This window comes from Mirounga angustirostris, unplaced genomic scaffold (genome assembly GCF_029215605.1).
Source record: "Mirounga angustirostris isolate CCGP_5_RB_7025 unplaced genomic scaffold, mMirAng1.0.hap1 SCAF_5, whole genome shotgun sequence".
Classification (NCBI taxonomy): domain Eukaryota; kingdom Metazoa; phylum Chordata; class Mammalia; order Carnivora; family Phocidae; genus Mirounga; species Mirounga angustirostris.
The window spans coordinates 95,865,999-95,987,894 of NW_026991713.1; the positions used below are offsets into that span (position 1 = coordinate 95,865,999).

The 121,896-nt window shown below is 47.8% G+C and overlaps 5 protein-coding genes and 1 long non-coding RNA gene across 14 annotated transcripts; 3 read left to right on the plus strand and 3 right to left on the minus strand.

Moving 5' to 3' along the window:
- Positions 1-9,074: 9,074 nt before the first annotated feature.
- PEX5 (peroxisomal biogenesis factor 5) lies at positions 9,075-26,236 on the minus strand. 8 transcript variants are annotated; one of them, XM_054507202.2, is made up of 16 exons: positions 26,081-26,236; positions 25,276-25,438; positions 24,916-24,951; positions 24,518-24,650; positions 24,174-24,305; positions 18,801-18,906; positions 18,200-18,290; positions 17,699-17,809; positions 17,360-17,452; positions 16,877-16,972; positions 12,759-12,902; positions 12,482-12,552; positions 11,687-11,899; positions 11,184-11,349; positions 10,689-10,846; positions 9,075-10,512 (listed from the first exon to the last, which is right to left on the minus strand). In XM_054507202.2, exons 2-16 carry the CDS (start codon positions 25,420-25,422, stop codon positions 10,311-10,313), a joined length of 1,899 nt encoding a protein of 632 aa, XP_054363177.1. In that variant the 5' UTR covers positions 25,423-25,438; positions 26,081-26,236; the 3' UTR covers positions 9,075-10,310. The 8 variants fall into 8 exon arrangements, with proteins under 8 accessions (XP_054363177.1, XP_045729877.1, XP_054363176.1 ...); XM_045873921.3 differs by having other exon boundaries at positions 16,877-16,996; XM_054507201.2 differs by having other exon boundaries at positions 16,877-16,996; positions 25,276-25,511; positions 26,081-26,224.
- A 17,874-nt stretch (positions 26,237-44,110) lies between these two features.
- CLSTN3 (calsyntenin 3) lies at positions 44,111-71,163 on the minus strand. Its single transcript, XM_045873926.3, has 18 exons — positions 70,732-71,163; positions 68,229-68,351; positions 67,584-67,779; positions 65,715-65,923; positions 65,294-65,443; positions 64,879-65,064; positions 64,166-64,447; positions 63,253-63,365; positions 60,562-60,724; positions 59,527-59,583; positions 58,664-58,821; positions 58,382-58,530; positions 53,936-54,162; positions 53,461-53,631; positions 52,493-52,638; positions 52,152-52,287; positions 45,586-45,788; positions 44,111-45,340 (listed from the first exon to the last, which is right to left on the minus strand). The coding sequence occupies exons 1-18, from the start codon at positions 70,793-70,795 to the stop codon at positions 45,200-45,202; spliced, it is 2,874 nt and encodes a 957-aa protein (XP_045729882.1). The 5' UTR covers positions 70,796-71,163; the 3' UTR covers positions 44,111-45,199.
- Positions 71,164-72,657: 1,494 nt separating this feature from the next.
- On the plus strand, positions 72,658-76,927 carry RBP5 (retinol binding protein 5). The gene is made up of 4 exons (XM_045871086.3): positions 72,658-72,868; positions 73,156-73,334; positions 75,829-75,930; positions 76,364-76,927. The coding sequence occupies exons 1-4, from the start codon at positions 72,796-72,798 to the stop codon at positions 76,415-76,417; spliced, it is 408 nt and encodes a 135-aa protein (XP_045727042.1). The 5' UTR covers positions 72,658-72,795; the 3' UTR covers positions 76,418-76,927.
- A 16,212-nt stretch (positions 76,928-93,139) lies between these two features.
- On the minus strand, positions 93,140-97,603 carry LOC129045799 (uncharacterized). The gene is made up of 3 exons (XR_008506021.2): positions 97,507-97,603; positions 96,296-96,517; positions 93,140-93,750 (listed from the first exon to the last, which is right to left on the minus strand). It is a non-coding gene; the product is annotated as an uncharacterized LOC129045799 (long non-coding RNA).
- Positions 97,441-110,166, plus strand: C1RL (complement C1r subcomponent like). 2 transcript variants are annotated; one of them, XM_064591626.1, is made up of 6 exons: positions 97,441-97,571; positions 98,125-98,353; positions 103,810-103,999; positions 105,146-105,268; positions 105,399-105,473; positions 107,309-110,166. In XM_064591626.1, the coding sequence occupies exons 1-6, from the start codon at positions 97,489-97,491 to the stop codon at positions 108,079-108,081; spliced, it is 1,473 nt and encodes a 490-aa protein (XP_064447696.1). In that variant the 5' UTR covers positions 97,441-97,488; the 3' UTR covers positions 108,082-110,166. The 2 variants fall into 2 exon arrangements, with proteins under 2 accessions (XP_064447696.1, XP_064447698.1); XM_064591628.1 differs by lacking the exon at positions 97,441-97,571 and adding an exon at positions 97,721-97,959.
- Positions 110,167-111,821: 1,655 nt separating this feature from the next.
- C1R (complement C1r) lies at positions 111,822-120,944 on the plus strand. Its single transcript, XM_064591629.1, has 11 exons — positions 111,822-111,995; positions 112,723-112,951; positions 114,240-114,432; positions 114,933-115,079; positions 115,181-115,377; positions 115,635-115,782; positions 115,892-116,013; positions 117,054-117,132; positions 117,510-117,665; positions 119,524-119,598; positions 120,059-120,944. Coding segments are annotated over exons 1-11 (2,118 nt in total). The 5' UTR covers positions 111,822-111,993; the 3' UTR covers positions 120,829-120,944.
- Positions 120,945-121,896: the final 952 nt, after the last annotated feature.

Consider the following 121,896-nt stretch of genomic DNA (forward strand, 5'->3'; position numbering starts at 1 on the left):
GTTCAATGTATGGTTCTGGAGTGCTGGAATAATTAATTATCCAAATGGGAAAAAATTAATTGGGTCTTTACCTCACACAATATGTGAAAAAATCAATTTGAGATGGGTTAAAATTTCAAATGTAAAAATCAAAGCATTAACATTTACAGAATAATATATAGGATATTTCTAGTCCTTGAGGTAGGCAAGGACTTTTTTTATTTACACACAGAAAGCACTACTCATTTTTCTAAAAGAGTAAGAAATTCAAATACATTAAAGTTAAGAACTTCTGTTAATCAAAAAATACCAGAAAGTTAGTGAAAAGACAAGGCACAGACTGGGAGAAGTTTTTTGTAATACATATGAATTAGTCTCCAGAATATATAAAGATCTTCTTTAAAATCAGAAATAAAAAGATAACCCAATGGGAAAATGCAATGAACATAAATTGGGCAATTCACAGAAGGGGAAATATGAATGGCCAATAAACATGGAAGGATGCTCAATCTCTTTATTAGAGAAATGTAAACTAAAATCACAATGCAATACCATTTTGAAATCACTGTAATGTAAAAACTAGTGTCTAACAATACCATGTTAGAGAACAAGTTGGAATCCAACAGTAAGTGTGGGAATGATATAGATCAATAGGAATTCTTACACACACTGACAGGTGTATATGATGGAATGGAAATTGGCACACTCACTTTTGAAACAATTCAGCATTACCTTATGAATTAAACACTCACAATTCTACTCCTTGGCATATACCCAAAAATTGTTTGCACATGTGCATGAGGAGACAGCTACAAGAATACTTAAGCAATGATTTGTTCATTATAGCCAAAAGTAGAAACAATCGAAGTATTAATCAACAAAAGAATGAACAAATAATTTGTGGTATACTTGTAAACTGCAGCTGTATACTGAAATATGAATGGTAATTATGCCCACCTTCCTCTCATGCTTCAGTGCTTCCCTACAGCCTCGGCTGTTCTAGAATCCTATCGTTTTACTGACACAAGGGAACTGAGGCTTATACGGGACTCAGTATAGCTTTTCAATCAAGTCTTGAGCCCAGGGACATTTTCTATTACTCATTTATTTTATTGAATTTATTCTTCTTTTGGAAGTCATCTAAATTCTGTACATTAGATTTCCTAGATCTGTCCTCCTAATCCCGTCTTTCCCTCATTTTTATTTTTATGGGTTTTTTTATTTATTATTTTTATTTCTATATAGGTATCTATAGTTTTTGTATTTTTCAGAACATTAATTTAGTCCGCAGCTGTAATCATCCTCTGTTTCTGTTTCCCTATTGCATTTTTACTTAGAAAATCATGTCTATTGGTTCTAGGAAGTCCTTTTGTGCTCTTTTGGCATTTTCTTGAGAATTCCCGTGTGTGTGTGTGTGTGTGTGTGTGTGTGTTGTTTCCTGAGGTTCTCTTCTGATTCTCTTATCATCTGGCCATGGGCTATGGTTGAGTTCCACCCAATACTTTCATCAGCCCTACCCTGTGTAAATGAAAGCAGGACCATCAGAGGTGCAGTACCCCAGGCACCAGAAAGCAGTGCATCCAGATCCGGTGGCCTCTGCCATGCCACTCGTGGTCAAGGCTATCACTGCTCAGTCATAGTCACTGCGGTTCCCTGCCACCGTCACTGTCTCTATGGTGCTGCTCTCTTCTGACACAAAGCATCAGGGGCCCCTCACTAATGACTCATAAGCTCTGTTGCCAAGCTGCAGCTTGCAAAGAGCTTTTTCCCACACCACACAGCTGCCGACACCGAGCCCTGCCACTGAAGAGCCTCTGTGCAGGACACACCCCATCGCCTGCAGAGGTCCCTCTCTAGGAGCTGTGTTCTCCCTTCCGTAACGAAAGCAGCTGAGGGGAGCCTGGGTGGCTCAGCTGTTAAGCCTCTGCCTTTGGCTCACGTCATGATCCCAGGGTCCTGGGATCAAGCCCCACATCGGGCTCCCTGCTCCACGGGGAGCTTGCTTCTCCCTCTCCCACTCCTCCTGCTTGTGTTCCCTCTCTTGCTGTGTCTCTCTGTCAAATAAATAAAATCTTTAAAAAAAAAAAAAGCAGCTGAACGAGGTCTCCAGCTCACTCACTCCATGGCTTTGTTCTGAAAGAGAGTGTACCCTTCAGAGTCGCTCCTTAAGGGGCGCCTGGGTGGCTTAGTTGGTTGAGCATCCGACTCTTGATTTCATGATCTCAGGGTTGTGAGATCAAGCTCCGTATCAGGCTCTGCGTTGGGCTCTGTGCTCGGCGTGGAGCCTACTTGGGATTCTCTCTCTCTCTCCCTCTCCCTCTGCCCCTCCCACCCCCACTCGCAATAAATAAATAGATAGATAGATGATAGATAGATAGTACATTTGTTTCCATGATGAGGGGTTGCAAACGAATGAAATGAGAAACACACACAAACACGAAGCTATTGCAGTAATCCAAGAGATACGATATGCCCCTAAACAAAAATAATAGCAAAAATAAAGAGACCAGAGGAAACTTGTGAGCTATATTGAGGAGGGAGACCCTATGGGACTGAGTAGGTGACTGAAGAAGTATTACAGGACAATAAGGAGTCATCCAGATCCATCATTTTTTTCTCCCATGATGTTGCCAAGAGTATACAATACGAGGAGCAATTTTTAGATGGAAATTCCTGTTCTGAACGTGTTGAGCTTAAGGTAGCTGGGGGACATCCAAATGGAGGGGATAGAACATAAGTGTGCAATGTATGTAAGGCCCAGGATGAGATCTAGGTTAAATTATCATCAACATTTAAATGGTAGTCACAACCAAAGGGGTAGATGAAGCCAACAAAGAATCCTGTAAAGCAAGGAAAGCAGGTAAAGAACATTTAGGGAGCAGACAGACACAGAGATACAAAAAGGAGACCGAAAAGAAGTAGACTCTTAGAAGAGAAAAAAAGCTAAGAGAAACAGGAGAAGATTTAAAAGAGTCATCATCAATGCAGGCCAGTGAGTACAGCCATATAGATTGTGCACTGCACAACACTGGCTAGCGTCATTCACATGGACCACATTAATGGCGCCCCCAAGAGATGCAGTGTCCTGTCTGCACAACCAGGTGTGGCAGAGCTGCCTTAGGATCAAATGCCACAGTTAGGTCAAGTAAGATCAGAAATGTCCATTGGCTTTGACAATGAATGGAAGTCATTGGTGACCTGAGCAAAGCAGTTTCAGTGGTGTGGTGACAGCAGCTAAGAGTACAGAGAGAGACCAACTCCCTGAAGAAGTTTGGCTGTGAGGAAGGAGGAAGACACTAGTGGGGGTGGGTTTGTGGCTAAGAAAGGGTTATTTTGTTTGGTTAATCCATCAGTGGATCAGTTAGATTTTTATTTGGTTTAGGATGGGAAATAGTTGAGCATGATTACTTAATGAAGAGAAAGGGCCAGTAGGAAGGGAGAAATTAAAGATAACAGCTAGATAAGCAATTCTGCCAAGACCGAAAGGTGAAAACCAGAATAAGGATATTCCTTGAAGAGGAAGATGGTAGTTGTTCCCCTGAAATGCAGCAGGGAAGAAGGAAGGACCCAACGGACCCAAATGGAGATAAACTTGTAGGGGGCAGGTGAGAACATTTATACAGTGTTTTCCTGATGACCTTGCAGGATCTCTGCTGAGAGAAAAGAGAGGGAGTTGCCAAGTAGAAAGCTGCCAAGTAAGGTCTCTGAGTACAAAGAGGGAATTTAATAGCTCCTACGCAGAAAGAACAACCTAAAACTCAGTTCAAGGTATTAAAGAAAGTGTCTAGGAGCACCCGGCTGGCTCCATCAGTAGATTGTGCAACTCTTGATCTTGGGATTGTGAGTTCAAGCCCCACATTGGGTGTAGAGATTACTTAGAAATAAAAAAGTCTTGGGCGCCTGGGTGGCTTGGTTGGTTAAGCGACTGCCTTCAGCTCAGGTCATGATCCCAGGGTCCTGGGATCAAGTCCCGCATCGGGCTCCCTGCTCTGCGGGGAGCCTGCTTCTCCCTCTCCCACTCCCCCTGCTTGTGTTCCCTCTCTCGCTGTGTCTCTCTCTGTCAAATAAATAAATAAAATCTTTTAAAAAAAAAAAGAAAGAAAGAAAAAAGTCTAAAAAGAAAAGTGTCTAAAGGACACTCATTAGGAAGAGAGACCGTAGTCAAGAAAGCGGAGAGTACACCTCACCCAAGGAGATATACAGATGGCAAATAAGCATACGAAAAGGTGTTACACATCATCTGTCATTGGGGAAATGCCAATTAAAACAATGAGATACCACCACACACCTATTACAATGGCCAAAATTTGAGACACTAACAACACCAAATGCCAGTGAGGATGTGGAGAAATAGGAACTCTCACTCACTGCTGGTGGGAATGCAAAACGGTCCGGCCACTATGGAAGTCAGTTTGGAAGTTCCTTACATAAAGGAACACACTCAGGGTGCCCGGGTGGCTCAGTCGGTTCAACGTCTGCCTTCAGCTCAGATCATGTTCCCAGGGTCCTGGGACTGAGCCCTGCATCAGGCTTCCTGCTCAGTGGGGAGCTTGCTTCTACCTCTCCCTTTGCCCCTCCCCCTGCTTGTGCTCACTTGCTCTCTCTTTCTGTCAAATAAATAAATAAAATCTTTAAAGAAAAAAAAAACATACTCTTACCATATGATTCAGCAATCATGCTACTTGGTATTTACCCAAAGGACATGAAAACTTTTGTCCAAACAAAACCCTGCACATGAATGTTTATAGCAGCTTTATTCGTAATTGCCAAAACTTGGGAGCAACCAAGATGCCCTTCAGTAGTGAATGGATAAACAAACTGAGATACATCCAGACAGTGGAATATTATTCAGCGCTTAAAAAAAAAAATGACCTTGGGGCACCTGGGTGGCTCAGTCGTTGAGCGTCTGCCTTCAGCTCAGGTCATGATCCCAGGGTCCTGGGATCGAGCCCCACATTGGGCTCCCTCCTCGGGGGGAGGCCTGCTTCTCCCTCTCCCGCTCCCCCTGCTTGTGTTCCCTCTCTCGCTGTCTTTCTGTCAAATAAAAGAAATTTAAAAAATAAAAAAATAAAAATAAAAATAAATTTTAAAAATGACCTTATCAAGCCATGAAAAGAGATGGAGGAACCTTAAATGCATATTGCTAAGTGAAAGAAGCCAATCTGAAAAGGCTGCATATGGTATGATTCCAACTCTATGACATTCTGGAAAAGGCAAAATTATGGAGACAATGAAAAGGTCAGACTTGGGGGTGGAGGAGACATAAATGAGCAGAGCACAGAGGATTTTTAGGGCAGTGAAAATACTCTGTGTGATACAACAATGATGGATATAGTCATTATGCATTTATCTAAACCCATAGCCTGCATAACACCAAGAGTGAACCCCTAAGGTAAACTATGGACTTTGGATGATTATGGTGTGTCAACATAGGTTCATCCTTGGTAAAAAAAAGAAAAGAAAGTCCCACTCTGGTGGGTGATGCTGTGAACCGGGAGGCCATGCCTGTGGGGGAGCAGAAGGCATGTGGGAAATCTCTGCACCTTTCTATCAATTTCGTTGTAAATCTAAAACTGCTCTAAAATTTTTTAAATTTAATTTAAATTAACAATTAAAAGTAATTTTTTTAATTAAAAAAAAAAGACAAAATACAGAGGAGCCTCAAGGAGGACCCGTGCAAGCTCCAGTTAGAGAAGAGGGTGCCTGGTGTGCTTCCCTGCTTGTCTGCTTTGTTGATAGGATTGTGGAGTCAGCGACAAGGTTCTGAGGCCATTCACTCAATTTCCCTCACTCACCAAGAAGGCTTTTTTTTTTTTTATCATCTGAAAACATTTTTTTTATTATGTTATGTTAATCACCATACATTACATCATTAGTTTTTGATGTAGTGTTCTATGATTCATTGTTTGCGTATAACACCCAGTGCTCCTGCAGAGCGTGCCCTCCTTAACACCCATCACCAGGCTAACCCATCCTCCCACCCACCCCCAAGAAGGCTTTTAATCATTCAGCTCCCATCCGTTTACCTATGGGGGGAGAATGCCCTGGTCTTACTGAAATGAACACACAGATCATCTGCCAGTTACACTTCCTCCTGGAAAAAGAAACACTTGGGTTAAAAGTTAAATTGTTTCTTTAAAGTTGCAGACCTCCAAGTCATTTTTTTTGTTTTTGTGTTTTAGCAAGGTCGCCCTTAACAGATTTGTATCCTACAGAGCAAACAGCCTGGTAATCAATCAGCGCCTCTCCACACCCTTTATTTACATTCTCCCTTTAGGCCAACCTGCCCAGTCCCAGGGCTTTAAATGCCATCTCTATAAACGAGACTCAAATTTAGGCATCTATCCCCGACTTCTCCCCCTGAGACTTATATATCCACCTTATCTACTTGATACCTATTTTTTGAGATCTCAACCTCCAATCTAATGTGTTCAGTATAGAGCTTCGTACTTGCTTTCCCAAACCTGCTCTGCCCACTGTTTCCCCTTCTCAGTTAAGGGCATCACTGTTCTTGCAATTGCTCACGCCAAAAACCTAGGAGTCATCCTTCATCTCTTTCCCTCACCCTCTACATCCATCCAATCCAGCGGCAAGTCTTACAGTTGTACCTACAAAATATATACTCAGTTTGTGCAACTTCCTCCATCTACATGCTATCCATCCATCCCTCCCCTGCACTCCATCTCCACCCTAGACTAAGCCAACATCTCTCAGTGGGCTTCCTGCCCAACTGGTCTGCCTGCTTCAGCTCCAACCCACCCCAGCCTCCTACCCCATCATCCATTCTTTACCCTGCAGCTGGAATGGTCTTTTAACACGTAATCACATCACATCACTTTTCTGTTTAAACTCTGCAGTGATTTCCTGGGGAACTTAGAATAAAATTCAGACTCTTCACCATAATCGAAAAGAGCATTCCTGCCAGGCTCCTGACCACCCCTCTACCCACTGCCCTACTACTGCTCCTCTCCTCTACACTGCAGCCTTCTTCCTGTTAGGGTGCACAGACAGCTCTTTTACCCTCAGATCACAGGCTTCCTATTTGCCCCTGGGACCCGGGCCAGGATTCCACCTGAACCTCCGTGGCGCTGGCTCCTCCCAGACACTGAGCTCACCTCATGAGAAAGGCCTTTCCTGACTGCACAGTGTTGCCTCGCAAGCCCTCCCCTTTACTCTCTAGTGCAATGTGCCATTTTGATTTCTTCATAATACGTAAACTAACTGGCATTTCCTTTTTTTTTTTTTAAGATTTTATTTATTTACTTGACAGAGAGAGAGAGACAGTGAGAGAGGGAACACAAGCAGGGGGGAGTGGGAGAGGGTGAAGCAGGCCTCCCGAGGAGCAGGGAGCCTGATGCGGGGCTCGATCCCAGGACCCTGGGATCATGACCTGAGCCAAAGGCAGACGCTTAACGACTGAGGCACCCAGGCGCCCCGGCATTTTCTTTTTAACTTGTATATTCTGTCTCTCAGTCAACTCATATGTAAACCATGAGAACAGGGACCTTGTCTGCCTTGAGAATGGTATCCCTGGTGCCCAACAGCACCTGGCACATGATAGGGGCTCAATAACCATCAGCTGGATTTGATTTGGGTTCAAGAGCTGCCTAGCCCTGGCCATGCAAGAAAAGCATCCTCTTGGACAACTTCACGCCACCAAAGGCAGGCAAAGCAGGTAAACCTGGAGACTTCAGTGAAACCAGAAGTTAGCTCGACTCTCAAGCCATTGTAGAAATTGCTGCCTCAGCCTGCCTCACCCACAGCCAGGCCTGTGGCTTTGCCTGCCTGCCCTTCAGAACCTAGGACACAGCTGTCCCAAGATCACCCAGGTGGCAACAACAGATGCCCCTCTCTTCGCCCCCATGGTGGGTTTTTTTTTTTTTTTGAAGATTTTATTTATTTATTTGACAGAGACCAGTGAGAGAGGGAACACAAGCAAGGGGAGTAGGAGAGGGAGAAGCAGGCTTCCCGAGGAGCAGGGAGCCCGATGCGGGGCTCGATCCCAGGACCCTGGGATCATGACCTGAGCGGAAGGCAGACGCTTAACGACTGAGCCACCCAGGCGCCCCCGCCCCCATGGTGTTTTGTTGGGTTTTTCTATGAAACTATTACCCATGCACTAAGAAAAATTGAAAATTACAGAGAAATATAACAAAGCAGGAGAAAAAAATCACTCATGATCACACTTTTAGCATAATGGGGTATTTCCCTAGTCTCTTTTCATTGCATGTTTTTCTTGAGACAACCTGTAAATAGTTTGCCAACCTTTTCTTTCTCATTGTTAGCATTTATTGTCATTAAAAATTGTCCTATAAATGGAATAGCTAAATATTTCACTATCTGGATAATTTACTAATTCCCTTTTAGACATTTTTTTTAATTCAATTCTAACATGGCCATGGACATTTATCTCCAAATATAAGTACTTGTTTATATTTTAAAATTTTTCCCCAGGATAGGGGCACCTGGTGGCTCAGTGGGCTAAGCATCCAACTCTTGGTTTCGGCTCAGGTCATGATCTCAGGGTTATGAGATCAAGCCCCACGTCAGACTCCATGCTGAGCGTGGAGCCTGCTTACGATTCTCTCTCTCCCTCTCCCTCCGCCCCTCCCTCCTGCTTGCACTCTCTCTCTAAAAAAAAAAAAAAAAAATTCCCCGGGATCAATACCCATCTTTATATGACTCTTGATACGGTTCCTAATAAAACCAGGGAGAGCCAGATGAAAACTTTTAGAAAGCACAAGCATTGGAAAAACTACCGTAATTCAGAATGAAAACAATACCAATTATATCACACACCATTATTTCCCTTTATAGTATTATCACAAGTATGAAAAATACATGATTTTGACCAGTGGTCTCTCCTGCTAAACTTTTAAGTTCCAAGAACACAGGGACCTTGTCCATCTTATTCACAGTCCCAGGCATATATTAGGTGCTCAATGTTACTGGATGGATGGATGGGTAATCAATATACCAAATGTGAGAAATGAAGAGAGAAGAGGAAAACCGTTAAATACCAATCCTCCAAACACCAACCCACCTCCTACACCCCAACTTCACACCTGACAGAACTCACACCCATGTCAGTTCCATTGATTCTTCATACAAACTTTATTCATACAGTTTTATTTTTAAATCATTTACACATATTCATACAAAGAAAAATAAATTTCAGGATGGAACCTTGGGACCATGGTAGTTTAAAAAAAATTTCTCTGATCATTAGCTACTGAAGACAAGGCAAGAGGCTTAGCAGTCATTTCTGGGGGTTGGTGTATCTCCCCATGCACGGGACAGTTGAGAAGAATCCAAGCTGCTCCCTCAATCTTCACTTTGTGGAGGTAATATGGGGGAAGGGGATTTTTCAATGCTTTCCCCTAGAAACATTTCAAGAAGTACAACAAAAGGCTTATGGTAACACTGAACTGCCTCTTTGCTAGGAATTTGGCAAGACTGTCATTTCTGAACCAACTTTCTAGAAGAGTTAACTCAATTCCTACTCGCAGGCCTTTCTAAGAGGAGGGCTGGCTGCACTCACCACACCCCCAGCCCACCTGCTCTGTCCTCCCACCAAAGGCCCCAAAACAGAGCCCTTAATCTGACCCTATCTGGTCCCTTCTAGGTTCATTCCACAAATATGCCATCCTCCTACCCCCCACACAAGCACTCTGTACAACTGACCCCAGCAACTCCTAAGGACCCCTCAATAATGATGCCAGCAATAGCGCATGCAGCATTGTACCCAAAGACTCTGAGCTACAACCAGGATGGGTCCAGGAGCAAGAGAACGATGAGGACCCCTATCAAAACTCAGCTCTGCTGAGCCAAAGCAACATTTCAACCCAACAGGCCAACTCCTAACATCCCATCCCAGACACAGTCATCACAGAGGTGCACGTTAGAAGAACCTGCCACACACAATGCCCAAGAAAGCTGTACTATCATCAGTTCCCAGTAAGTGGGAGAGGGACAGACATTACAAATGTGGTAGACCCTATCAGAAATGGCAGCTGATGACAACAGTTACCCTATATCTTTGGGTCCTACCCAAAAAGCAGCACCAAGAAAGGGCATGATGAGCAGAGAGATCTGTAGCTGGCTGTCCAACCCTTGAATTACCAAGGGACTCAGAGACAACACAGCTCATTTTCCTACAGTGATGTAGGAAGAACACAGACCACCCACCCCTATGTTGAGGCAGCTCCTGAGAGGCCATGCTGCTTGTGATCATCAGCCCACCCCCTTAGTAGGCCCATTTGGGGAGAGGGAGTCACATCCAGAGCAGGGACCCCTCCAAGCAGACACTCACAGGGCAGCCCATCCCACTGTCACTGGGGCAGGCCAAACATAGCTAGGAGGGTGGGCAGATCCCGGGCATCGGCTGCCCCATAGGCATCACTCTGGCCTAACATGGACAATGCCAAACGCAGGGTGCTCCAGATATTCTCCGACATGGCGCCCCCTTCACCCCGAGGGCCCCGGCTTTTCCTCTGCATGTTCAGGGCCTCCAAAAAGTGCTCCACAGCCTCCCTGTTGGGAAGAAGAATGAGAGCTGGTGAGCAGAATATTACTGGAAGGAGGCAGGTCAGCTGGCATGGGGAGATAGCTGGGGCCAGTTAGTCAAAGAGAGGATCAGAGAATGAGGAGCTAGGGTCAAAGGCAGGGAGAAAGAGTTCATTCGTTAATTACTCAATAGACGCTCTCACCGGTGAGCTCCGAGATTGATGCAGCTGATGCCCAAGTTATAGCGGGACCGTATATAGCCAGGCTGTAGCTCAAGGGCCCGACGGTACGCAGCTACTGCTTCTTCACTCTGGTTTCCGTTGGCCAGGGTGGCCCCTAGCTTATTCCACAGCAAATAGTCCTGGAACAGAGATGAAGAAGGGTTAGAGACAAGAGCCAGGCTCCGATCCAATTCCACCCATTCCTCCCCGGGTCACCACTCTGTTGAGCTAATACATGTTACTATCCCTTCCTTTCTCCTCAGCTGTTCATTGCGTGACACAGTGTAACTGCTCTCGTGTCATGCAGACTCCCCGCCGTCCAGTCCAGGTGACCCTGTACTCCCAGCCTTCTTTGCCCAATTCTCCCAAGGCAATCAGTATATGGAACGGAAGCTCCCAGGACCCCGAAGGTCCCAACAAATGATCCTTCAATAAGATGCAATCACGTCCTATTTCTGTTCCTCCCCTGAGGCTCACATTGGGACGAACGCTGAGGGCAGCTGTGAAACAGTCCACCGCCTTGTCATACTCCCCGCTCAGGTTGAAAAGGACTCCCAAGCCACACTGCACATCCGGGTCAATGGATGTGGGGTCCAGGCGTACAGCAGCCAGGAAGAGCTCTTTCACTTCAAGAAATAGGGAGCTGCATAAATAGGAAAGAAAAAACATGCAAAAATAGGTGGATGGATGTGTCTGTATTCCTACCCTTCCAAAACAAATCCTTAATTAGTCACTCATATCCCCAAGATTCATCAATCTATCAGTTATCCTCCTACTCTCAAATTTCACTTTAGAAACGTGTTTTTTCTATTTCATCCCAGCACTGCACCATAGAATGCAGACCTCCTTCACATGCATCCTGGGTTTCCCATCCCACTCTGAGGTCCTTGAGTCTCAATCCATCCAAGCTTCCAAAATCAAGGCCCTCCGCCTACTGGAACTCAGGTTACCATCTATCATCCCAGGAATCCTTCACTCACTCGGACAACAGAGACCCCAGGATGCGTTTGCTGGGGCCCTGTCCTGGCCCCCCAGCCCCTTCTTCACCGCGCGCGACCAGATGGGCATAGGCCGGTGTGTAGCGCAGCCAGTCTCGCAGGGTTTCACAGGCCTGTCGCTGCAGGGACTCATTGGTGAAGCTCACAGCCAGCGCCATCAGTGCCGTCCGGTTATCAGGCTTTAGCTCCAGACACCTGTTTGGACAGAGGTGGGCAGAGCTGGTATGAATGCAGAGTCACAACGGCCTCACCTGTCAAATCCCTCAGATTAAAGATACAGAGGAATCCTCTACATGGAAGTTATTGAAAAAAATTACAGATATGAGAAGGGGAATGTTTTAGCAGCCAAGGAATCAGTGAGGGTCCCACATATAAAATTAAAAGCTGATGAGGAATGGAACCAGATATCTCCAATTCACTCCAAACCTTAAGAGCTTCACCACAAGAAAACACTCTTGCTAGTGATCAGAAAGAAGACAAGGATCTGGGTTTGGAATCCTATCATTCTAAAGGCTATTTAGAGGGGCGCCTGGGTGGCTCAGTCGTTAAGTGTCTGCCTTTGGCTCGGGTCGTGATCCCAGGGTCCTGGGATCGAGCCCCGCATCGGGCTCCCTGCTCCGCGGGAGGTCTGCTTCTCCCTCTCCCACTCCCCCTGCTTGTGTTCCCTCTCTTGCTGAGTCTCTCTCTGTCAAATGGATAAATAAAATCTTAAAAAAAAAAAAAAAAGGCTATTTAGAGAGCCCGGGAACCACCTCACCCCACCTTTCATGTACTCACTTCCGCAGTGCACTGATGGCTAATAGTTCTTGTTCATTCTCTGCTTGGGTGGTACCCAGATACTGCCAAGCCTAGAGAGAAGGTGTCAGATTCCATTACTCCTGCCTTCACCTTTCCAACCTCCCTTCCTCTGGCTTCTTCCACTCACCATCTCACTCTTACTCCCCCACCCCAGGCCATCACCCAGGCCCTAATCTATCTGCACTACTCTGTGGGGCTTCCCTCAAAACTGATGGAAGCCGTCTCTAATATGAAGTCAGAGTAATGAGTCACTCACTTCCATGTGCTTAGGATCCTGCTGCACAGCTGCCTCAAAGAGCAGCACAGCATTTGGCAGGTCCCCCTCCTGAAGTCGCCGGAGCCCCTCCTCATAAGGCTGGGGGTGGTCACGCAGGGGGTTCTCCTCCTCAAACTGGTACCCCTAGAAGGAAAGGAAGCCAAGTGAAAACCTGTCTAAGAAAGAGCCATCACAGTCAAAGCAGCAGGAATGGGAGATGACAACCAAGACAGAGGTGGAGAAGTTGAAGACCTCCAAAAAGGTATCTGAATTAAATGCTGGCAAGTTTTCCATATTAGAAAGGAGATCATCTATGACTACAGTAAATCCATTCAGTATCATGCTCATGCTGCTATCTCCTGAAAAGCTAAGCAAGTCTACAAACTCTGATCCATGCTGAGAATAAGCTAATTTTAGGAAGTCCTTAAAGGCCTGTATTTCCACATCCTTGATTCTCACCACTGGACGGAACACATTTCTTACAGGATCTGCTTAAGATAAGCAGATCTTATGAGATCTTATCTTATGAGATAAGCTCTCCTTAGCTATTCAAAGGGCACTTATTTTTCTACAACAGTGTGAAAATGAATAATGGAAATGCCATTTGGAGTCAGAGGCCCTACCACTCAGATGCCACTCTTACCTAGCTCACAGAATCACTGTGTGCATTGACTGGATAACATGTGTTGAAGCACTTTGAAAATCTTAGTTGTTCCCTAATTGCACTCTTAAAAGTTACTAATATTAATCTCTATCTGATAGTAAATGAAAGCTAGATCCCAAAATCCTGATGGCAGAATATGTTTCAGAAAAACACCATTCTCTTCTCGCTGAGGATTTCTCATTTAAGGAAAGAATTATGATGCTACGTGCAAAGCTTTGCCTACTGCTATTTCATGTTGGGCAAAGAGGTAATAAGGTAAAATGGGAGTCACTAGGACAAGCAAATAAAATGTTCTTTTTGGGGAGTAAATGGTTACCAACACAAACAATATACCAGAATGAAAACAAGATGCAAAATACCAGGCAGAGCCCTTCTAAATAGAGCTAAGGACACATAAGAATGAAACCACACATAATACAGACATGAGCGAGGCCCTTTTTCATTATTACTGTGGACCTGCTAAAAAACTGGAAACACTTAAATCTAAACAGCCAAGTTCTAAACCATGATAAGTCATCAGATATAAATTATCTGTGATGAACAGAAATTAGATAATTACAATGGAAGTCTAAAAAGCAAGACATATAATAGGAGATGGATTAAAAATAAATGTATTAAAAGTATATTCATGGTGAGAATAGGTAAGGTGCCTGGGATATCTCTGTACAATATGAAAACTTAGAAGATAGAAAATGACCCTAGACCAGGAATCAGCAAGCCTTTTCTGTAAAGGGCCAGATAATAAATAAATAAATATTTTGTCACAACTACTCACCTCCACCTTTGGAGAGAGAAAGGAACCATAGATAGGTAAGCAAATAAGTATGACTGTGTTCCAATAAAACTTTATTTATGGACACTGAAACTTGAATTTTATATAATTTGCACATGTCACAGTACTTTTCTCTTTTTTTCAACCATTTAAAAATGTTAAAACCACTATCAGTTCACAGGCCAGGCAAAAACAGGTGGCAGGCCAGATTTACCTGCGGGCCATAGTTTGCTGACCCCTACCCTAGATTATCAGTTTCCAGGAAATAAATCCCCCCGCATTCAATCTCAACTACTATCTATTATCAATCCATGTTTTAAGCCACCCTGTAGGAAAGAGAGATCACTGTCATCCGTAACACAATTTCCTAATGAAATTAATTCCTGCTTCTCAGAGCTACTGAGAGCATCAAATGAGAATATTCACCCAAGTCTTATTACCAAAAAGCATAAAATACTCTTCATAAAATGGGTATTATCCTGAAAAGACAATGTAACACATCAAGGCCATCAGGTTGCAATCACAATGTTCTCTAAGTGCCCTCTCGTCTGTGCTGTCTAGCCTCCTTGCTGTTTTATCAATTGCTGATCAGAGAGGAATTTTTCACAATCAGAGTACCTGCAGAAATAGGAACAAGAATATGCTGGAGGAAGCTTCAACAGCCCACCAAAGAATGGGGCACGAGCTTATGATCGCTGTTGCAACCTAAAAAGTCTCATCTAAGCCGGTCATTAGGTCTGATCCACTGTCTGGTCTACTCCAAAATCTCACAGGATCACACAGCAAAAACAGGATCACTACTAAGAGTCTGCCCATCACAGAAACTTCTCCTTTATGCTAAAAGGATACACTATCTGCTTGAGCTACACATGTTAAGTTGTCTTGAAAATTTAAGGACCATCCAGTAAAAAATAGCGTTTTCAGAGACCCATGAATTTATAGGACAATCAGGGTCAGATTCACATTTAAAAACAAAAAAAGCACTATTGACATATAATTCAGTAATAGCACAAAGCCAGATAAAATCTGTATTGTTCATTATTAGTGAGCAACAAAGTATAGCACATTTCTGTGGAACATTAATACAAATATTTCTAGTTCTAAATCTGCAATATCTCAAGTTATCAATGATATCAAATAGGGTTCAAGAATCTAAAAACATTAAGTTTTGAATTAAAAACTTTATTCAAGGGAGATGAACCATGAGAAACAAACTGAGGGTTCTAGAGGGGAAGGGGTTGGGGGGATGGGTTATCCTGGTGTTGGGTATTAAAGAGGGCATGTATTGCATGGAGCACTGGGTGTTATACACAAATTATGAATCATGGAACACTACATCAAAAACTAACGATGTAATGTATGGTGATTAACATAATAAAATAAAATTTAAAAAAAACTTTATTCAAAAAAATTTTATTCCACCTAGCAAGTCATTAACATAAGAGTAAAAAATGCTACTCATATAAAATCAGTGCTATGTCTATATTTATCAAAAGCACAGAAATTTTCATCTAAAATTTATAATTTGCCATTTGTAAGTTGATAGAACCTATGCAACTTACCAAATTGCTAATACAAATTAATAAATGTATTATCTCCAGGTATTTCCTTGAGTTCTTCCTCCTCAGAATTCTACAGAAGAAACTCTTATTATGGCAAAACACAGGGCAGGATCAAGTAAGCTGTTTTCTATTACATGTAATAGGATAACTCATAAAAAATCAGATTGCAATAGTAAACAAAATCCTATTTTTCCCAGTACTAAGTTTTTCATTGGCTTTCAAATGCTAGACTTTTTCAAAGTTTTCTTGAATTTTACTCTTCCTTATCTTTGCACACACAGCTCCCTGATGTCAAGATCTACTTCCAGCATCCTGCTTTACATCTCAGGTGCTGGTTTTAGCCCCAGAAACCTTTCCCAACCAGATCTGAGCTGAGAAGAGGTATCGCTACTCACCTCCCCAATTCCTGTTTTGCTTCTTTCAAAACCCAACAATTCTCTCCCTTCCACCTGATGCTTCAACTCAGAAGCTCAATTATTAACCACATCCCTAAATACCCTACAACTTCCAAGTAGATTTTTTTCTACAGTGATACCTCTGAAATAGCGTATGCTTCAAAGTCTATGCTATATACAAAATTAGATCATCTTTGACCAATGACTATTGGGAAATTTTCCTAACACTTTAATGTAATTCTTTGCAAACACCCTAAATTGGCACAAGTGGTCAGTACTTAGAGAAACAGATCCAAATTTAAAATAAATTTGTGAGTTAAAAAAGGTAAATAGATATTAAGATATGGAGACAGAGAGATAGTCTACCAATTACCACTCTCTAGGAGTTACCGATCTCCTCAAAAATGTTCTCAAATCAACCTCCAAAGCAGAGCTCCTTCATCTGTGTTCTGAATGCATCATGTGCAAATCTATGTCACAGGTATTATGTCACCATCTTATCGTTATTTGACAAGGACAGTCTATTATTATTAATCTGCATGTCCTAAGAATAAGGCATACCTTCAATTACTGAAGAACAGTGGGACAAGGGAATGATTCAGACTTTCTTTCATAGAAAGGGGCTCAAAGAAGTCATTACTTGAAAGTAAGTACCCTTCAAATTCAGGATTAGAGGAGAAACAACAAAACAAGGAAACCCTGCCATCTGAGAACTGAGTTCTTACCTTATCGTAGGAAGCAGACGTGAGGTCATCATAGTCAGAAAGCCAGGGGTGAGCCTCAGCGTCCCGTTTCGCCATCTCCTCCAACTCTGCCTGCAACTTGTCCCAGAAATCGACATCAGACTGTAAGGAAGGGAAGGCAGGTAGAAAAAGGAGATCCATCATGACCGCCCCACCCCACCCTCAGCGCCACTCAGATGGACCCCTTAAGGCAGTAAATCTTAAATTTCAAAGGGTCCAAGAGCCCCTGAAGAGCTTTTTTTAAATGCAGATTCCTAGATCCTACCCCCAGATTCTGATTCTGCAGTGGAAGGTGATGTCCTGGGATTTGCATTTTTGGTAGTTACCCACCCTACCCCCAGCAGTTCTGACACAGAGGGTCCAGGAACACTATGGCATACAATGTTCATCATCTGTGATGTTCCAACACCAACTCTCCAATGGAGTGTGTTCCCTTGAGGTGTCTCCTGTGCTACCTGCTCTCACCTCTATAGCTGACTTGGCTCGTTCAAACTCCATATCAAGGGCAGCTGTGTTTCCTGGTCTTGTGAACTGGTCAACCCAGGCCTCTGATGTACCCTGTGACAAAGAGGGATGGTCATACCACCGCCAACTTTCTACTGACTGAACACCCACTAAACACCAGCAACCTGGACACTTCTGAGAACAGTCTCAGAATCTCTTTCCCACCCACTCAGGACCTGGATGCTACCAAGACAAGCTGGCAATAAAATCCCTTCCCCATCTGGGACCACTGAACACTGAACCCAAGGCCTGGGGCACCAGCCAGCTCTGAAGTGGGACTGGGAAGTGACAATGTCCTACCTGCTGCTGTATAAACTCTGCTGCCCACTGTTCTGCCTGAGCTCGGCCCGACCCTGCACCGGACTCCAGGGACACCTGCCCCTCGCCAATCTGCCGCACGAATTTCAGGAACTGGGGCACAGAGACACACATAGGCCACTTGGGAGAGGACTTCCAGGTGTGCACTCTCAACCATGCCCAAGAGAAGCCTGCACTTACCCCTCCCCCTGACCATCTCTAGCTGCAGACAAGATTTGCTAAAGACCCTGAAAAACGTCGAGAGCAAAAAGAAAGGGATTTCTGGCCTTAAAGATTTGAGAAGACACAGAAAAGCGAAAGGGTTAGTATGCAAGGAAATGAGGGAAAGAATGTTGGAAGGAAGAAGCAGGATCCTAAGTCTCTGTTCTCCAGACAGGAAGGAACGGACTTCGGATCTTATTTCCTTCTCTTTAAACTGGGGTAAGAGTATTTGATTTCCAAGACCAGCTCTGCTGGGCAAAGCAGCAGTGGGATGTGGCTCACCTCAGAGTTAGCCAATTTGGGGTCATCCACCTTGGCCACAAAGTCACTGGCTGTGTGCTGCAGATCCTCCTCAGGATGATACTCATCGTACCTGGAACAGGTAAGGACAAACTAGCTCCACCCACTAGTCTGCCACCACCTTCCCACACTATTCCCTACTCCCAGCCCATGGCAATCACAGTTGGTGGGGGGAGGGGGGTGACACGACTCTACTCTCTCATTGAAGACCTACAATTCCAATTTACATTAAAAAAGGACACTTGGGCAGAAGTGGCAAAGCACTAGCTACATTCTTTTATCCTTCCCATTCCCAAGCACCTGTTTGTAGAGAGAAGGAATACAGTAGCAGCCTCCAAAGTAAAGAGGGAGGGGGTGCAGACGGTAAAGTTAGGAACTTCTGATTAGGACATTTAGGATTCTTAACTCAATTGTATCTGAGACAAATTTCTAGGGGTAATAATACAAGTGGGAACCTTAACATAGAAAATGAGGGGACTGCAAGTGGGTTTGAGAATGTAGTTGGAGGAGGTGAGGGAGGCTGGAAAAACTATCTAGTACTCCTTTCACAGGGATCCATCCAGGAAGAAGTAGCTGGACTCACCAGCGATCCGTGGCTGCTGTTCCCTCAGGCTCTCCCAGCCACAGCTTCTCCTCTGACTGTTCCAAATATTCCTCAGCCCAGCGGGCAGGGGACACAGACAAAGGATCTGCAAGGAGCAGAGGTGGAGAAATCACACAGGGCTCAGTGAGGGATCAGGGAAAGGAAGAGTATGACACATACTCAACTGACCCTCGTACCTAAGCCAAAGCAGAGCAGATCCTACTGAATCCCTCAGAGACTCCTGGTCAAAAGAAAACACTACTGAATTCTCAATATGCAACCCACTTCCAGGGGCCTGGGGTGGAAGTTTACGGAGCTGGAAACGAGAACAAATGAGGAGACTCAGGAAAGGAGTATAGACCAAACCCTTTTGCTTGAAGTGCCAGAGACTTCAATAAGAAATAGCAGGCACTTAGGGCCTCCAACTTCTGCAAAGGTACTGCAGACAACTGGTAAGGAGCTAAGGGAGAACAGAAGAGGTCCTGCTCCTTAACCAAACCTCTGGTCCGTTCTCCATTGACAGAGTTCACCCTCTCCCAAGAAAACAAGCCTCATATTTCATCTTAATATAACTACCTAGAGAATCTGAGAAGCAGAATGCTGGGCTAGAATTTAAAAATACATTGGTCCACTCCTCTCATTGGATGTCTGTTCCATTTTTTTAGCTGAGCTGTAACATGCAAACATGAAAGTACATACAGTGTACCAAACATAAATGTACTGCTTTATTAACTCCTACACATGAATACACTCAGATCACCACCACCCCGATCACGACACAGAAGGTTTACAGGCTCCCTCAGACCGCACCCCCACCCCAGGAAGAAACACTAGTCTGACTTGTCACTTTTGATTCATTTTGAGGGCTATGTTTTTAAGTGTAATTCTAGAAATTGTCTCAGAAGCTCTAGTGACAAAGGGTGCCACTGCAACATCATAATAAACATACCAAGGCAACAGATGGAATGAGGGCGCCAAACCCTTTCTCAACCTCCAGGGCTTTGTCCTGTACTATTTTGGGGCCGGAAACAAACCCAAACTAAAACAAAACAAAAGCATTAAGACATTGTTCAAAGGTGCCCTCAAGAATGAGTAAACACAGAGAAGGCAGGAGCCTGCGGTATGCTTTCCTTCTGCTCTGCATCCATACCTTTCCACATCAACACTGAAGTGGTCATCCTATCTTTGTCCCCAGTTTAAAGATCTGTCATTGCTTTTAACATGAGAAGGCAGATTCATCCCCTTAGTATTAAATATGTAACAGAACTGTCTATTCTATTTACCAAGACTTTGCCTGAACAATTTCAACAAAGTAAACACAACATCTGAGAAAGTAATGTCAAAATCTGAAAAAAAAAAAAAGGATCCCCAGACTCTCAAAATACACCTAATTATAATTAATAAAAATTACTTAATACTTAAGTAGACATTACAATGCCTCCTGGTCCCTTTGCCCCGTTCTGTTGAAAACTAGCCACCCCTCCTCCTTACTCTCCAGTCACTCCTTCCTTTCAACTAGAGGATTTTGCAGAAGCATACTCTGGCCACAAGTGCTCCTCAGATTATAGAGAATACTGTTTCTGTGAAATGCTCCTTTCAAGGACAAGAAACAATGGAAAAAATACAAAGCATCTGGACTTTAAAAGAGACATGAGGCAGATTAGACAAAAATCCCAGAGGTGAGAAAACTCATCCTCAAATATCTGAAATCTGGTATTTGGCCATATTAGCCACAAACCTCAATTTTCTGGCATTGGGAACCTGCTCCGACAAAGGAGTCAAAATGAAATGACCAAAAGAATTCTATTTAGCCTTCATGCTATTTTTTGAGAAATTCTTACAGAAAATCAGATCCACTTGGGTACCTGAGATTGAAACAATTAAGACCTACAGACGGGAAGGGGCTATCCCGGGTCACATAAATTAGTAGAGTTAGAACCAACAACCTAGATACCAAATACCCAATTCAGAATGTTGTCTTACTTAGTTTCTCATTGTGTGTTCCTTGGCACATCTAGCCCAAGCTCCAAAGTCAAAAACTCAGAATTTCCCACCCTTACCTAACATAAAGGTTTCTGAGTTTGCTAAATAGCCCAATGGTAAAGAATGTAGGTTCCAGATCAGCCTACCGGGCACTCAAATCCCAACAACACCACTTATTCACTGTGCAAGGTACTTCACCAATAAGTTTCCCTTTCCTTATCTATAGAATAGAGATAATAATAGCTACCTCGTAGGGATTCTTGCAAAGACCAAGTGAGATAATGCATACATAAAGCACAGAGTAACAAATGTTAGTTATTATTATCAGTACTGTCTGCTCACAGCAAACCCATACCGAAAGTAGAAAACATCGCAATGAGATGGTTACTCGTTTTCTTCCACAGCCTCTTCTGCTGCCATTGGGGGAGATCTATTGCCACTTATCATCTGCTCCTGCTGCCTACCGCCTTTCCGAGGAAAGTGCAGCTTTCTCTCTTAAGATTACCACAGGAACCTCACACACCATGTTAGCTGAGGCTGTCTAAATTCAAAACCCCTTAAAGACGTATTTCATCCCTACAGCACAAGATGTAGAATTATTTGGCCCAGGAGACTCAGGGCCAGGGGTCGGGGGTGGACTGCATCAAGAAATACAGCAGACTCAAAAATGAGCTTCAAGTGGTGATGGAAGAATTCTGTAACTCGATTGTGGTGGTAGTTACACAAATCTACACACATGATAAAGTGGTATAAAACCATAAACACACACAAAGGCATGTAAAACTGCTACAATTTAATAAACTCTGTGGACTGTACCAATGGCAATTGCCTGACTTTGATACTGTACATAAACTAACAGTTATGCAAAATATTACCACTTGGGAAAACAGTAAAAGATACACAGAACTTTCCTCTACATTTTTTGGCAACTTCCAGTGAAACTATAATTATTTCCAAATAAAACATTAAAACAAGAAAAAAAATGAACTGTCAAGGCTCCTTTTAAACTTGAGTCTAGAATCATAACAACAGGGATTTGAAGATAATAAAGATTTAAATATAACCTCCTTTTATCTTGAAGTCTACTTATCCATAAAGCAATAGGTAACCTGTATCATCAATATAATATCAGCCACAAACATTATGAGGATAATAAAAAATGAATGATCAGAAAATTAATTTCCTTTCTCCCAGATCTCAATTCAATAAATACTGAAGGTCCATACAAAGCAATAACTACTGCAACTGGCATTTTTATGAAGGCAGACCCCAAATAGCTCAATTTCCCTTTCCAGCTCTCCATCTCCCTGCCTCCATGAAGCAGGCACAGTCCCAAAAGAATGTATAAAACAGAAGAAATCTCCCAAAAAGGACTTAACAAGTAAGAGAGGTCCAACACATTTTTCTAAAGTTGTTTTTCATTTACAGGTTAAGGAAGATTTCACTGATTGCAAGCAATTCTGGTAATTATAACAAAAATCTCATCAATCTCAATGCTTATAGTAGCAATGACTTTTTTTTTTCTGAGTTCCCAAAAATGACAGATGCCCACACATTACAAAAGTCGTCTCTCTATGATAAGGAGATTGCATTTAAGTCTAAGGTTTGTATGAAAAACTGAGTTTGTCTGGTGGAGGGTGTTTGTTACAACTCAGATTTTCACTTGAGGCAGTTCCCTGAAGAAGATTCTCAATGATAGCGTAATGGCTCTAAGTATGGAGCCTAGAGTCAGAAAGACAGGAGTCCAAATGTCATCTCTGTTACTGAGTGACTTTGAACAAAGTATTTAACCCTTCCAAATCTCAGTCTCCTTATCTATAAAATGGGGAAGGAATACCTACAAGGTAAGTGTAACTGTGAAGACCAAATGAAGATTATAAACTGCAAAGTACTATTAATGAAACCAAGAATATCTATTATTCTACCTTAAACTCCAACTTACGGGTGGGAAAGGTAGTCATGATAAAAGAGATCAACAGCTTTTATTAAAGATGAGTTTTAGTTGTTAGATTTGGGGTTTTTTTCCTAGAGACGGAAAGCCCTATTTTTAGAGAATAAAAACAATGGCGGAAGAAAACAATTAGGTTCCATTAATGATCTCAGGAATGTTCAAGAACTATGACGATGGGGATGCCCTGAGAGTCTAGAATCTTTGTAACTTTGTCCATTTGTATCTCTTGTTATTCTTAATTTCTTAAATTGGAAAAAAGCTAACAAGTGCTTCTCTTTGGAAGCAATGAGGAAGAGGAAAGCTGAAGAGAATGTCCTTCCCCCATGCCCCTAATCAGACAGGCTTGGGGGAGAAGAATCAATCCCAAAGGACAGGATGAGCATGGACACTCTCAAAGACGGAGAACTAGGCTGGGACCCTGAAGAGCTTCGGGTGCAGGCCTGAGCACCGTGGTTCAGCCCACAGGGTCTGGAATCATTCAAACCCAGAGTCAAATCCCAACTCCACCACTTACAAAACTGTATCAACTTGGGCAAATCACTTAATCTTAAAGCCTGTTTTCTTATCTATATGCTGGGAATAAAAACAGTAGCTACCTCAAGAATTCTCATGGGGATTAAACAGATAATACACTGAAAGCACTTAATACAAAGCCTAGAACATAGTAAGTACACATTGGCTATTATTATGAATTTTATTATTATCATCAGGATACGGTCTTTGCCCTCTAAGACCTCATACTTCAAGCCCTTGAACACAATTCCATTTTCCAAGGCCCGAACTCTGTTCAAGAGGACTTTTATTTTTTTAAGATTGTATTTATTTATTTCTCAGAGAGAGAGAGAGAGAGCACAAGCAGGGGGAGCGGCAGGCACAGGGAAAAGCAGGCTCTCTGCTGGCAAGGAGCCTGATGTGTGACTCGATCCCAGGACCCTGGGATCACAACCTGAGCCAAAGGCAGACGCTTAACCGCCTGAGCCACCCAGGCGTCCCTGTTCAAGAGCACTTAATGCCAGAATCCCACTGGCTATGCTTAGTATTTCTTCCCGAGCAACACTGCCATGCATCCAATCTGTGGATCCTCACCACCAAACTACAGCAGTAAAGTTCCAGATAACAAAAGAGTACCTAACTCCTCGTGTTCTCTCTCCTCATCCTCTCTTACATTCTCTCTTTAAGTAGAGCTATAAAGAGATACATAGATATAATCTCCAAAATCTCCTACCCAGTTCAAACCCAGTCCCCTCTTTCACATTAAGTTTCAATAACTCCCTATTATCACCTAAGGGAAAGCAGGTTCAGTGCCCTACAGAAATGAGTCAAGAGTCCAGAAAAGTTATAGAAGCTGAAATCGCTCTATATCCTAAGATGAACTGGGGGAACAGAATAGAACTTTGCCCCATATGAACCACTTTAGGTTTACCCACGACAAGCCTCACCTGTAACTTCAGAGATGAATTCCTGGGACCAGTCTGTCTCATTATAATCCTGAGTTACATCTACAGCATCTCCAGCTGCAAGAAACTCCTGGGCCCAGTTCTCAGACAAGGCCAAATCTGCCACACCAGGAGCTTAAAAGAAAGAGAGAGAACTAAGAAAAAAAAGAAATGCATATCATTCTATCATGCCTCAGGAACCCAGAGTGCACATGAAAACACTTTGTCCCTTTTGTCTCCTTCTGCATCTCAATTCCCTAATGCCAGCAGCATCCAAATATGGAACCCCCTTGGTCCTATCTGCACAGAAGATGGTGATCTGCCCTCCCACCAGACTCTGGACCCACCTCTCTGGGGTGCCTGGCGGAAGTTTGACTGTTCAATCTCCTGCATCTCTGCCAGGAGGTCATCCATCTTGAAGGTCTGAGGGGCACGGGATACAAGTGGTGCATTCTGGTCCTGAAGAAATTCAGCCACCAACTGCCAGGAGAAAGATGATGAAATGAACTCAACAAGAGATAGGGCCCATGAACGGGAGACACTAACATCAAACACGAGGAAAGGGAAACACAGAAACTACAGATTTGGAAATACTCAAAGAATAGATTTCTAAAAACAAGCAGGAGAAGAAATAAGGCAAATCTCATTTGGTCAGGAAGCTCCAAAGAGTGAAATGCAGATAAGCCAAGTTTAAAGTAAAAACACAACAAAAGAAAAATGAGGCAGAAGAGACTGGCATGTTTACCTCATCTTCAGAGGCTGCTCCCAAAGGCTTAGAGACCTAAGAAAAGAAAGGGAAGCAAAATGGTACAGTAATGAAGTCCACAAACACAACTCAGTTAATCTGAGTTCAAATTCCAGCTCTAGCATTTAGAGTGACCTTGGGCAAGTCACAAAATTTCTCTGAGCCCGTTTCTTCACCTACAAAATGACTGCCGTCACCTGTATAAAGATGTACAATGCTTAGTACAGTGTTAAGTAAACACTCATTAAGTGATAACTACTATTATCTGCAACACAACAGAAAATGCAGTTATGCCAAAGTGTTCATCGGGCCCCTCCATCCCATGCCACCACTTGAGTTTTCTACCTCAAGAACACTCACCACCTCAGAGGCCGGGGTTCCTGGGGGCCAAGGGCCAGACCTCAACCCCTCCTGCCGAAGGGCCTTGTCCTGGGTGAAGTGCCCGGCCAGCTTCATGAGCGGGTTGGCACCCCCGCATTCGGACTCCACCAGCTCCCGCATTGCCATGGTGACCGCCAGCTCACTGACGGGCAGAGAAGGTTTGGAACTGAGGTCCCGCTGCCAGTTCCTTCCCCAACCCACAACTCAGCCGGTGTCTGGGGGGAGACGGGCAGACGTCTGTCCCAGGTTGTTAGCCACTCGCCACCCTCCACCCCTGTGCCTTTTGCTATGGCCCCCACCTCTGCCAGGAGTCCGAGAGGGGGCCGGTGCCCTCCTGCCGCCCCCCTCAAAGGCCACCGCTTTCAGCCTGGGCCTCTCCAGCGGCCTCCACGACTAAGGTCTCAGGCGGCGGCATAGGCCGGCAGCCGCCCCCCACAGAGGGGCCTGGACCCCAGGGGACTAAGGGGGACAATTCCGCAATTGGGCTGTACCGGGGCATTGGACGGGTAAGGAAGAGTGGGAACGCCGCCAAAACGTAAGCCCAGTCCCCCAGACCCCCCAGTCGTCCGGCCAGCTCCGCGGGGAGCCATTCCTTCCCCGTAAGTCACCTGAGCCCCTCCCCCGCATTCGGCGTGTCCCGGCCCACCCCTCCTGAGCTCCGGACCACCCATTTCCCCCGCCCCAGTCGCAGCTCCAGCTCCGCCCCCGGGACCCGCGAGGACCAGGCCAGGACGGGGGAAGACAGGGAACGCGTCCTCGCGCCCCCTGGGGACCCTGCGCTCACCGTCGCGCGCCGCACCGCAAGACCCGCGGGGCACCTGGTGCGGGCTGAAGGGGGAGGGGAAAGGAGGGAGCGGGAAGCCAGGGGCGGGGTTCGATCTTAAAGGGGCCGTGGCGGCCGCGCCGCAGTCGCTGCCCAGCGCAAAGCAGTTTGTAGGGGCGGGGCCTTAAGACGCCGTGAATCTTAAAGGGGAAGAGCGCCTTAAAGGGGAAGTCTCGGAGCAGCGACGCTGAGGGCGTTCAAAAGGGTCACCGGCGCTAGGACAGGTTTGATGGAAAGCTCAAAGGAGAATGGAGCTAGGAGGGGCTTCCTGAGCTTTGAGGGAAAGCCAAGGGAGCGTAATCCTGGATTCAGCCCATCCTGACTCTTCCTGGCGGCACATTGTGACCCAAGGGGATTCCCTGCCCTTTCTGGGCCTCAGTTTCCCCTTCTAAAAAGGGGCTGGCTAGTCTTCCTAAGCCCCAAAGCGGGTAAGAGAAAGGCCCTAACACGGGAGTTGCAGGGGTCAAATCCGAGGCGTTCCTCAGCCCTCTAAGTATGTCCACTTCCAAATTGCCCCTAGTGGGACATCATCACAGTCTCCTTGGAGACAGAGGCCTGCCCCCAATCCCTCTCCACTTCTGCGTAGTGGGGAAGATAGCATTGGATGATGACAAATTCCGGAGACTAAAATAGGGTCCAACGCATCCTGAGTCCTCAGGCTGGTATCACACAGAGAAGATGCACAGTGAATCACTCCTCTCCCCTCCTTCCTCCACCCGTGGTCAAGGTCACCATGGTGGCCGTATTCCCACTGCTCCAGACTGGGAAACACAGATATGATCCAAGAAATGACTTTTAATCACGGAATAAGCCTCGGGTCCCACCATCTGCCACAGTATTGGCTCTGACGTCAAACTTCAAGGTCACCAGGAAATAAACCCTTGTATCTCACCTAGCTCCAAGACCAAGGGAGTCCTGGTGCCACAAAGAAGGGCAGAACGGGGCTCAGGGCTGCTGGTAATTGAGCAAGGATGGGTTAGTACAAAAGGACCGAAGCACCATCCCAGCCCAGGGTGCAGGAGAGGAGACAGATAGACAGCAGGTGGCGCCCTGGGCCAGGCTTGTTTCCTGGTTGTCCGGCAGATTGCAAGGGTGTAGGCCCCAGGGGACCACAGAGGCTTGGCTCTGTAAACTCTTCCCTGGGAAAGTAAAGAAGCTGCTCTGACACCTCAGGGGAACAGAATGGCAGGGCAAACCTGGAGATTGTGCAGAATTTCTCCTTTTCCTTACCTTTTCACCATCTTTCAGAACCCCTGTCCCCCACCCCTTTTCCCTGGAGAACACAAATCCCAGTCCTTGCATGTTCACTGTTCTCAGGTTCCCACTGTAAAGAAAATAACTGGTATACCTAATAAACTAAACCATGCCGAGGAGGAAGGGACGCTCTGTAAAGTGTAAAGGATCCCTGGCGAGGGGAATGTTTAACTGAAAGCATATGATATGGTAGAATTTTAGAAAATCAAGGCAACCAGAAGGGACTTCCCAGTACCACTCAAACCATACCACACACATAGCCACCTGCTGTGCTAGGAGTTTAGTAACTGATTATCAATAACTCAGTGTGTGCCCGCCTCCTAGGAGATGATGGTAATGATCATAACTGATGCTTATTTGATGCTTACTAAAACCCAGGCATTGCACTAAACACTTTATGGGCTGTAGTGCTTTTAGTCTTCATAATACCCCCTATGAAATAGATATTGCCAACCCCACTTTGCAGATGAGACTTACCCAAAATCACACAGCTAGGAAATCAAAATTCAATCCAGACATAACTCCAAATACCTACCCGTTATGAAACACTGCCTCCCAGTCTCAAAGAAGCCCTATTTATAAGTCCCAGAGAGCTTTGTCTCCCAGGCCATAGAATTCTGCCCAGGACCTGGCTTACAAGTCCAAGAGGGACTCGGGGGCTAAGAAAGGACTTATAAAGCCATTTGGGTGTTTCTGACGTTCTAGATTTAAAATACTAGGTTCAACTTTAAATTTTTATTCTATTCATAAAAGTAGTAAGTTTTATAAAATGAAAATTTCATTTCATACTTTAATGTTTAATTCTTATTCTTTTTTTTAAGATTTATTTATTTATTTGAGAGAGAGAGACAGAGAGAGAGAGCATAAGCAGAGAGAAGGGCAGAGGGAGAGGGAGAGGGAGAGGCAGACTCCCCTCTGAGCAGGGAGCCTGATGTGGGACTCGATCCCAGGACCCTGAGATCATGACCTGAGCCGAAGGCAGACGCTTAACTGACTGAACCACCCAGGTGCCCCAAATTCTTATTCTTTTAACTAATGATTAACTCAAGTTTAACAGGTTAAAGTTCTCCAATTTTTAGATATAGACTATATTTACTGTATGCCAGGCATTGTTCTAAGCATTTTTCAAATATCAATTTATTTCATCCTCATAATAACTTCATAGAGATTTTATTTATTTGTCAGCGAGCGAGAGAGAGAGAGCACAAGTAGGCAGAGCGGCAGACAGAGGCAGAGGGAGAAGCAGGCTCCCCACTGAGCAAGGAGCCCGATACAGGAATGGATCCCAGGACCCCAGGATCATGACTGAGCCGAAGGCCGACTCTTAACCAACTGAGCCACCCAGGTGTCCCTCACAATAACTTCATAATAGCAACAATAATTCTGCGCATTTTGCAGAAGAGAAAACTGAGGCACAGAGAGGTTAAATAACTAGCCCAAGCTCATACTAATAAGTAGCGAAGCTGTGATTGGAACCTATGCCAGGGTCATCCAGCTTTATCTGTGAAGAGCCAAACAGTAAATATTATCTTTTCAGGTCACACAATCTCTGTCACAACCACTCAGCTCAGCTCTTGTAGCATGAAAGCAGCCAAAGATAATACACAAACGAACAAGCATGGTTCCAATAACATTTTTTATGGACACTGAAATTTGAATTTTATGTAATTTTCACACATCACAAAAGAATTATTTTGATCTTTTTTGACCATTTAAAAATGCCTTAGCTTACAGACTGTACAGAAACAGGCAGCAGGCCATAGTTTGCTGACCCTTGACCTACATAATCTGGTTCCAGAGGCCATGCTCTTAAACATTATGCTAGACTTCCCCTTTTTAAAAATAAAAATTTACATTTCCTTAAATATTTTTAACTGTGTGGCATTTAATATACATACATTTTAAGCATTTTCAATGCCTGACAGGGCCAACAACCCTATCAGGCAAAACCTTTCTAAATTTATTCAACACTGTACATCTAATAAATCAAACTTGTAAATATTTATCCGATTCCCTTAATCCTCTTAAAATTTCAAGTCTTAAAATTTTACTTCCCAAATTGAAGGCTAATACATCGGATTCTCTTAAACATCAAATATTTTAATTCATAAAGTCACTTACTTATACCTCTGGAAAGTAAATTTACTGGCTCAGGTGGGTCAAGATTACTAGGCTAAATTTGGGACCATAGTAAAAGTCCTTAAAAGAGATTTGAGACCAAGGCACAAGACTTAGGAGCTACACAGTCCCAAGATAGTGCTGTATGAATAACAAGCAAACACTCTCAGCCCAATTTTAGAGATGAGTTCTGTCTGCTGTAACATAGTCCCTAAGGCCATTTCCTTCAACTAATATGATACCTGACTCACAGGTTTCAATTTTACCTAGTTTTTATTGTCTCATTTAGATGCAACTAATTTCTTTACAACTTCACCGGAGCAAACAAATTATTGTAGAAGTGTTGGCTTCTATCGTTTTTGGTGAGGTGGGGGGGAGGAGTTGGAAATGGGGAACCACCTCATCTGGTTTGATTCTTTAGTTTTTTAATGATATAAGATGTAGTGTTATGGAACTGTCCATGCTCTGGAGATTGCAAATGAAGGTACAGTCTTTATACCTGTACATTTGGCAGAGCTTACTGGTTATGATTTACCTATCCTTCTTTCAGCCTCAGTACTATCACTGGCAGAGATAACTCGGCAGAGGAAGAAAGTTCTATGTGCAGTGAGACACAGCAAATCCCAAAGCTGGGCCTATCTAAATATACCTGGACAAAAATCTCAGTTTGCTTTAAGTGTTCAGAATAGTGAGATCCACTCACTCATATGTGGAATTAAGAAACAAAACAGAGGATCATAGGGGAAGAGAGGGAGAAATAAGACAAGATGAAATCAGAGAGGGAAATAAACCATAAGAGACTCTTAATCATAGGAAACAAACTGAGGGAGGATGGGGTAACTGGGTGATGGACATTAAGGAGGGCATGCGATGTAATGAGCACTGGATATGATAAAAGACTGATGAATCACTGAACTCTACATCTGAAACCAATAGTACATTATATGTTAGTTAATTGAATTTGATTAAAAAAAAAAAGAATAGTGAGATCTAGATATACCTAGGTGTATCCAGCACTACCAACCTAGCTTTAGGTGCAAAGTACCTAATCCCATTTCTTGGACACACAGCAGGGAATTCCCCCAGACAGTAATAAGGACTCTAGTACATATTCCCTCTACCCCAATTTTACCACCTTTAGAAATCCAGAGAAGTTTCAGAATATGTCACCTTTGCCAAAATCTAATTGGGAAACTTTTTATCCTCTCTCCCTCAAAGAATGGAAGGAAAAAGAAAAGAAGTCAAGTTTTTGACTTGGGAGTCTTTCCCCAAATGAGTTTTGCTCCTTCGGGATTTTTCACCAAATATCCATAGCTTACATAGATAAGCAATGTGTTTGTTCTCAGGAAGACTTCTGCTCTCGGAAAAATGGAATAGACATACTTTTCCCTATTCCTCCTGCTAAGTACAACTAAAAATCCTGGACATTGTATGTAAAATAAACATAAGGAGATTCCAAAAGGTGGAAAAAGCAGACTAGCTAGGGACCTCAATACCGAAGAAACAACATGGTAGTGAGTTTTATGGGTTTTCTTTTTGCCTCTTATATCCCAGACTGGGTGCTAGAAAGGTCAGCAACCTATTAACACCAACATGCACAGACAAAAAAAAAAGCTCCGATAAAAGCCCTGCTCTCTCTAGCCAGAAGACCGGGAAAGGGTTAGCCTGCAAAGACAGAATCTTCTAGACAACCACTCTGCTCCAGCAAAACACTAAATAAAAAACTGTGGCTCTACTCACACTCACACCAGCAGAGGCCAAGAGGTGAAGTCCAGACCTCCACCCTCATGAGGCTATATCAAGATACCTACAAGATACCCCAATACCTACCATGGGGTGGTATCAAAGAAGGCCAGGTAGGGAGCCCATTTCCACAGACCAGTAATGAGGCTCTCCTCCATCCCCTGCAGTGTCAGTGGACACCACGTAGGGAGTTGGAATTAATACCCCTACCAACCCATCAGTTAAGAGAGGCCTCAGCCTCTCACATGTCGGTGGAGGCCAAATGGAAAACCTGGGCTTCTACTTCCACATGGCAGTAATATGGTATACTTTCTTTCTCTGCAGGAGTGGCATCCAAAAAAAGTCAGTTAAAAGAGAAGGCATCAATAAGATCAGGTTCCATAACATAAAGCAAAAATGTCCTGATTCCAATACAAAATCACTTATTATACCAAGAATCAAGAAGATCTCAAAGTGAATGAAAAATGTCATCTAGGGTACCTGGGTGGTGCAGTCAGTTGAGCATCTGACTCTTGGTTTCAACTCAGGTCATGATATCGGGGTGGTGAGCCCGAGTTGGGCTCTGTGCTCAGCGTGGAGTCTGCTTAAGGGTCTCCCTCCCTCTCGCTCTCATGCTCTCTCTCTCTAAAATAAATAAATAAATCTTTTAAAAAAAATGTCAACCAATAGATGCCAACACCAAGATAGAAATATTGGAATTATTTTCAGGCAGCCATTATAAGTATGCTTCAACAAGCAATTGCAAACACACTTGAAACAAATGAAATATAGAGAGCCTCAGCAAAGAAATAAAAGCTATCACAAAGAACCAAATGGAAATTTTAGAACTGAAAAATACAACAACCAAAAAAAAGGCTCAGTGGATGAGCTCAACATGAGACTGGATAGGAAGGTGGGGTGGGGCAGGGGTGGGGCGGGGGATATCAGTGAACTGGAAGATAGGACAGTAGAAATTACCCAATCTGAACAACAGAAAAAAAGTACACTAAAAAAAAAGAAGAAGAAAGAAAGAAAGAACAGAGCCTCAAGGATCTGTAGAACTATAACGAAAGATCTTTGTGTCATCAATGTCCCAGAAGGAGAGGAAAGAAGGGAAGGGCTGAAAAAGAACTTAAAGAAATAATAGCCAAAATTTTCCCAAATTTGGCAGGAGATATAATCTTACAGATTCAAGAAGCTGAGCAAACCCCAAACAGAATTAACCCAAAGGAATATACACTAAGATGCATCATAATTAGACTTCTGAAAACTAATGACAAATTAAAAATCTTGAGAGCAGCCAGAGAAAAATGAAACCTCCCCATACGGGAAAAAGCAACAAATAATAGCAGACTTCTCATCAGAAACCAAGAAGGCCAGAAAGAAGCAGCACAATGTTTTTCAAGTGTTCAAAGAGAAGAGCTATCGACCCAAAATCCTGTATTACTGGGATATATTAACTCTAGTTTTCTACTGGTGCTATAACAAGTCATCACACATTTGGTGACTTAAAACAACACAGATTTGTTATTTTACAATCTTGGAGGTCAGAAGTCTGAAATTGGTCTAGTCAGGCTAAAACTGAGGGGTCAGCAGAGCTATATTCCTTCTGGAGGCTCTAGGGAAAAATCTGTTTCCTTGTCTTTCCAGATTTTAGAGGCTACTCACGTTCTTTGGCTCATGGCCTCCTTCCCCAATCTTCAGCCAGCAAGGTTGGGCCAAGTTCTTGTCACCCTGCCATTCCTCTGTTTCTCTCACTTCTGCCTCCCTTTTGTAAAGGTCCTCATAAGGACCTTTGTGATTATATTGGGCTCACTCAGATAATCTTAAATTCAGCTGGCTAGCAATCTTAATTCATCTACAACCCATTTTTCCTAAAATAATCACAGGTTCTGTGGATGATGACATGGATATCTTTTGGGGGACATTATTCTGTACCATACCCAGTGAAAATATCCTTCAGGAATGAATGGAGGAAAACGAAGAGAATTCGTCACCAGCAGACTTAACCTAAATGAATGGCTAAAGGAAGTTCTTTGAGCAGAAGAGAAACAATAAAATTTTTTTTAAAAGTGCAACATCATGCAAAAAGAAATAATACAATAAGCAAAAATATGGATAAATATAATATGCTTGAGTTTTCAAAAATATGTTTGATTGTTGAAGCAATGTTATATCACTGTTTGTATTTTGGAATAAGCATTAGGTAAAGGCATGAAACTTGGGATTTGAATCACCAGTCTCCCACTAGTTAGTTATATTCACCATCTATGAATTGCAGTAACTTTGGCCTGACACCTCATTTTCTCATTTACAGCCGGGGCAGGGATAGGATTCACTACATCTCCAAAAGGCTTCCATCTCTAAAATCTGTGACTATCATGTAGTGAGTCTTATCAAATGTCCTGTATAAAAGCCAGAGAGTTAATTCACTAAGCCAGCAAGTATGTATTGAGCTCAAATCCTTATGCTAATTCCTTGATTCCTTATTATTGACACTGGTACTAGGCATTTACCATGATACTTACATTACCTTTAAATCCCCTCCCAGGGCTTAACCTTACCTACCCATCTTCCACCACCACACGCAAACACTCCTGCCCTTAGGAGCATTCTATCCCACCCATCTTCCCAACGTGACTTCCACTGAGATCTCTTCTGCATTTATTGATTCTAAAAAGTATTACTTCAAGAAAATTAGAAGACAAGCCACAGGCTAGGAGAAAAATTTTGCAAAACACGTACCTAATTAAAAAAAAAGAAAAAAAGTGGTAGCAAAATTTTACCAAGAGCTCTTTTTTTTCTTTCTTTTTTTTTAAAGATTTTATTTACTTATTTGAGAGAGAGACAGAGAGTGAGAAAGAGTGCACAAGAGGGGGTAGGGTCAGAGGGAGAAGCAGATTTCCCACTTAGCAGGGAGTCCAATGTGGGACTCGATCCCCGGACTCCAGGATCATGACCTGAGCCAAAGGCAGTCGCTTAACCAACTGAGCCACCCAGGCACCCTTACCAAGAGCTCTTAAAACTCAATAAGAAGATAAACAGCCCCAATTTAAAAATGGGCAAAAGATCTGAACAGACATGTTACCAAAGATGTACAGATGGCAAATAAGTATATGAAAGATGTTCAACATCTTATGTCCTTAGGGAAATGCAAAATAAAATAACAATGAGATACCACTACACACCTACTGGAATAGCCAAAATCCAAAACTCTGACAACACCAAATGCTGGCAAGGATGTGGAGCAACAGGAACTCTCATTTGTTGCTGGTGGCAATGCAAAACAGTAGAGCCATTTGGAAGAGAGTTTGAAAGTTCCTTACAAAACTAAACATACTCTTACCATACAATCCAGCAGTAGTGGTGATCCTTAGTATTTAACCAAATGAATTGAAAATTTTTGTCCACACAAAACCCTGTACTTGAATGTTTATAGTGGCTTTCTGCATAATTTCCCACACTTGGAAGCAACCAAGATTCCTTCAGTCAGTGAATGGATAAACTGTGATGCATTCATAAAATGGAATATTATTCAGTCACAAGAAGACATGTGCTAAAACTTAAAAAGAGAAAGAAATGAGGGGCGCCTGGGTGGCTCAGTCAGTTAAGCATCTGACTCTTGATTTTGGCTCAGGTCATGATCTCAGGGTTGTGAGATGGAGCCCCACATTGGGCTCTGTGCTGAGCGTGGAGCCTGCTTGGGATTCTCTCTCTCCCTCTCTGTCTGCCCCTCCCCCCAGCTTGTGTGCATGCTCTCACTCTCTCTCTCTCTCTCAAAAAAAAAAAAAAAAGAGCTATCAAGCCATTAAAAAGAAATGGAAGAACCTTAAGTGAAAGAAGTCAACTGAAAAGTCTACATACTCTATGATTCCAACTATGTAATATTCTGGAGAAGACAAAACTATGGAGACAATAAAAAGATCAAAAGATCAGTGCTTTCCAGCAGGGACAGGAAGGAGGGAGAGATGAATAGATGGAGCACAGAGTGAAACTATTCTGTATGATACTATAATGGCAAGTACATGACGTGCATTTGTCAAAACCCATAAAATATACAACACAAAACGTGAACTCTAATGTAAACTATGGACTTCAGTTGATAATAATATATCAGTATTGATTCATCAACTGCACCAAACATAACCACACTAAAGCAAGATGTTAATAATAGAAGGGGGGGTATAAGAAGGTATACGTAAACTCTGTACTTCTTGCTCATTTTTCTGTAAAACCTGAAACTGTTTTTCTGTAAACTTAAAACTCCTCTAAAAAATAAAGTCTATTAATGTTTTTAAATTAGTAAATAGCAAAACAAATATATCAAAAATATGGTTCTTTGAAAAATTAAGAAAATAAATAAACTACTAGCAAACCTAGTCAAGAGGGGCAGGAGGGGAAATATAAATATGCAAAATAAGAAATGACAAGGAAGAAATAATCATAAAACAGGAAGTTTTTTAAAAAAAATATGAGACTACTTCACATACCTCTTTTGTCACAGGTTGGACTTCTTTGCAAGCTGACTTGAATGTGGAAATGTGCATGCACAAGGTTTATTGGGGAGTGCCTCTAGGATCATATGCGTGATGGAGCAAAGAAAGCAGGACTGAGCAAAGAAAGAAACTGAGTTCCAGTGCAGTCATAGCCGCGTTCAGATAACTTGTCTTTTAGCTGCCAAGTCACCAGACCCTGAGGAGTGACCTAGAGAATACTATACATCATCCAGAAATGCCTGGTTGGGACTTGGGTGTGTCCCTTGGGAAAGGGGTGAGTGTATTCCCTATATGGGAAGAAGGATGAAATGGATATTTTGCCAAAAATACCAGAAGAACGGACTGTCATAGAGAGACTGCCAGCTAATTACAAAGCCTCATTCCTCCCATGGGAGGAATGGGCACGCAGCCAAACTACATTTCCCAGCTTCCTCAGCTGTTAAGGTGGCCAAGTGACTAAACATTAGCTCACACAACCTGAGCAGAATGATAAGCACTACTTCCAGGTCTGACCTGAAATGCCCCCATGTGCCATCCTCTGACTCTTGCTCTTTCCAGCTTGGTGTAGCCGTCCATGCCCAGTGACCTTGGAAATCATGTGTTGAAAATGGAAGAGGCAACAGAAGGTATTAGCCTGAGTTTCTAATTCAAAACTGATTAGCCCAAGCAAGATATCCCAGAATCTAGGACAACACATATACAACCCAGACCCACATTTTCTCAGGTCCACAGTCCCTCATCTTAAACTCTTGGAGCCAGATGTGTCTCAGTGTTCAAAACTTTGGGGGTTTTAATAAGGCAAATACAGTATGTGACTCACATACCAGTATCAGGCTATGCCAATGACTATGAAATTAAACTCCATTGAAAGGATTTGTCAATCAACAGGTTGGTGTAGCTGCTTTAGTCTTCCAATCTTCAATCTTTCAATCTTCTGATTTTCAATTGTTCCATCATGGGCTCTACTGCACTTTGAGGAGCCACCTCTCAGCTGTGCCCTGGCCGGAAGCTCTCTGGTGATATCTCTGGTCCTCTCTGGGACACATGTCCTCCATCTTAGATTTCTTTAGATCTCATCACTCTGTCTGATTCAACAACTGATATGAGCTCCACATACCGCATCGTTGTGAAGAACTATAATGTCTAGTGTGTGCAGAAGAGACTATTTCCAGTTATCTGGGTTTTAATATTTAATTTATTAAAATTGTAAGCATAAAGTCTGGTTTTGCTTAAATCTTTAAATTCAACTTACAAATCCTGAAATTCTATTTATAAATGTGCCAAATGGTACATTTTAATCACTTTCACTTGTTCTTCGATTGGTGTTTAACTCAGTATGAACAGATTCAAATTTCCTTAACAATTAGTCCCATCCACAAACTTACTAAAATTTCCCTGTTTTAGACCACATTCATATGCTTAATGTATTTGATTTTTTATTTTTTTTCTCATTCACTTTAATGGCATGACAAGGTAGGGTTAAAATCCTTACATGCAAAATCTTTCTTATAACATAAGTGACTCCTTTGTGCAAGACTGTTGAATCTCAGATCTGTACCTCTGAAACAAATAATGCAATATATGTTAAGAAAAAAAAAAAAGAAGAAGAAGAAGGTAGCAGTAGGGGAAGAATGAAGGGGGGGAAATCGGAGGGGTAGACAAACCATGAGAGACGATGAACTCTGAAAAACAAACTGAGGGTTCTAGAGGGGAGGGGGGTGGGAGGATGGGTCAGCCTGGTGATGGGTATTGAGGAGGGCACATTCTGCATGGAACACTGTGTGTTATGCACAAACAATGAATCATGGAACACTACATCTAAAACTAATGATGTAATGTATGGGGATTAACTTAAGAATAAAAAAATTTAAAAAAAAACATAAGTGACTCTTATAAATCTCATTACTTAATTTATCTTGTTCAGATGTTAGATTTGTCTTAAATGTTCTAATACTGTCTATAAGCTTGATCACTATAACTTTCAAGTAAGTCATACCTCTAAAATCAACAGATTTTAAGTTGAAGATGCAAAGCTTAACTTAAATTCATACAGATTTTTAAACTTACCTTAAACTTAACATCAAAATATTATTATTTACTTCACTGTTTCTATACCAAATTTTATACCTTCTCAGAAGATCAATTTGACTACGTCAGGAAGGCTGAGGTTATTAGGTCAAAAAATTAGTGCCACTAAAACAGTTATCAGATTAAAGAGCAGGACAGGAGCCCCGGGGGCGAAGGGGCTACATGCTGTCAGAATAATTCTCACCCAGTGAACTCACTGCACATTCTCCTGGTGGAGTCTCCTATGTGGACCACAGGGCTGGGCTTTCAATTAGACCAGCTCACAATTCACAATTCAAATCAGGGCATCTTTCGCATGCTACCTTATCCCATCTTGGATAGATGAACCCCTACTGCACCCCACCTAGCTCTCAGCAAATTTCCCTTCACTTTTTAGGTCCTCCATTCCTTCTCTATTTTGCTTGTCTTACCCAATTCTCTAGCCTTGTCCTTGGCCTCTTTTTTAATCCTCTAATTAAGGGGCATCAAATTCACATAAATCTTTTCCCATTCATACCCGCCTGGCCTGACCTCTGAGACCCCATGCTTCTTTCCTATGTGTCTAGCCTGTCTTCCAAAGACCGTAAACTTTTCTTCCAATGAAATCTATCCCTTCCTCCGGCTTAATCAGCCTTCATTTTTCTTTCCATTTTCCACCTCTCCTGTTCCAGGAGTAAAACCGAATTCTGTTGTTGCTGTTGTTTTTCACTTGATCTTAGCCAAAAGGCCGAGAAATGATTGTTGTTGTTCTTAAGCAGTCCTTCCCGACTTCTTGAGCAAACATGATTCTTAGGGCCAGAAACCTCTAGACACAGACCTTTTTAATCACCTTCCTGAGCTTTTGGGTTTGCCATAAATTCAATTATTTATCTTTTTTTTTTAAGATTTTATTTATTTATCTGAGAGAGAGAATGAGAGAGAGCACATGAGAGAGGGGAGGGTCAGAGGGAGAAGCAGACTCCCTGCCGAGCAGGGAGCCCAATGCAGGACTCGATCCCGGGACTCCAGGATCATGACCTGAGCCGAAGGCAGTCGCTCAACCAACTGAGCCACCCAGGCGCCCCTCAATTATTTATCTTAACAAGAAAACAGTATATCCCCTATATATAATAAAGGAACCCCACTTCTTTTGATCTCTCTATTGGGAAAAAAATATGCCACCCTTGGTAGGTGAAGCTGCAGTATGGGTCTACAAGATTCAAATTCATGGCCAAGGACTGTATAGTTAACCAAAGGAGTATAAAGGATACAATTCCAGAGCCACCTTGAGATGACTGGAGGTAACTCCAGGCCTCTCCACACCCCATCCCCTTGTTGCATAACACAGTCCCCAATGACGGTAAGAGGCTGACCAGGCAAAGCCCACCTGGGCCTGCACAAAGTTCACACACAAACACACTTGGGAGCGGCACTTGGCTCCTTTGACTTTTGAGGCCCAACCTGAAAACCTGGCTGAGAAACACAACAGAACAAAAAGTTATTCCATCCACCAACACCTCACCTGGAAAGACTTCATAGCTAAAATTCTGCCCATTTTGAAGTGAGATCAAAAGACCATCTATTTGGTGAACTAATCTCTATTTTTGCTTTAACTGCAGCTCCAGTTCACCTTCGCCCATCTAGCTCAAAGTCAGCCGCAGGTGTGGGCACCCGAAAGCCTGTGAGCTCTTGACTACTAAGACCCTAGCATCTCCTGTTGCTGAAGCCCCCACCTATTAAAAAATAACCCTGTGCCCATTTAAAACAGCCTGGCAATTATAAAAATAGTCACTCTCCTATGGCCAGTAGCCACAATAAGCTTCTGTAAGCTGCCAAGGTGAGAGAAAACCCAGGTGTGCCTGCCTCCAAAGTATGTGTTCAAAACCACAAGCTTTGGATGGCTTTGGATGAAAGGAACTTCAGGGATCCTGCCATTGCCAAGATTTTGTGTTTGTAAAGACCCCATTGCCACTGGAACTAGGGATGGCTCTGCCCATCTCCTGATAATTAATGATAATGATAGCTAATGTAATATGCTGATTCTGAGTTACTACAGAAAAAGTTACCTTATTTAAACCTCATTCAACTCTTTGAGTAAGCAATTCCCCCTTGTTAGATGATGAACTAAAGCTTAGAGAAGTTAAAGACCAAGACTGGACCCTAAGTTGCTGGGATCTGAACACAGGAGCCTGACAGCAAAGCCCACCTCACCCCCTCCTCCTCACCACCACCCCTGGCAAGAGGTGCTCCTCTGGGCTTTAGGACTTTCTCAAAATGACAAGATGGCAGTTCACGAGTAGGATCCTGAGGTAGAAGTTCATTGGCCCAGTGGTCTGTGAGGGGACTGCTGAACTTTCAGGAGACAAGCTAATGTGAACCACCCAAGGCCACCGTGGGCCTGGTACCCTGGACCCTTGCCCAGTTGTTGGGTGGAAGTTGCACTACCCTCTCTTGACTGCCTTTTGTACTCTACCCTCTCTGTAGTGCTATGGAATGAAGGAAGACTACTCCCCTTCCAGTGGCCAGAGTAAAAATCAGAGGTCTTTTCAAAGGTTGCTTTGGCCAGTTAACAACCCCTCAGAGCCAGCCACACTGCAGCCCATGGAAAAAGGGCAGCATAATCCCACACACACACACTTGAGGAGAAAAGACCACATGTGATGGGGGAGGTGGGAGAGGGCTGTAGAGTTGGAGTGAGAACTTCAAATTTTGGGTGAAGTCTTTGAGACTGGATATTTGGGACAGAGGTTCCCTTATACTTGTGGGTTAGAAGCCTCACCAGGCCCCATGGGGTTCCTACTCCTTTTCTGACAGAGCCAGCTCCACCACATCCCAGAGCCTCTATCCCCCTCCTCCTACCCACTGCAGCTAAACTTAAACCCTCGTCTGTCCTTTTCCTGTAGGATGCGAGTATTTTAAGGGAGTGACAGCGTGGTGCCGCAGGAGAGGCAGTGACACCAACGCTGTGAAAATAAGCATACCACCCCCCCACCCCACCCCGTCTGGGACTCACCCGTCCCCCTCCTCCTCCTCTATCCCCTTCCCCCTGCTCTATCTCCCAGGAGGGAGCTCACTGTGAGCCCTCAGCAGGACCCTGGGAGAGGAGAGGACCCCCAGGAGGCGGAGTCCAGGAAAGCAGGACCCACAGTACCACAGAGGGACATAACAGACACAAACTCATCCTTGGTCCATGCTTGCAGACGCTGCCGTGAAACACCCCAGTGTCCGAGGGACTCACCAGATGGATCCACACACAGTCCAGAGGAGCCCTGAGGTGTCATGGGTCTAGGGGACCCAGGGGACACACTTTTGGGAGTAGAGATTAAAATCCGAAGGGAACACGAGATCTTCCATAGCTCCTAGAAGACCCGGAGCAAATTCATCATTCTTGCCCTCCCCCAACAAAGCCCCAGGGGTGGGGGTTGGTAGGTGGGGAAATGGAGGCTTCCTTATTGTCACTGATGGGTGCATCAGCCGGAAGGGTGCAGAGGGGAATCAGAGACTCCTGAAGTGGGCAGGGTGCTGTGCTTACACACCATCCGTGTGTCTGCATCCACCTGCCCAGAAGGCATAGGTGAGTTTTCAGGTCTCTGGTCTGGAAACAGGAAGAAGGACACACTCTATTCTTCAACTGGTGGTGACAACATGGCTTTTCCCAAGGACATAGTTTTTCATCATGCACCTTTCAGCAAGCTAATCAATTTACACTGCAGAGAATGGACCTAAGGGGAAAACAGCCTCCCAATGCCGAAGGAAAGATCTGAGTTAGGCCAAGGGAGATGTGTTTGCTGTTTCTAAATAACATGAGGTAAATTGGAAACCCTGTCCAAGGCCTGGCATCCTGAGGCTTTACCAGCTGCTGTGAGGGAGGTTAGAGAGCATCCTTCTAGGAGATCTTGAGCAACAAAAATAAAAACCCATTTGGACTCCTGCCTGGTGCCCTTTCTCTGCATGATTGTAGTTGGCATCCTGCCTCACTCCCAATCCCTATTTCTCGTGTGTGTGTGTGTGTGTGTGTGTGTGTGAAGTGGGGAGGTGGAGAGGAGAGAGAGAGGACAAAGAGATAGGGACAAAGGGATTGCGAGAGGGAGGGCGGGCCAGCAAGCAAGAGCAACAGTTTGGGGCAGGTGATGGCCCAAGGAGTTCATGGTCTTCTCTAGGCCTCCAGGCTCCTACTTCTACCCTCAGCCCACATGACACATCTACCTGCCCAATTGTTATAGAGGGAGATAGCGGTCACCAAGGGCTGAGATCTGGAGTGTCAGACACTGAGGGAGGGTGAAGAGGAGAGACAGGAAAGCTTACACCTAAAAGACCTAATTGGTGATCAGTGGTTCTAATTGTGGAGAGAGTCTCCAGGAAACAAATGCAGAATGACACATTTCAGAAGAGACCCCTATTTGGTCCCCAAGACATGATCCAGGAAGACCAAGAGTCAGGCAAGGTTTGGGCAGATGGTAAGAGAAAGACTCTATGCCGCCACTTGATCTGAATGCTGAATGCTGCAGGTGTATGTACGTCAAGGGCGGGGGGGGGGGGGGCAGAGACAACCTCACAGCAAGGTTGTCACCTGCTCCCTAGAGCCAGGGCTTGAGCCAGAGGTGAATAAAGATCCCAAGTCTCAGCCACACTGCAGGGGCTCCAAGGGCCAACACAAGAACAGTGGGATCCCCTGAGTGGGAAGCTGTAATCCCTGAGACCAGAGCTGGGTGAGGACTGGAAGGGATGGCAAGAGGGAGGAGAGGAGGTAACTCACTAAAAACTCTTTCATACCCCTTTGAGAGCAAAGGCTCTCAGATGTCTGAAGTCTCTACCTATGGAGCCATCACCTGAACTTCTGAGGGACTCACGATTGAACAGGTAGGGCTGCCTCCCTCTTGGTATTCCCACAGACCTGGAACCATCAGCTTGGCATCTAGGAGTACCCAGCTACAAGAGAGGCTGCTGGGGGGGGCCTCTGCTGGGTGCTCTGTGCACTGACCCCCCCCCCCAGGCCAGAGGCTACCAGAGCCCCTCTCCTCTTGCTAATAAAGTCTTCTCTCAGTCTGAGAGCCACACGTATCACCTCTCTCATCATTCATGGAGCTCCTGCCGCGGGCCAGGCACCGTGCGAGCTGCTGAGGATACAGCAGACCGGGTGGTAGAGACAGACACGTGCCACAGCCTAGGAGGAGGTGCTGTGGTGGAGGCGCGATCAAGGGGCGCCAGAGCGCAGACTTCCTGCAAGAGGCAATATTCGAACTCAGTGATACGTGGAAGACTGCGAGGCGCACAAAGGGCAAAGGGAGTGCTAGGCACGGGGGAAGAGTACATGCAAAGACATGGAGGCACAGGAAGAGCAGGGTGAGCTTGGAGAAGAGCCAGTGGTTTGTGCGACTGGAGCCCAGGTGCACAGGGGTGGCGGGCAGACAGAGCCGGGGAGAGAGGGAAGCGGGGCCTGACCTTAGAGGACCTCCCACGGTGTCAGGTCTTGACCTTGGCAGAGATAGGGAAGCCGGACGGCTCTCGATAGGAGAGTGTCGTAACCAGAGTTGCACTTTAGAAAGGTCACTCAGACCCAGAGTTTGGCTGGAGAAGAGCAAGACACCCCGAGGCAAGCAGAACAGGTAGGAGGGGGCAGGTAGGAGGGAGGCTCTTGCAACAGACAGGCAACAGGCCTATCTTGAAGAAGTATGACCTAAGAAAGCAGCAGAAGTAAGGGAAAGAGAAAGAAAGACACATCTGAGAGATTTTAAGGGGTAAAATTGACAGGGTCTAGTCACCATTTGGACATGGAAGGGAGAGGGAGAAATAGAGATGGACTCCCAGGCCTCTGGCTTCAGTACCTTTACTAAGGGGGAAACAGATAGGCAACAGGGAGTAAAAAGAGCAGGAATCGGGCAAAGGGTGGCTTCGAGGCACCAGCCGCCTGGGTGGAGACCACACTGTGTAGCTGTACACAGGGGCGCGGAAAGAGGTGTGGGAGGGAGACACACAGGAGGAGGCATCAACACGCAGCTGGTAGACGAAGCCATGGGTCAGGTCAGGGTACCCGGCAGGAGTCAGACTGGGCCCTGGATGGAGCCTGGACTGGGCCAGTCAGCTCCACCCAACTGTGGTACTGAGAACCACAGAGAACCACTGATGCTCGAAGCTCCTCACGGGACAGAAAGGAATTAAGACGTGGATCCCTGGTATCTCCTGGGACAGGGAGGGGACCAGAAGGATGCTCCCAATACAGTTCCCTCTTCTGAAATGAGTCCATCTTGTTCCCGTTCCTTTCTACCTGGGAAACATGAAGCAGAGCCTGTTCTCTTGTTGCAAATAGTAGGGCTCCCTGCCCTTGTGCCTTGGAGCTACAGGCAGAATCTCCAAGAGATGGGGAGGGACTGAAAGTGTCTTCCCCGAAGCCCAGGCATCCGGGGCATTCGGACTCATCTATCCTTTTCCAGGGGGTGCTGAAGGAAGAAGGCAGTGGGTCCAACAGTATCACATCCCAGTGGCCTGCATTCTGGAGGTTACCTGGGGGGTGCTTTGACAGCCCTGTGCCCTCACTTTGGCCCTGCTCAGAAACCTGAACGGGCCCTGAGCCCGGAGAAGCTGCCACCTACGCAGCACCCACACAGGATCAGGCAGGCAGGAGGCAGCTCACAGAGCTTTTTCTGGTTGTTTTATTTGAAAACCCTAGGGTGCATCCCCTCCCTCACCACACCCATCCCCCTACCCTCACCCCAGGACATGACGATGCCACACACACACACACACGAGGCTGTGAGCTGCACACAGAACACAGGGGCTGCGCTCACAGTGACATGAAAAAATATACATTATATATAATACCTGGGTCCCCCCCCCGCCACTCCTCCTGCCATCCCCACAACCTAGCCACAGCCAGGTCACGCAGGATGGGGCAGGGGCTGTAGGACCTACGGCAAGGAGAAGAGGGGAAAGAGGACAGAAAAGGAAGGAGAATGGGCAAGGTAAAGAAGCAGGGGTCCCCGGAGTGAAATGGAAAGAGAGAGAGAGGAGGGAACAGAAGAGAAGCCGTGAAGGCCCAGCTGAGGGAGCCCCAGGGAAGGAAGGCCTCCATGGACAGGAGAGTAGGGAAGGGTTCCCTTCGATCCCACCCCTGGCCGCTAGTGAAGCCCCCACCCCCCATGCAGCACATGGCTGGTAGGGGAGAGACAGAGACCTGGGCAAGCTAAGGGGCCGCTGCCTTGGGGGCAGAGAAGGCAGCCAGAGTCTTCTGGGGAACAGGAGCCCAGAGGCACAGTAGGGAGGTGGGCTGGGGGCGCAGGGGGAGGCAGATCCCAGTGAGGACCACTGGGATTTGGGGATTAAAGGATGACTCATTCTGAAGAGCTCTCTCCCTCTTGGTCTCTTCTCTCAGAATGTCATTGTCTCTTTTCTGGGGGTGTCTCTGTCTCACCAGGGCAGAATTCTCTGTTCGGGGAGGGGTGTAGCCTTAGTAGCGGTGTGGAGGGGTCTCAATGATGCGTCTCTCGTTGCTGCTAGGGGAGTCCGCAGCCTCTGAGTCACTGCTGTCCTCGTCCTCCTGCGGGCCACCAGCAGCCCCCGCCACACAGGCCTGCCGATTCTGGTAGGACTGGATAAGGCAGAGGGCAGAGAGCACGGGGCTCAGGGGTCTGCACACACCTCAGTGGTCTGCACACACCCCAGAGCCTCTCCTGTGGGGACCACGCTCCCTCGGGCCCCTTACCCCACACCCTCTAGACCTTCCTCCTTCCCACTCACGGAGCTCAGCCTGAAGCTTTTTGCCCAGGGCCTGGCCATGCAGATGCTCCAGCTGAATCTTGACTGTGGACTTCCCCACTTCCCAGTGCCACTCACCTCCATGGGGTTCACAATAATGGTGAGCGCTGAGTCATCCCAGAAGAGGTCAGGGTCCTTGGGGTCACTGGAGGCCTCTGGAGGCCCGCTGGCCCCTGAGACACGGCGGTGAAGGGAGTGGATGCGCACGAGGCCCAAGATGACCATGAGCACCAGGAAACCCACACACACCACAATGATGAGAGTCGCCGCACTAGGGACCACTGCAGGGAGAGCGTGCAGTGTGAGGAGACTGGCCAGGCACACCTGCAGGGACTTGGCACAGCAGGGAGTGGGGGCTGGGGGTGTACCCGGGGGAAGAGGGAGTCCTGGAGTAAGAGAAGACAGGATTCCTGATGGCCCAGAAGGGAAGAATACCCATGCAAGCTGGAGGAGGACTAGCGCCCTATTGAGAAGAGCAGAAGAGAGGGAGGAAAGGGGGTAGAAGAGCTGCTAAGGCCAAAGGGACAGAGAGAGAGGGAAGGAGGTGTCCAAAGGGGGGCAAGGGCCAGGGGAGGAGAGCTCCCGGCCCAATGCTATCATGAGCAGCCCGATTCTCAGCAGACAGAGGGCAAGGATTGGAGCCTACCCAGGTTATTCTGCCTGTGCCTTCCCCAGGGGCCACTCAGCCTAAGAGGTGCCTGGTGCCCAGTGGGGTAAGGAGAGAGGCAGCCGCACAAGCTCAATGGTGCAAGAGGACAGACTGTCCTCCTGCATCGTAAGAGGAGAAGCAGGCCCCAAGCCTGGCCTGGCAGCCAGAAGGAGATGCTAGCGCCCAAGGCTGGGGGACAGGTCCCAGGCGCAAGGAGCAGCCCCTTCACTCACCCACCTGGACTGAGCTCATTCCTGCTCTGTGACACTTCCCTTCTCCCTGTGGGCTCAGGGCTCCTGGGCATCTGGGGGTCCTGCTCCTCCCAAATCTCCCCCTGAGGTATACCCACCTCCCCCTTGGCCCTGTCACGCCTCTGGCCCGGCAGCCTCACTTTGACGCCTAGGCTCCGGGGAGCGTGGAGCCTGAAGGGCAGTGAGACGGAGAAAGGTGCAAGCACTCGCACGCGGACCTTAGAGCTGAGGGTGGCAAAGCAGATGCGGACACACAAGCACATGCCCGGGAAGAGCATGTGGGCACACAGCCGGGTGACAGCCGCCACATCCCACACCCGAGCCAGGACTCTGCCGGCCTGCACCCCTGCCCGCACCAGCCCCCTGGCAGCCTGCGCGCACAGCAGGAGCAAAGGCATGCATCTGAGCGTCCCCAGCAGGGCAGAGCAGAGCCGTACGTGCAGCGTCCCCCAGCTCCCTACCAGCTGCGCGCACCCGGCAACCCCCTGGAGGAAGACACGAACGGCACAGACGCGCGGGCTGTGAGGGCCACAGAGCAAGCAGCCGTGAGCACAGCCCCAGCCCCCACCCCCCGCACACATACACACAGCACCCGAAGCAGGAGGAGGAGGCAAAGCAGGAGAGCCCACAGCCCCATGGACAGCACGTGGAGGTGACGATCCCACACACGTGTCCCCAGGCTGAGGGCCCGCAAAGGCAGCTGGGTCACTGCACCCCACTTGGGTGCACACCCCTGCTCACTGTTTGTGTGCACAGAGGGCTCCGTGAGGCCCAGAATCTGGGCAGTCCCGTGGCTAAGGGGGGGATTACATGTATGCATCCCATACACACACACAGCTCAGTCCCAAATTTACCCACAGACTTTAAGACTAACGTGTTGAGAAAGCAGAACATAAAGCAGCATAGAGCATGGGCACCGCACACACAGCCTGTTGCGCACCCCTCCTCCCCAGCCACCAGCTCCTGCAGACTGTCACAAGCTCCAGGGCCAACCAGGAGTGTGCAGACCGCCCTGCTGGAACAGGCACGCTAACCTCACAGCTCCCTGAGGCCACCCTGATGGCTCCCTGCCAAGTTGGTCCCCATCCTGACCCGACCCATAGCTCGCTTGGGGCCACTTGCCAGTGAGAGCTGATCCTGCTGAACAGGTCAGGCAGGCTCCCTGGGTACCAGCCCTAGGGCAGAGATGGCTAGTTCAGTATTTCTCCACTGCCTCGGGATGGAGAAGAAGGGACGAAGGGGACAGAGGTGCTTTTTCTGACCATCTGCAGGAAATAGTCCCTCCCAGGTCTCCATGTCAGTGGGTAAGATCCAGGAACAGTAATCCTGCCAGAGATGGCCCCTGTGGCTAAGCCCAGGCTCCAGAAGGAGTAGAGACCCTCCCCCAACTCGGAAAGCAGGCCATAGCAGGTAAACTTGCTCTAGGCACATAAGGATGACAAGCCAAAGTTTCTCGTTTGTGCCTTAATCAAATGCATTTGTTCTTCTGAGCCCCAAGCCTGATGAAGGAAATGACAAGTTGGTTGCCAGGAATAAGAAATGGCTCCAGGAAAGACAAAATGCAGACCCTGTATCTGCAGGCAAACAAGCAGAGTTAATTAATTTAAAATGAGCCTGGAAGCCAGTGAGATGGCAGGATTTTTAAATTAGCAACAGACAAAAATCAAGAGTTTATAAAAAGTGCATTCAACCTTTCTTGCTGCATTAGATTCAAGCAGTTAATTCTGGCCTTGAATGACCTGCATGGCCAGCATGAAGGGGTGTTTTATCAAATGGCCTTGCAAAACTTCTGGTTTCAGTTGGTTGTGAGGACACTGTTGAAAGCCCTGTCCACAGTCCTGCTTGGTGCCCCCTTTCTGAAGAGCTTTGGGAGAAACTTCTTTCTGCTCTCAGTCCCAGGACTTCTCTTGAAATACTGATTGGCTCTTATCATATGACTTTCATAAGTGCTCAGATTTCCTTTTGCTTAAGCTCAGAGTCCAAATTCTGGCCCACTCTAGCAACCACAAATATCTCAGAGTATGTATTTTATGAACGGACTTTATTCCCCACCTGCACCTTATTCTTCTTTCAGAATTGTCCTTTCCTGGGCGCCTGGGTGGCTCAGTTGGTTAAGCGACTGCCTTCGGCTCAGGTCATGATCCTGGAGTCCCGGGATTGAGTCCCACGTCAGGCTCCCTGCTCAGCAGGGAGTCTGCCTCTCTCTCTGACCCTCCCCCCTCTCATGCTCTCTCTATCTCATTCTCTCTCTCAAATAAATAAATAAAATCTTTAAAAAAAAAAAAAAGAATTGTCCTTTCCTTCCCACTCCTTAGTTCATTTTCCTTTTTTTTTTTTTTTTTTTTTAATGTAGGCTCCACGTCCAGCATGGAGCCCAACATGGGGTTTGAACTCACGACCCTGAGATCAAGACCTGAGCTGAGATCAAGAGTCGGACACTTAACCGACTGAGCCACCCAGGCGCCCCTATGCTTACCCTATTCACTGCAGGTCTTCCTGCAAAGCTTCAGAAACTTGTAAGAAACAAAGTAGGGAAACAGTTCCCAAACTTTGCTGCACATTGGAATCACTTGGGGATCTTTAAAAACCACCGATGCCTGGCTTCCACCTCCATTCTGATTTAACTAGTATGGGGCGTAAAGTAACCTAGGCACCAAGCGTTTTTACAGCTCCCCAGCCAATCCGACGTGTATCAGAATTCGGGATGACTAGATAAATATGGTCTTCATCGTCTTGCCTCGCCCTTCTGAGACAACCTCATACTCCCTAACCCCAAACACCCCAAACCAGCTGCCCACCCTCCATTCTCAAATTCTCATTCTCTCTCCTGCCCAGCCAAAATCCCTTCTATCCTTCAAGGTCCAAGCTCAAACTCTACCTGCGCCCCAAAACCTTCTCTGACTGTCCCAATTCACACGATCTCTCTTTTCTGGCACTCTTAGGAGTTTCAGAGAAATGAACCCCCATCCCACTGAAGGGGACTATGCCTCCTTCAGTTTCCCCCTGGCTGGAGCAATTTGAAATTGCAAAGCCATGACTCCGTAACACCACATTTGCAGTTGGGAGGGTTCCTGGACAGTCGGGAGGTGAGGGGAAGGAACACTGTGAAGAGTCAGAGACGGCATATGGAACGGGTTTTATGAAGTGGATCTCCTGGTACGCTCAGGAGACATCCATCACCAATGGTTTTAGGTGAGCTATGACTCCGCCTCCTACTTAAGCCAAAATAAGGGGAAAAGCAAATGCAAGCTGCCTCTCTCAATTGAAATCTCAGAGGCAAGTTTGGCTGGCCTAGACATCAGCTCAGAACAGTGGATGGGGAGGCTGGGTTTCACTCTGAGGAGGTGAAGCAAGGGCAACCCTCACACACCCTGGAGCACCCCCAGGCAGCTTCAGGGGATGAGGGGTGAGAAACATGGCCTGCCAGGCCAGCCACTGTGGGGCAACTGGCTGCTCAGGGCACAAAGCTCTGGGATAGTTACAACAGGGATTCCCTCCCCACAGAAAACAAAGATTGAGAATCTCACCAGGCCCAGGAGCAATGCCAGTCCAGATCTACTTTGAGCCTAACCTGAGTAGCAGGACCCAGTATCCAACCCAGATGAGGTTGAGTAGGATGATTCCCAAGGAAAGAACTGGACAAAGAGCTAGGGAATCATAAGGGGGTGGGGGTGGGGCAGCTGGCCCCAAGGGTCTTTTTAACAATAATGGGTTTAGCTTGCTCACAGGTCTCTAAAGATTGTGTGAAGTTTCTATGAACCCTTGCAACTTGGTTATGCATTATGCTCCCTCTTCACCCTACTTCCCTACTCCCTCCACCCCTACCTCCAACTGTTTTGTTATAGTGAGTAAAAACACTTAGAGAGGCCCCTGCAGGTGTTTTCGGAGAGAGCAAGGAAGAAGGAAGCCAGTCCCAGGGAAAGGGAACACAGGAGACTCTAGTGATGGCCACCACTTAAGGAGAGGAAACCAGATGGAATCCCTAGGGGTACCAGGGAGCTTGCCTCAGTCAAAAAAGCCCTAGGAAACCCTCAGGAGCTCCCCCAAATTATATGCAACTATAAAGTAATGAGAGAAAGAAAGAAAAAAAGAAGAAGGAAGGAAGGAAGGATTGAAGGAAAGAGGAAGGAAGGAAGGAAGGAAGGAAGGAAGGAAGGAAGGAAGGAAGGAAGGAAGGAAGGAAGAAAAAAAGAAGAAGAAAGAAAGAAAGAAAGAAAAGGGAAGGGAAGAAAGGAAAAGAAAAAAGAAAAGAAACGAATAGAAAAGAAAAGAAAAAGCAAGCACCAAACATAACTGGAGAAGGTATGGAAGTCAGTGGTTAGTGCACAGGCTCTGGAATCCTGCTGCCTAGATCTGAATCCTGGCCCTTATCACTTTCTAGCTGTGTGATCGTGGATAAAGTGCTTAACCTCTCTGGGCTTCCATTCCCTTGCCTTTTTTAAAGGGCATAATTCTAGTACCTATTTCGTTTGTTGTTTTTAAGGACTAAATGAGTTAGTATATGTAAAAGCCCACGAGCATGGTGCCTGGTACACATCTATGTGTTCACTATTAAATGTATTGATATGAGCTCTGTAACTTTCAATGTCATGTTTGGTGGCCATGGACTTCTTCCAAGGAAGCATTTTCAGAATTCCTTAGGGAATTGCCTTCAGAGCCCGTGATACACCTTTTGACTTTCTTCCAAAGTGACAAATCTGGGCCCTCTGAGAGTAGGTTGTATGTTTAAAAACTTCAAATGATATCCAGAGCCAAGTCTGACAAAAGTGGCTGATGAAACTGGGTAATACTGAAATGGGTCAACAGCAAGGTGTATCTAAAAAGTAATAAAAATAAATGCATCACATAAATTGACTTCGAAAGCAATTCTAAAAGGGATTCCAAAAATCATTTTCAGCATTGTCAGAAGCATGTTGCAGCTTTTAATAATGTGGAAGAAAATCATTTTATAATATTAGGTGTAAATACCAGGTTATAAAATAGTTTGATCCCAACTTTTTAAAAAAAAAAAAAATAGGCACAGAAAAAAACTGGAACATTAACAATGGCTTCTTCTCCGTGATGGCTGATTTTTCTTCTTTATACTTGTAGTTTCTAGTTTGTCTACAATTAAGCAACTCTTAAATTGGGAATTAAACTTTGCATCACTGGTAAAGGACCACGGCCAGGGAATAAGATTGCTCAGAAGGGCAGCTGTCCATCTAGATTTAGTACTCTGCCTAGTTGCACACTTTGTTCTAGAAAGACTTACGACTTTATAGATAGCACATAGTAATACATGTAATAGCCCCAACTTTCTCCTTGAGGATAGAAACTGTATTTATCATATAATTCTTTTATGTTCCTAATAGCACTTTAGGACAGTACTAGTACACAGTAGGTGCTTCATAAATACTTGATGGCTTCACTACAGAGGACCCCTAGGTCCAGGGCTAATTTGATATTGCTGGGGGCGGGCAGCAGGAACAACAAAGGCACCTAAATCCCATACCAACTTTATGATGCCGGGCATGAGCGTCCCTGGCAATGAATGACACAGGCTCATATTCTCCCTGAGGGAAAGTTAATGGTCCAGGGGGTTACAGGGATTGGCACAGAGTGGTCACTTAAGTCAGGAAGCTCAGGGAACAGAACCATAGCTCCACTAGCCTCCTCCCCTCTCAATGATGGAGGAGAAGAGGCCTGTGCCCAGCCTGCTCCCCGCCACCGCCCCGCCCTGCCTGGCCCCGCACGGTCTTACGTACTAGAGTTTCGGTGGGAGCTGGCCAGGCTGTGTCCGGCCATCTCAGGAGGGGGCTGGTGACCACGGTGCAGGAACTGCTGGGAGCTGAGCATGTGGCTGGGGTGGGCCACCCGGTTCATGCTATGCAGGACATTGACCTGGGGAGGGAGAGCTCAGTGGGCACCCGCTTCTCTGCAGGTCCCACTCCACTTCGTTAGAGCCCATCTGCTAACCCTGCCCCACAGCATCTCCTCTGCCACCACCAGGTGGCTCCTCCGTGCTTCGATGCCCACTCCCACCAACTATGGGGTCTCAGTCTGCTCCTGTGGGGGAGCTGGGGAGGGAAGGAGACTCTCTGAATACCTCCACGATGAATTCATTGCTGGAGTAACGACCATTCATTTCTGAGCAGGACAGCCGGAATTTCCTGGCATAGAGGGCAGCTCCGTGTCTTAGCCGATAATGAGCCTGCCTCAGGATCTCTTCGTACACAGTGATGCTCTCCACCCCTGCGGGAGGAGGAAGCAGCTCAGGGCAGGACCCTCTCTCTCAGACCAGCTGATGGCACACACAGCCCCAGCATGGACCAGTCCCACCTCCTCAGCAGGGGGATGACCTGAGTTCTCCTGAGAGATGTACCCCTCCACCCCCAGCCTGGCTTTGACTGACTGGGATAGAGTGACTGGGATCCATTTCCTGCTCTGCTCTTCTCTAAAAACTCTGTGGCTGAAGAGAAGGCAATAAGGACACCCTGCAAGACAGAGGGAGGAGGCAAGCAGGAGGGAAACAGAGAGAGTGGAAAATACAGAAGTCCTCGGTGAGGCTCTGGAAGGGAATGGAAATAGGAGGGAACCAGTTATGATGATCTTCTCCTCCCTTATGGAGGGTCCTTCAGAGAACAGCAGGCTTCCTTCGAAGCTACCAAGTCATTACCACTATTCATTAAGATATGGGCACATGAGTTAAAGCTCTGATGTGTACAAGAGATCGGAGAGGTGGAAGACATAGAGAAGATAGCTAGGACCAAACAGCTGGAGGACTGAAAGCTCATCAGGGAAGACTGAGCCACAGGGGGAGTGAAACCAGGAACAGAGGGGAGCCAGGGTGTAGAGAGAAGCAGGGAGAAAGAACCACTTGGGAGCCCAAATGCCAGCACAGCCCTTCTGGGGGCAATCTGGAAGCCAGAGGAGCTTCCCCAGGCTGGCAAGGTGCAAGATGGCACTTGGTCACGTCCCTAGGCCTGGAGGGAGGACCCTCTGGAATTCCCAGAGACTTGATCGTGGGGAGGGGCGCACACAGAGAAAAAAGACAGGCTCTCAGTCCCCACTGACCGGCAATGGTGAGGTAGGCGGACGTGTTGGTGAGCTCCAGCCCTCGCTGCTGCAAGGATGCCATGTCCAGGAGCAGGCTTTCCCGCTCGGGGTCTAGGTCATCCCCCACCAGGGAAATCTCACAGCCATCCAGGTTATGCACGATCTCATCTGACATGCGTGTGTCTGTGACTGGATGGGAGAGAGTCAGCATACGGGTCACAGCCAAAGGACCCACCTCGTGGCCATTCGTCCTCCCCTTCCAGGCTCAGCCCCTAAGAGCAGTCAGCATCATCATTTTCAAAAACGCCATTACCCCATACTTTCCTCACACCCACAGGCCTCCTCCTGGCTCTATGTCCTCATGTAAATGGTTCTAGGCAAGCAAATGCAGGATGAAGTCACTCGCATTTCTAGCCCCAGATTTTCTCCCTCCCTCTGGTTCCAGACATGGGCCGTTTCTCAGGATGACATCACTCCCTGGAGTCATCCTTACCTGTGCCCTGCCAACTCTCATCCTTTTTGACTTCCACCTGGTGAGAAATGGAGCAAGTGATTTGAAGATCCGGGAACAAAGGGATCCCCTCAGGTCCCTCAAAATCCACAGCTGGGCGGGCAAAATGAGCAGTGCCACTTAGCAGGATCTGGGGGGCATCAGGCTGAAGAACCACCACGTAGCCCTCCACTTCGGGGATGGAGACACAGGATTCTTCACTGAAGCACCTATACAACAAGAGGGGAGGGAGGCAACTTGTGACCCTAACATCTCCTCCCCTATGATCCATACTCTGTTTCACCCCTCCGGGCCTCCATCTCTACAACAGAGCACCCCATGTCAGGGAGAGGGAGGGGAAGAGAGAGGGATAGTTTCTCTGCCGCAGCATCACTACCCCTTCGTAGCAAAGCTGGAGGGGAGATAGCCTTTCCTGGGAGGATGCCACTTCGGGAAAGGGTCAGGGACAGATCAGGCGACCCTGACCTGCAGGGAAGAGAACATCATCAATGCCCTAATCCAAGATTATGGAACATCTATCAAACTTCATTCTACAAAGTGAACCTACAAAAATGTTTATACACATATACAGTTCTTTACTCAGGGGATTTAAATTAAAACATGTTCAGTAAAATATCTAGAAGATACATGTCCAAAAAAACAGCAAAAGTGGAGGGCAGGGATATGGTGGGGGAGCCTATCCAAGGATGTCCTTCTCCTTGGTGTGTCTTCCATTCATTCCCTTCAATATCAGAGAAACCTACTTTGGTAGGTAAGCTAATGTGACAATCTTAGACCTGCTTCCATGGTCCCAAGAAGCCTCACTGACCCTGGCACCAGGAGAGACTCCCTAAAGCACTCAGCCAGGCCAATCAACCCACAGCACAGCTGCTCAGGAAGATGTTCCCAGAGTCACCTCCAGCCCCATGCTTTGCCAATCAATAAGAATGGCACCTCACCTTCTCATCACACTTGCTAGTTTCTGAAGCATTTGTGCATATTATTTCATTCAACCTTATTTCAGCACTGTGGACTCAGGATAAGAAACCAAAGATGATCAAGCATCTTGGTCACACAAGAACTATGTGTCCAAAGTCAAGGCTTAAACCTACTCTTCTTATTCCAAGGTCACACTCTTTCCACTGAACCACGGCCACTATTTGGGGCCTGGGTTTGCACCAGTCAAATTTATTTATAAAGAAGTACCCCTTGAACAAGCATCCTTCACAAGGGAGTTGGTAACTCAGAAGCAGGGCCTATGGTCCATATGCTTGTGCTAACTGAGGGCGTATTACTGAGTGTGCCCGGCTTGACCATGGGAGCAGAAAGGGGAAGGGGTAACCTCAGCAGATACGATGAACTCAGAGCCTCTGACGTTACCAATGTCCACAACCTGTGGGGCTTAAGAATCTGCACGGTCATTCCAAGGGGCCCAGGTCAAAGCCTCTTGGAAACCGACGTCAGCTGACCCTGAAAACACAGGCTCCAACAGACATCCCCACTGCAGTGAGCAGTCCAAAGGAGACCCAAGGGGCAACAGGGGGCCGGCCCTGACCCGAAGGCACTGATGATCTGGTCAAGAGCTTAGATATGACACACAACCTCAAAACAATGGCAAATGTAGTCACCATCATGTAAGCGGAACGAACCAAAACCCCTGAGAGTTTAGAGAGGGAGAGGTTATTTCTGGCTAGGATGGGACTGGGGCATTTGGCAAGGGAGGACAGAAATAGTCAAAAGAAGCAGTCACTTAGCTGCCTTTGAGGGAGGGTAGGACTTCACCAGGCAGAAGGTAGAGCCTTGACTGGATGGTGAGGAGTGTACCAAGGGGAATAGAGAACATGAGGCAGGAAAGCTGGGGTCAGATGGTTGAGGGCTTTGAGTGCAGTTTTTGAGCACTAGCCAAGAGGAGGCCATTGATATCTTCTACATCAGAGAAATATGAGGATGAAAATTCTGATTTATGACCACTACTAACATAGCCTCTGGTGAAGGGTGAACTGAAGTTAGAATACTAGAGATGGGTCAACTCATTAGGAGGTTATGGCAATAGGCCAGGTGAGAGAGATAATCAGAGCCAGGGCTGGAGTCCTAACAGCAGAAATGGGAAAAAAGGAGACAGATTCCCCGACACCCAGCACAGACAGGATCAGGGTGACCTGGCAACTGATGGGGCATGGAGAACAGACAGGGAGAAATCTGAGATGACTCAGAGGTCTCAAGCTTGAGTGATTGCAAGGGCAGAGAGAGACACCATCACAAAAATAGACTTCAGGGGGAGGGGTTAGTCTGGGTATCAAAGGTCATCATTTCATCTTCAGCTCATCTGTTTGAGGTGCTGGCAGAACTTCTAGATAGAGGTTATAGCAAGGTATAGGTAGAGTCAAGGGCTAAGGGAAAAGGACAAAGTTAGACAAAAAGATGTGGTAGCCATTTATTCAGAGGTTAATGCCACAAACTCGGTGGGCTTTCCAAAAAAAAGAGAGGGAAAAAACCTTAGGGAAAATCTGCATTGACAAAATACTTGCATAAATCTGGCTCTAAATGGACAGAGCTCCAAGAACTGAACTTGGGAACCTTGGGAAGCCACATGGACTAGGGCAAGGCTATGTATCAGAGATCAGGAGGTACTGTTAGGTACCTGCCTCTCTCTCTTTCACAGTTGCACATGCGCGCACGCGCGCGCGCGCGCGCGCACACACACACACACACACACAGCTCTCTATTTTCTCCAATGACCTCAAGGATGTATTAGGTTAGCACTAACCCCACGGTAGCCCCATAAATGGAAAAATGAGAGCTCTCTTTCTTGACCTCATACGGAAAACAACAAGACCACTGCCCCCTACTAAAAGACCAAAGTCAGGTTGCCAGCCCTTGGATAAGCCTCTCCCCCGGGCCTGAAAGAGGTAGGAGGAATTCAGATGAATCCATCAACACAGAGGATGTCAACTCCTCCTTGCAGAGTTCCATCCTAAGCCAAAAGACAGTGCTGTCCCTTCTGACATGGCTCCTGAGTCACGTGAAGGGCATGAGGCAATTGCTTGGTCTCTGGTGAGTTAAACCCTATATAACTGCATGACTGCCCTTCAACAACTAGAGTTCCAGCTAGAACATGGAGGGGGGGGCATGCTCAGCTCTGGTCTGTGCCCACGTGACCCCAGCTACCTGTGGCCTTCAGCTCTATACTGTGACCACACCACAGGCTAGAAGCATGATTCCCAAAATCGGCTGCCCGGCCTTCCAGAGCTCTAATTGTGAGATCTGATAATCATGCCCAGTCACTCTGTAGGGCTCAGAGCTCTCTCCTCCCCCGTCTCTAAACCCACCATTCCCAGGAGAGGGACAAGCCAAAGATGTTTATCTTCATATCGCTTATGGAGAAACTGAGGCAGAGCAGGGGTATGCTTGTTCAGGAATCCTGACTCCTACATTGTGTAATCCACCCACTAGATGGCAGTATCTCCTAAAAACTGCCCCACAAACACTAGGGGTGAAAATGCCTGCATGTAACAGCCAACATTGGTGCAACAGGCATTCTGCTAAGCTTTTGATCTGGATTGTATCATTTAGCTCTCATAACAATTCTGTGAGTTAGATTCTATTGTTATCCCTGCTTTACAACATTTGCTCAATGTGAAAAGCTAGTCGGTAATACACTCTATGTCCATAAATATTATGATTTCGTTACCTCTCAATTAATCTGTATTTTTAAACACCTAATATACTTAAACCTTGAAATAATGTAAATTTTTCTTTTAAAGAATTAAAATTATTTGCTTAGAATTCAAAGGTTAGCAAACTTTCTGTGAAGGGTCAGACAGTAAATATTTTTGGCTTTTTGGGCCATACAGACTGTGTCCCAACTACTCAGCTCTGCCATCATAGTGTGAAGTAATATGCAAATGAATGGGAATGGCTGTGTTCTAATAAAACTTTATTTACAAAAACAGGCAGCAGGCCAGATTTGGCCCCAGGGCCATTGGTTGCCAACCCCCAGATTTAGATCATCTTATTTGACTTTGCAAGAACTTGATGAATCAAGACTAAAACAGGTGAAACAACTAGAGCTATTTGCTCAAGGTCATCCAGGCAATTAGTATTGAGTCAGAATTAATGTCAGATCTCCCAGCTCCCAATCCAGTACCCTGTCCATCCCACTTTACATATCAACATAGAGGCACAGAGAAAATTAAAACCCCAAAGTCCTGGAAGGGTGGTTGGCAGAAAGAGTAATGAATCCATTGTTTAACCCTTGAGTCTAGTCCAGGCTCTTCTACAAACATTGCTATGTCAACTGAGCAGGTAGGTCAGTTTGTCTCTGGGGGCCCAATCTCCCCATCCATACAGTGAGGGAGGTGTGCCTAGCCCTGGGTGACCTCTAAAGCCAAGGAGTTCTGACACCGTCTGGCTCTGCTCTGTGATTTGACCGCCCCACCCAACACTCACTTGACTGCAGTGGTGAGGCGCAGGGGCCTGACGCCAGGCGTGGCAAAGCGCAGAGTGTTCATGTAAGCCACATGCTGCAGGGCATGGTTGAAGGTCTCCACATCATCCCCCTCCAGGGTGAGCAGGGACTGCGAGGGGTTCACGTGGACCTGGGCCCCAGACACAGACAGCTGAGAGCAGGACCGGGAGGCAGGAGAGGAAGGGAGCAGAGGAGGAGAGGTGGGCAGGGTTCCGGGGCAGGGGGCATGCCCGGAAGGACAGGGCTAGAGGAAGGGGCTATACCTTCATGCCTTTGCCCAGGCTCTCGAAATCCCTATAGTCCAGCCCCTCCCGGCATGCATAGAGGCACTCGATGACCTCGCGGCTCTCCAGGCGGCCTGAGCGCACGCTGAAACCAGCCAGGTAGCCGTGGAAGTAGTGGTGGATTGGCAAGGGGTCTCCTAGGGCAGGAACACAGGGGCGAATGGGAGGTGAGAGTGGGTGAAGGGAGAGGCGGCTGGAGCAGGAAAAGGGGCACAGAGGAGGGGCAGAAGGCTGGAGAAAGAGCATGAGAAGGAGAAATGTGGAAATGAAAAAGAAAGAAGAGACCAGGAAATGAGGCTGGGGGAGACTGGAGAAAGCAGAAAGGAAGACCAAAGAGGGAATAAATCCAAGGAGAGGAGAAGGGTGAAAACCAAAAGCAACAGAAATGAGAAAAGCTCCCAGGAGAGGGAGGAAGGACAGGAGTGGGACCAAAGGGAGGAAAGAGGAGCCAGTGGAGGAAAAGAAGGCGAGAGGGCGTGGTCACAGGTCATGCAAGGGGACCCAGGGGGACGTGCGGAGCTTCGCAGATGCCCAGATCTCCCTGTGTGGGACCACCGCCTGCCTCCCACAATCCGATCCACTACGTAGAAAGCCAGCAAGAGAACTCCTCCACTTCCTTCTGTGGGCAGGAAGGGACACCCAGGATGCCACCAAGCTCCATCTGGCCTTACCTCTCCAAAGGAGCCCTGCCTTGCAGTAGTTCATGGAGGCTCTGCCCCTGGTGGCATGGGCAGCAGTAACTATGAGGCTGGCTGGGATTTGGGGTTGGGATGGAATCAGGAGCACAGCACAGAAAGCTAAGGTGAGAGCTCTCTGGTCTCCAGTTCTTATGCACAGAGTACCTTGTGTGGTGTCTGTACTGTTGTCTCCTCCCTTTTCCTTCTCTTTGTTCTTTTCCTCTGGAGGAAAAAAAAAAAGTGGCAATGAGTTTAGGGTTGTGGGGACAGATTGGCAGCAAGGAAGAAGAGGTCTTCCCTGCTCTGTCCCAACCTGGGTAGGACTGGCAACCTGTCCACCGATGTCACATCTCAATCTCTCTGGCCTCTGCTAGAGACCAACCCCCAACTATGTTGCTGAGAAAACACAAACATTCTTTGCCTTCCCCAATTCTCTACTTCAGTCCCCTGCTTGTTCTTTCAGAGAATTTACTACAATTTACCATTTGTATATGACTGCTTAGTTTTTAAAAATCTACCTCTCCGACTAAAATGTAACCTCAAAGAAGGCAAAGATTTTGTTCCATCTTATACTCCATTGTATCCTCAGAACTAAGCAGAATGGCAGAGCCTTACCTGGTATTTAACAAATATTTGTTGAATAAATAAGGGAAAAGAAAAGCAGAGTCATGTTACTAATATTCGCAACAAGGGGGGGAAAGATCAAGAAGCAGCAAATGGCAGACTGTCTCTTTTAAAGAGTGCAACAGAAAACAAAAGCTTTTGTAGATAGCCCTCAATGGGTAAGACACACACACACACACACACAGGCACACACGTGCACACATGCTCCCAGAAGGAAAAAAAATGAAAGAAGTAGCTTAAGGAAAATTGATGACTCTCTGAAATATTACTGACCTCCAGCAAGGGAATGTACTGTGGAAATCATCCCTTTGGTGGAACAATGTGGGCACTGGCCAGAGTTATACAAAGAGAGATTCCGGTGCTGCCTGAGGTGATGACTGGTTGAATAGGTTGCAAATGGCGGGGAGGGGGTTCTGGGGGTTTTGTGGTCTCCTCCACTGGAGATCTCTCTGAGTCATCCCGCCCAACTGCAGGGTGATGCATGAAGTCAAGCTGCCCTTTCTCCTTCACCAATAATCCTAAGCCACTAGAGGTTCCAACCTTCAGTGTCTTCACTGAGAAGCTCAGGGGACTTACCAGTCCAGCAGGCCCCAATCATGAGAGCAGGTTCCCTTCGGGGTGGGTGGATGAGACCATTGTCATGGATGAGGGCAGGGTCAAACGAGATGCCATCGGCATAAAGTGTGACTGTGGGGAACTCCAGGTTCAAAGCATAGTGGTGCCACTCATCATCACAGACCTGGGGGTGGTGGGCAGCATAAGGGCAAGAACCCTCAGTTACTTTATCTTCAGGGAACTAACACAAGGTACTGCCCCTTCTCCTGGGAGACAGGGTACAGTCCCTCATATTCCCAGCTCTATCAGCAGGGCTTACTAGTGAATTGCTGCCTACCCAGCTCAAGAAATAACATCCCTGCCCAAAATTTATCAGGCACCAAGTAAGTACCTAAAATTCCATTTTTCAGGCAAATCTCTAAAACTATAAATATTCCTAAGAGGAGGACCACACTATTTTATGAATAAATTCTTCCCCAAAAATGTATGTATGTATGTATGTATGTATGCACTGGAAGGTCTAGAGAAGTTTGTAACCAAACAGTAAAACAAAGAGGCTCCCCTTGGAGGTTTCTCCTAGGGTCAGTCAAGAGGGAGGTGGGGGATAGTCACAGGAATCAGGGGGTAGAGAGTTCTCTGCCTTATCAGCTTCTAAGTGCTGGAATGCCTCTCAAGATTCAACCTAGACCCTTTTCCCTTTTCTCTCTATATGCTCTTCCTAGGAGTTACTTCATCTGTTCCCATGGGTTCAGATATTTATGCCAGTAACTCCAGAATCTACATCTCCAGTGCAGAGCTCTCCTTTGAATGCTGGGCTTTCCACCTGGATGTCTCACAGGTCTCTCAAATTTAATATGTGTAAGATGGAAGTCCATACCCCTTCCCAATCCCCTCACTTCTCCCTGGGGCAGCATAAATGCTCCACTGTTCATCCAGTTGCTCAAATGGATGACCTACAGGATACCTTTGATCCTTCTCTTTCCCTCGCCTTCCACATCCAATCCATCAGCAGTGCTGTTGATCCTAGGTCCAAACAGAGCTAAAAGCTGTGGGTTTCTGTGCAGTTCTCTACATTGCCATGCATCAGTCAAGACCTCAACCTTTACTGTGGCAACAGCCTTATCTGGGTCCTTCCATTTTTATGTCCCTTCAATACATTCTTCCCATAGTTGCCAAGGGTATCGTCTTAAAATGTAAATCTGATCAGATCAGCTCCCTGATTTGAACCCTTCAAAAGGCTTCCTGCCTCTCATAGGAAATATCTAAACAAACCCCAGCGGACAAACTCCACTGTACAACCTGATCACTGCCCATTTCTCCAACTTCATGTCCAGTCTTTCCCCCTTGTTCACTGTATTCTAACCCCTCTGGCCTTCTTCCCATGCTTGGAACATGCTGAGCGCTTTCTTGCCTCAGGGCCTTTGCATCAGTTCTTCCCTCTGCCTAAAACACTTTCTTCTCACCCATTTCTCATCCTTTAGAACAAAACTTAAATTTCACCTCAATTAGGCCTTCCCTGAACATCTGATCTAAGGTGAATTCCTCTCTCTTTGCCTTCCCCCATTCTCTACTTCAGTCCCCTGCTTGTTCTTTCAGAGAATTTACTACAATTTACCATTTGTATATGACTTCTTAGTTTTTAAAAATCTACCTCTCCAACTAAAATGTAAGCTCAAAGAAGGCAAAGATTTTGTTCCATCTAATACTCCATTGTATCCTCAGAACCAAGCAGAATGGCAGAGCCTTGCCTGGTATTTAACAAATATTTGTTGAATAAATAAGGGAAAAGAAAAGCAGAGTCATGTTACTAATATTCACAACAAGGGGGGAAAGATCAAGAAGCAGCAAATGGCAGACTGTCTCTTTTAAAGAGTGCCACAGAAAGCAAAAGCTTTTGTAGATAGCCCTCAATTATCCAATTTGTGGATTCTCTAGACCCTTCCTTTCCTTTTCTCTTTCTTCCACTTCCTGCCTTTTTTCAGCTATTTGCTTACTCGACACTCCACTGGGGCTTACAAGAAAAATAAAAGGAGATGGGAACTCAAATTAGTCCCCACTGGTCCTCGTGGTCAGCTTAGAGAATGAATAAAGCACAGGCTGCAACTGTCAGCTCAAGAAAGGATTTTACAATTTTTTTGTCTATCCTTCATAATCAGAGACTAGTACTGAGAATTAACACTTCTTCTGACTTATAAGGTCTATCACATCATTTAATCCTGCAATACCCCTGGGATATACAATTCCTATTATTCCCATTTAATAGGCCAAGAAACAGAGATTTAGACATACCAAGGAAGATTTCATGGCTAGTGAGTTGCCCTGGCCAGACTCAAACCCAATCTGCATACCTCAGAATTACTTACTTTCTGGCTTACAACATGCTAACTGCTTGGGAGTCAGAGATATGTACTGTTAAAGTTCTAGGTAATAAAGGGATGAAATAAAACAAGGGAGAAAAGATGTTTGGTTGGGTATGATGTTAGTAGTAATGTGTTCCCAATTTCCTTTTAATCCCAGAGTGCTTTCTGCAGGACACAAGCCTTGGAAAAGGAGAACAAGAGAACCTGGGAGCGGAATGGTCAGGAACTGAAAGTGGAGCATGAAGCGGGCACAGAACAACCCAGAAAATGCCAACCCCTGCCCCAGGACCCTCCTTTCCTGGAAGTAAGTTATACCCACCCAGCTCTCCCAGGAGCCTGGCACTGGCCTCACCTGCTCCAGCTTCCAGAGGAACTTGACTGGGCGGGCACTCTCCAGCAGAGGCCAGTAGAGAAAGGCAATTCTACAGCCATGGACGGTCAGTGAGTAGTGAGAGAAGCCGTCCTCTGAGGGGGAGAGGATGGAGATAGGGGTCAAACACAGGGCCTGAGGCAAGAACAGGTTCAAAGCACCAGAGAGAGGATGTGGGATTCTCATTACTCTCTCAGGTGCTCTCTCCCCACCCCGTATTCCCTAGAGTCTCCTCCCTTTCTTTCCCTCTGACACACACAGAGTCCAGTCCAAGTGATCACTAGGGTTTCTCGAGCATTCTGATTGGCCAAGGTGCAACACTGGCCAGCCTGCTCCCACCCAGATTTCTACTGGTCCTTTGGTTGATGAAAACTCCATGGGTGACAACCCTTTTCAGGTCCAGAAAAGTGAGCTTGGAGAAGTGGCAGAAATGAAAGGTCTGGACAAGACTGAGCCAAGAGGGACTGTGCCACTGCAGTCCAGGGAAGGGGGGGCTTGGAAATGGAGCCAACTAGCCCTTCAAAGAGGAGGATAGGAGGGTGGTGGGAGAGAAAGAATGGGGTACACCACTATCCAGGCTTTTCCATTCCAGTGGACAGGCTTAATGGGAGTAGACTGGGGGGCAGCCTACCACATGGTGGGATGCAGGGGCATTGGGTGATTGCAGGTGAGAAGGGCAGCGAGTGGTCCCATTGCACTCTGAGAGCAGTAGGGTCTCAACCTGTTATGCAGGCAGTGAGTCACACAATTTCAGGAAGCATCAAACCTAACACTGCCATATTACAAATGAAGAGAGAGGAAGTGACCTGTCCACAGCCACAAACTGGGCAGTGACAGAGGCAGGATAAGAAGCCAGTTTCCTCACTCTCAGACGAGTGCCCTGGGGAAGGCTCACCATTCTGGACAGTGTTACACACGATGGTTTCCTCTTCCTTCTTGCCCTTGTTGGGTGTGACACCATGCTTCATCCAAAAGGACAGAGTAAAATGGTCACTGAGGCTGTCCTGGGGTCCAGAGCCCAGCCCAGCTGTGCCACCCAGGGGCACCTGCACAGCTTGGGTGCCATTGAACCAGTAGATAAGGCTGCTGTCCTGGCTGTAGTGCACCGAGAGTCCCGCTGTCCAGTTGGCATTGGGGCCGGGCATGGGCAACAGATCTACCTCCCCAGTGGCAGCACCTACAGAAGCCCCAGAAGGCACAAGTGTCAGAGCTGAGAGGCAGCAGATGGGGAAACAGGAAGCAGCCAGGCCAAGAGTGACTGAAGGAGAGAGATTTCCCACAGCTAGTCTCATGGCCTCTTCTGGCCTTTCAAAGACACCAGAGGGTGGACCTCTCTTCTAGGAATGGCTCTCCAATTAACTCATGCTCCAGCTCTTCATCTCTCCCTACCATTGTTCCACAACGTACCTGGCGATGGTCCTGTGCTAGGATCATGGGTCTTTGCAAACGACATATTGATTTGCTTTGGGGGCCACAGAGTTAACCACATGCTATAACCTCTGTAGATATATACCCCTGTGGGTGGGCAAGGGAAGGTGTAAGGCAGAGTCTTAGGGAAGAGGCAGAGGAAGGTCAGGGAGTGGTCTGGAAAGGGGAGGGCACACCCACCACAGAGTTTCCGCAGGGCCCGCTCTGAGTAGTTGTCACGGTCACAGCCCTTGGCCACATGGCTGGTCTGTAGCTCTATGGTGGCCTGAATATTCCAGAGAGGTTCATCACAGGTCTCCAGGCGGATACCAGGGAACAAAGCCAAGCTCCCTGCACCTGGTGCATATTCAATCCTTTTGTTCCAGCCTGCATAGGGGAAAGGGAGAGGGTAGTGGAGAGAGAAGAGAGGAAGGCAGCCCCTCTTAACCATTCTGCTCTTGTCATGTCCCCTGACATTCTTGGGTAGACAGCCAGGGTAGACAGCTGCAAGCCTGCCCCCAAATATCTCTCCCCTGTACGATAGTCAGAAGGGACAAGAAGGGAGACCAAGGGGAAAGATGATTCACAAGATGAGTCACAGAGTGGAGCTCCTCACCTTGCCAGCTGGGTTTACAGGTAGGCTTCACCTGGATCTCCACCTCGGCATCATCTGCTGCCCGTTTCTTCCCACAGTCATAAGCCGTCACCGTGAACTTGTAGAGCCTCTCACCACTGTACTGCAGCTTCTCCGTGTTCTCAATGTTTCCTGGGATGGGTGTGGGGGGAGACAAAGAGGGTAAGGAGCACTAGAGAAAGCCTAGGGGGCAAGGTGAAGACTCATGAGTCTATTGGGCAACAGGTGAATTAGGCAGCAGGAAGCTGGGAAGGAGGTATCTGGGGGGAAAAGGCTCTACATTGGGAAGGAGGTTATGGAATGAGGATCTGAGGGGCACAAGTGGAGAGCTCAGCCCCGGGGTGTTCTGATGGATGTGGGTGTACAGGGCTGGGCAGCTGGGGCGGGCGGGGGATGGACACACCGTCATTGTCGATGAGGAAGGGGGTGTTGGGTGTGAGGATCTCATAGTAGCAGATCTGGCTGTACTGGGGGGAGCAGTCACCATCGATGGCTTCCACCCTCAGGATGCGGTCGTACAGCTTCCCCTCAGTTACCGCAGCACGGTACAGCCGCTCCACAAACACGGGGGCAAACTCATTTACATCGTTGACTCGCACATGCACAGTCGCCCTGCATGTACCAGAGCAGGAGGGGGGACAAGGAAGAGTCAGCCAGCCTCGAAACACAAAGAGAGGCACAAGGAGGAACGCAGACAGGGAGTCAGAGCAGACAGGAGCCCGTGTGTCCTAAGCCTAAGGCCATGGACATGCTCATCCCCGCCCCCAGGACAGCAGGCCCCACAAGGAAGGGGTGACTGATAGAAGGGGTAAGGAACAACCCCAGGGGACACCAGCAGCTGACTTGGAGGCTCCTGTACAAAATGCTATAGGTTGGGTGCCAAGACACGGGGTAAAACAGAATTTTATATCCAGCCGGCTGTTCTTCCACAATAATCAAATCCAATGGGATAATCAAGGAAGACACAGAGTAAAAGCCAAATTAAAACCAACCAAGAGATGGGGTGCCTGGTTGGCTCAGTCAGTGGAGTACCCAACTCTTGGTCTCAAGGTTGTGAGTTCAAGCCCCCATTGGGTGTAGAAATTACCAAAAAATAAAAATCCTTATGGGGCACCTGAATGGCGCAGTCAGTTGAGTGGCCGACTCTTGGTTTTGGCTCAGGTCCTGATCTCAGGGGCCTGAGATCGAGCCCCACATTGGGCTCCCCACTCAGCACAGAGTCTGCTTGAGTTTCCCTCTCCCTCTCCCTCTGCCCCTCCCAGCCGCGAGCTCATGCGCGCTCTCCCGCTCTCTCTCTCAAATAAATAAGTCCTTAAAAAAAATAAAAATAAAAATAAAATCTTTAAGACCAACCAGGAGAAGGGAAGTGGTATTTATATAAAAGCCGTAAGTCATCTGATATGAGCGCAAGAGGAGTGCTGCCTTTTGTGCATCCGTGTGCAATGTACATGTCAGGTGTGCCCCCCCCCGCCCATACTCAGGCCCCATGAGGCAAGCAGCCCTGGGGCTCTGCCCTTCGTACTGAGCCCTGCCCCTCACCAAGATCTAGGCACCCAGGTCCCAGAGGCAGGGTCCTATCTCCAAATGGAAAACTGAATCACAAGGAGCGGTGTATCACCACAGCCTCTTAGCAGCCCAGGAACCCTGACTGCCAATCTTTCTCCCATTCTCAGATGAGAAGTTAGCTGGACACAGTCATAAGATTCTCAGGCCCCGGCTTCATTCATGCTGGAGCCCTCTCCTGCCCACCCTCACCTAGCGCTGGGCATGAGTATACCATGTGTGTGAGTATGTGCACACTGCAGACTGGTGGGGCAGGTGGAAGGAATCCGGATGTGTGCTGAGGTGCTCATTGTCCTTCTCATTACGCTCCTCATCATCATAACTCCCATGTACTGAGCCTTTCCCATGTATCAGGCACTGTGGTGCACGCTTTTTACATAAACCATCTCCTTTACCCTTCACAGCAACCTAGAGAAATAGGGATCATCATGTTCCCCATTTTACAGAGAAGAAAAGCAGATCAAGAAAGGCTAAGGAAGTCACCCAAGGTCTTAAGATGCAGAACCAGGACTGGATCCCATAAGTTCTACTACATGTTTCTATCACCTTGAGTGAAGGCTCCTGGAGGACACGGCCCCTGTCCCTGACCCCAATGAATAGAGAGGGGAGGGGGTAGGTAACAATGACAGCAAGGACAGAGGACAGTGAGGGGCTTAGGAAGAGGGAGGAGGACCTAGCAGCAGGGAGCAGGAGACAAGGGCTTCCTCACTTGTGGGACTTCTTGGTGTTGGCCCCGTCGGGGCCCTCGCCGCAGTCGTAAGCCTGGATGGTGAAGGTGTGCTCCTTCTGGGCTTCACAGTCTACTGGCTCCTTGGCCCGGATCAGCCCTTCTCCAGTTGCTTTGTCCAGAATCACAGCCTCAAAGGGCACCCCAGACCCATGGAGCCGGAAGCCACAGATCTCACCTGGTCCAGGGGGGAGGGAGGGATGAGACTCCTTGTCTTTTGCCACTTTCAGCATCTTCTTCCCAGCCTCAACCTCCCTGCCTCAGGTTCGGCTTCACCTCTCCTTCCAAACCCCAGCCCTTCTCTTGCATATGTGAAAATGTTAATTTGTTAATTATCAGACGTACAGCTCCAACACCAGCTTCCCGGAGCTGCAACCTCTCAGAGCTACTGGGTCTGAGATCTGACAAAATCTTGATGTGGTTAACCCCTGCCTGCCCACGTCCTTCTCTCTGGCTCCCTGTACTCAGCCACCATCCTTAAGCCTACTTCTACCACTTTGCCAAGACCTCTTCCCCACTTCCACTGCTCTCCCTCCGGGGACTTCCTCCCCTCTCCTCCCTTGCCCTCTGCCTTCCCAACCACTTTTCTCTGTCCTACTCACCTTGCCATCCCCCAACCCCAATCACCTGCATAGCGCAAGGGGGCATCCTTGTCCAAGGCAAAGAGTGGTGGGTTCAGCAGGACCGTGTTGTCATTCTCCATGACGATGCCTTGGTATTCTGCCTCGATCCATGGCTTGTGCTTGTTGGCTGACCCCCACCCAGGGAGAGGAGAGGAAGCACCTGTGAGCTGGGTCTCCACTCCCACACAACCCAGACACACACTCCAGCATTATCACCCTTTCCACCCGCTGCAGAAACACCTGCAGGAGGAAGGGCTGAGGACAAGAAATCAGCATTAAAAGAGTCAGAGGGTCTGCGAGAGGTCACACCCTTCTCCTACGGCAGGATTGGTAGTTTCCGTGGCAACAGCCTACCCTGGGGGAGGAGGGGGACCACTATCTCCCCTGGGAAACGTGGTCAGAGGTGAAGAATTTTCTTTAGGGATTTCAAGTGCTAGAGAGTGGAGACTGGAGATTCAGGGAGCAGTGGTGGGCCATCAGAAGGCCCTGGGAAAGGGAAGGCATAGATTAAGGGCAGAGTTGAGATTAGAAAAAGAAGATCTAGATGTTTCCTGAGATCCTGAGTGTTTACCCTCTCCACCGCCACCATCACCCCATTTCAGTCCTGATCCCTCCACTCTGCACTTCTCCCAGCCAAACCCCAACCTAAGTCCATTCATCCTAAGAGAAGGGAAAATATAGGACAGAAGGAGGGGGACAGAGAGGGGCAGGGATGGAGTAGAGGAATCAATGCCAAATGACTGGACCCAGCACAGCCGACATCCTAAGGGATTATTGAACTGGCCTAGAAACAGGACAAATCCCCTCCCTGCTTCTCATCCCTACACCCAAGAGAGCACACTCATAGCCAGCACATCTCTGTGTCCCCCATAAGACCACCAAACCCCACACTCCCTGAACCCCACTTTTTATACAGACTCATGACTTAGTCCTCCTTCCTGCCTACCCCACCCCTCTTCCCTTCAACCACCAGCCAACCAGGAGGGATGCGGGACTCACTCAGCCTCTAGATTTCCCCATCTCCTGCCACACTCAGCTCACTCAATTGTGTCTCCTCCCCAGGACCGACCTCCCATTAGCCTGGGGAGGGGCTACGGGGAAGGCACAGTGTTTTCCCTTCCCCTCTAAACCACCCCCCACCCCAACTGCCACTGCTTGCTCTATCTAATCCCACCATGCCAACCACCAAGCTCCCAAAGCACATTCATGACGGCCTGTCAGTGGAACATGGGTGGAGGAAGACATATCATCAAAGGGAAACTGAGTCACCAAAAGGAAACATGCCCAGTATGTGACGGTGAATAAAAAATCCCGATTTCCTATCTTTCCTCCAATCACACCACTAAAAGCCTTCTGGTACCCGAATGCCTGCTCCTTTCTTGCAGATGACCACCAAAACCCCCTTCTCTAATGGCAGAGGAGAAAGCCACAAGATGGTGCTCAGAAAGCAAGCACAGGAAGTGGCAGGAGGCTAAGAAGCTGGGCTGAGGTCGGAGACTGAGGTGAGGAATTACAGCCTGAAGATGAAGGGGCTGCAGAGCAGCAAGGCCAATGTTGGGCACCTTCTCCACAGCTTGCCCCCAGGTCTCTCTGTTCCTCTCCTCTTGGCCACAGACTCTCCATGTGTTCACTTCCTTCACTCACTCCTGGCTCCCTGCCCTTCCTTCCTTGACTTTCCCTTCCCCCTCTCCTCACCTGTTCTTCTTGATTCCCCTTTCAATCTTCTTTCTTCCCCCCCCCCCCGCCTCCACCTTTACCCTCTTTACCCTCCTTCTCATCCCCCTCCCACGCCTCATCTCCCTTGTCCTTCTCAGCTTTCCCTCTCACCACTCATTTAGCACCCCCCCACACACACACACCCACTTCTCCCCTTACCTGCCTTTCTCCACCTACCTGAGCCCTCTTCCCCCAACCCCTCTCTCCCTGCCCCCTCCACCCTGGTCCCTGTGCTGGCCTCACCCAGCTGAATTTCTCTGCTGTCTGCCAGAGAGGGCAGCTCTGGTAACCCTCAGCCCAGCTGTATGCAGGATATGGATGCAGAGGAACACGCCAAAACATACGTGCTCCGAATTGCTGAGCTGCAAGGAACTGCTTCTCCCCAGGATGGGATGGAGATGAACCAGATGGATCTGCCACACACCCTGAGTGGGGCACACCCCAGTGAACACAGAGAACCATCCAGAGATGTCTGTCACCCTTCAGGGGCAAGTCCTTCTGAGACCTGAGATTTCTCCCGCAGGCAAAACTGGAGGATGGGGAGACAGAGACCCCAGGATGGAAATGAGGACCATATGGGAGCCAGAGAAGCACTGGGTAGAAACAGCCCAGAGAGGATGATGTGGGGAAGGGGATGTGAGGGAGAGGAGGGGGCAGCTCTCAGAAAACGGATGGGAAGAACCCACACCTGTCATTTGCCAGAGAGCTTCAACAGCCCCTGCTCACCCCTACCCCCACATGGCTCTGCCAGATACCCCTCTTTCAGTGCCCCCTCCCCCCACCTCACTCACCTTTGTTACAGGAGCTGGAGGGGAGCAGGGAGGCCAGCAAGAGGGGCAACAGCAGAAGGGTCATGGTGTGGTGTGGGCAGGGCTCGGCAGGGCCGGGCGATTGCTCTCCCCCAGGAGCCTCCAGCCGGCTGATTCCACCTTGGGGGAGGGATGCAGGGTCTCTCCAAGGAGGGGAGGGAAGATAGTGGGCCGCAGGGCAGGGAGAGGAAAGAGCCTGCCGCCCACACTAGTCCATAGAGCAGACCTAATCAGACCCCAACCTGGGTGGCTGAGGTGGGGGACTTGCAGTGGCTTCTCGTTCGCTCTCGAGCCGGGCGTCCTCACTCTCTCGCTCATTCCCACCCCATCCCCGCTACTGCAGGATGACGTCAGCACGGCCAGGCGAGGACTGATGGGGCCGCTGGCCAATCGGGTGGCTGGGGGGGCCAGGTGCTGCGGGGGGGGTGGGGAGGGAGCCAATGGGCCTGGGGAGCAGGGGCGGGAGACTGTGTTAGGGCTTTTTCCCTAGACTGCAATTTGGGGGAGCAAGGGAACTGCGGGGGTTGGGGCGGAAGCTGGAAAACCGTAGAGGGGGTGGGAAATAAGAGGGACATTGGGAGAATGGAGAAGCTAGAAGCCCGGAGGTGGGAAAGGGAGACGTCAACAGAGACCTGAGGGAGGCGAGGAGGGGCAGTATCACGTCACCCTCCCCCCCCCCCCCCCACAACCAACTCTGCATTAACCTCTTTTCACAGCCCAGCCCATCAGCAGGTCCCTGCTGCGTGCCTCCTGGGAGCCTTGAAGCAAAACCCACAGCCTGAACCCAAAAGATCCTAGCATTTCCATTCCCAGCCCCAGGTGTCTGAGGAAACCATGGGATGGTCAGCAGGGAGGTGGAAAGGGTTCCGGGACTGGAGGAAGAGTGAGAGATTCCACACACCCACCCACCCACACCTGTCCAGACAATTCACTCCTAGGTGGGATTTTTTTCCACTGCCTAGGCTCCCTGTCTCCCTCTCCCCGAATTTCCCATCTTAAACCATGATGAACCAACTCAGCTGATTCTGAAGCCAGGGAAGTTGGTAGGTTTGAGGGAGAGAGACAGAAGGGGGTGTGGGTGAAGGTGGCAGCCCCCACCATGGTAATACATCTGGTAAGCATGGGCTGTCCAAAGGCTGGGAACTGGAGGTGATGGTACCATCAGTGACTCCAGAGGGAGAGGGAAACCCCTGGGTCCCAAGCCAAAATTTTCCAGAATACCCAACCAAACTCCTCCCTCACTTTCTGCCCCAGACTTTGAACTCAACACCTCATCAAGCTGACAACCCCTTCTGTGCTTGGGAAGAGCAGTTTCTCTGCCTCCTTCCTGATGGCCCTATAGGACAAAGAGTTTGGAATGCCAGAGTCAGGGCCCCAGCTCAGTGGAGCTGTCTGAGGGAGCTATGGGAGGCAGCACTAAAGCCTCTCCTTCACTGTGGCTCCTGGCCAGCAGACTGTCCCCCCTCTTTCTCCACCTCTTCCTCCTCATGCCTTTCAGGATCCTGACTCAGTCCTAGGATCTCAGGATATTGTTAGAATTCATCCCTGGATGAGCCTGGAAGTCCCCACTCCACACAGCAAAACCAGACCTCTCCCAGGAGAGACTGCCCCCCTCAGAGCTCTGGGACATTTCCCAAACCTGTTGAAAATGGGCTGGAAGCCAAAACTGACCTTCGAAAAGGCTCAAGTCTTGGATGACTGACAGCCCCAGAACCTGCTCCAGGTTCCTTCCTCAGGAAAAGCCGAGGTCAGGCACCAAGCTGCCAAGTTCCTACCCCTCCCTCAGGCTGCAGGCACCAGCCCCATACTCATTATGGGAGGAGGGAGGAAGTCTGGTAGGAACTCTTATTGCAACAGGGCCCAGCCCTATAAAAATGCTGGTAAGCATAGACTTTTACACAGTCTGTGTGTGTGTGTGTGTGTGTGTGTGTGTCTAGGCTAGCCTGGAGTCTCTCAGCCTCACCTGCCAGACAACACCCACTCCCTCCACACCCTGCCAGCTATATTCTCCTGAAATCTCCATCTCCATCTCAGCCAGCCCAGACAATGCCTCCCAACCTCACCGGCTACTACCGCTTTGTCTCACAGAAGAACATGGAGAACTACCTGCAAGCCCTAAGTAATGGCCTCACCCTCCCAGACCCCTTTCATTCCCCCTTTCCCCTTTCCCTCCCTGTCTCTCTATCCCACTGAGAAAAGGGACTGCTGGGGTTGGATGCTGTGGAAAGGTTCAGGTGGTGGCACTTGACTTGGGATCCATTTCTAGCCAGGGCATTGGTAGGAAGAGTCGTCTACAGTCTCAGACCCAGCTAAGGGGCAGCCCACAGCCCCGTGGTGCTGCTGCAGGTGGGGGAGCCCCTGGCTGGCTTGTAGGAGCCCCGCTAAGAGATAGCCCCCCACCCCCAGACATCAGCATGCCTCTGCGGAAGATAGCACTGCTGCTCAAGCCAGACAAGGAGATTGACCATCAGGGCAACCACATGATAGTGAAGACCCTCAGCACGTTCCACAACTACATTCTGGAATTCGAGGTGGGAGTTGAGTTTGAGGAGGATCTAAGGATCGTGGATGGACGAAAATGCCAGGTACTTTTCCTCGGGCTTCGGGGAGGGCACGTGGGTGAGCAGGTAGGTGCCTCTTAACAATCTGGGGCAAAACGAAGTGACCTTTCCCAGCCAGAGCCAGAGAAAAGTGATCACTACAGCAGGCTGCAGAGTCCCCAAGATAACAGTCCCCCAACTTGCTCTCTCCTGCCCCCTCTTATTGCCAGCCAAAAGGACAAAAAGGGCAGGTCACCCTCAGTCCAAAGAAGAAATATTTGCTCACCCTCTAGCCTGTGACCCTGTTGGTCACTGCAGAGTCTCTTTTCCCTTAGCCTCTATGAGTCCACTCTCCTCTATTTCTGCTTCTTTTTTTTTTTTTAAGATTTTATTTATTTGAGAGAGAGAATGAGAGAGAGAGAGCACATGAGAGGGGGGAGGGTCAGAGGGAGAAGCAGACTCCCTGACGAGCAGGGAGCCCGATGCGGGACTCGATCCCGGGACTCGATGCGGGACTCGATCCCGGGACTCCAGGATCATGACCTGAGCCGAAGGCAGTCGCTCAACCAACTGAGCCACCCAGGCGCCCCCTCTATTTCTGCTTCTTAATGCCCTCTTTTTGGTCTCCTTTGCAGACCCTAGCTCTCCTATTAATCCCTTTAACTGGGGTTTCCCTCAGTATTTTGTTCTTGACTTCCTCTCTTTTGTCTGTTCAGGAAAACATGGGCTAAATCATCTATACCCACTTTCTGCTTCCATCTATAAACTGTCCTTGACATGGATTCTCCGGCCAGAGCTGCTTCCTGAGCTCCACAGTGGAGTTTTCATCTGCCAACACAATGTTTCCATCTGCATGCCTCAAGCTCGAAGCCAAATTCATTATCTTCCTACCCAAACTATTCCTGCTTTTATATTTACTGTCTTCATTAATGGCAATAACCAGCTAGACCAGAGACCTGGGAATCAGAGCAGTATCTTCTGTCCCCTTACCCCTGCACCCCAACACACACACACACACACACACACACACACCACATCTAGTTGGTCAAGAAGTCTTTATAACTTTTCTTCACTGTCCAGTATGGTTGCTACTAGCCATATTTGGCCTTTGAATGCTTGAAATGCAAGTAATCCAAACTGAGATGTGTTATAAGTGTAAAGTACAGGGGCGCCTGGGTGGCTCAGTCGTTAAGCGTCTGCCTTTGGCTCAGGCCATGATCCCAGGGCCCTGGGATCAAGCTCCGCATCGGGCTCCCTGCTCTGCGGGAAGCCTGCTTCTCCCTCTCCCGCTCCCCCTGCTTGTGTTCCTTCTCTCACTGTGTCTCTCTCTGTCAAATAAATAAAATCTTTAAAAAAAAAAGTGTAAAATACATAGTGGGTTTTTAAGACAATACCAAAAAAATGTAAAACATCTCAGTAATTTTGATTTTAATCACATGCTGAAATGATATTTTGGATATTCTAGGTTAAATAAAATATATCATTAAAATTAATTTCACTTGTTTCTTTTTCCTTTTCTAACACAGCTACTGGGAATCTTGCATTTTCTAATGTGGCTTGTGTTTATGGCCCATTATATTTCCACTGTTGATTCTTCCTAGCCTTTTTCTAGTGCCACCTTCATTCAAGCCCTCATTTCTCGCCTGGTGCCTGAATCTGGCCTCCCAGTCTTAATCCTTCTTTAACCCACTCTGCATACTGTAGCCACAAGGATTTATCTAAAATGTAAAAGTGTTCATGAATGAAACCCTCTCAGTGACAATCCCTTACATTCCAGATGAGGTCCGTGGCATACAAGGGTCTTTCCCACAAACACTCTAGTTTAGAGCCCCTTACAACCATGTGACCTTCTTTCTTACCTCTATGCTGTTCCTTTCCTTGCTAGAAATTGCCCAGTGTCTCCAATCTAACTAACTCCTCACTTCCTTGAAGACTCAGCTCTTGCCTCCCCATTCCCATGCCCAACACTTGCCTGGCATCACAGGCACCTGTTTTCTGCTCTGTCTGACCAAGAGTCTGAGCTCCTTGGTTAGCAGGCCTATCCTATGGGAGGATTTAATAAATGCTGGTTGGAATGCCCAGGCCCACCCCACTCTGATTCAGAGATGGGAGGGTGATCCTTCACTCTCAGGGACACTTCAGCTGTCCTTGAAACTGAAAAAGAGATTCCCTGATGGGACTTCCAACCAATCTTCTTCTTTCCCAAAAGACCTTCCAGTCCAGCTGGAAGTATCCAAAGGACAAAGTCTTTGTTCTTCATCACCCACCCGCCCCCAATTTTGCCCCTGGTTATCCTGCTCCATCCCTGCTCTGCCCTAGCAGTCACTGTAGACGAACTATGGGCCCCCCTCAGTGGCCTTTGGGAGTTGAGGAGGGGAGTCCTGCTGACTCAGAGCAGTCATCTTACTCAGAATGAAGGGGCTGGAGCAAGACCGTATCAGCTGTGGTGTGAAGGGGGGGGGCAGCCCAACCAGAGTGAGTTGGATGCATTTGGGGTGTTCTGCCCCCAAATCTTCCCTTATTCCTGCTTTCCCTACAGACCATTGTAACCTGGGAGGAGGAGCAGGTGGTTTGTGTGCAGAAAGGGGAGGTCCCCAACCGAGGCTGGAGACACTGGCTGGAGGGAGAGAAGTTGTATCTGGTAAGCTGGGTGAGGACTGGGAGAGGGGCCTCCAGCTAGGACTCATCCCCTTGCCCAAATCAGATCAGTCCCCTACTCTACTCCCTGCCTCCCTCCAAGGAGGGCAACCAAAAAAAGAAAACAAAAGCCCTGGGAAGAGTAGAGAGAGGAAGAAATACAGGGGCCAGGTGGGCCTTGGCTACAAGTCAGATGAATGTCCATAAATCCTGACCAAAGATGGAGACTAGCCATTTCACATTCTGTGACCCAGCTCCCTTCCTTCCTCGGGGGTGAAAAGTTGAAAGTGTAGGACAAATGATACAATTCCCCATACATCAAATGCTCTAGCTGTTGTATCCTGAAGGATTAAACAGAGCTCAGGGACCTAGAGAAAGGAACTCTGGCTGGTAAGAACCTTCTTTCTCTCTCCTCATTATTCCTACTCTGTCCCCAGGAACTGACTGCAAGGGATGCAGTGTGCGAGCAGGTCTTCAGGAAGGTCAAGTAGCCAGAGGAGAGCTGAGGGCCCCTCCAGACTGCACTGGTCCCCAGACTCCTCTTGCTCATAACCCTTCAAGCCCAGATTGTCCCAGGTCAGCAGTCCCTTTCTCGGGCCACTTACTCTGCCTCCAGTTCTCTCCTCACCCCTCCCCATGTTAATCTATAACTTGCAGCCCCCGGGCCAAAGTCCTTTTTCCTCAGGCTCCATTGCTCAATAGTGGCCTCAGATCCAATTCCTGGCCTCCTGGATGAAAGAACTGGACAAAGGGGAAAGACCCCTTGAGAACAATGGATCTCAACTCTCTTTAGTTCATTTGGTCCCTTATTTTCCATCTAAGAAAGAACTAAGCTTTGAGTATTTGGGGACAAGTGAAAATTTTGTCCTGGTGGAACTTTTGGAAAATTGACTGGGGTTCAAGAATTTAAACAGGAACTACTGGTAGAGTCTTTTGTCTGTTTCCTGTCCTTATTCTCAAGAAAGCTGCATGTGCTCAGCAGAACCTGGCCCAAGGCAAGGCCTCACCCACACAGAGTTCAACAGACCACATGTACCAATGTCTGAGTGAATCCTGGCTATCTTATATTTCCATGCTACATTTTGGGGAAGTGGGATGGGACAGGGTGAGACCTTTGTCTAGTGTTGGAGGAGGTTATGAAGCTTCGGAATAGTGACCTAGCCTCCGTGTTTGCTTTGGGAAGGATAGGCAGCAAGAAGGCTAGAAAAGATTGAAAAGGGAAACAGATGGAAAATACAAGGCCAAGGGCTAGGAAGATGAGGGACATGGGGGTGTGAAGGCAACAGTAGGGTGAAGACTGACACGCCTGGCTATAGGGATCCTCTGCTTGAAGGCCAGCAAGGCGGGGCAGAGGATAAGAGGGAGAAGTGAGAACAGCAAGGCCCCTCCCTAAGGGTCCCAGAATACCCCAGAAAAGAGCCCAGAGGGCAGGGCCTGTTCAGGGTCAGGGCCAGCTCCAGCTCCAGCCTCTGGACACCTCCCCACCTCCAGGGGCGTTGGTCCTTTCAGAATAAAAGTCCTGTGGGGCAAAAGTCAGGGAGAAGAGGGCTCAGTGTGGGATGGGGACAGAGCCTGTGTGGGAGGCAGGGGTTGTTGGAAAGTCCCTGGCCTGTGCTCATTAGATGATTACCCCTGCCCCCTCTTCCTGCAATGGCTAAGCCCTTACACATTCAAGACAGTCACTAGTTTTGAACACTGATCCTAATAGACACCCTGGAATGAGTTCAGAAAAGAAAAAGAACTCTGAGGGGAACTGAATAGCTTATTCCCTGCCAGGCTCTCTGCAGATGTCCCCAGTAAAGCGGGGAATAGAGAGCCCTCCTCTGGGCAAAGCCACCCAGCAGAAGCTCTGGGGACTGCTGGATCCTACCTTGTCCCTTTCCAAGGTACAGTGAAGCAAAGGAAGATGCTCCATGTATAGTCACCCATTGCCTAAGTCACGAGGACAATGCAATGTCCTGGCCCCTCTGACTTCACAGTGCAGGTTCAAGCCTCTCCCCCACAGGACTGTCCTCTGTGCCCTTCATGTTGGTCCAGCACCCCTTGCTGCAGTCTTGCCAGAGGGCCTGACCTGGGAACTTGGAGGCCTCCATGGTGATTGTCAGGTCCAATCTAACCCCCCCCCCCTGCAAAACTCCTGTTACATGAGCATCCAGCCATCCACACTGCAAGTCTACATCCTTCACTTGACCTTACCTCTTCAGAATCCAGAGTCCAACAAGAAGCCTGGAGATCCCCAAAGGAGCACAAGCAATTAGAGGAGGACTGAGCAGCTTCAGAAACATCACTAAGGAGGTGGGCGGGAGCAGGGACCTACTGAGGCTGGGAAGCCGGGGCTGCTGTTTCCCCTGTGGGCAGCAGGAGGTGCTAATCATTGCAGTGGGAGTCAAAGAAACATCAAGTTTAATCCTCCCTCCTCCGCCACCTTCCTGAATATTCCATTTCCCACCACAAAGACACACACACACACACACACACACACACACACCAATTCCCAACCCGCATACTCACCCTGACAAAACCCCAACCTCTCAATCAACTCAGGCTGCTCCATCTGTCCTCAGATGGAAGAGATGATTACCAGGGCACAAGCTGTGAAAGAAGAGAGGGAAATAGCCCTCAAGGGAAGTGCCACCCCCAGCCTGTCCTGGAACACACAAAGCTGCAGATCCAGGACCAACTTTGACTTTGTTGACCAGTGTCCTAGCCCCCAGTGAGATGATCAGCAATCCAAAATGTTTATTTCCACGTGAGAGGGAATAACTGCACCCTTCTAAGCCAGCCCCATGCCGGGCCCCTACGCCACTCCCTCTTCCTCAGGCCCAGAGAGCACCATATGCTCACAAACAAACTTCTGGCATTCCTTACGTTGCTACAGATCCCTCGTCTCCGAAGAAAGTGACCAACAGTGGATACACTAAGAGCAGGTGTATGCCCTCTGAAGCAGAGAACCACATGCTGCTCAAGGCCTTGGGCTCCATGTTCTGGTAGGGGACCACGGAGTAGGCAGGAGCAGCAAAGTCTAGCCAGGTACCCCTCCCCATGCCCCCTCTCCCTTCAGCCACTATCTCCCACATTCCCAGACCTGAATGTTAAAAAGAAAGCTCAGGCAAAAGCAGGAAATTCCTCAATTCTAAAGCACAAAGGCCATCCCAGCCAGGAGCTCCATCCTATAACATGGTTGGACCCCTTATTGGAAGCAGGCGACCCTTAGAAGCCACTGGAAATCATAGGATCCCAAGAGAGAGCAGAGGCCTCGCCATCTGACCCCTTTCCCCAACCCAAATGTTATCCCCCATGAGGCAAGAACTATATCTGGTCTAGGCTCATGTACCCAAAGGTCAGTATGAGGCCAGAAGTTCCTGATATAGCTAAGGATGGCCTGCTCCTTCCCTTCTGCCTCTCCCTGCCACAGGTTCTTCCTCTTCTGGAGCTTGCTGCTCCTACCCAGCCTGGGAACCACCTCCAGTACCTCCACTCAGCTCTCTGGTATGTCTCCCCTGACTTCCCTGGGCTATAACCCCCTCAATCACAGCAGCATCCATGCCATCAGGGCCCCCAAGGACTGATCTGGAGTCATCCTAGTGCTATATCCATGATTATGAACAGGTGAGGATGGGGGAGACCTTGTAGGTATAGCAGGAGCTGAAAGGGTATCCAGTGAGGAAACCTGATGGCCAAATCAGGGAGCTCTGTGAGGGACTCTGATGGGCTGACCTGGGTTTGTGTCAAGGGCTCAGTTGGTTAAGCAACTGCCTTCAGCTCAGGTCGCGATCCTGGAGTCCCAGGAGCGAGTTCCTCATCGGGCTCCCTGCTCAGTGGGGAGTCTGCTTCTCCCTCTGACCCTCTTCCCTCTCATGCTCCCTCTCACTCTCTCTCTCTCAAATAAATAAATAGAATCTTTAAAAAAAAAGAAAGAAAGAAAGAAAGAAGGAAGGACAGACAGAAAGAGAAAGAAAGAAAGAAAGAAAGAAAGAAAGAAAGAAAGAAAGAAAGAAAGAAAGAAAGAAAAAGAGAAAGAGAGAGAGGGAAGGAAGGAAAGAGAGAGAGAGGAAGGAAGGAAGGAAGGAAGGAAGGAAGGAAGGAAGGAAGGAAGGAAGGAGCCAAAGCTGCTGAGGCCAAGGGTGCAAGCAGTGGCCCTGTCTGACCAGGGGTCAGAATCAGCATCCATCAGGCCCTCCCCCTCCTCGTCTAGATCTCAGCCAACAGGATCCTTTAGTCTCCATTGACCTAAGCAGACAAGCTCCACACTGTATACCCACCCTCACCAGAAGCCATTTAGATTTCAAAGGCATTTGGATTTTAATTGGCCTCTGCATGAGATGGAGCTGACCTTCCAGCAAGAAAAAGGAGACCACTGTTCTCTCAAGGACTTCCTGGCCCTCCACCTAGCTGGGGGTAAATCTCCTGCCCTCCTCCACCTACCTAGTCCCCCATCTCACTTCCCTCTGCCCTCCATTTTGTTCTGGCCCCTAGAGAAAGGGGCAGCCCTGGGAGCCTCTTTTCTGTCCCCCATGGCCAGTGCCCAAGCAGAGAGTCATCAGCCTAGCCAGGCCAATGAGTTTGTGGATAAATCACTTGCCTCAGAAGTTCTAGATCAACCTAAAATCACACCCAAAATTGGGAAAAGTATTACACAGCGGTCAGGGGAGTAGGCTCTGGTGTCGAACTGCCACATCTTACTAGCTGTGTGAGCATATCCAACCACTAAATAAACCACTTCAGTAAATAAGACACCTTTGCTGGTCATACAAAGCAATACCAAGAGCATTTCCTTCCTCCAAGGAATTTTGTGATGAGTCCATGTAAAATCACTCAGCATAATGCCTGGAATAGAGTAAGAGCTGATGAATCTTAGCTTTTATTAGTTTTGTTATCTCTTACCTCTTCACTTGCTGATTGAAATTCTCTTAACTGGAGACAAAGCCTTATACTCTACAGTTAAGGATAAGACATCACTGCCAATGCCTCTGAGGTCACAGGGTGGCTTATATTTATACCAAAGTGTTAAGTGATACCAGAGATTTAGAGATAGTATCGCCTTTCCCTTGGCTATTCAGGCAGATAAAACATCTGCCTGCCCCAGGGCTCCAGAACCAGAACCTCTCCCTTGATCCTGTGGCCCCCTCATCCCCATGAGGACAAGTGGGCCATCCCAGACTGTGCTGGAATCTGGATGGCTACTTCTCCTCCTGCCCACTAGGCTTCCAGAAGCCTCTGGTAGCCAGCTGCAGGTGCAGCCACTTTCCCTCAACCCCCCTGGTCCTCACTCTTCTTGCATATGGATGCCAAAATCAGCCAGCACCTTGACCCCTACCCTGGGGTCATGCTTCCCCCTTGCCTGAGAGGCCTCCACCCACCTGCCCCGGATCCCCTGCAGAATATCCTGTCCTCCTCATGCACTAGTGAAGCACTAGTGGACCCCTCCATTCAAGCCTCAGTAGGGCTTCCCCAGCCCTACTGATGGTACAGAAGAGCCAGGAGGAGGAGGGTCTACTTAAGCATCAACGGCAGTCTTCCTTCCATGCGAATGTGCACATCCCTCCTGAGCCTGTCTCACAATATGTCTCTTCCACAGACAGTGTGTGGGGAGAGGTGTGTGTATTGTCCGTGTGGCCTTTTCATCCACTGTTCTATAAGACTGCTGAGAGCCAGCACCTACTCTTCTCTTTCTTCGTGCACATAACAATAGCAGTGGGTATTCATTGACCTAAGCAGACAAGCAAGGCAGAGCTAAAAGCACTGCTCAAGGAGTCATTTATTGCTGCCTCGCTGTGTGATCTCGGGCAAATTATTTCATTTCTCTGTGCCACAGAACTCGTTCTGTTCAGCCTCAGTGTTCTATGACTGATCTACTATCTTGCCTTCCACACCCACACCCTACCCTTGGATTCCTCTCTCTTTCCCCACTGTTTCTAGAAAAGCTATGCTCCCTGTCCTTGACCCAGCAGTCAGGAAATTGTCATCCTTCATATAACTGAAGCCTATCCTGCAATGCCCCCTATGGAGAAAGAACCCCAACATGGGAAGGAAGAGCTAGATCACAAAGCATTCTCTCTCTCTTCTAGGTGGCTCCCCTAACCTCTGCTGCCACTCACCAACCTGTTCTGCTTCCCCACCACTCATTTCTTACCGAGTAGCACAGATGGGACAAAGGTGAACCATTTAAAATAAGGGTTTATTAAAGTCTTGGAAAAAACAAAAGCACAATAGAACAGAGAGTAATATATAAGTCAATTATCTGAGGTATGAATGCAGCCTCACCCATAAACTCATTGTGGATGGAAGGGATGGTGCAGGATATAACAGAACTGCCTTGCTATTAACAAGCAAAGCACACACACAGTATGTTTAAAGAGTTCTTTACTAAAGGACTTTATTTCAGGCTTGAAAGTCCACACAAAGCCCATGGGGCATGGGAGATTTGGAACTGGAATCTCCAGACTCTGAACTTGTCCCTTTAGACAATCTGCTGGTATGGGACTGTTGTCCTAGATTCTTAAGACTCATGCTATGGTTACCCTCCCTTAGGTTGGAAAAAGCAAGGCTCCTCCTTGCTTCTCTTCCTTTCTCCTTCTCAACAGCTTCTTGGTCTTTTTTAACTCCTTGCCTTCCTCCCAAAGCCTCACCTCTTTTGTGTTTGGTCTCCTGTAGGTCATACTTTGATCTGTAGGTCCTGCTACTTGATGGGGATGAGTGAAGGAGCCCTTCAGATCTTAAGGTGAAGGAGAGCATCAGAGCCCCCAAAGGCACTCTGGTTTCAGGTTAATGCATCTGAAATACAACCATACCTAGCAAAAATAACATCCTACTAACTGGTCTTCTGCATTTATTGTACTAAAATAATATGTCTATTTCTGTGATACCCAACCAATCTCCAAGATGGCCCCCAATGATCCCTGCTTTCTGGCATTCCCATTCTTGTGGATTCTCCTCCTACACTCTATCAGGGAAGTGGGAGTGATCTGCCCACAGTCATGTGAGGGAGCCATCTTGGAGACAGACCCTCCAGCCCCAGCCAAGCCTTCAGATGAGTGCAGCCCTGGCCAACGACTTGATTGAAGCCTTGTGAGAGACTCAGCCAACATCACTCATCTAAGCTGCTTCTGGATTCCTGACCTTCAGAAACTATGTAAAATAATACATGTTTGCTGTTTTAAACTACAAATGTATAAGTGATTTATTAAATGTATGAGTGATTTATTACACAGCAACAGGTAACTAATACATATTCTCGGCTTTGAATTTCATCACAAATGACCCTCCTCCTACCACCACAGCCTCAATATTTGCCAGGTTGGCAAAAGGACATGGGCAAGTGACTTAGGGCAGTAAAAACCTGTCCAGTCACAAAAAGGTATGGCTCTACACTCAGTGTCTTAGGCCCTTCTATCCTAGCCCTAGGCCCAGACACCATCTGAGTACCCAGCACCAGGAACACACATCTCAGTGTCTGCCACCCTAGAAGTCTAAAGAAAGTGAAGTTCAGAGGTAAGCAGGTGCCCCCTTTCTTTCCTCTCTTAGGTCCACATGTCGGAATACTTTCTGTGAATCCACCTTTTCACTAGGTAATTATTAAAAAGAATGTCCAGCATCTTCAAATAATACCCCCCACTTTCACATATGTGTCAGCTTACCTTGTGGCTTTAATAGGACAAATGCAGCAGAATACAACTCAGTAAGCTTCATGTCATTAGAGAGATTGCTTATCCAGGGGCAGGGAGAATATCTTAGATAGCATCAGATCTTTGCTGGTGGGAAGCTAATTGGCAAATTCTGCAATGACAGAGCATCAGGGTCCTGAAGACCAGCAGCAATGAGCAGAAGGTGGTATCCAGACATACAAGGCAGGGCAGAGCCACACCTGGGTGGCCGGCTATCCCTTGCAGAGTAAGGAATATTTGGGGTTCTTCCCAGCCCTCCAAGGCCAGCATGGTGATACCAGAGCCAAGGATTTCTTTGTTGAAAAGAGGGAGGGTGAAATGGAGAAACACAGTTGGGAAAAGGCTATGTGCAGAGGCCACCAGGTGTAGCCAAATCTGATGGCTGGAAAGGGGGACACCAGGGAAGGGGTTTTAAAGGCTCTCTGTTCTGCTCTGCTCTCTCCAACAATCTTGGCTCTGGGCAGCCCCTGAGCCTGGCATACAATAACCTCTGCTGTCACCCAAGCGAAGCAGAAACTCATCAGGTCCAGATCTACTACCAGTGCCCAAAGCCCTATTACTTAATGAAGACCAGAGAAGGTAGTAGCCAGGGCCCCCAGGTGAGGGCCAGCTGAGCCCTCTCAAGGACACCTTGCATTCATATGCCCGCTTTCTCTACCCAACAGTGAGGAGCAGGGTCACATAATAATGGCCAGAACTCTCACTACAGAAAAGAAAATGGGGCAGGGCTCTGCTCAGGGTAAACTTCACTTCCTCACCCTCTGGATCAGGAAAACAGGAATGAGGCTTAGGCATCCTCTCTTGGAGCATCTGCCCCCAGTGCCAACCTCAGCTCCTGGACCCGACAATCTACCACATGCTCTCTTCCTCCTGGGCACCTTCCTTGAAAACTCCAATACCTGGTCCATCCTCTTCCTCTCTACCTCATCCTATGAGCTCATCCTACAGATACATGTGCCAGGCGTCATGCTCACTCCTGGGGATATTGAAACCGATAGAACAGTCCCTCCCTCAAGGAGCTCATAGTCTTGTAAGAAAGATAGCCAAGTGAACAGCTGGTTATCATACATCAAGATAAGTGCTAATGTGTGATAAACACAGGGAAGTAATCTAACCCTGACTCCAGGAGGGCTTCCCAGAGGAGTGGACCCATGAGGAGGAAGTAATAATAATGGATGGCATCCATGGCATGATTACTACATGCCAGACATTTACTTTTCAACTCATTTACTCCTCTCAAGAATCCTATAACATAATGTTATCCTTACTTCACAGGCAAGGAAACTGTATTGTCAGGATTCTCCAGAGATTTATTATAAGGTATTGGCTCAAGCAATTATGGAGGCTGAGGAGTCTCATGATCTGCTGGCTGCAAGCTAGAAACCCAGGAATGTCGAAGGTATAATTGTAGTCCAAGTCTGAAAGTCTGAGGACTAGGGGAGCTGATGGTGTAAATCCCAGTCCAAAGGCAGAAGACCAATGTCCCAGCTAATCCTCCCTTCCTCTGCTTTTTGTTCTATTCAGGCAGGCCCTCAATGGATTGGATGATGCTCAGCCATAATGGGAGGCCCATCCGCTTTACTCAGTCTACCAAATGAAATGCTAATCTCTTCTGGAAACACACTCATGTACATACCAAGAAATAATGTTTAATTAGCTATCTGGGCATCCCTTGACCTGGTCAATTGACACACAAAATTAACCATCACAAAAATTAAGGAACACAGAGTTGTTTAGTAATTTGCCAAAAGTCACATATCAAAGGCAGAGCCAGGATTTGAACCCAAATAGATTGGTTCTAGAGGAGTCTGACCACCTAACCCAAGTTTCTCAACCTCAGCACTATTGAAATTTTGGGCCAGATAATTTTTTATTGTGGAGGTGCTGTCTTGTGCATTGTAGAATGCTCAGCAGCATCCTTGGCCTCTATCCACTAGATGCCAGCAGCGTCCCCACAGCTGTGAAAGCCAAACATTTCTAGATCTTTTCAAGTATCCCCTGGGGAGCAAATTGCTCCTGGTTGAAAACCACTGACCCAACTATTTTGCCACTACTCTGCCTTTCTAAGCAAGATCTTGATTGAGTGTTTACCAAATACCAGGCACTCTCCAAAGAGGTTTTGGTTATCAGTTCATGTAATCCTCACAACACCCCAATGGGTACCATCGTCTTCATCTTTCTTCTACATGTGAGGACTTGTAGAGGCACAGAGAAACGTCGTAAGCTGGCCATGGTCACAAAGCTTCTAAGAGGCAGTGCGTGGATTTGAGCCTGGTGAGTCTGACTTAGGAGCCTACTCCTTTAGCCACTGTGTTATGCTACCTTTTGGTCTCTGATACCCGAAAAACACAGAATTGGCCAAGGAGTCACGTGTGCAAATGCAAGGCAATGTTTAGCAAAAGTAAGATCACAGTGAGGCTGGAACACATATGACAGGAGGGAACCGCATGGCATAAGGCAAGCAGAGCCCAATTATGAATGAAGAATGTGCCACGACGGTCAAGTAGCTTGGGCTTCACCTTGTGGATCAGAGGGTGCATTCACTGAAAGGTTTTAAGCTGGGGAGGAGCATGATCATTTGACGCTGTAGATGGACAGCTGACAGAGTAGGGAAGGTGGAGCGGAGGGCCAACCCTAGTGGCTGACACTCCTTCAGGATTGATTTAGCCTCTGCCCGAATATCCTTAACCTATGAGCACCGAGGCCCTAACTTGCATACCTGAGATGACTTGGGGAGAGTGGAACTTGAAGGACAGACTCAACTCTTGTTAGAGTCACTCCCATCCCCTAAATATCTGTCCACAGCTCTATTTGTTGTTGTTGTTTTTTTTTAAGATTTTATCTATTTATCTGTCAGAGAGAGAGACAGAGCACAAGCAGGGGAGGGTGGCAGGCAGAGGGAGAAACAGACTCCCCGCCGAGCAGGGAGGCTGACACGGAACTCGATCCCAGGAGCCCGGGATCATGACCTGAGCCGAAAGCAGATGCTTAACCGACTGAGCCACCCAGGCATCCCTCTCCACAGCTCTAGTGTCCATTAAGAACAGAAGCCTAGGATCTCAGCCCAGCTGACTCAGGCCTCCTCAGCCCCCTCTGCTCTCCACCCCCTTCCTGTACTTCGCTCCTTACCTGATACAGGGCATGAAAGACCCAACATGTCCTGGCCCGGGGCAAGGTGTCTAAAAACAGGAAACTGCCCCCCCACCCCCACCCCCCAGCCCAGGGTCTCCCATGGCTGTTTGGATTCCAAGAAATAGTAAACTCCTCTCCAAATGCTGGGGTCTAATGAAGGCTGCAGGAAAACCTCGCTGGTCTGGAAAAGCCCCCGATGTTCCTCTTAGGCCCTTCCCAATGCAGGACAGCAGGTGGCAGCACCAACGGGAATTTCAAAACTTAAACCGAAAACTAAAAATTCAAACTGAAAATGTTCTCCTGCATTCCTGCACTCACATCATATACTCCCTCTGCTTTCTCTCAATCCTTTCGCAACTTCGGAGACTATCCGCCTCTCTGCTCCTGCCCTTTGCCTCTCCTTGGTTAGTGAGAAACAAGATGCCATGGACCCAGAAGCAGGTGCAGAAGGTGTAAGTGAGAATCGGAGACACAGTAGGGAGTTGAGACAGTAGGCTATCAACTTGTCTTTAGGTAGAAGCCCCCCAAGGTTGAAAGCATCTGTGCCTGGCCTGAGTGTTTATTGAAGGACAGAAAGCCCTTCTTCATTAATCATGCATATTAAACATACCCCCAGAGCAGGGTCTAGCATCATCTTCAGGGTCTAGCATCATCTTCAGGATCCATGGCCTCACCCTTCTAATCTTGTCTGGCTTAGAAAGATTCACCTGGCCACAATTATCACTCTAAATACATTTATTTTATAATTATTAGTGATTTAATAACAAAGAAATTTCACTAAACAGAGAAACATTTTTTTAATTCATCCACATCCCTCTACTCTAAGATGGTCACAGTCATTTCAGATTGTTCTCATGGATGTTTTCTATTTTTGTGAACATGGTATACTTATAATTTCGTAGCTTGCTTCCTTTCCCTCCTTCATCCAGTCCTCTTACCTGTCGGGGGCCTACGCATAGCACAGATGTGGCTTTTGCTCTTTAGGGGCTCACATTTGCCCAAGGGAAAGGGGGACAAAGTAGTTGATTGAAGGGCTAGAAATAACCAATTGTCCCAGTTTGTGTGGGGCTGAACCAGTTTTAGTTTTGAAAGTCCTGTATTCCAGGAAACGGCTCTGTCCCAGACCAACCAGGACGATTTCTAATAGGTCACCCTGTTAGAAACGAGTCCTGCGAATTAAGCCAGTTCAGAATTCCATTTTAATTTAATTGATAGATTGGTTTTTTAGCTATACCTCTTTGCCTTTCTTTAAAAAAAAAAAAATTATTGTATTGTGCTATATCGTATTGTATTCAGCGTATTGTATTTCTTGTGTAGTATTTCTAGTGGTTGTTTTAAGGCAGTTCTTCTCACACTTTATCCCCTTATAAATTGAGAACCTCAAAGAACTTTTGTTTGTGTGGGTTATATCTATTCATAGTCACTGTATTAGAAATTAAAACGGCGAACATTTTAAAACACAAGGATGCACAAATACACGCCAGGGGATGATGTCGCCACACCTCATGTGGCCTCTGCTAACTCCGTGGTTCTCTCATGAGAGAAAGAAAAAAAAGCAAGTATCCTAGTATTATTGTGAAAGTGATTTAGCACTCACAACCCCCCTCAAAAGGATCTCAGGGACCCCCAGGGCTTGCCAGACCACAGGCTGAGAGCCACGGCCCTGGAGAGAATTGCTGCTCCACATCCTCAGCTTTTTCATCTCCTTAGAGTTAATATTGCATGAAGAACCCCAGAACTGAAGGAGTCCACCCCTATCCACTATGCTAGAGTTTTCCTGTATGTTATATCTACATATGTTATAAACTCCATGATACAATGTTATAATGTTTGCTTTAAACAGGTATGCCTTTTTTATTTAAAAAAGAAAAACCAGATTTTTCTATTTAGCTACAAATTTACCATGTCTCTTCACTGCACCCTGCAACTCTATCTTCCACCTGGATTCCTTCCCTCCCAGCCCCTACACGCCCTTTAGCATTTGTCATCCTGCGGGTCTGCTGAAGGCAAATTCTCCGAGTTTTCTTTTATCTGAGAATGGTTTTATTTCATCTTAATTCTGGAAGAATATTTTCACTGGAAAAGCAATTCTGAGTTGACTATTTTCTTTCTTCCAGAATTTTAAAGATGTTCCACTGTCTTCCAGTCTGCAGTGTTTTTGATGAGAAAATAGTGACATTGAAAGTGTTCTTTTCTGTATGCAGTGTGTCCTTTTCGTCTGGGTGCTTTCAAGATTTTCTCTTTACCTTTGGCTTGTAGCAGTTTGACTATGTTCTAGATGTGCTTTTATTGTTGTTGTGGTTTTACTTTCCATTCCGCTTTGAGTTTACCAAGCTTCCTGAATCTAAAAATGTTTGTTTTTTACCAAAGTTGGGAAATTTCCAGCATACTTCCTTGAATATTTTTTTCTGCCTCATTCTCTCTCCTCTCCTTCTGGGACTCAAGAACAGATATATTAGAGGGTTTGGGTTTGTTTTGTTTTGTTTTGTTTTGTCCTACAGATCTCTGAGTTTCTGCGCATTTTTAAAATTTTTTCTTCTGATCCTCAGATTGGATAATTCCTATTTATCTATCTGCAAGTTCATTGACTCTTTCTTCTGCTATCTCCATGCTTCTACTAAGCTCCTCCAGTGATTTTTTTTTTTAATTTCATGTAGTGTTACATCTTTGAATTCTGAAATTTACATTTGGTTCCTTTTAAAAGTTTATATTTTTCTGCTTATGTTTCCTATCTTTTTTCTTTAACATGAGCATATTCTTCTTTGCATCTTTGCGTGCCAAAATCCTTGTCTACAGATCCCAACATCCGGCTCATCTCGGGGAACATCTCTGTTGTCTTTTCTCTTGAGTGTGGTTTATATTTCCTGTTTCTTCATATTTGGAGTAATTTTGGACTGTATCCTGGACACAGTGAGGTTACATTATAAAGACCATGGATTCTGTGTTGTTCCTCCAAAGAGTATTGGTGTGTTTGTTGTTTTTGTTTTTGTTTTCCAAGTAAGCAGTTAGCTTGGCTTAACTCAAACTGCAGACTATCTTGAGAGAGTAGTAGATCAAAAAAAATTTTTAAGATTTTATTTATTTGTTATTTGAAAGAGAGAGAGAGAGCACAAGCAGGGGGAGGAGTAGAGGGAAAGGGAAAAGCAGAACCCCGGCTGAGCAGGGAGCTCGTGGATGATGCGGGGCTCAATCCCAGGACCTTGGGATCATGACCTGAGCCAAAGGCAGATGCTTAACTGACTGAGCCACCCAGGCACCCCAGTAGTTCAGATGTAAGTTGAATTCTTTCAGTCTTAGCTAGGCTGCCTGGAGTCTGACCCATGCATTCATGACTCAGGGGAACAAGGGTAGAAATCCCTGAGACACTCAAATAGCTGCCAACCTGATTATGAGCCAGACATCACACAATGTGATGTGCGTGGAGGTGATTCAGAGACTTGATACTAGAGCCCCACGGCCGACCCCAGCACCTGTGCCCCCAGAGAGGTCACGGGAAACAAAAGTGTCTCGTGATGATAATATTAAGAAGAGAGTTCTAGCTCTCCCTCTGATGTTCCTCTCCCCAAGGCTCCAGAGCCCAAGGCTGGCATTCTTCCTACATCCCCACTCCCGGATGTGGGCAAGGGTACCATCCCGTGCGGTGCCAGCCCTGAAGAGCCCCTGTGTCTGCATTGATGCCATAATTGCTTGGGTAGCCACTTCTGCTTTTCCTGCCAGGCTACAAACTACAGAGCAACAACCGACTGTATGTCTCTGCCAGCCAAAGAGGAAGCCGCAGTGCAGGGGAGGTGGTCCTGAATGCAGGATGGAGGCACAGCTACCCAGCCCCAGCCCCAGCCCCAGCCCCCCATGGGCCCACAGCAACCAGCTGCACAGAGAACCACCAGGCTCCTTCTCCACCCCCAAGTACATGGAGGCTTTGTCCCCTGACCCCAACACTCACTGCAGCCACACCACCTATGTGGGATGAGGGCAGGCCTTCATATTCAAAGTGTTAGATTCTTCCAAACAGGGACCATGTGCAGGATCCGGACTGCTCAAGACACCAGCAGCAGTATGACCACTACCTCTTCCCCCCCTCCCCCCGCCCCGCCCTTAGCTCCCTGCCTCTTTCCCACCCAGCCTCCACCCAGCTCTTGAATGCTTGTCCACTAGGGGACATTATCCAGGTTCACCCAGAACTTGCCCAGTTTTAAAACTGAAAGGTCCACAACCCAGGCAAGCCCTCAGTCCCAGGCAAGTTGAACAGTTGGTTACCTGATGTGCCCTGGAATTCTCTTTTAAGGCCTTTCTCCTCCTGTCCTCCAGAACATCTCTAAGAAAGTCTTCTCAGAAGTGCTAACCTCCAGTATGTGCCGTCTTAGAATGGAGCACAAGCTTAGGAACAGAGTACAATCCTGCCCATCACAGACTATCATGGAGTAGGGAATGATGCTCTGAAGGGAATCTAGGGATGAACCCCCAGCTCTGATTGGAGCCTTATCTGGTTTCTTCCCACCAGATGGCTCATGGACTTGGACCATTGTTCACTCCTGTGGATGTGTCTCTGACTTCCTAGATGCTCCATGTGACCCTAAGGGTTATTATATAAGAGGGCAGGTTTCAGTGCTCCTAGGAGAGGGGAGAAATCCTGGCCAGTGGGGCCTGCTCCTCAAAGGATGCATAAGGGAGATTATTCCCAGGTGTGGTAGGTGTTGGTGTATGAAGAGAGGCAGACTTGATACCAGGACTGTACCTGGGAAATTGTGTCTGTCTTGACCATCACTCTCCTGCCATCCCCTCATAGCCATGAACCATAGCTCTCCTGAACCTTTTTAGCTTGGAAAAACTAAAGTTCCAGAACATACCCTGTTTGGGTCTTATAATTTGCCACATTTGTGAGGAGCCACATTACAAGATTCAAAATGGAAGAAACAATGGATTCTTATATGAAAGGGGTGTGTGTGTGTGTGTGTGTGTGTGTGTGTGTGTGTGTGTAGAATGTAGGACCAAATGGCATGTAAGAATTCCCATACATTCCACATACCTAGAACACCTGGTACATAGTAACATTCAAGAAATATTCATTGAATAAATGAATGTGTCTACATGTGCATGTCTTGGTGTCTGAATGGTAAGTTCTCCTTAGGCCTGGGAGAAAAAGGAGTTGGGACAGATAGTTTCCCACCCATATGAGGAATTCCCTCTATAACAATCCAACTTCTAAATGAATGCTTTCATTGAGTGATCTGTGGGGGAAAGGTCTCAGCTTCAAACCCCCACTCTCTGGTGATGAGTCGTTTTTGACAGGGCAGTCTACACTGCTGCTGAGAGGCAGAGTGAGGTATAATACAACTCCACTACAGTGGTCTTCCTCACTCCAAGCACACTGAAAATCTCTAGTACAATCTTTTTTTCCTGTTTTGAGGACTCCTCCCTGCCCTCCCTTCCAGCCACTCTGGGGGGTAGAAGCAGGAAGGTTCTTTGGGGGATATCCCCAGCCTCTTTCTCATGATGAGTTCTTAGGGGTTAGTACACAGACCTCAGAACTTTGGGACAAGCCATCCCCTCCCACCTTTCAAACCTGAGTACATTAAAATGACATTTTTTTAAGTATTAGAGAAGGGAGGTTCTGATTTTGGTGGAGTCGGAAGGAGCAGAGATATGTTGGTGAGCACGTGTCCCACGTGGGATTTCAGAGGAGTATCATGTTGCTCATGAAAGCATGCCAACTGATGTAATGAGCACAGAGCTGCCAGAAAGGGCTCCAGGCAATCAGGGCTCAGACTGCGGTAGCGACCACAGTGACAAGTGACAGTGAGTGGGGCTCGGGAGAGGGAGGTCTCATGCAGCAGAGTCGCCATACTGAAGTAGTTGCAAAGCACCTTGCCCTCGGATGACCAGATAGCTTATTGTCCAAACCAGGGGAAGGAGGGCACTAGTAATAATTACACCAGGACAACCAGTGTAAACTGGGACTGTTCCAACCAAACTGAGATATATGCTCTCCCAATAGAGGACCCTAAAGAGTGTTCTGGAAGACTGGATAGTTAGTCTACCAAAGCTACAAAGAGAGGGAGGGCTAATACCCTCGTGGGTAAAGCACTAGCAATCTTCTTAGGACTATCAGACCTCCTCAGGGAGATGATGACCATGATGGAGAGATAGTAGGACTCCTGCCTCTAAGAATTTCTTTCTTTGAATAAAGTGAATCAGGGTGGGTGAAAATAAATGCAGAAGTGGCCAGTATTGTTAGGGCTGATGAGTGGTTAGACGGGTATATGATGGAGTGGCTATAGTGAAGCATAATCAAAAGAATATGACAGGGTGTCTGGGTGGCTTAGATGTTAAGCGTCTGCCTTCGGCTCAGGTCATGATCCCAGGGTCCTGGGATCGAGCCCCGCATCAGGCTCCCTGCTCCGCGGGAGGCCTGCTTCTCCCTCTCCCACTCCCCCTGCTTGTGTTCACTCTCTCACTGTGTCTCTGTCAAATAAATAAATAAAATCTTAAAAAAAAAAAAAAAGAGTATGACAAAGAACATCAGAGACAAAGAACACAATACCCGGCCCCTAAACCTTATGATCCAGTGGCAGGTTCAGTGCCCCTTCCTCCCAGGACAGATCCCTGGTGGGGGCTCATGCCAGGGTCCCTCTTGTTCCTGGGCAGGTCCTGCAGGTCCTGGTTTTTTACCTGCAGGGGGCAGTAGAAGGCTTCCACTTCTGGGGCTCCATTTGCTCCTCCCACTGCTGCAATCGGCATGAAGTGGTCCAACCTGGACTTCTAAGGGCCTTCATGTTTCCCTCCCACGCAGACCACAATCAGCCACCTCACATGCTCTGACATCCAATGAGAAGGCAGGACCTCCGACAGCGGCTGTATCATCTCCAGATCTCCAATTCAAGGCAAGGTGAGCCGTGCAGGCCAGCAGCTGAGGAGGAGTCCACCGAGGTGAATTCTACTCACCCTCACCGGAGCCTTCCTCTGTCCACCATGAGGCGGTGTCCTGGGGCTTCCACATGACCATGTCTCCTCTCCCCAGGGCACCTGGTCTGGAAAGAAAGGGCACAGATAGAGACAACCACAGTCTGGGGAGTGATTTTAGAGAACCAGGAGCATAAATAAATAGAAATCGAGTCTTTGAAATAGAGAAGTTTAAAAAAAAAAAATGAACAGTTGGCACGGACCCCACCGAACTTTCCTTCAGCTTCTCCTTCAAGTTAAGTCTGGGTGTTGGTGGGTAAGAGGTCTTCTTGATCTCAGAGATATCCAGCCTCAATTGGGGTAAAAAACTGTCTCCAATATTTTAGCTATCCCTGAGCCAGATGGCAAGTGCTATCTACCCTAGAGATTTTTTTAAAGGTCATGCTGGGAATTACTATATTTCCAGCGATCTGCCTCCTCCCAGAGCCTTCCCCAGCCACAGCTCCATTGCCTTGCTTGAGCCAAACCCTCTCACTTGCCCTGGAGTAACTGGACCTGTCTCCCAATTATAGGTGAAAACCAGAATGTGTCTCATATTCCATTTGTTAACTTTCTCTTTTGTACATTTTAAGCTTCTCAGCCTTGCCTTCCCCCCCCCAAAAAAATGCCCTAAAATGAAATTCTGGTGCTCAGTTTTAAAAAGCAAGCCCCATAAATGCTCACAAAATAAATCTCAGCAAGATGAGAACATATTCCCTCTTATCCTAGAGTTGCAGAAAATCAGACACGATTCTGCTTCATAGAGTTGATTCTGATAAAGTGGTAAATCAAGAACATTCAGTCCCACTGGTGTGAAAATATGTAATCCTGTTCTATGTTATATTTATATCATCTTTGGAAGTGTAATTTGCACAAAGGAATCTTTTAAGACATGCAGACATCAGAGAAGATTGCTATATGACCAATACAATGTAATTTGTAAACCTTAAAAGTCTGCAACTCCGGTTGGCCATTGATAATTTGTCTGAAAACAATATTTAATTAATTTATTTTTTTTAAAGGAGAGAGCACAAAAGCAGGGGGAGGGGCACAGGGAGAGAGGGAGAGAAAGAGAATCCCAAGCAGGCTCCATGCCCAGCACCGAGCTGGAAGCGGGGCTCAGACTCACGACCCTGAGATCATGACCTGAGCTGAAACCAAGAGTCAGATACTTAACTGACTGAGCCCCCCAGGCACCCCTGAAAACATTATTTAAATTAACCTCTTCAATTTCAAAAAGGCATAAAGATTTATGAGATTGTTGTTTGTTTGTAAGACCAGAAGAATACCTTTGGGACTGTCTTGTCCTTTCAAGCATAAAGGTAAAATCTCATTCTTCTGTTTGTCTTTTTCAAAGAGTTTAAGAGTCTGTGATAATTTGGGGCGCCTGGGTGGCTCAGTTGGTTAAGCAACTGCCTTCGGCTCAGGTCATGATCCTGGAGTCCCGGGATCGATCCCGCATCGGACTCCCTGCTCAGCAGGGAGTCTGCTTCTCCCTCTGATCCTCCCCCTCTCATGCTCTCTGTCTCCCATTCTCTCTCAGATAAATAAATAAAAAATCTTTAAAAAAAAAAAAAGAGTCTGTGATAATTTGAATTAACAGGGAGAAATCCTTGCCCTGCGATCTACCAGGAAAGCTGGGAATCAGCCTTGTGGGGAAGAGCTGGAAAAGGAAGAGGGGAAGCAGCACAACCCCAAGTTCAATTAACTTGAGGGGATTTGGAATGTGGGGCCCATAGCCAGCCCTCCCTGGGGGTGATAGAAGGAAAACAAATGCTCTGACCATGATATTTGGGGTCACCATCTCCACTGCGCCCCTATTACTTGAGAGACAATAAACATTCTCAAGTTCAGGGGCGCCTGGGTGGTTCAGTCGGTTAAACATCTGCCCTCAGCTCAGGTCATGATCTCAGGGTCCTGGGATCGAGCCCCGCATCGGGCTCCCTGCTCAGAGGGAGAGCCTGCTTCTCTCTCTCCCTCTGTCGCTCCCCCTGCTTATGTTCACTCACTCTCTCTCTCTCTCTCTGTGTCAAATAAATAAATAAAATTTTTTTTTTTTAATTCTCAAGTTCAGTAGGAAGCTGCCTTCTCAAGCCAGAGGCTCTCCAGGAAGACGGGGTGCCATGAGGCTCAGAGGAAAGGAAGCTGTTGGAGCTAAAGCTTGGATCAGGGAGGAGGAGGAGGAAAGCAAGAACACAAAGGCCTGGAGAAAGGGAGGAAAGCAGTGGGGGTGAGAGACAAATAAAGGAAGAAGTAATGGGAAGGAGGAGAACGTACGACCAGGGACCTGAGCAGTGCATAGGCCCAGAGTAGAGGTTACTTCTGGAATGAGGGTGAGAGGGATTGCCTACTGAGCTCTCCCTTGGACTAAGGATGGAGGCAGGATGCTCTAGGGCCGAATGGAAACCAGAGGGATGGCGCTTGAGAAGGAGCCTGGTCATTTGGGATGACCCAGGGAGAGCCTGGAAGGAGCTGGAGGAGGTATCCTGCCGAAAAAGGGGAAGCAGGAAAAGCCAGGTCCCAGAGAGTGGTAGCAGAAAAGTACTTAGCAAAGTGATAGACGGGCTGGAAGAAGGGGGATTTGAGGGTCAGTATGAGAGGGAAAGGGAAGAAGCCGATTAAGAGACTTTCTACCCATATAGTCAGGATTCAGCCACGCATGTTTCACCGTCGTATCCATGGGCTAGGCACCATGTTGGCCATCAGTGATGGTGAGCCGAGTAGCCACAGTCCCTGCCGTAATGGAGCCTGCTTGCTGGCCTGGTGCACCCTTTGGGAGTGTCCTAAGGGCTTCCGGAGAACCTCTTGAACGAAGAGTGGACCAAGAGCACTGGAGTGTGAGGAGCCGTTCTTAGCCTTTGTGGTGAGCAGAATGGGAGAGAATCATTCGACAAAGCCATCACATGTCATAACTCTGAGCCCCAGAGGTGTGCAAAGCTTCTAGCTGGGGCTGGAGTCCACAACAGGACGTGACCCTGTGCCAACGAATGCTGCAGATGCGCCGCACATCTGCCTGCTTCCCCCCATCCCCTCCCCTTTCAGATTACAGCCAGGGGGGCTGCTCGGAGCTGATGTCCCCACTGGGCAGCCCTCCCTGGTCAAAAGGAGTTCGGGTCCTCAGGGAGCGGGCTGTTGCTGACTTTCCACACACCTGCCTCCTTTGAGGACAGAACCATTGGCCTCCACAAGGGCTTCCCGCCCCTTACCAAGCCATGGGTGAGTGTCTCTCCTGGGGGGGCAGGGAGGGCGGCTCTGCCCCCTGCCATGGCCTCTGGTATCTGTCTAAAGAAGTTTGAGTCTGGGCCTGAACCTGCTGGACAAGCAGCTTCCCGGGGCTGTGGGCAGGATTCAAAAGACCACCTAAGCGAGTGCCCCCATCCATGCTTGATGAGAGAGGAGCAAGGAGCAGCTCAAGTTCACGGGTCACAAACTTCAATCTCTACAAGAGGCAGTCTTTTAACATAAATGAGTGGAAAGGTCAGGGAGGGAGGGGTATGGCCCATTAAAGGGACCACCCTACTGTGTGATACATGCACGAGTTAAAAATTGGCTGTAAACAGTACAAAAGGGTCAAGAGTCAGTACCTTCCCAGCCCCCTGATATTTTCTGAGGGCAAATGGGATTTGGGAGGTGTTTTTCCTCTACAGTGGTGGGCAAACTATTCCTGAATCAGACAGTAGGTGGCGCTCAACCCAGAGAACTAGAAAAAGGGAACTGTGGAGAATTACTTAACTCCTTTCCAGTAACTTCTCCCTCCTCCCCCGCAGGGCCTTCCCCGCCCCACCTCCTGTTCCCTGGCGTGGGGCACGTCCTCCCGCTGGTCCCAGATGTCCAGTTCCAGATACCTGGTCTCAGAGTGGGGAAATAACCACTGGAGAAGCCCCCACTCCACAAGCTGCCCAGGCAAGATGTGAGTGTGCCCACCGGAAAGGCCTGGAGGAGAGGACAATGGCGGGGAGAGGGGAAGGTGGGACCCAGGGACGTGCACACACACGCACACACATGCGCACACACACACACACAGAACCAGTTACTGCGGGGAGAACTGGAAAGTTGCCTGTAGCCTCTAGCAGCCTTCCCTGGAGTTGGTCAGACTCCGTGGTCCGAGCCAGGAGAGCTAACATATTTAAATGTCCCTCCCTCCTACCACCATTGCTCCTCCAGATCCCAGGGTGGGATTGGGACCTGCCGAAGCAGAAAGCAGCCCCCTCCTTTGATTGAGACTGTCCTGGGACACAAGCAATGGTGGAAAACTCCCAGTCCAAGCTCCGGCTGGCTAGGAGGCTGAAGGAATCAGGGTGAGGAGGGGCAGTAAGGGAGGAGCCCACAGGTGCCCAGGCCTCAAGGGCTAACGCCTTTGCGGGGCGTCTCGATCTCTCAGCTTCGCCTGCCCCTGCTCCTCATACTTCCACAGGCCTCGGGCCATATGTGTGTGGCCATATCTTGCTCTCATCCACTCACAGGTGGTGGCTACTCCTCTGGGGAGTCCTCCAGGCTTGCCCCACGCAGGGCTCCGTGCTCTTGGCCCAGCAGCTACCCCAGCAGCTGACATCCCCTGGGTATCCGGAGCCCTATCTCAAAGGCCAAGAGAACTCCACTGACATCGAGGCTCCAGAGGGCTTTGCCGTGAGGCTTGTCTTCCAGGACTTCGACCTGGAGCCGTCCCAGGACTGTGAGCAGGACTCTGTCACAGTGAGCTGCAGTGGGGGTCCTGAAGGGACTCTGGGGAGGGAGCCTCTTGGCCTGGAGCCCAGAGGCAGGGGGACGTGGCTGTGCCCTGAATGGCAAAGGATGGATGAAGAGCCCAAGTCAGGGGCACAGGCGGCTTAGCTGGGAGGTCAGGGTCTGCCCCAGGGTGCTGCCTTCTGCCCTCAGGCCTGCCCTTGTCCCTGCTACCATCTGGGTCCCACAGAGCGAGAGAGAAGGTGGCAGGGCAGGCCCTGCTTTGGAAGTCGTACCGAGGGACACACACATACTGCAAAACCCTGGCGTCAAATAGCAAGGACTCACACATCCATCAGTAAAGATCCACCAAGTATCTGTGGAGTGCAGGCTCCGTCTGATCAGGAAGCTGGGCCTAAATAGTAACAAAAACTTAGGTGACTGGTCAAGCTGCAGGATAAGGACACTTTCAAAATAGCACTTTACATTATCTTTTGGGTTAAATTTCCTTCGTATCAAAATAATCCATGCACAGAGTTCTTATAAAAAATGAGTATACAAGGCTTATAATGAAAACAGCAGTCTCCAGCCTTCTTCCCAGCCCCAGGGCCTCTCCCAGCAGCAGCGCCTGCGATGCATGTAGCTGCTCCATCTGGCATTTACTTCCATGTGTATAAATAGCATGCTTATTGTGTTACTTTTGTGCACATGATCACTTAATTTCCAACCATAGAAGATGAGGACTCGCTTTACTTCTCTTAGACCTTCACTACATTTCCCCACCCCATCCTCCCAAGCTACCATTATTAGCATTTTTAGTTATTTACATTATCATGACTTTAAAATACTCCCTTCTGAGCACATGGTGTACAATAATTATATGTCCTTGCTTCTCTGGCTTTTGGGTCTCCCGGGAGTCAGTAATCTCATGGAGTTTTTTGGGTTTTCTGTTTGTTTTTGTTTTGATTCTAGTATGCTTAGCTCTGTCTATAACTAAGCTCCCCAAACTCTTAGCCAGGAGAGTAAATCTCTTCTCGACATAATCAACTACAAATCGTAATCTCTTGGTCTTGCTTTGTGTTGATATCCCACCTGAAGATCTCGTGATGCTTCATCTCCTCAGAGTTCCTTGCTCTCTAGAGCCTCAAGCGTTCTGGAAGTTCCTTTCTCCCTCCTTCTGGGCATTTCCTGTACCTGTTATGTGCTGGAACTGAACCCAATACCATTCTCTTTCTTGGTTTAGTCCCTCATTTTGGAGGAGCACATTCTCCTCCAGAGAGGATATGAGGGAATAAGCTGTAAAGGATCTCACATATCCCGGAATGTCTTAGTCCACCCTCACAGTTGATGGATAGTGGATTTGGGACGCAGTCTGGGTTACAAGCCATTTTCTCTCAGAATTTTGATGTTACGGTCTGCTTGTTCTAGTGTTGTTAAGCCTGGTACAAGGATGATTCCTGGTCCTTAGTTTTTTTGCTCTAGGACTTTTGGAACATTTTCCTTATTGCCAGTATTCTAAGTTTTCATTCTGGTGTGCCTTAATGTGAGTCTTTTTGTACTCATTATACGGGGGTTTTTAATCTAGAGACTCTTTTTTTAAGATTTTATTTACTTATTAGAGAGAGCAAGAAAGCACGAGCGGGGGATTTTCAAAGAGAGAAGCAGACTCCCTGCTGAGCTGGGAGACCCACATGGACTCGATCCCAGGACTCGATCCCGGCACCCTGGGATCATGACCTGAGCTGAAGGCAGACACTTAACCGACTGAGCCAACCAGGCGCCCCTAATCTAGAGACTTTTTAAATCCAGGCCTTCAATTCTGAGAATGCTCTTTTATTTATTTTTTTTTTAGGCTTCTGAGCCTATGTATGTTTATTTTTATGTTTATTTTATTTTATTTTACTGAAGTACAGTTGACATAAAATGTTATCTTAGTTTCAATTGTGCAACATATTGAAAACACAATTCTGTACATTGCTTAGTGCTTACCCCAGTGAATGTAGTCACCATCTGTCACCATACAATGTTATTATAATATTATTGATTATATTCCTCATGCTGTACTTTTCTTCTCCTCACGTATTCATTTTTTTAAGTTTTTATTTAAATTCCCGTTCGCTAACAGACAGTGTCATATTAGTTTCAGGTGTACAATATAGTGATTCAACACTTCATACATCTCCTGGTGCTTGTCACAACATGTGATCTCCTTAATCCCCATCACCTACTTCATGCATTTCCCCACCCACTGCTCTTGTATTATTTTTTATATAAGTTCCAGATGTCTGCTTCCTTATTTTCTCTTTCTTCAGAAAGAGAAAATAAATTTAGCTGTTGTAAATTCTGGACTGATTCTCCAGTTTTGTTAATCCATTCTATTCTGTTTTCCATCTCTTTTTGTTCCACTTTCTGGGAGATTTCTTCATTTTAGATACCAACTTCTTTTAAAGATTTTATTTATTTGAGAGAGAGCACAAACAGGGGGAGGGGCAGAGGGAGAGGGAGAAGCATTGCAGGGCTCGATCCCAGGACCCCAGGATCATGACCTGAGCCAAAGGCAGCCGCTGGACTGAGTGGACTGAGCCACCCAGGCGCCCCTTAAATATGAACTTTTTATTAATTTTTTTCTGCTAATGTATTTTTTATGTCTAAAAGCTCGTTCTTATCTTCTAAACGTACCTTTGTATAGACTATTGTTCTTGTTTTGTAGAGGCAATATCCTTTCCTCTACAGGGATTATTTTTAAATGTTTCTTCTGTTCCTGTATTATCTCTACTTCATCCAGGTTCCCTTTTATTGTTCATTTGTTTTGGTCTCTGCTTATCATGTTAGAAACTTTCCTACAATGTCTGAGAATCCTTGGCTGTCCATTCATATTTAAGAGTGAAATACTCAGATGGCACTGGATGCTCCGTGTGGATATCTAAAATTTGTGAAGTGACAGGTTTGACAATAGAGTTATCAACAAGGTGACCTATTTGTGCTGTTGGGGAACCTCCCAAATATTAGCTTGTGGAAGTATTTTCTTTAGGGACAGCCGAGCTCAGATTGGAATCCTTGGGTCTCCTGTTCAGGGTGGCCAACATTCTGGTAAACAAGCAGAGGAGGGAATTGCACTGTTTGATATGTAGACTTTCACCTAAGCCCTCTGTTTTCCGCACTGGTCTTCACCCCCTCTGTCGAGTGTGCCAGGGGATCCCAAGTCAAGGGTGTCTGGCTCACGCTCAGGTCTTCTGCCAGGGTGAGCCAGAGGGGGTTGCCCGGATGCACAGCATGGGCAAAGGGACCTAGAGTTCTGAGGTCTCCCCACGATGGCTTTCCGTCAGCCCTTCCTCCATCCTCATCCTCAGGGGTGCCCGGTTACCCCAATTTCTGAAACTTTCCTGGGTTCTGTGGTGAGAACCTGCTTGCTTTATGTTGTCTTCCACCTTTGAAGACTCGTTGACATTTGTCCATCTCCAACCCATCTTCCAAAATGTTGACATCCCTCCTCTGCTGTCACGTCCTCTCGCTTTTTTGCCTTGATCACTTACACCATTTTATCCCTTTGCTGTGACATTGGTGGGATTTGAGGTGGGAAAGGAGATAAGTGCATGTGTTTACTGCTTCAGATTTTACTGGAAGTCAGGACTGTATTTAATTCAGCCTATGTCTGTTGAGCACCTACCTTGAGCCCTGCTCTTCTCAGCCACGGGCAGTTTCCATCTTGGCCTGACTCTTCCCTGTCATGGAGGGAGTTCAAGCTCAGGAAGAGGATCCTTCCCTCCTGTCTGCTTCCAGAGCAAATCACACAGACACCGCAAATGCAGAACTTAAGACCCTGGAGTCTAGTTCCATTTTTACTCGTCAGTATGCTCAGCTGGCCTGTGAGCTCTTTGGTAGCAGAACTGTCTGTTCTTCATATCTGTACCCCCAGCACCTAGCACAGTGTCTCACACATAGAACATAATCAGTACCTGTTGAAGGAATGGATGGATGGATGGATGGATGGATGGATGGATGGATGGATGAAATCCAAGCTTCTGTAGAACACACAGCAGAATGAATTTGGGATGAGCGGGTGTTTAGTGTCATCCTCACCACTGTTCCACGTGTAGACTCTGGAGAACTGCCATAGGGCGTGATGTTGTCCTGGCTAGAAGAGGCCTCATGGACCATTTTATAGGAAGAAACCGAGAACGGGGGTTAAGAAACCCCCCATGTCACACAAGGAGGTGGGGCAGAGTCTGGAACTTAACATAGGTCTGAGGACTCTCAGTCGGGTGTTCATTCTACTTTGCTAGTTAGACTCCTAAGTTATTTTATTTAGCCAACAACTCATGAGGAAGGGTAAGAAGAAAACTGGAGCACTTAACAACCAAGTGTAGCAGTAAAGGACAGTTTCCTAGGGTAAAATGCTTCTTCCCCAAGAGGTAAGTCTCTTAAATAGGGACATTAAATGTGTTGATGTCCTAAGGAAGGAAAAGTATTGGGACATGCCCGAGCAAGACATTCCAGGTGACTGAATACTTTTCTTTATGCCAACTTACCCCCAGTCACTGTGATCATGGAGAGATGGGCTGAAGGGAGGCTTAAAGAAATTTGCGATTTGGGGAGAACGAGAGAACAAAGAGCTAGCAAGAACCCAGGGTATGTGGGTCAATATGAAGGTCAGAAATCAAATGAGCTGACCAGTGAGCTGTGTGCCCAGAGAAGAGATTAGGCATGAAGCATGGGCCAGGGGAACTCCTTCCAAGATGCCCTTCCTTGGGTTGGGGAACCCACATTAAAGGATTTGAGCAGAGGTGAGGCAGGCAGAAGGAACAGAAGCAGAGACAACCTGCTTCAAGAATATACTAAAGCATCAATACCCAGGGTACACGCACTGTGTACATTTTGCGTCCGTAGATTTTGCACCTTGTGGGGGGCTTCACTTACAGTTTCTGGAGTAAGAGGAGAAACATTCCAAAGGAAGGAGAACAGGAAAGGCTAGGAACCCAAGGGGCTCAGTCTTTGCAAAGAGTCTTACTGCTTCACAGATGTTGGCCACTGGAAGTTATTCGGACAAGTGGAAGGTGGTGGGGGTGGAGGAGGTGGGACGGGAAGGATGTAGGTCTGCCTATTTGTCAGTTCAAGGCTGTGGTGCCATAGATACCATTTGGAGGAGCATCAGGGAGTCAGGGTGAGCAAAACAGATGTGGTTCCTGCCTTCTTAGAATTTATGATCCAGCGGACTATTTGGAGAAACCCTGGGGTTCCTAAGGAGCTTCTTGAAAGTAGGTATCTATGGTGGGCTTTATGAGATACTCATGGTAGGCTAAAGAAATACATTAGGTATCTGGTCATGGGTAAAAGAAACCTGGGGGTCAGTAATGGGACAGGACGCTACGTGAGGAAACCTGCCCGAGGAACAGCTTCTGAGCCCCAGAGGTGTGCAGACCTTCCAGAGGATGTGACCCTGTGGTGCAGATTCACCCCACACCTGCCTGCCCACCCTCCCCTTTCAGATCACAGCCAGTGGAATGGATCCAAGTCGGTTCTGTGGGCAGCAGGGCTCCCCGCTGGGCAGCCCCCCTGATCAGAGGGAGTTTGTGTCCCCGGGGAACCGACTGCGGCTGACTTTCCGAGCCCCTGCCTCCTCTCAGGACAGGACCACTGGCCTCCACAAGGGCTTCCTGGCCCTCTACCAAGCTGTGGGTGAGTGTCCCTCCTGGGGGTGCAGCCTCTACCCGGAGCCATGGCCCCTGATCTCCCGAAAGGACAAGTGGAAGCTTGAGCGACCCCACCCCCCACCCCCCACCCCCACCCCAGCTATGCCCCTGCTGCTGAGCAGCCCAATTAAAGGGGCAGGCGTGGCTCAGCTCCAGCAGTTGTTTCCATGCAGATTTATAGGCTGAATGCTTGCAGATCATCTCCTCTTTCAAAAGAAGCCAAGAGTCCAGATTTTTAAGTGAAATTCTAGATTTTCAAATCATAACTCAGGTTTTTTTGAAAGATAATGCATGCACATGATAATTTTTTTTTAAAAAAAATAATATAATATGGTAATAGTATAAGAAGTAAGTCTTCCTCTCATATCTGGCCCTTAGTCCCTGGCTACCCTGTCCAGAAACAACCCTGTTGTCCATTTCCTGGGTATGCTTCCAAAGACGCTCTAGGTGCCATTCAAATATAATTGTTGTGCGGCGGGGTGGGGGGGGGGTGCCTAATATTCACAATGTCTTAAATCTAGCATTTTTCACTCAATAATATGTCTTTTTTTAAAGATTATTTATTTATTAATTTGAGAGAGAACGAGAGGGAGCAAGAGAGAGAGAGAGAGAGCACGAGCAGGGAGAGAGGGAGAAGCAAATTCCCCGCTGAGCAGGGAGCCCTACTCAGGGCTTGATCCCAGGACCCTGGGATGGAGTCCCACATCGGGCTCCCTGCTCGGCGGGAGGCCTGCTTCTCCCTCTCCCACTCCCCCTGCTTGTGTTCCTGCTCTCGCTGTCTCTCTCTCTGTCAAATAAATAAATAAAATCTTTAAAAAAAAAAAAGAAATAGAAATGGTAGGTGAAAAGGCATTTGCAATTTAAGTTTCAGCATTGCTGAATTTCCCTCCAAAGAGGTTTTGCTAACATGCACTGACTAGCCCTGTAGGACGATGCCTGTATCCCCTACAGCCTATTTATCACCGTTACTTTCCATTTTTTAATCATTTTTATCATGGATGATCTTATCAGTGAAAAACAGTTCAGATGTTCTAAATAAAAGACTGTGCAAGTCACACTAAATATGGCTCTGGGCCGGAATCAGTCCCAGGGCTGCCAGTTCGGGGTCCTCCTGACCACTGGTTTCCTACAGGTGTGAACCGCAGTCAGCCCGTCAGCCAGACCAGGGAAGCCTCTGAGGCCAGAACACGTGGAGACAGCCCCTCCAAGACCCAGAAGCGCTGCCAGGAGCCCTATTATCAGGCCGCGCCAGCAGGTGCGTCCCCGCCTGCTGGGGAACCAGCTCCTATTTGCCTCACTCCCAGCAAGAGGCGCTCTGGGCACCTAGCACCCCCACCTCCCAACTGTGAATCTGTTTCTCTGCCTCCCCTCATTTCACTCCCCAGGGACACTCACCTGCACACCCCAGGGCCCCTGGAAGGAGACACAAGACAGGGAGGAGCTTCCTCACTGCATCCCGGGTGAGTAGGGACCTCCCAGCGCCGACCCTGTGGCCACTTCCCTAAGAAACCTCAGCTGTATGTGTGGCCCGCGGGAGCAGGACATAAGGGGTTAAAGGAAAGCCTTAGGGTCGACAGGGAGAGATAAAGGCAGAAGGTGCAGAAGAAGAGGGGAACCAAGAAGGCCCAGAAAAGGAGAAGCAAGAATCTTGTCCCTTATTCAGGATCAAGAGATAACTGAGAAAGTAAAAGCATAAAGGAAGTTCATCAGAGGGGACAGTAAAGGCGAAGAGGGTCAGAAGAGTGGAAAGAAGAGAAACCCCTCTCTTGGGATGGTCTGCTTTAAGGATACACAGACAGGTTCTCTGTCCCCAAAACATCTCCCTACCTACATGCCACAGTGGCAGGAAGTCTGCCATGTTAATACTTTTTATTAAGATAAAATTTATGTAACATAAAATCCACCATCTTAACCATTTTAAAGTATACCATGTAGTGATTTCTAGTATATTCACAAGGTCATGCCACCATTACCACTAACTCCAGAACATTCCCATCACCCCAAAAAGAAACCCAGCACCTCAGACTCTCCCTTCCACCACCCACTGGCAACCACTAATCTACTTTCTGTCTCTATGGATTTGCCTCTTCTGACATTTTCTATAAAGGGAATCATGCAGCATGTGGCCTTTGTGTCTGGCTTCTTTCATTTAGCTTGTTTTCAAGGTTCATCCATGTTGTAGCAGGTGTTAGGATTCCATTCCTTTCCATGGATATACCACCTTTTGTTCATCCATTCATCAATTAAAGGACATTTGGGTTGTTTTCACTTTTTGCCTTTTAGGGATAAATGCTACTATGAGCATTCGTGTACGAGTTTCTGTGTGAACATATGTTTTCTATTTTTGGGGGCATATCCCTAGTAGTGGAATTGCTAGATCACATCACACCTGTAGGTGTCACTTTTTGAGGACTTGCCAGGCTGTTTTCCGCTGGGGCTGCATCCTTTTACATTCCCACCAGCAAGATATGAGGGTTCAAGTTCACTGTTTTTGAAATCCTTTTTTTTTTTTTTTTTTTTTTTTAGTCAAAGCATTGCCTTTCTAACCCAATCTGAATACATTTCTCAGATCTCGCTCCTGACCCTCAGAAAGCTCTCAGGCCAGGCTGATGCAGTGTTTGGGCAGTGGGTTGGAGGGCAGGTGATGGTGGAAGATGTCAACGATGAGGAAGGACACAGAAAACAGGCAACAGGCACTGAGGACAAACTGCTTGCTGCATGAGTTTGCTCAGGATGGCCCCACCAAGAGTCTGAAGAAGTGGCCTTAAAATGTCTGAGGGATGGGGGAAACAGGGGAAGGGGACCAAGAGCACACTTACTGTGATGAGCACCGAGTACCCTGTAGAGCTCTCGGATCACTATATTGCATACCTGAAACTCATATAACGCTGCGTGTTAATGACACTGGAATTAATTTTTTTTAAATCCTATTATTAAGGTAAAATAAGAGTGATTCTTATTTAAAAAGAAATCGTCTGAGGAGGCGCAGGAGAGAGAGCGCTTCACGGAAACAGGTCTTTAACAAATGCATCTTTTTTTAAAAAAAAGATTTATTTATTTATTTGAGAGAGCGAGAATGAGAGAGAGTACATGAGAGGGGGGAGGGTCAGAGGGAGAAGCAGACTCCCTGCCCAGCAGGGAGCCCGACGTGGGACTCGATCCCGGGACTCCAGGATCATGACCTGAGCCAAAGGCAGTTGCTTAACCAACTGAGCCACCCAGGCGCCCTAACAAATGCATCTTGATGCAGCTGCTGATGTCCCCTGTACGTCTCTCTGTCTCTCTTCTCTCCCAGTCTGTGGCCGGCCGGTCACCCCCATCGCCCAGAACCAGGAGGCCCTGGGTTCCTCCAGAGCCAAGTTGGGCAACTTCCCCTGGCAAGCTTTCACCAACATCTACGGCCGCGGGGGCGGGGCCCTGCTGGGCGACAGGTGGATCCTCACGGCCGCCCACACCATCTATCCCAAGGACGGCATCTTTCTCGGGAAGAACCGGAGCGTGGAGGTGTTCCTGGGCCACACAAGCGTGGACGAGATGTTGCGGCTGGGGAGCCACCCTGTGCGCCGCGTGGTGGTGCACCCGGCCTACCGCCAGCACGAGTCCCACAACTTCGATGGGGACATCGCGCTCCTGGAGCTGCGGCGCAGCGTGCGGCTGGGCCCCAGCCTGCTGCCCGTCTGTCTGCCCGAGCGCCAGGCCCTCTACCGCAGCGGCGTGTGGGGCTACGTCAGTGGCTTCGGCGTGGACGGGGGCTGGTTAACCACCCAGCTGAAATACTCCGGGCTGCCCGTGGCCCCGCGCGCGGCCTGCCAGGCCTGGCTCCAAGAGAAGCAGAGGTCTGAGGTGTTTTCTGCCAACATGTTCTGTGCTGGGGATAAGATGAGGCAGCAGAATGTCTGCCAGGGGGACAGCGGGGGCGTCTATGCGGTATGGGATGAGCGCGCCCATCACTGGGTGGCCACGGGCATAGTCTCCTGGGGCGTGGGCTGTGGCAAGGGCTATGGCTTCTACACCAAAGTGCTCAACTACCTGGACTGGATCAAGGGAGTGATGGAGGGGAAGGACTGACCCTGGGGGCGCTTGAACAGTGACACCCAGCTGTGGAGCGTCCCCCCATCCGGGAGAGGGTTAGGAGGAGGACTGGGCTCAGGGATGGCGCTGGGGGCAGGGAACCCCTATTCCTGTCCTGTCCCTTGTGCGAGAGAGCTCCTCCTCCTTCCCAGTGCCCCCCACCCCCTTTCTCCACCTTCTTGCCCGAGTTTGCGCTCCACCCAGGAAAGCCCTGGACATCTCAGCCAGTTTCCCTTTAAACTTCATCTCCTGCTGACACGGCTTCTTCTGTACTCTCCTGGGAGACGGTCACCTTCTCATCCCCCAGTTCAAGTGGGGTCTGGGGGATGTGGTCTTAACTCTTTTCATTTCTGAAACATTCCAAAGCCCCTCTAGTTGGCCTTCACGCATTCAAACTACTGGCTTCACCCCCCTTCCCCTGCCAACGGTATCTCCTAGCTGCAATTCTAGTAAACAGCCCATGTTCTGCATACCAGGAGATTCACGGGTTATTTCATTGACTCCTCACAGCAAGTTTGCAACTGAGCTGTTATTACCCACATTTCACAAATGAGGAAACTGAAGCCCAGGGAGATAAAGTGGCTTGCCCAAAACCCACAGCTGGGACGGGACTGCCAAGGCAACGGGCTTCCCAGGACACCATGATACCTCCCGATTGTCCTCCAGACCTACTCTGCTTCCCCTTCCCAATCCCCACATCCATACAGGTCCTCCCTGGGAATTCCTGCTTCATTGAAGATGACAACACCTGGTTCACACTTCCCTGCTAGCCCCGTCTCCCGCAGACCCCAAGCTGAGCCCAGCACCGGGCTGGATGTTGGGGCCGACACCCCCCAGTGCTGCTGGACACCTGGGTCTGGGCTCCACCTGAGAAGACCAGCTCTTTAACTTTTAATAAGGTCTTGAGGTGATTTACAGTGAAAGACACGAGTAAAATACGATGGTTCAAATGGAAATAGATAATTAATACCATAAAACAGAAGAGAGCAAATCTGCTAGCACTGAAGGTCAAGTTAGCTTACCTGGTTAAAGGTTAAATTGATCTTTGAGGGCGCCTGGGTGGCTCAGTCGTTAAGCGTCTGCCTTCGGCTCAGGTCATGATCCCAGGGTCATGGGATCAAGTCCCACATTGGGCTCCCTGCTCGGCAGGAAGCCTGCTTCTCCCTCTCCCACTCCCCCTGCTTGTGTTCCTGCTCTCGCTATCTCTCTCTGTCAAATAAATAAATAAAATCTTTTAAAAAAAATTGATCTTTGAAAAACAGCAGGATTCAAAGTTGTACATACATGTGGTTACTTCAATTTTTTTAAACCATTTTTAAACCTAAGTATAAAAGACTATTAAAAACACCCTAAGGGGTGCCTGGGCGGCTCAGTCAGTTAAGTGTCTGACTTTTGGTTTTGGCTCAGGTCGTGATCTCAGGAACGTGGGATTGAGCCGCACGTAGGGCTTTGCAATCAGTGCGGAGTCTGCCTGGGATTCTCTCTCCCTTTGCTCCTCCCACTTGTGTTTGCTCTCTCTTTCTCTCTCTCTCTAAAATAAAATAAATAAATCTTGGGGCACCTGAATAGGTTAAGCATCTGCCTTTGGCTGTGGTCATGATCCCAGGGTCCTGGGATCAAACCCTGAGTTGGGCTCCCTACCCAGAGGAGAGCCTACTTCTCCTTCTCCCTCTGTCTGCCACTCCCCCTGCTTGTACTCTCTCTCTCTCTCTCTGTTAAATAAATAAATAAATAAATAAATAAATAAATAAATAAATAAATAAAATCTTTAAAACCAATCAATCAATCCTTTTTAAAACACCCTAAAATACTAATCAGAAGTTGTGTTAGGTGGTATAATTTTGGCTGTTTTGTTTTCCCCTATTCCTCCGTAATTGCTAAACTTTGCTAAATTTTATTTAATGAGCATGTATTTGTTTTATTTTGTTTTTATTATTGAAAAATGATGTTTCTCCCTGCCAAGGCAAAAAATATATATCTATAGCTATAGATCTATATAGATCTAGATGTCTAGATATATCCACATAAGGTAACCTACCATTACTTTAAGAGAGAAACTTTTTTTCTCCAGAACCAAAACCTAAGAAGAATAAACAATAAAATAGACAATGTCTTCGATACTGGTCTTTATTTTTTTTTTAAGATTTTATTTATTTATTTGACAGAGAGAGAGAGACAGGGAGAGAGGGAACACAAGCAGGGGGAGTGGGAGAGGGAGAAGCAGGCTTCCCGTGGAGCAGGGAGCCCGATGTGGGGCTCGATCCCAGGACCCTGGGATCATGACCTGAGCCGAAGGCAGACGCTTAACGGCTGAGCCACCCAGGCGCCCCTGATACTGATCTTTATTTTTTATATATAGATATATTTTTTAAAGATTTTATTTTATTTATTTGACAGAGAGAAGCACAGCAAGAGAGGGAACACAAGCAGGGGGAGTGGGAGAGGGAGAAGCAGGCCTCCCGCGGAGCAGGGAGCCCGATGCGGGGCTCAATCCCAGGACCCTGAGATCATGACCTGAGCCGAAGGCAGACGCTTAACGGCTGAGCGACCCAGGCGCCCCTGAAACTGATCTTTAAACCAGTGCAGGAGTAATCTTCATATGGCTGTTTCTTCTTTCTGTCCTTGGTGTAAGTCAACGGTATACAACAAATGTGCAAGTAAAGGTTCATTTGAGTGGCCCGGCAGAGAGGAGGCCGGCCTGGGACTGAGGTGATGAAGCCCAGGTTTGTCACTTTGCAGCCATGTTGTATGATACTCAGAATCCCTGGGATGAATAGGAGAACTTCAGCTAAGAATTACCTTCCTGGACCACCTGCTCCTTACCTGTGATCTCCTCCATATTGCCTCCACTATGAACACGACACACACACGCACACACAGTGTTGTCAAAATGTTAATGTGCAATTTGTGAGACAAGATTCCCCTTCTTGGGGCGCCTCCACAGCGAACAAACTTTCCAATTAGGAGACTGTGGCCTGGAACACAGGAGAGACAAAACCTCCCTCCCTCCCAGGGGCCTACTTTCTTTCAGAAAAGCCCAAGTCACTGTTGGTGTGCAGACATAATGTCTGCCTGGTCCTAGGCAACCGTGACTCTCAGGGGTTCAAACACTTGACCAGATGCCGAGAAGAAGAGGATGTTTCTACCCTCGCTCAGCTTCCCTTGCCTCTCTAAGAACCAAGTTCACGGGCAGGTCTGAGTTCACTGAAGTGAGGAGGAAGGGTCTTAAGACAGACCCTAGTGCTGCTGTAGGGTCACCCTGACATAAGCACTCTGTGTCCCATGTTTAAGTGTCATTCATGGGAAAGGAGGCTGGGGCCCCAGTGCAACCAAACTCCGTTCTCTTCTGTCCGCTCCTGCCATGCCCTCTCTGCCTCATGGTTCCTGTCACACCAACCTGGACATTAAAACCCTGGCCACTCCCGGGTAAGTAAGGGCAGGAAGAACCGGATTAATGGAACAGGGCACTGCAGAAAAGAGAGTACCCCCTCAACTGCGATTTCCGTTCCCTTTGGCATCGGGACCTTGTAAACACAGCAGCAGTCCCTGAAGAAAGGGAGAATTCAGATCAGATATAGAAACCGAGAAGTCTGGGCTTCCAACCAAAGGCTTTCTCCATTCTGAAAAACTCGGGCCCATCTCTTTAGCCCTTCCCCAGGCCGCCAGCAGGTGGCACCACCATCAGGGATTTCAAAACCAAAACTACATTAAACTGGAAAGATTTTTTTTTCCGTTTTGTTTATGCAAATAGTTCCTTCCCTACAACATTCCTCCGGGAATGGTCCCCTCCTTCCCCTCCACAGTCATTCCCTCCCCCTTGCCTCCCCTGCATGACCGCTCTCTCCCTCAACACAGAGTGGATGAAGACACTGTCAGGAGAGTCCAGGATCCAAAAACAAACCTTGAGAAATGTGAGTAAGGCTGATGGGGCCCTGGGAGGGTGGGAGAAGCCAGAGGAGAGAATCCTGGGCATGGGAGGCAACCCTGCTCCCAAATTCATTCAGGGGGACGGGAACACCCCTCCCTCCCCATATACCTTACCTATTCCCGTAGGCACACACGTGCTTATGCAAACACATACCCCACCATCCCTCCTCCTGAGGAGGAGACCTTAGACCCATGAGGCCATGGCCATGTTCCCTTCTTCCTCCTAACTCATGGCAGGGGAGCAGCAAAATGAAGGGACCCACTGTGCCCAGGAGGGGTGTGCTCTGTGCATGACTCCATATTCCATAGGTTGTTTCTCCCAGAGGTCTTTGCTGAGCCTTTGGGAGCCCCATCAGAGAGCCATGACTGGAAACCCTCACCCTCCATTAACTGGTCCCAAGCCAGCCCCATTCCGGGAAGGGGAGGGGAGTGGTGGGAGAGGGCAGGGGAGGATGATGGGGAGGGAGGTGCAGGGAGTACGATGACCTCTAGACTGGACATTACCCAGGGGGAGGAACACCCAATGCAGCGGCTGCAGAGGCCAGGCTCTCCACTTCACCACCCCCACTTAGAAAATCTCTACAAGGCCTAGAATGGCCAGAAAGGAAAATGCCAAGCGGTAGGACCATCCCAACCCCCACCCCAGTCACTGCCCAAACGGCAGGGGTGCCGCAGCCCTCCAGCACTAGACACCCACTTTCTTGTCGGCAGGTGCCTCTTATACCTCCTGGTGCCCATCCTGTTCTGCCGCGTGGGAGGCTCCATCCCCGTTTCGCAGAAGCTCTTTGGGGAGGTGACATCTCCTCTGTACCCCAAGCCTTACCCCAGCAACTTTGAGAAAACCACCGTGATCACAGTGCCCACAGGATTCAGAGTGAAGCTCATCTTCTGGCAGTTTGACCTGGAGCCTTCTGAAGGCTGTTTGTATGACTATGTCAAGGTAGGGAATCAGGTTGGGAGGGCAGAGGGAGAGCTGGGTGTCTCTGGAAACTGAGGACTTGTGCTCTAATCACCCTGGATAGCATTCCCCACCCATGGACACAGCCCCAGCCCTGCAAGAGCTAATGGCCAAGTGAAGTTCGGAGAGTCTGGTGACACCATGGATGGGGTGTCCACTGGATTTAGAGGCCCTCAGTGAGCACTGAAGGGAAAAACACAGAGGAGGGAATGTGCAGGCCCCACTTCCAGGAAATTTACTGTCTATAGGAGTCAGAAAAACCTTCTCCATCGGCTAACTTGCTGGGAGTCTTTGGAAAACTGCTGTGCCTGTTTCCCTCTTTCCGTGTAGAATATCACCATGGCTGCCTGCCTAAACAGGAATATGGGGAAGAGAAACGTGTGTGGTGGTAGCTCAAGCATAAGCTTCAGCAAGGTCAATGGGCTCAGTCTCCTCACCTCTGTGACAGCCAAGTGTGCCTTCCCAGTCTCAACTTTCTATATCAATAAAAATGAGATTCTAGATTCAGGATTCAAGTAGAGTCTACACACATGCAGTAAATGCCATTCCCAGGAGACCCTCTGGAGGTTATGAGAGAATAACATGAAAATGATACATCTTCTAGCCCAGAGGACGGGAGAAGTTTGCAGGGTTGGGGGGAGGGGTCTTGGTGGCAGGGATGGTGAGGGATGGGGTGGGGGCAGGATGTCTTCCACTTCTGAGGAGTTAAAGAACCTGTGAGCAAAGAGATAAGGGAAGTCCGGTGATGCTAGTCCGTGCGGAGGCTGGAGAGGCTCCCACTCAGCTGAGTATACCAGGAGGCATGTGGCTGGGCGTGAAAGGTTTGCATAAGGTGAGGTGGGATAACTGGACAGAAAATAAAGCAGACCACTCCAGGTTCCAGGAATGAAGGGATGCTAAAGGCTGTGTGGAGAAAACCAGGATTCCAGTGGAAGATGAGCATGGGAGGTGGTGGAGACAAAGGAAGGTCTGAAACATGCCAGGGGACAGAGAACAGGGAAGGGGCGATGTACCAGGCACAGGATAACATGCCAGGAGTTAGCCACCAAAGACTCAACAGATGGAAGTCACCGGGGAAACAAAAAGAAAGCAAGTCATGGAGAGACAGTTTACAACAGCCAGAGCCCCGCAGGTAGAGACCAGATGGAAGCTGGTCCAGCAGGGGGGCACGACTCACTCTTTGGGACAAGAGGAAGACTTCTGCTGACCTTCCACCCAGGACATGTCTCCTCAACTGCTCTTCTTCCTACCCTTTGTCCTTTCTCCACAGATCTCTGCTGACAAAAAAACTCTGGGGAGGTTCTGTGGGCAAGTGGGTTCTCCACTGGGCAACCCCCCAGAAGCAAAGGAATTTATGTCTCAAGGGAACAAGATGCAGCTGACCTTCCACACGGACTTCTCCAATGAGGAGAATGGCACCATTATGTTCTATAAGGGCTTCCTGGCCTATTACCAAGCTGTGGGTGAGTGGCCCGGGTGCCTTTTTTCCTGGCCTTAGGCATGTTGTATGGGGACCAGAAAAGGGGAATCTTGAATCCATTGAAGCAAGAAGCCTGTCCTTCCTTATTTTTTCTCCTCAAAAGAGCTTTTTCCAGGAGAGGACTGCCAACCTAGATTCTGTCACGGTGGGGTAGTTCCCAGAAAGCATTAGAGAGGCCTGAAATTGGGGCGCCTGCATGTCTCAGTCAGTTAAGTGTCTGATTCTTGGTTTTGGCTCAGGTCATGATCTCAGGTCATGAGATTGACCCCCATGTCCGGCTCTGCACTGCGTATGGAGCCTGCTTAAGATTTCCTCTCTCCCTCTGTCCCTTCTCACACCACCCCCCCCCCAAAAAAAAAGAGAGAGAGAGAGGCCTGGAGATGATTTTGTCTTTAGGCCTCTGGTGACTGACCTCTCTGAGAGCAGAGCCATGACAGAAGTCCCCGGCAGGAATTTAACCCTTCCTTCTGGACTGTCTTCCAGACCTCGATGAATGTGCTTCCCAGCGAAACTCAGTTGAGGAGAATCTCCAGCCCCAGTGCCAGCACCTATGTCACAACTCTGTTGGTGGCTACTTCTGTTCCTGCCGTCCAGGCTATGAGCTTCAGAAGGACAGGCATTCCTGCCAGGGTAAGGTCGGGGCACTGTGGGAGGGAGGCAGGGGCCGAGCAAGGGCGTGCGGGGCCAGCCAGAGAGCGCCCAGTGACCCCCGTCCGGCTCTGCTCTCACAGCCGAGTGCAGCAGTGAGCTGTACACAGAGCCATCCGGGTACATCACCAGCCTGGAGTACCCCCAGCCCTACCCACCGGACCTGCGTTGCAACTACAGCATCCGGGTGGAGCGCGGCCTCACCCTCCACCTCAAGTTCCTGGAGCCTTTTGAAATCGATGACCACCAGCAAGTACACTGCCCCTATGACCAGCTACAGGTACAGCCATCCTACTCCCTGAGACTCTCCCTTCCTCCCCTTCCACTCCCCGCATCCCTGCTTCCCGCTAGATCCTCTGGCCAATTGGGACAGGACGGACCCACCTCACACACAGGCTAGGCAAGTGGATCCTGGGGATCCCTTTTCTCCTCCAGCTGAAAACATACACACAAAGCAGAGTTCCCACCACCACCACCGTCCTGGCCCAGTGGGAAACTGTCTGAATTGGAGAAATGGCCCTCCATCTTCCCCACCAGATCTATGCCAACGGGAGGAACATCGGCGAGTTCTGTGGGAAGCAAAGACCCGCTGACTTTGACAGCAGCAGCAATGCGGTGGATCTGCTGTTCTTCACAGATGACTCGGGGGACAGCCGAGGCTGGAAGCTGCATTATACCACTGAAAGTACGGTTGCCTGGGGGCCTCTCTCACTGGCCAGCAACAGGGCAGAATCAGATGGGTCGAAAGAAGGACAGTGGCTCTGAAATAAACATGTCCTCTGGTCTCCCAACAGTCATCAAGTGCCCCCAGCCCCAGACCCTAGACAAGTTCACCATCATCCAGAACCTACAGCAGCAATACCAGTTCCGTGACTACTTCATTGCCACCTGCCAACAAGGCTATCAGCTTGTGGAGGTAAGAGCCTGAGGCTGAAGGGAGAGAGCTGGCCCAGCCCTCTAGGAGCAATTCAGGTGGTAGGTTCATATCAGATTTAGGCTCAGCTCAGCTGGATTCACACATGTTTGAGCTGGAAGATCACCCGGTCTACCTGCTCTCAAACTTGACTACACACTGAAAACACTTTGAATTTTAAAAACACTGTTGTGTGGGTCCCCTGCAAGAGACTGATTCCATTGGTCTGGAGTGCCACTAGGATTACTTAGGTGGCCAGATGATTCTAATGTGCAGCCAAGTTTGTGAACTACTTGGCCTAGCATAATAATGGTAAGATTTAGGAACTGACAAGGCAGGGTGGAGTGCAAGAAGTGACTCACTCAACATCACAGTGATTTTGTACAGCAGGAGCTAGAACCAAATCTCCTACCTCGTGCCCCAGGGCTTTTTTATGCACGATGGTGTTCTCACCCTGGGCCCACCACCATGTCCTCAGCTTTGCAGGCTCAGGAAAGACCATGGCTTTATTGGTTAATTTCACAAAAGCTGGTAAACTAAAGTACTATTTAAAAAAATATATACAATTGGAGGGACCCCTGAGGCTACCAAGCTTGTTATTTTTTTAAATTTAAAATTGTGGGGTTCAGGGGCACCTGGCTGACTCAGTCCATAGAGCATGCGACTCTAGATCTCAGGGTCGTGAGTTCAAGCCCCACGTTGGGCATGGAGCCTACATAAAATAAAATAAAATAAAATAAAACAAAACAAAATTGTGGGTGTCAACTGGACCGTAGTGGAAGCAGGCAAGAGTCTAGAGAGAGGATTATCGGGTCTGACAATCAGCCCTTGCTCTGACTTTCCGCTGTGTGATTCAGTGCTCCCATCTGCAACTCTGGTCTGAGAAGAACAAAGGAGCCACATCCATGGGGGTGCTGAGGTCTGAGAGCCTGAGAGATAGCCTTGCATTCCCTGCTGCTCCAGTGTGGGAAAGGCAGGAAGGGAACCACAGTGCCTCCTTGTGTTAATGACACCTCTATCTCTCTCTGCCTCTTCTCAAACAGGGAAACCAGGTGCTGCTCTCCTTCACAGCTGTCTGTCAGGATGATGGCACCTGGCATCGTGCCATGCCCAGGTGCAAGAGTAAGTCACAACTCAGCAGGTGTCTGCCCCTGGGGAGCTCCCACCACCACCCAGCCATGGAGACCTAGGCTGTGGCAGGAAGAGAGGATGTGGACTAAGCCTCTCCCCAAAACACCCTCCCCCTCACTTGTCCCTTGAAGCCTATGGCCCACCTCAGGAACCGGTCAACCCTCAAGTGAGCAGTGTTGGTGGGCTCTACCCAGAACTGAATTTCACTCCATCTAGTTCCCATCCTTCACAAGTGCCCCCCCCCCCCCCACTGACCGTATTTCCCTAAGGTTCTCAACCTGTTCTATGGGCAGAAAACTCAGGTTCTTCCCACTGACGTTCCAATACCGTCACTCTCAGCTCTCATACGGCCCTGTGTTCTCTCCAAGTCAAGGACTGTGGGCCACCCCGAAGCCTAAGTAATGGGGCCTTCAATTATGCCACCACAAAGGGGGTGAACACCTACCAGGCCCGTATCCAGTACTACTGCCAGGAGCCATATTATAAGATGCATACCAGAGGCGGCATCAGCGAGACGGCGCGAGGTAGGGACCCATGCAAATGGCAGCCTTCTCCCTTCCATCTTCTCAAGACATCCTCTGAGATTTTTCCAACATAATCCCTAGGGGATGCATATTGAGGTATCTGCCCTGGACATTGGCTTCAGGGGCCTAAAGTACAGTGCCAAGAGGCAACTAGTAGGGTTGAAGGAGGCACCTGAGCTGATACAAAGAAAGTCTTAAATTTCATAAACAGTCAGCTCCCTCTCACCACCACCATGACCATTACTACTGCCACCCCCGCAAGCACCATCATCATCCCCATCTCTGCCACCACCATCATCACCACCATCATGACCAATCCCCACCTCTACCACCACCATCAACACCACCACCCCAGCCCCATCACCATCATCACCACCATCATGACCAACCCCCACCTCTACCACCACCATCAACACCACCACCACACCCCCACCACCATCATCACCACCATCATGACCAACCCCCACCTCTACCACCGCCATCAACACCACCACCCCACCCCCACCACCATCATCACCACCATCATGACCAACCCCCACCTCTACCACCGCCATCAACACCACCACCACACCCCCACCACCATCATCACCACCATCATGACCAACCCCCACCTCTACCACCGCCATCAACACCACCACCACACCCCCACCACCATCATGACCAACCCCCACCTTTACCACCACCATCAACACCACCACCCCACCCCCACCACCATCACCACCACCATCATGACCAACCCCCACCTCTACCACCACCAACACCACCACCCCACCCCCACCACCATCATCACCACCATCATGACCAACCCCCACCTCTACCACCACCATCAACACCACCACCCCACCCCCACCACCATCATGACCAACCCCCACCTCTACCACCACCATCAACACCACCACCCCACCCCCACCACCATCACCACCACCATCATGACCAACCCCCACCTCTACCACCACCATCAACACCACCACCCCACCACCACCACCACCATCCCCACCTCCACCACCATCATCACCACCATCATGACGAACCCCCACCTCCACCACCACCATCACCACCAGCATCACCACCACCACCACAACCACACTACAGCTATGTGGGACTTCCCCAACATTCTCCCCACATACCGCTCAGGCTACTATGTTGTGATTTTTTTGCAACAATGACTCTCAAACTCATCTTCAAAACTTTTCTTTAAAATGAAATAAATCACATGCTTCATAGATTTAAAACATCAAAAAGAAAAAAGAAAAAAATCTTATATATAGATTATATGGTATTATTTAAGAGCTTGGCTTTGAAGTCAGTCTTCAGTTTGCATCTTCGTTCTGGAACTTAGAAGTTATGTGACCCTGTGCAAATTATTTAAGCTCAGTTTCCTCATCCAAAAAAATGAGGATAATAATGCATCCCTGAAAGTGTCATTGTGGTGCTTAAATGAAATAATATAGACAAAGTGCTTAGCAACAAGCATGGTGCACTGTCAGCAATCAGAGCATGTAGCTACCATTATCATCGACTATCCCACTACCAAGATGCAGTCACTGATAAGATTTTCATATGTTCCTTCCAGTTTTTATGTCTACTTTCACAAATAGGGATCACATCAAACATAGAGTTAAGTATTCTGATTTTTTCACTGAACATTAAAACAAAAATATATGTAAGGGAGCCTTTCCCCTCTCCACACTTTTGATAGTCCATCCTTATGTATTTGAACCTTTCCCTTTGATCCTTGTCCTTGATGGTTCCGAATCTCCCGTCTCCCCGTCCTGCATATTCAGTGCTCGTTGGCCTCTGAGACCTGGTTTCCCTGTCCACCACCTCCCAGCCTGATCATAGCCCCCTCTTCTCTCAGGGGCCTATACCTGCACAGCAGAGGGCATATGGAAGAATGAATGGGAAGGATCGAAGATTCCTCGGTGTTTGCCAGGTGAGTGGAAGCCCTCCAGGGCCATCCCCAGTGCATTTTGCAGCCCTGCAGAGCCTCAGGAAAAGCATGCACAGAGAATGAAGACAAAGTGAATGGAGAGACACTCCAGCTTGAGGTCAAAAATAGACAAAAGGAATAAGGGGAAGAGGGGAGGAGATATTCCAGCAGAAAGGGAGAAAGGAACCCAGAGAACCAGAGTCAGTCCTGACATTCCTGCTTTTTCACTGAGCAGATGCGAAGTCAGGGAATAAAAATAGCAAGAAAACCCCCAGGAAGAAATAAAAAGAACAAGGAGAAGAGGCTGACAAAAGACCAAAGACAGCGGGTGTGGGAATGGGAGGAGAAAGAGGAAAGAGCCCAGAGCCAAAAGAGGGGTTCTAGGGGGAACTGACTGACCACAGAAGGGAAGAGGGTGGGCCCTGCCTGACTTGTCCTTGCCTTCCCTGTCTCTCCTCTCCAGTGTGTGGGAAACCTGTCCACCCTGTGGAACAGAAGCAGCGTATCATTGGAGGGCAAAAAGCCAAGTTAGGCAACTTCCCCTGGCAGGCCTTCACCAACATCTATGGGCGAGGGGGTGGAGCCCTGCTGGGCGACCGCTGGATCCTCACCGCTGCCCACACCCTCTACCCCAAGGATCATGAAGCACAAGGCAATGCCACCGTGGATGTGTTCCTGGGCCACGTAAGCGTGGAAGAGATCACAAAACTAGCAAACCACCCTGTCCGCAGGGTCAGCATCCACCCAGACTACCGCCAGGATGAGTCCCACAATTTTGAGGGGGACATTGCCCTCTTGGAGCTGGAAAATAGTGTCACCCTGGGCCCCAACCTCCTCCCCATCTGCCTCCCTGACAACGAGACCTTCTATGACAGGGGCCTCATGGGCTATGTCAGTGGCTTTGGGATAATGGAGGAGAGGCTTTCTTATGACCTCAAGTTTATCCGTCTGCCTGTAGCTAAGCGAGAGGCATGTGAGAACTGGCTCCGGAAAAATAAGAGGAACGATGTGTTTTCTCAAAACATGTTCTGTGCTGGGGACCCGTCTCTAAAGCAGGATGCCTGTCAGGGGGATAGCGGAGGGGTCTTTGCAGTGAAGGATGAGCACAACAATCGCTGGGTGGCCACAGGCATAGTGTCCTGGGGCATTGGGTGCAGCAGGGGCTATGGCTTCTACACCAAATTACTCAACTATGTGGACTGGATCAAGAAGGAGATAGAGGGGGAAGACTGAGCCCAGAATTCACTAGGGCAGAATCCAGAGGGTAGTGCATAAAAAAAAAAAAAATTTATCTGATCAGTTATTGATAACCACTAAGAATCCATATTAAAATCACTGATGCAGAAAAACCCTGTGTGAAATAAATGCTCTTTTCTATAACCCCATCTCTGTTTGTCACCTAAAACAACCCAAAAATCACCTTTCTTTCTTCTAAGGATTACAGAAGATATATTCCACAATCTCTACTTTTCATTGTTCTCTTCCATTTTTGTACCATTGGATAATTGAAACTCTTTCCAAATAAAATTTTATGAGAAATTCCAGTGTGCTTGGGATGCCTAGGTGGCTCAGGTTAAGCATCTGCCTTCGGCTCAAGTCATGATCCCTGTGTCCTGGGATTGAGTCCCACATCAGGGAGCAGGGAGTCTGCTTCTCCCTCTGCCTGCCTCTTCCCCTGTTTGGGTGCACGTGCTCTCTCTCCCTCTCTCTCTTGCTCTCTGGCAAATAAACAAATAAAATCTTTAAAAAAAAAAAAGAAAGAAAGAAATTCCAGTGTGCAAAATGAGTTAAAAGCAGTATTCAATCGATATAAAAATATTTAGTAAGATCGTATTTAAAATAGGAAGGCAGGGGGCGCCTGGGTGGCTCAGATGGTTGAGCGTCTGCCTTCGGCTCAAGTCATGATCCCAGGGTCCTGGGATCGAGCCCCGCATCGGGCTCTCTGCTCCTTGGGAGCCTGCTTCTCCCTCTGCCTCTCTCTCTGTGTCTCTCATGAATAAATAAATAAAATCTTTAAAAAAAAAAAAAAGTACTAAAAAAAAATAAATAAATAAATAAAATAGGAAGGCAGGGGCACCTGGGTGGGCCAGTCAGTTAAGCATTCTTGATCTCAGCTCAGGTCTTGACCTCAGGGTTGTGAATTCAAGCCCTGCGTTGGGCTCCACGTTGGGTGTGGAGCCTACTTAAAAAAAAAAAAAATACTTAGGAAGGAAATAAGAACAAAAAAGTTTATGCACACATTTTTAATTAGGTTGTAGATAAAATTTATTTCTTTTTTTAAAAGATTTTATTTATTTATTT

What these genes read in the sequence shown, in the direction of transcription:
- PEX5 (XM_045873921.3), bottom strand. Translation starts at nt 25,422, where the DNA reads ATGGCAATGCGGGAGCTGGTGGAGTCCGAATGCGGGGGTGCCAACCCG. An exon ending in GAGCCAAGTCAGCTATAGAG is followed by an intron (nt 16,997 to 17,359) that starts GTGAGAGCAGGT and finishes CCTTCCTTACAG; the next exon opens with TCTGATGTCGATTTCTGGGA. An exon ending in CGTCTGCTTCCTACGATAAG is followed by an intron (nt 12,903 to 16,876) that starts GTAAGAACTCAG and finishes CTTTCCTTCTAG; the next exon opens with GGGTACCAGTTTGAGGAGGA.
- CLSTN3 (XM_045873926.3), bottom strand. Translation starts at nt 70,795, where the DNA reads ATGACCCTTCTGCTGTTGCCCCTCTTGCTGGCCTCCCTGCTCCCCTCC. An exon ending in GCCTGGGCAAAGGCATGAAG is followed by an intron (nt 58,531 to 58,663) that starts GTATAGCCCCTT and finishes TCTGGGGCCCAG; the next exon opens with GTCCACGTGAACCCCTCGCA. An exon ending in TTATTGTGAACCCCATGGAG is followed by an intron (nt 45,341 to 45,585) that starts GTGAGTGGCACT and finishes TGCCTTATCCAG; the next exon opens with TCCTACCAGAATCGGCAGGC.
- RBP5 (XM_045871086.3), top strand. Translation starts at nt 72,796, where the DNA reads ATGCCTCCCAACCTCACCGGCTACTACCGCTTTGTCTCACAGAAGAAC. An exon ending in GAACTACCTGCAAGCCCTAA is followed by an intron (nt 72,869 to 73,155) that starts GTAATGGCCTCA and finishes CCCCACCCCCAG; the next exon opens with ACATCAGCATGCCTCTGCGG. An exon ending in AGGGAGAGAAGTTGTATCTG is followed by an intron (nt 75,931 to 76,363) that starts GTAAGCTGGGTG and finishes CTCTGTCCCCAG; the next exon opens with GAACTGACTGCAAGGGATGC.
- C1RL (XM_064591626.1), top strand. Translation starts at nt 97,489, where the DNA reads ATGTCCAGTTCCAGATACCTGGTCTCAGAGTGGGGAAATAACCACTGG. An exon ending in GTGAGCAGGACTCTGTCACA is followed by an intron (nt 98,354 to 103,809) that starts GTGAGCTGCAGT and finishes CTCCCCTTTCAG; the next exon opens with ATCACAGCCAGTGGAATGGA. An exon ending in GGCCCTCTACCAAGCTGTGG is followed by an intron (nt 104,000 to 105,145) that starts GTGAGTGTCCCT and finishes GGTTTCCTACAG; the next exon opens with GTGTGAACCGCAGTCAGCCC.
- C1R (XM_064591629.1), top strand. An exon ending in TGCCATGCCCAGGTGCAAGA is followed by an intron (nt 117,133 to 117,509) that starts GTAAGTCACAAC and finishes GTTCTCTCCAAG; the next exon opens with TCAAGGACTGTGGGCCACCC. An exon ending in GATTCCTCGGTGTTTGCCAG is followed by an intron (nt 119,599 to 120,058) that starts GTGAGTGGAAGC and finishes TCTCCTCTCCAG; the next exon opens with TGTGTGGGAAACCTGTCCAC.